This window comes from Aythya marila, assembly GCF_965140915.1.
Source record: "Aythya marila genome assembly, chromosome: 1".
NCBI classification, from domain to species: domain Eukaryota; kingdom Metazoa; phylum Chordata; class Aves; order Anseriformes; family Anatidae; genus Aythya; species Aythya marila.
The window spans coordinates 203,683,793-203,805,688 of NC_139042.1; the positions used below are offsets into that span (position 1 = coordinate 203,683,793).

The 121,896-nt window shown below is 46.8% G+C and overlaps 2 protein-coding genes across 9 annotated transcripts; both read right to left on the reverse strand.

Moving 5' to 3' along the window:
• Window positions 1-56,034: 56,034 nt before the first annotated feature.
• Window positions 56,035-93,180, reverse strand: PFKFB3 (6-phosphofructo-2-kinase/fructose-2,6-biphosphatase 3). Of its 5 annotated transcripts, XM_082779880.1 has the most exons (17): window positions 93,061-93,180; window positions 74,431-74,545; window positions 69,317-69,442; window positions 69,100-69,196; window positions 68,585-68,651; window positions 67,812-67,886; window positions 67,469-67,525; window positions 65,855-65,979; window positions 64,940-65,147; window positions 63,987-64,133; window positions 63,512-63,616; window positions 62,588-62,717; window positions 62,307-62,369; window positions 62,100-62,164; window positions 60,527-60,697; window positions 59,351-59,373; window positions 56,035-56,469 (listed from the first exon to the last, which is right to left on the reverse strand). In XM_082779880.1, the coding sequence occupies exons 2-17, from the start codon at window positions 74,507-74,509 to the stop codon at window positions 56,463-56,465; spliced, it is 1,545 nt and encodes a 514-aa protein (XP_082636006.1). In that variant the 5' UTR covers window positions 74,510-74,545; window positions 93,061-93,180; the 3' UTR covers window positions 56,035-56,462. The 5 variants fall into 5 exon arrangements, with proteins under 5 accessions (XP_082636006.1, XP_082636009.1, XP_082636008.1 ...); XM_082779883.1 differs by lacking the exon at window positions 59,351-59,373; XM_082779882.1 differs by lacking the exon at window positions 74,431-74,545 and having other exon boundaries at window positions 93,061-93,176.
• A 10,856-nt stretch (window positions 93,181-104,036) lies between these two features.
• Window positions 104,037-120,900, reverse strand: RBM17 (RNA binding motif protein 17). 4 transcript variants are annotated; one of them, XM_082751640.1, is made up of 12 exons: window positions 120,834-120,900; window positions 119,115-119,255; window positions 116,917-117,033; window positions 115,863-116,029; window positions 114,335-114,429; window positions 113,207-113,263; window positions 110,700-110,841; window positions 108,915-109,066; window positions 108,106-108,182; window positions 107,622-107,720; window positions 107,058-107,130; window positions 104,037-106,914 (listed from the first exon to the last, which is right to left on the reverse strand). In XM_082751640.1, exons 2-12 carry the CDS (start codon window positions 119,235-119,237, stop codon window positions 106,811-106,813), a joined length of 1,206 nt encoding a protein of 401 aa, XP_082607766.1. In that variant the 5' UTR covers window positions 119,238-119,255; window positions 120,834-120,900; the 3' UTR covers window positions 104,037-106,810. The 4 variants fall into 4 exon arrangements, with proteins under 4 accessions (XP_082607766.1, XP_082607763.1, XP_082607764.1 ...); XM_082751637.1 differs by having other exon boundaries at window positions 104,792-106,914; window positions 114,335-114,432; XM_082751638.1 differs by having other exon boundaries at window positions 104,792-106,914; window positions 114,335-114,432; window positions 120,810-120,857.
• Window positions 120,901-121,896: the final 996 nt, after the last annotated feature.

Here is a 121,896-nt window from a genome sequence, read left to right on the forward strand (position 1 = left end):
GAACGAAGCCAACTCTTCCAGCACACAATTCATTCACTAGGCGTCTGTATTTAGAAAACTGAATAAAGCACCTAGTCACCGTGGTCAGTAGTTTGGAGAGCCACATAACTCACTCCCCACCAGACACCTGCGTGTGATTAGCTGGATCCCTGCCTCTACTCTGTGAGCTATTTTAACTGAGTCTCCTCTGGGCTCCCAGATCACATGGAGACACTTCCATCCAGGCACCTCCACCGGGTGTCTGTATCAGTAAACTGATCAGGCTTCCCAAGCTGGCTTCCCAAGATGCAAGGAATATCATGGTCTTGACCCCTGTGGGCTCCGGCACTCGCAGGAAGGGAGTAGAAAAAGCTAAGTGGAAATTTCTCCTTACAAATGGCCCTGGGATTTGCAGATCACTCAGTGCTTCATTTGTAGACTCAACAGGTGGGTGCTCATCACCGCTGCAAAAATAGAAGTTGCTTTTAAACCAGATTAGGTTATCTTTATGGTAGGTTGCATTACAGGATTCCAGCGTGACGATGCAAGAAAGCAGCGTTTCTCCTTCCTTGAAATGCCAACACCTAAGAAAATATCTCAATATTTTCCCACTTGAAAATAAGGGCAGAAAGTGTCTGGGGAAGTGAAATTGCTGCTTACCCAGGGAGGTTCAGTTATCTGGAAATGGTGACTTGGTTTCCAGATAAACAGTGAGGAGAAGGCAGATTTTCCAGGAGTCCCAGAGCATGGAAAACAGCATCCCAGGGGGTTGGCAGATGGGCTTTAGAGGAGGAGGACAGTGCTCCGCAAGACTTTGCTTTGAGAAAGAAATTCCCCCAGAATTATCATATTGGGCCCTATTCCCAAAACATGTCTAGACACAGTTATTTAGGATAGGCTGTATTATACTGTCCTGCCCTAAAAAGCAAACCACTGCTGAATTGCTTATTATTTGTTTATCAAGAGTATTGCAGTTACACCAAGGGGATTGGAGACCCCTTCTCCCCAATTGCTGTTCAGAAAAAAACTCAAAGTATGGAAACCCACACCCCAAGGAGTGCACAGCCTGGAAAAGATGAGTGAATACAGAGAGGAAAGAAACAAGTACAAGAAAAAAAAAAAAAAAAGTGCAAAATGATTTATTTATTAAAGACTTTGGAGCAAGCACAAATACAAGCAAGGACAAAACTGTGATATTTCTACCTGCGTTTTGTCTACCCAAAACTCAGGAATTCACTTTCAGGGCAGGTCTTTGGTAAAAGGGAGTGGGGAAAAGTATGAGGATTGTTTAGGTTTTGTAAATCTTTTGAACTTTCAAACTTAGGAGAAAAAGAAGGCAGATATTTTGTGAAACTCAGGGTATCATGAAACCTCCCTGCAATTTAAGACGTTGTTTGTACAAGCGAGATGTCCTGATTGGTTTACTTGACTTTGTAACTGAATGCGAGACTGTGTTATGCAAGCTATAATTATTCTTATTTGGAAACAATTTTCTCTTTTACTTCGAGAATTCTTTGGGGAATAGGAGGCAGCTGAAAACAGCGTGGTGTGCCAGAGCTAAATATAACAAAATCTTCCAAAAAGTTTAATTCTGTTCTAAATCTGTATCACTGCAATTCTAACGAACTATAAAATCATCGGAAGGTCTCTCCTCCTAACTTCCTATTGGGTACTGAATTATATCCCGGTAGTATTGCTTCAAACTAAACCTCACTGGGGATTAGGCACAACCGAATCCTTCAGGATTTGACTCATTTTCAAGAGAATGACAACAACTTCTCTGACAGCAGAGAAACAAGCTTGCAAACTTCAGAGTTTATAGGTTCGACAAGAAAAATAAAGGGGTGATAAATCTCAGGCTGGCAGAAAATTCAGCCAGGGTTCATGGAGGCATGATTATTTGAATAAATACTCCCAGAGTGAAAAGAAAAAAAAAAAAATTGGATTGAACCCCCTGTGCCTTGAAATGGAAAATATGGAAACTGCCCGACTGGCTCGTCAGGTGAGGTGTTGCTCTGGAACTGAGGTTTGGCTCCTCTTTCATTGCTGAGGGGGTCACAGAACTCAGGGTATCGATCTCACCATGCCTGTGGGCCTCTCAAGGCTGTCAGGTGGCTGGTTAAGCCTCCACACCGAGGGCTTGTCTACACTAGACTTCTGGTTAAATTCTCCTCTTGCAGCCAAGTTTTGCGCTCTGATTGGACAGAAGAAGCATTTCTGTGGTTAATCAGCGATATTTATTTTAACCACCATGAAGACAGTACCATGAGAAAGTAGGAACATGCCTGTTTAGTCTTTCTTTTTTTTTTTTCTTTTTTTTTTTTTTTTGACCTTCTCCGTGGAGAGGAATATGTGCATCCTACAGCTGTGAGAGAGGTTAGCCTTCTAGGCCACAGGATGGAAGCGTGATATTTTTAATTGCAAAGGTCTCACTTTGTATCCCACTTCAGAGCCAAATCAGGGTTGTGATAGTTAACGATCTTACTTTTATTCTTTAGTTCTGGAGCAAAATTCAGCTCATCTTTCAGGTAGTTTCCATAGTTTTCCAATAATATGCTGCCACAGTACGTGCAACATGCATGTGCACAACCCTGCAGTCAGTCTTTGCCCTTGGCCACTCTGCTCCTAATGGCATATGGGCAGTTTTCTAGGGAAAGCTAAAGTAAATGGGAGCACTGGGAATGCCCTAAATGTTGATAAGATTGTCTTGTATCAACCTCCTTCTCTAGTCCATGAAGCCACAATTGCATCTCCAGGCAAGACACCTGCAGGACACATCTACACCAGAGGATATTGTTGGGAAGTGATGGTTCCCAGTACAGACTGGGACAGCCACAGCCCAGAGTGGACAGGGACATGATGTGTGCTGGTCTGAGCCACTGTGAGGGGCTTCAGAGAGGGACCCAGAGGGCCAGCAGAGCTGCTGCCCACCCATTACCACACCCTCACCTCCCACCCACCTGGGGAACGCAGACCTGTAGAGACAGCATAAGCTGACAAAGGCTTTTTAGCTGCTGAGGTAATTCTGCTGCCTCTTTACGAGGTTATAAACTAGGCCAACACAAGCACTGCTAACCTAATTGCCTCTGCACCAGGGATTTTGCCAGGCAAGCTCAATCTCTTGGGCTGGAGCATGTTTTTTTCATGCTTCTCTGAACATACTTCTTCTCACGAGATGGCTTTGAGGTGGTTTGCTCTCTTGCTTGCATCTTACATGAGCTCATTTTCTCCTGGTGGTGCAGATGGATGCTTTCTGGGTGAGCATCTGGCTATGAGCATCGTGGCCTGTGTCCCATCTCCCTCTCTTCTTTCTCCTCTGCCCACCAGACCCTCTGCAGTAGGGCTGTGATGCCCAGTTAACGTGATCCAGCCCAAGAGGTCTGAAAAGCCCTGTGCTGTGGCTTGATCAGACCCAACCACTTGGGGCAAGGTCTGTGCAGTTTCCTTTGAGGGTTTCTCCTTCACTCCATCCTAGCCAATGCTGCTAGAGGAATCACAGAGGAAAAGGAGACCCAGGACTGTCAGAAAAATGGGGCTTGTCTCCAGCCTCAAACTGGGTCAAGGTTCAGAGATGCTCAGCATCAGGATCAGGGACAAGCTTCCTTGCAGGTAGGTGCCTGGATGCCCTAGAGTTCAGTCCTTCTCCTTTCCCATTTTTACAGCAAACAATGGAAAAATGAACCCCTCCCAGTACAAATTTTGGACTTTTCCCACCGCTACATCCTGCAGAGCACTGGGCATGCCCTGCCAAGAGAAGACATGAGGTCGGGATCAGCTGCTCTGAAGCACATTTCATCCAGACTGCTCGCTGCAGCCACATCCTGCACGTCCACACTGTGCTTTGGTCAGGCTGGGTGACGCTGCTTTCACCACCCTCATGCCCTCTTCTTCCCCCAGTTGCAAAAAACAATGACTTTTCACCCAGACCAAGCAAGGACAGCCATCCCCAGCTTGTCCAGTGCCAGCTTATCCAAAATCTATCTGAAATCCTGAGTTTTCCTAGTCTGGGCAGTGGTCTCACATGCCTCAAGTGCAGCCCCCAACGTGGGTATAACCCCAACCCTCCAGCCTTACCCCTCTGCCTCCCCTGGAAAATCACAGCGCTCTAGACAATTTACTGTCATGAATCAATAGGATTTAACAGAGCCAAACACAACCCCGAAAGAAATAGCTGATGCCGCTGTATCTCGTCAGCAGTGAACGGAAGCATGATCTGCCTTTGTTGGCATTTTCTGCTTTGTCTCTGGCTGGCATTTGCATCTCCTAATTAAAGAAGTACGGGCAACTGTGTAAATATATACATAGGATCGCATTAAAGCCCTGGGATCTATCTGACAGCCCAGCATGATGCAGCAGCATTAGTAATGATTGTTGTATCCTTTCAAATGACCTCATTTGGAGAGGAATTACAGTCAGCCTGTGCATGTTCTAACCCAGACAGTTGCAGGCACATGAGTTTTAATAGAAATACACCCACTGAACTGCATTTGATTATCCTTTTCTTTATAAAGACCACGAGTGCTGCAAATAAAGCTAATATGTGCCTTCATGGTAAGGTATGGGTTGTTTTCTTATATTTTCCATCAGATAACTTTGCTCTGGGAACTTTCAGGTTGGGAGTGTTGAGAGCTGCCAGATGCAAAGGGAGCTGCTTGGGAAACTTTAATTCAACTTCCGTAAGCACCAGAACAATTTTTTTCCCCTGCCAGCCTCACTTCTAAAGATGTTCATAATTAGTTCCATGAAGTTTTAAATATTATTTCCATGCCACCTTATTCTAAGCCACTGATGCTATTCCAGGGGTTACTTTGGTTCAGGGCAGTGCCATGTGCAGTCCAGGCTGGACAATGTTTTCCACTGATGTCAAGAGTTGAATTTGGTCCAGAGGTGCCTTTACAATCTCAGGAGTCACCTTTCTTCTCCACCAAGCGTGGCCCCTTCTGTCCCCAGAGCAGCCTGACCTGTGCCAGCTATTGCTCAGCAGAAAGCAAACGAGGAAGGATTTGGATTTCTTGGGTTACCTACAGAGTGGTTCTTAAAGCATCAGTAGGGGTGAAAATTAACCATGCCCTTCCAGCTATTGGTGCTTAAATACGTTTCTGAGCCTTACCAGCAGGAAGCAAGGTGATCAGTTAGATTATCTAACCATTATCTCCAGTAAGGAGGGCAGCCAGGTCAGGACAGCACTGCTCGGCGTGGCAGCTGGTATATAAATAGGGTCGGTACTTACAGATCAGGAGGCTGTGGGTGACCCGGGGTAAAAGAATAACTAATGTATAAATACACCGTGATCCTGCTCAGAGCCTGCTTGTGTTTCCTTGGAGGACCTGTGCGAGTTGCTGAGTGTGGGGCTGGGTGCCAGCAGCTGATAAGTGACCTTGTTGCGTGCAGCAGGGGAGGGTGGATGCACGCTCCCTGCTGCCATCAATCCCCCCACAGTGGTGGAAATCAGCTTTTCCCTCCCCATGACCTGGAACAAGACTGTCACGAGGATCAATTAGTGGGTAAGATGCCATCATCCCCAGGGCAAGCAGAAGGATGGATGGATGCAGGGGTGTGCTCAGGCCGTGCCATGAAGGCAGGGACACCGGCGTGGGTCTGGAGGACTTTCCCTGGATTCATGCTTCAACACAAGCAGTGTGGGTCTTCGAGAGCCAACAGCACCATTCACACAGCACAGGGACCCCACTTTGTTCACCAAGACTGCTGCAGAAGCCAGAAGAGATGGAAGGAGGTTTGGACTTCTCCAAAAGAGATAGAAGGATGCTCAAACTTCTCCCTGCCCAGGGTCACTAGACCAACACTAAGTTGGGAAAGTTTGGGAAATAGCACTCAAAATGATCCCCAGTGGCTTCAAGAAGCTTTTATGCAGGTGAATGAGGAGCCAAAGGAAGGTCTCAGCCTGGTCCATGGTCTGCACTGGGCACCATGCCTCGAGAAGCTGAGGACTGTGTTTTCTCTTTCAAAGACTATTGGCACCAAGTCCATGTCAATGTCATCACAGAGGGCTCCTGATGGGTTCGTGCATTTCCTGAGAAACCTGTCTGCCTTCACTGGGAGCCCAGGACGACAAGAACAGCCTTAGCTTTTGATGGTGTTTTTACATCTGTGACTTCCTCCTAAAAAAAAATTTAAAAAAAAATAAAAAAACTGTTATATAACTCAACCATTTTTAGAAACGCAGTCCCAGGGCTGCTCTCAGCAGATCAGTCTGATATTGATTGTTTCAGCTTTTGTGACTTCAGAAAGCCAAATTCTCCACGGGCCAGGAGCTGGAGGAGGAGGGAGGGGACAGGAAGGGAGGGTGAGAACAGAGCTCAAGGGGCACGGGCAGCATTTTTCTGTGTTACAGTACGTGCCCTGGTGGAACAGAGGATGTGTTATCCTGCCTGCACAGCGTTTTCTGACCTGCTTTTGACCCAAGAAACATTTGCATTCATAAATGCTTAGGTTGTCCTCCTGGGAAGCGAGGGAGGGGGAGGAAAAGAAAAGAGTGGGTTTATCAAACCTGGGATCACTGCAGGGCTTGGAAAACAATCTCTCTTTTTCTCTCTTCCAGCCCCTCTGTAAAGCAGCCTGCATGCAAGAGGGCTTGTTTATTAGTCTTTGTAATGGATAGTGTTTGCCAAGACAGGTCCTCAGTCGGCGACCTTGGGTTGAGAGGAGGCTGAAATGGATTCACGGGGGCCACCCCACTCCCCACCGTGCCCCAGAAAGGGGATGACGGGATGATATAATGCTGAGAGCCCTCACCCGGTACCTCTCTTGCTGAGAGAAACAGTCCTGAGAAGGGCAAATACCAGAAATGATTCATCTCTCTGTTTCCCATGTGAGAGCCTGGAGACACAGGGCGCAGGCTGGTGAAGGAGGACTTGGGAGGAAGGGGGAGGAAAGGCAGGTTTGTGGGCAATCCTGGGAAAGAAGGGGAAGAAGAGCTGGACTGAGAGGAAAAATTAGCTCCAAAACTGCTGAAATATAAGGGGAGGAATCTGCCAGCAAGAGCTGAGGGTCTGTCATCACACTGAAGGAAGAATGCAGAATGATGGAGCAGCCCCCTGCTGGAAATCAAAGGGGCAGAAAGGAAGAAAAATTGTTTGAGTAGACCTTATTCAGCAAGATATAAATTGACAGCATGCCTCAGCCTCATCCATGCTGAGGAAGGCAACCTGAGGAGAACAATAAACTCTTCCAGAGAGTGATTCATCTGTCCTGTCGTGATCCCTAACTAAACCTGAAAGGAACCATCACCAGGAGAGGACTGCTATTTCTTATTGCAGGTCCCTTTGCAATAAAGGGTTTTGACATCTGACTTGCACATATATGAGCTAGATCACAGAAATCTGATCCGTGATGATTTTTTATTATTATTACTTACTTATTTTGTGAAGTAAAGTTTGTGAAGCAAAAAGTTTTGTGAACTGAAAAAAATGACTAGACTGCCATAAATGACTTGAATATGAAGCATGGGTCTCATTAAAAATAAAATAAATAAAATAAAATAAAATAAAATAAAATAAAATAAAATAAAATAAAATAAAATAAAATAAAATAAAATAAAATAAAATAAATAAAATAAATAAAATAATAAAATAAATAAAATAAAATAAAAGTAGAATGAGAACAAGTGCACAAAACGTGATAAGAAGGACAGAGATGCGGATCTGAGCTTGCATGACAAGAAATTAAGTATGGCCTTTTGGCCTGCCTTTGCACAGCTATTGCTGTGCTGTGTTGTGATGTGTGCCGAGGATTGTATGGAACTATCTTGATGCAGGCAGTCTGCCAACTTCTACACAGAGAAAGCAGAGGGGCTATTGGAGAAATCCCTGGAGATCCTAGCAGATTTCTTCAAACCAGCCAAGAAGTCAACATCAACGGGTTAATAGTGGTTTGGGAAAATGCAGAGGATAAATGGTCTTTGACAGCTGCCTTTGCCATCAGGGGCAGCATCAGCCCCACCTTTAGCCCCAAGCCCTGGTCTTGCCATCTTATTTGACTGACAAAGCTGCCAGTCTCATACCAGCATGTACTAATCAGCAGTCTTTCTTCCCAAGAAATTATCCTCACTAGCACAAGCAAACCTATAACTTGCCTTCTCTCCACAGAATTAATGTTATGCCTCCAAGAGTAGCCAAGGAATGCTATAATAAAGCAACCAGAAAGTCCCAAGGATTTACTTAGAGGATTCACTAAGCCAAACTAAGACCTTCAGGAGCTTGATGTTGTTATAGCCTGTGGAGACCATCTCAGGCAGGTCAGGGTGTTGGGCAAAGGATAAGAAGAAAAAGGGAAAAGAGATGTTTTCCTTTCAATTTATGTGTCCCCCCGTAGGTTTAAGTCACTACCAGAAGTCTTTCTTGAGGGAATCTGCCTGGAGCAGCTCAGAGGGGACTGTCTGCTCTCTCTTCCCAGTGGTTGCCACTCTCTTTTTGGGGAGCTGATTTCCAACTAGTGCAATGGGCACCTTCAAAGGGCCAAGTGAGAGGTGATTTTTAACCTGCTGAGCACCAGACGAGGTGCTGTGCTCTCAGCTACCTCAGGCTTCCAGGAGGTGGAAGCATTTGAGCAGTGCTGGGGATGTTTTTTGAAGTCCTGGGGTGACATTTGTTTCTTGTTGAATTCTACGGATACCATCATTTTTTTTTACAGTTTACCTAAGATAATGTATCTTGGTGGTAGGCAGCGATCTGTGTTCAGTTTGCTGCTTTTCTGCTTATTTCTTCTGGGATCTTCAGTTGCTCTGTGCACTTCAGTCTTTTTCCCATCTGTCAAATGGGAATAACTTTGATGTCTTACCTGACTGAAGAGTTGTTGGAGGGCAGCAGGGTGGGGAAGGTTACAATAAAGACTGTAAAGCATTGAGATAATGCTGTAACAGGAGCTGTAAACATACCTACAGGAAACACAGAGCCATTTGTATTGTCATTGGAGCAGACGAGTACTGCATGTTTGTGTCAGAAGCAGATGACTACTGGAGCGTCTCACATTCACTGGGATATTCCAGTTACAGAATATCCAGTTATGTAGCACCAAAATCACATCACCTCATTTCCCAGTCTTTGACTGAACAGCCAAACATTTACACTCAGCTTCCCCTTCCACTTCAAGCGATGTCAGCTCTGCCTGAAAACCCACTTAGTGCTTTCAGAAATGATTCAGGTCTGGACCCATCATTCATTTCTTGTTGTGGGGGTGGTTTGGGGTGACTTCTTCTCTTGTAAACAGATTGCAAAACAAAATTTTTCTTGCATGGAAGCAAGCCACCAGCATGAGGTTCAGGAAACAAGAATAAATCAGATTTATCATCATCAAAATGCCCTCTCTCCTCAGCATCTTTGCATCTCTGGTGGAGGTGATGGGCTCTGTGTAACAACACATTCCCCAGTGCCAGACCAAGTGTTGGGAACATGGTCAGGAGTAAGAGACGTGGTCCTCTTGTATGGCTGCAATCAGATTTTGATTCTCTGTTGTTCCCCACAAGAAATTGTGTGCACAATTAATTTACCATGGGGGAATGTGCCACAAAACCCAAGTGCAAAAGGGCACAGCACCAAGCCAGGCTGCACCCCGAGACTGTCAAGAGGTTCCCTGCTGAGCTGAATGGCACCAGAGGAAGAGGGGACACGTTGCAGGCTTGGGGACAGCCACTAGATGGGGGCACGAGCACACACGTCCATGGGGCCCCATCTGGCCCCCAGGAGCACGAGCAGCAGGTGGTGACACTTCGGCAGCCTCCTCTGCCCCTTGGCATGGCGAAAGGGAGCCAGCAGCTGTCTGCCAAACTCATCAGAGCCCAGCCATGCATGCATCCATGACCAGAGGACTCACAGCCTCTCTTCTGGGATAAAATGTGGCTCTGTTGCAGCTTTCAGGGGGTTGGGTCCATGACCATCGGTAGGAGACCCCATGTGGCCACCCCTTCAGGTCATTACTGGGCCATGGCGCTTTGTTTTTGGGATCTGCTCCAAAAGACTGCTTTGCTCAATGCGTCCAGCCAAGCTATTATATCCCAGACTATAAAAAGATGTCTTCCTGCTTCTCTTGAGACCTCCGCTCTTCAAAACCGTGGCTGGAGACAGCCTGGGGGATGCTTTCTGCTGTCTGCATCTTGATGGGGTGTCCCACAAATTGGCTCTGACTGAACACAGCGCTGCTTCTACACAGCCTGAAGGGACCAGAGAGTGCAAAACTTCACACCCCTCCTTGACACATCCTCCTTGCCCTGCTGGGGAAGGAGCAAGTTCAAGAGGTTGCCGAATACATCAGCCCTGGAGCCTGTGCAGTGGGCTGGATCGGCTTTGCAGAGCCGCCGTGATGTGCATTTACACACGCACTGGTTTATTCCCTGCTCCAGAATGGGGAGGGAAGGGAAATTGGCCTCTTGCTGGGAATGTTAAGCCCTGTTTAATGTTACCAGTTTCACAGAAGCATAAGAAAACCTAAACAGATTCAGCTAATGATGTGTCATCAGTTAAACAGAGGCAGAGGTTTTACAAGTACAGAAGCCTTGGCTGACGTACAGCCCTGATGACGTACCCACAGAAAGGCTCCTTGAGCAGGCACCACTTCATACCCATCCCATGGGTTATGAAGGAGACAGACCCCTAATTTGGGATCTACTCGGCTTCCTGGGCCCATTTTGGGGGCAAGACAACCCTGCAAAGTGAAGGGCAGCTTCTCTCCTTGTGTGCCCAAAGCCACTCATCTATTTTGCAGAAAGTCAGCTTTTCCAGGAGCCCCTTGAGAGGAGTCCACATGGCCAGCCTGCCTCCTGAATTAACTTCTCTCTCCCCCCAAAATAGAAATATCCCATCATTTCTCATGTCCATGCTGAACAAGATCAGCCCTGTGTTTACCCTCTGCTCTGAGGCACCTGAATCCACATCACAGTCTTTGAAACCCCCTAGGAATTTAGTGCTATATGTCAACAGCGTACGCCACACAGAAGTTATAGTAAATCTGCATCCCTTTTCATCCCCTGACACTTTCTGTTCACCATGGTATAGAAACATTTGATCCAGGACTTCAGACTTCCAAGCAATTCTGACTATGCAATTCCCAGCTACCCCTGGGTAGCCATCGTCAGCTGAATAAACAGAGATTTTTCAGATGATATTGTTTTCCCCGTCTGACTGAAGCTCCTTGTTCGGTGCTAGAAGAAAGTAGCTCATTGTGAAGCCTGTCTTTACTGCCGGCATGTGACAAAATATCTGTTTCTCCTTTTCGTTAAGGCCCAGCTGCTCCTTTGCTGATAGAAGGGAAATCCCTGCAAACAGAGAGCGAAGTCGGTGACACACAGCTGAGCGCTTGTCTGCCCCCATGAATCAGCACGGAGAAGTTCTCCTCATTTCCCTTCCGCTAGCCCAAAGCTGTTTAAAATATTTTTTGTTGGTTTTGGGTGAGTTTCCTGTTTGTTGTTTTTGGTTGTTTTATTTTATTATATTTTTTTTTTCAACTCAACGTTTTCTGATGTCTAATGCCTGTCCTTTTTTTTTTATTATTTTTTTTTCTTATGCTTGTGGCATCTTCATGTGCAAGCACTGAGCAAGACAAGGTCTACTTAGCACTTGAATTCAGAGGAAACAAGTCGCTTGCAGCCCTGGATAGCAGAAGATCAAGAAGTCTCACTTCTGTGAGTTGTATATATCACTTGGGTGTGATCTTAGAAGCAATTTTTCTGCTGGGACCTTCTCTTGCCCAGAAACATTCTCTTCTCTTTTGTCTGTTCTTTTTTCTTTTGTCTCAATGATCATGACAACTGAGGATGGCTGCTTCTGTTTAAGCTCTGGCTCCACTCCCCTTCTTGAGGGACTCCCTGGGCTTAGCTCTATTTTACGGATAGTTAGGCTCTCCAGAAGGACAGTCTGGGCTTTGTGCTGCAAAATCGACAGAGGAAGACCTTCTCCTCAATCCAAAGAGTTCCTGGCTGAGAGATTTATTCAACACACTTGTCAGCAGCAACAGAAGGAATGGAATTGGCTCGTTTGGCCAATGTCACCAGCCTCTTTAGTCTCCTCTTTATACAGCTGGAAAAATGTGCTGATTCAACAGGCACAGGCGCAAATGTCAATGTGGAAAAATTCACAAAGTGCCTGCTGGCTGCAATTCTGCCCTTCATTTCTTTTCTTCTTTTGATTTCCTTATTTCCTACACCCAACAGGTGTATTTGAGAAAGCTGAATTTCTGAAGCCAGATGATGCTCCACAGAGACATGATCTTGCCCATTTTAAACACTTCCTGTCCCAAACCACAGAGGCGATTGGTGACTCTGCCTAGAAACAAACCCAGTGCTAGTACTTCTTGGGAAATGTGGGCCGTGTTGTAATACAGCAAAACAAAGACAAAAATAGCTGGCAACAACTTTGTTATTTCTCTTGATCTTCCCTGGAAGGACATTTAGAGTAATGGCTGAAATGAGAGGCTGTGGCCTGCAGATCTCGAGATGTTTTTCGTTGGATCCATTTTGTGACTCTTGCAGGTTTGTTGCTGTGTTAGTTTCCAGCAACATTTTGTGTGAGCCATCACAAGTTCGTGGCAATTGTCCATTTGAAAACCTCCATTAGATATTTTTGCCAACATGCGTGCATCACAAACTGTCATCCAGATGAGAATTTCAGAGGAATTTACATCTTTCATTGGGTCAGAGCTCCTTCGGGAACATATATCCATAGTACACATAAAATTTCTTCTGCCTTAAACAAGCTCAGATGTTTGGGCTGCAAATGAAATTCAAAACATCAGGAGTTAGGTGAACTCAGAGGGATTTGGGTAACTAACTCTGTAGGTGTTTTGAAAAAAATGCAGCTTTGCTAGAAGCACACAGCCAGAGCAGAGAGCACGGCAGCAAGGCTGAAGTTTCACCAGCTGCAGGGGACTTCAGGGTGAGCTTGAGAAGTCATTGTATTTCTACATGTCTCTGTTTCCCCACCTGCAAAATGAGGCTCTGGTTCCTCACCCTGGCCTTTAAAGATCATTGAGATCAAGGCCTGAAAACATCAGATAAGACCTTGGCAACTTTATTGGTTACTTACTCAGCAAAGGGAACTGGATCTTGCAAAGACAACATTTGGCTTTAAGTCATTCCCCCAGCTCTGCAGGAAATGGTCTATGCACAAGCACAAAAAGAGAAAAAAAAAAAAAAAAAGTTTTTTCCTTTTCTTTTATCTCCACCTGCTATCCAAATTCCATATTTTTCTACTAAATGGGCAAAAAAAAAAAAAATTCAGACAATATTGCTGCTGTTAGAGGAACATGGGAGTATATGAGTGCATGGGAGACTGTGACTGCTGCATTGTTCCATATTTATTACAAAAGGTAATGAAATAGTGCAAAGCTAGTTGTTTCAAGAACAAACAAACAAAAAAAAAAAAAAAAAAAAAGAACAACAGAATATACTTAGAAATAGTTGACATCCTTTTTTATATTGCGAAGTTGCCTTCTGCATGCATGACATGTTTGCCTTTGCCTCCCTCTTTTCTATATTCCTATATTACCCTATATGTCCTTTGCCTTCTCCTCTTCCCCTGTCCTCAGATCCCTGTGCTCAGCATCCAGATTTCTGCATGCACACTAAGCAATTAAAACTACTACCGGGATTGTCCTCTGTCACCTGTGGCATTTGAAGCCAGAAATGCACTGCAGGATTTGAAGGAAGCAAAGGGCAAGGGTCTCATATTATACCGAGACAGAACTTTATGGGCTCATTGGAAAATTGCCCTTTATTAATACTGCTGATAGTAAAACCGGTCTGGTGCAAAGCAGCTCAGCAATAATTGATCATGCTGATTTATTCCAGCATAGATTTTGGTCCAAACTCAGTCACAGTCAGTGTTGCTGGACCTTTAGATAACAGGTGCCAACCTGTCATGTGTGAAATGTCTTCAGCTTCAAATGTGAGATTTAACTGAAGCAAGAAAAATCAGCCTGCAGCTGAAACAAGTTGAATTACCGAATCTAATTTGAGACAGAATAAGCAGTGAGGAAGATGACAGGAGATTCAATGCTCCATGGCTCATCTTCAGAAGATTTTTCACACCCATATGAACATTTGTCAAGCCAGACCATAAATCAGACCCTGCTAAAAAGAAATTATTTGCTTTTGGCTTCAGGCATCTGCTAGAAGGACCCCTCAAGTCTGATTGTTATATACAGCTTGTGAAATTTTCAGCAGATTTATTGAGAATTAGGCAGCAACAGACAATTCATTCCTTCTTTGTGTTATCAGGCTGCAAGAAGGGGAATAAAATTAACAAAATGCCATGTCAAAGGACATTCATCAATTGAAAAAAAATATATATATATATAATTACAGCCTGACCTTGTTGGGGGGCTTTACCACAGCTATGTGCCAGCTGCCATGGGTTACTTTTCACAGTCCAGACCTGGAGTGCAAAGTCAGGAGAGGGTTTTAACCCAGGGCAGGTATTGCAGAGCCTGCCTCTGGGCTGAGCAGAGACCGAGACGCTCCAGCCGAGCCCGCTCGGTGTTGTTGACTTTGCTGCAGACAGTCGGGCTGGGGCAGACTCAGACAGCAACAAACCCTTTATGCAAGCAGCTGGGAAGCAGAAGCAAAGACATCCAGTAGCTGCCAGTTCCTGCAGGACACATTTAACCCATTCTGGCTGCAGTCTGACCCCAGCTGTGTCAAACAGTGAGGTTTCTTGATTCACAGCTCCTGCTTTCTCTTTGTTAAATTCAATGAGTCTCCAGCAATGTGAGGCTAGAAAGAATTTCCAGGGTCCACCCGATGGTTCTTCACATAATGCAACACCCATATGAAGCTTATTCAGCATCATTTTAAAAACTGGAGTGGGCAAGGGGTATTTCCCCACCGCCCTAGATTGCTGAGAAGCTGTCCCAGACCTCCCTGCCTTGATGATTAGGTGCCATTCTTGACCCTGAGGTCTTATTGCACACCTTGGAGAAGATGGAGGATAAGGTCTGGCATTGCTTCTTTCCTCCAAATGATAGGAATTCCCAAAATGTTGAGCCAGGGTGGTTCCAGTTGTGGGTGATGGAGAAAACGAGGCTCAGGGGAGACCTTATGGAGCTCTACAATTACCCTAAAGGAGGCTACACCAAGGTGGGGATCAGGCTCCTCTCCCAAGCAACAAGCATTAGGACAAGAAGAAATGGCCTCAAGTTGCACCAGGAGAAGTTTAGGTTGGATATTAGGGGAAATTTCTTCACTGGAAGGGTTGAGCAGCATTGTAACAGGCTGCCCAGGTGAGTAGTTGAGTCACCATCCCTGGAGGTCTTCAAAAGATGTGTAGATGTAGAGCTTAGTGACATGGTTTAATGGTGGATTTAGCAGTGCTAGGTTAAAGGTTGGACCAGGTGATCCTAGAGGTCTTTTCAAACCTAAATAATTCTGTGATTTTATGGCATCTTTGAGTCAGAAGGGCTGGAGAGGACAAGGAGGACAATAGGCTTTATTCTAAACTGCGTAAGTCTGTCAAGGCTTGTGGGCTAGCCCAGTAGGTAGACGGACAGAAGATGACATCCCAAGCAGTCTGAGTGTCCCATAGAGCATCCTCAGAAGGGAGGTGGGCCTGCCTTAGGAGCAATAACAGGTTTGTGTCTGTCTGTTGCAGATGGCACCATGCCTTTTCACAGCTTCTTTTCCCTAAAGGATGTCGGTTCAGTGCGGTGACCCAAGGGAAGGTGGTGACCTACAAGCAGACAGAAAACTGGGCAGAAACAGGGGTGGAGGGTGGCAGAATGGCAACCTAAAGGTGAGGTTTTGGAGGAGCTGGAGCATAACCTCCAATATATCCATGCTCCTTGGTGACAGCAGGGCATGTTTTCCTCAGCCATAGTGATAATCAGTCCTTGTGAAGCATCCTGAATCCAACTCATGTGTTGGTTTTGGCTGGAGCACTGCCAAAGGCCTGGGAATGTTCTCCCACCATATCTGTGTTGGCTATAGCTTATCTCTCTCCTTTTATTATGTCTAAAATACCTCTTTCTGCCCCAAGACCACTATGACTATGCCATCCTGAACTCATTGTTCACCCTCTACTGAGGAAGCTGTCAGAGTTGCAGCATCTGCTGAAAATGTAGAACCAATATTTTTCTGCAGTAGGTCCTCATTTTTAGCCTCAGTGCAGTGCCTCATCTTTCTTAAAAAGGCACATCAGTCATCAGTTTGCTGGAGGAAGGAGGCAAATCTCCACTTGGGATTTCATTGCACTGAAGCTAAATCTATCGTACCAGGGCTTAAAAGATAAAGTTGACTTTATAGATAGGTTAAAAGTTAAATATACTCAGTTCTCTTTATTCATACACTGTCTCATATATGTATATAATATATATATGGATGTGCCCATGTCCCTCTGAATGTTTTTCAGGAGATTTTATTTCAAATCATGAAAAAGTGAGTTCAGGACTTGTCATTCTCTCTAAAGCAGATGAGGGCTAACTGGGCTTTGCATTAGCACTTCCCTACAAGTCTTTGGGGGATTCCTGCATTCATCTTCCCACTCCCTGTGCAAAGCCTAGATACAGCAAAAAGTGTTTTTCATCACTTGTATCTAACACAGAGATGCCATGTGCTGGTAAGTAATTTTCTGAAAGCTTCACAATGTCATGGTCACGCACATATGAACACTGATAATTGCAATGATAAGAACACTTTGCTTGGGTTATGCACAACCCTGTTTGTCAGCAGGTCAAAAAGTGCCTTCCAAGGCAGGTCACATTCCTATCTACTTTATAGGATGAAGGGATGTGAAGAAGGATGTCTGCAATCAATGCACTTGAAAGCAGTGGGCCAACTTGTTTCTGCCTGATCCTTGGTGCTGAGGTTTCAGGACAAGCTGCCAACCTTCAGACCATGCGTTCAAAGACATTGAGCTACCAAATACTGAGTGTCCTGCTCAGAGACAGCCCCTTACCCCATCAAGTGCTTTAAATTTACAGCTCTATCTCTCGCCATCCTTGGTGTGATGAGGAGAAAAGGCCTTCCTCACTGTTCTAACTCACAAGTGCTTGGATAAGGCACTCGGTAGAAAGCTCCTGGGCATACCACAGAAATTTAAGTGTGTCCTGGGACATCCTGGCATGGGCAAGGTCACTGCAGTGAGAAGATGCTGCTGGGGTGTTCTTCAAGAAGGATAAGGTAGGGGGGGACCTTGTGGACTTTTCCTCCAAGTTGTGAAGGGCTACCAGGGCAGCTGCACCCACACACTTGGAGAGGGCTTTTGATTCCATTTATTTACCTTCTCAACTTTCTTTCCAGTAAGCTGGAAGACTTAACTAGCTGTCTGACAGCCACAGGAGGGTTTCATTTAAATTCACTGGAATTAATTTGCCTGATCGGTATTAGTTTAGCTAATGGCCAGTGTATGAAGCAGCCAGTTATTTGGATATTTTTTTGGCTCTGGGAGAGGTTAAGTGAGGACAGTGCTGAGAGCTGCCTTGAGATTTGGCAGCCCCAAAGGGGAAGTCTGTCTCAGAGAGCAACCGCCTGTTTTTCAGCTGAAAACGTATTTCTTCAGCTGACTCTGAAAGTAAAGGTTAGAGTTAATTTGAAGCAGAGTGTTAACAGCCTGGAAAATAAAATTAGCAGAAAGAAAAGTGTTTCTCCTTTCTTCTCCTTGAGATATTTTTTTTTCCTGTCATTGTCTTCTCTCCTGTCATTGTAACAGCTCCCCATCTTGCTCCAACAGAATTTTTTTTTTTTTTTTTTGAGTTGGGGCAAACCAGTCAGCTAGCACATCCATCTACCAAGCATCCAGGTCTCCTTGCTGAAAATCCAGTGAAACATCTCACCTCAGTACCTCTTGATCTTGTTCCTCCTGACACCAGATTCTCATGCACAACTACTGCCACCTCATAAGGTTGTTATGAAACAAAATACAATAAAGAGTGTGAGAAATGTAGCCTGTGGTCACTGGAAACATGCTTGCAGTGAAGATAGACAAGATTTGAGCTGGGTAGTTTAAATTGTGTTTTGCTGGGGGAATGAAAGGCAAAGCAGTCGGTCTGTAGCAAAACATCACACCTATGGCAGGGAGTGGGACCTGAATCCAATGGAAAAGGACAGGGAAAAGGGGCAGTAGAGGATGAAGGAGAAAGGAGATGACACATTTTTGTTTGAACTTATCAAGTACTATCAGATCCAAGGTATGCAAAGGGCAGATAAATCCAGCAGCCTTTCCCAAAGCCTACACTGATCAGGATTATGGACACAGTCACCACCCTCAGACACCCCACAGCACATACAGGACAAAAAGAATTTTTTTAATTTTTTTTTTAAGGAATTTCTCAATGTAGAAAATCTGACAGCAGGAATAGAATAAGTGCATGGACACACAAACAAAAAGAGGTAAAAATCTTAGAATCAGAGGGTTCTTCCCCATAAATATGCACAGTTGCTCATTAATATGCTGGGCCTGTCACATCATTGGCAGGCACAAACGAGGAGATCATGCCACTGTTGGTGTATTGCTCCACTACCGAGCCCAGCCTCGAGCCAGGATGGATGTAATGCGCTGCGACAGCTGGCCTTTGAGATCTGAGGCCAGCAAACTGCTCTGAATCCTGTTAAGACAGTGCTTCTGCCACTCAGCAGTGATTTTTCATGGATGCAAAAGCTGGAGCCCAAGGGGTTCCTCACGGCCACCTCACCAGCCTGATGATGATCCAGCCCTGCTCCTCTAATTAAGCTGGGCCATGCTGAAGGAGCACACCCAAATCGATTTAAGGTGTAGGGCTGGGAATCAGCAGCTGCTTGTTTCTGAGCTCCTTGTTTCTATTGTCGGCACCGTGAAACCCCCGCGTGCAGACTGTGATGCATTTTACCTAAATAGGGGAAATGAATCACAGTTTCAAGTGTTTGATGTTTTCCTGGGACTGAGAGGGAGGAAGCTGTCGGTGTTTAGCTCAGAGGTGACGTCTGAACATGAAACATCAAGAGCATAAGCTAGTGGCCTAAAAGCAGATGTTGCTCTGCACAAACCCCAAGTTTCACACATCGTTGCCCAGAATTGTGAGGTTTCCTGGGGCTTGCAAGGATTTGCAAGGGGGAGGGCTGGTAGGACACGCAGGCTGGGAGCTGGACTGAAGGATTTCAAGCACTGCCTGGTTGGATTCCTATAGTTCTGTAGATTTCTGAAGGCATGTCCTGTTTGTTTTTGCCTCCCACCAGCCCCCCACCATCCCTTGGCCTCCAAAAGCACTGGCTTTTCAGTGGGGATCTCTTGACTTGGGTAAGGACACAAACCACCTGCATACTATGGGATTGCTAGAGAAGGAAGAGCACAGCCCTGACCCTTTACTTCCTTTTCCAAAGCTGTTCCTATAGTACAGCATGCCTTCTCACCTCCTGGGAAGGGGAACTTACTGGGTTAGGGGCCAGGAAATACCTTACAAATCTCTTCCCTGATCCCTCCATGCCTGGGAGCCTGGGAATAAAGGAGAAGAGCTTTCCTCTTCTAGGGTATAGGTTCAACCGCAACCCCAGGGGGAGCTGACCCAAAGACCTTGCTGTGGTACTGAAAATACAGGGCAAAATCACTTGGCTTTTGATACCAATGAAGGCCAGATTAGATTATCATGATGCTCCTCTCTGACCTGCAAATCTGCTGGAGATTATTTAAAAACAGCCCTCCCAAGAGGGGCAGCGAGCCCAAGCCTTGCACTGCTATCTGTTAATTGACTGATCTTTTTTTCAGTGCTGATGTGAACAGACATGTCCAAGCCTGACCCATTCCACCCGTCATCGAGAAAATCAGCTGTAGTAATAAAAAAAGAAACCATTGCCTTTCCTTGAACCAACTGAGAGACAGAGTTGTGCATTGAACCAGCCTGTTGGGTTTAGGCACCGTGAAACGCTCAACTTGATAAGGCTGGCCATAAATCCTGGCAGTCACAAGGCACGAATGGATGTGGCTGATAAAGTGTTGGTCTTTCCTCCTTTGCCTCGCTGTGAGGTCAGGGCACTTCTCTGCAGTAGTGCCAAGGGGAATTCATGGCTGAGACACCTGGAAGGAAACCAGTCACCTCTGAGCAGCCCAGAGCAGGTGACTCCAGGCTGCAGGAGGGTTTTTCCAGGCACACCTTCTTCTGGACTTTTTTTTTTTTTTTTTTGCATCTGGGCAAACCACCTGCCCATGCTGGCTCTGTCTTGGGCATGGGTTTTAAGGGTTTAGTTTGAGATCTGGGCTCTCTCCAAATCCTAACATGGTGATTCCCAGCAAAGAGCTGCAGGACATATCTGGGCAGATGAGAAACTGCAAGCACCAGGACTGTGTGGTGCTGCCTAATGGTTGTCACAGGGTGTTGCTGTATTTTTAGGAAGGCCTTGCATATTTATCAGATTTTTATGCATATGAATGCATATCTCCAGGGTTGGTGTGACCACAGTATGCTGTTGGTGTGAGCTACACTGGAGAGTCACAGCATGGAGGGGAAGAAGAATTAAAGCTTCTTAGCATCATCCACCCTTCCTCATCTCTCTGGAAAATCCCATCTGAACCAGTTTAGAGAGAGAATTGTTGCCTTTGGGTTCACTCCTTTCCACTTTTTAATTCACTTAGGCTCTCCTCTTCCTCCTCAGTGCTGCCCCGTCCATCTCCAGGAGGTTGGTGCTGCTCTTCTATTTCTCCTTGTTGCCTTTCAGGTTGCAAGTGAAGCTGGGAATTTGCTCTTCCTGCTGGATAGAGAGGCTTTTCTGAAATTTCTCTGTAATTTGCATTAGTTTATCTTGAACACTCATAAAATCAAGCACATCTGAGCAATCCCATCATTCCATCAGCCTGAGGATTACGGATCCATTCCCGTGCCTTGGGGTCATGGAAAATGCATTTTCTGCACAACTGAAAGTTTCCACAATCTGACGGTGAACTTTCATGCCCACGCATACACACAGTTTTGCTTTTTCCCTTGTGCAAGATAAAAACAAACAATTTCTGGCAAAATTCACCCAAATCCATTAGTTTTATTTTGCTAAGCAGGAAGGAAGTATTTTGCATGGGTCATGCTGACCTCATGCTCTGCTTATTTTCATTACACACAGACTTCACAAAAACGATTCCAGCATCTTGGACCATTCTTGCAGGTTTTTTTAGGCTGTGAGACAACCTCACAGTATGGACAACATTTTCTGTTATGTCCTGTGAACCGTCATTCCCACCATGCCCATGTTCATCTGGTGAGAGAAGTGAATGCAATGCCTGGCCAGGGGAAGAAAGGAGCCTGAAACAATTAAACCAGAACACAGATTTTATCTGACAGCTTAGATTAATTCAGAGTAATTCTTACAGAAAAGCAAAATAAGAAAAAATATTAAATTCAGCAACTTGAAAATATTTCCTTTGGATTTGAAATACCAAAATGAGGTCTTTTCAGAGGCATGTTTTTAGGAGAAAGATAGCTATTCTGGAAAATGTTAATATTTTGGTCTGGTATTGACTTATTTGGGAAGAAAACAATGTGATTCCTCTGGGCCTACAGTTGTTTCTACTAGCTGTAACACAGCCTTGTGTCCAGCAGCCTTACGGGAACTGAGCAAACCTCATCTTTCTCTGGAAACACATTTCCCCTTGCCCAGGCCTTCCAGAGACTGCTTTGTGTCCCTGCAGGTACAGGAGAAAGAGGAAGCAAGCAGGTGGTGATAAGGCCTGTAAAAAGAAATGTGGGAAGGTCTTTGTACGGGTTCCAGAGCCAAAAGAGGAAATTGAGAGAGGGGATATCTCTTGAATGATAAGGTGAAATTCATGTGCGCAGCTGAACCCTGCACCACTGATGCATTCTCTTTTCAGGATCATATGAGAGGCATGAGTCACGCTGTCCCCGTCTCTACCTTGGAGGGATGAAGTGCAGCATGGAAGTTTGCAGGGCAGTCTGCTGGAAATAATCTCCGCCGGACAAAAGGCCTCGTTGGAAGCAAGAGCCGTATCCAAATGCCTGGATTTGGAAGACTGCAAAGAATGACAGTCACAGGAACTGATATTTGAACAGGAAAAACTGTGCCAAGCTCTATATTTGGGCATGGTTATTGCCGTGTTTATTATTGTTATCACCACCGGAATTATAGTCCTGGTCGGAGACTGCGCCTGAGATCAGATCTGCTTTTAGCAAGGGTTGTCTGCAAATATTGCAAGAGACAGTCCCTTCTCCCCAGAAAAAAAATAAACAAAACTGTTTAAAAATATTCCCCTTTAGCAACAACATGGTTGCCCTGTTTGTACGAGCAAAGTCAAATTCAGATTATGCCGGAAAGCTATGCCAAGTTCAGCCCAAATCTAAGAGACGACTCCACTTACCAACAAGTTTTGCCTCCTGGTAGACAAAGAGTAGAAAGGTTATTGCCATCTCCCTCTGTAGCACGGGGAGATGAAGTAACTTGCTCCCAAACCTACAAGAAGATCTTCCTAAGGTCAATTTTCCCAGTCTAGAAGAGAAGAAAACCAGTTTCTTCTAAACAGGAGTTCAGTGGCAGGAAGCATTGATTATAAAGACCAGTGCCTGGTCTTTATAATCCCTAATCCTGGTCTCTATAATCCCTAACCCAGGAGAATTTTTCTGATCAGCATCTCTTAAAAGTTTCCAAGACAAGCCCCACCTCAGGTTGGCCTGGTCTTCTCTGTCATTTTTTCCACCCCACAACTCCTCAGCAGGTCTCCATCTCCTGCTCCTTAAGGGCATAGATCTCTCATAAACCTGTGCCATACCCTCCAGCCCCAAGTGGGAACATCTCAAGGAACATCTTGGGGCATCTGAAACATCTGGGCATTATAAACCTAGAACCTTCATGAGAGCTTCATGGAACCTGTTCACTTCTGGAGTGGCAGCTGGAGGCTGGGGGCTGCTGTGGAGACTCAAATATGATAGTGGGCACTTTTGTTGGGAAACTGAATCTGAACTAAATCCCAACTATCTGGTGTACCCTTCCCTGGAGGGTCTTAAAAATACCTCATGTTCTTTCTTATACTGAGTTTTGAGTTATAGTAATAACATTAATGTTAATGTTAATGTTAATGTTTAATAATAATAATAATAATAATAATAATAATAATAATAATAATAATAATAATAATAATAATAATAATAATAATTTGGTTCTTCTGCTCTTGTAACTGCTTTTCAGAAGTATCCCAATTCAAAGGAAAATGAGATATTTCTTCTATGATGAAAGCGTGGCAAAGAGAGATGAGATGAGATGCCTGTGGTCATCCAGAAGGCATAGATGGAAAGTAATCCCAGTTCCCGTGACAATCAATTCAGGCTTCTAACCACAAGGTGAAGCCATGCATCCCAGCCACTAATCCTCAGATCCAGGACAGTGTCTAGCAGAGTTGCCAGCCAAAATCTGCCCTATTTCCCAACACCGTAGGTTGAAAGGCAGTGAAGTTTCCAACATCCAATTTAACTAAGCCCAGCTTCACTCCTGAACATATTAGAGGGCAAAGATCCATCTCATTAATTATTTGTACCCCTTAAAGAAGGTTCTATCATACTGATGGCTGTGTCACACTGCTTTGATGCACAAGGAAGTCCCAGTTTCATTTGTTGCAATGCTCTGAAAACTTGAAACTTCTCCCTTCCCACTCCCCCTCCTGGCTTCGTGCATTGATATTCTCCACCATCACGCTGCACTGATGTGACACTGTGAGCTGAATCTTAATTAGTGGGTAGGGGGTACGGTCCTCCAACAAAAATCCAATAGAAGCTGCCTGCCATTGAAGGGCAGTGAGCAGATAAATGTGTTTGTCTATGAGTGTGAAAACAAATGGAATGGGCTGTGGTTTTACTGGAAGCAAGGTGCCGATAGTGGGAAAAGGTCAATAAAAAAATGACTCTTAGTTGCTCTATGGAAATGTCTGGGAAAACTGAGATGAATAGGGAAAGCAATTTAGCAACGTGGGGAAATAAAAAGAAAGGGAAAAAAAAAAAAAAAAAAAAAAAGATAAAAAAAAAGAAAGAAAACCTGTATTTTACTAAATTCCAGCTATAGCTTTCTTTCTTTTTTGAAAATCCATGAAATGCTTGAGAAAGGTCTGGATCATCAGTCTTCAAAGCTGATGTTCAAGCCTCATACACAGCATCTGCCTTTTCACACCATGTTTCCAATCTGCTAGGCCATCCCTGGGGCTTTCAGGGCACATCTGTAATGATTTTTCTGACACAATCTCTAAGTTCAGTTGGAGCAGCCACTTGTCAAAGGTGTGCAGACTGGGTGAAGGTGAGTCGGAGTATATCCATAAAGGCCTGGGTGTGGCTGAGTCTGAATGGGGGTCCCACACCTTGGTTTCTGTATGGATCCAGTCCTTAGATCTCACTCTACTGCCCTGATGGTATGGAAATCCCTTAGAGTTGGAGTGTTCAGTGCCAGCTGATATGACCTATCTGGCCTCCAGCTGCCAATCCCAAAGGTAGCTTTGTTGTCTAGAAGATCCTGGGTCACATCTGCCAGCTCTGAGAAGATCTTTCAGGCCTGGAGAATGTTTCATCAAGTGAATCAAGGCCCTGAACTGGGGCAAGATGATGGCCACCTCCAACCCTAAATGTCTGAAACTAGAAGGTGCCAAAGGGAAGCAGAATGTGTTGCCAGCAAGCCCCAGAAGCTGTGCAGGCATCTTCACCTGCATGTCCTCAAAGACGTATACTATTCATTTAGTTCTGTACTCTGCACAATGGCTGCCAGAGATAAGAAAGCCCACTTCTCAGTCAGGGCAGGATGTTTTGCAAGCTGCGTAACTCCCCGGGCTCATCTCTGATTCACATTTCTGTATCCTCCAACACTGAGATTTCAGCTTTTCTGCCCAGCAGGTCCTGCTTCACAGCTTTCAAACTATAGCATTTACGTAACGTATCTGTCTCTATCACTTTTATCACTTACACTTTAGTGCAACCCTTCAGAATTTTACAGAACCATTACATACCAAGGATGATGACTCTTTGGTAAGTAAGGAAGGTGTCAAACATGGGCAGTGTTCTTTGTGCTATGTTCTCTTTTGGTTTTTTATTAGACTGGCAAGAAGGAAGTTTGTAATTGCAATGCCCAAACCACCCATTTTTCTGCGTGGTCTACAACAACAGTGTTTGAAACAGAAAACAAGCCAAGTGAGAAAGGAAACACAGGACAAGTGTAGAGACTTCCTTGTTTTTCTGCCAGACCACTTCCTTCCTGCCCTTCCCTTCTGCTCTCACTAATAACCACAGCTGCTTTAAGTCTCTCTTCCTTGACTCATCCAGAAACCAGCTCTTCCAAGCAGACATCAAAATCCCACTTCTGGTTCTCTCTGCCTGGTGGAGCTGGCTGGGGACAAATTCAGGAGCTTGATTTGGTTGCTTATTTTAGTAACATAAAGACATTTATTGCCATTTGAGACACCCTTGAATGCCTGAAACATCTGGAAAGGACTTCCAGATGTTGCACAGCACCTCTGGAAGACCAAGTACTTGGAGAAGCACCTGGAACCCACACAGGATATCACTCAAGTGGTCCTAGATACTTCTGTGTGAAATTAGCTTTCTAGATCCCAATATCTAGATATGAAGTAGGGGCAGGATACAGGTGCTTAAACATCTGGAAACATTTGCAGTGCCCAAAGGTATCCAAGACACTTGCTCAAGACTGACAGGTATTTTACAGGAACGCAGGGGACATCTGCTCTTCTAGCACAGTGGCTGAAGACCAGGCAGGATAGATCATAGTGACTAAGGTGACAGCAGACATTGGCATCCAGGCAACTGAAAGCAACCCTGGATGTCCAATGAGTACTTAGGAACTCAGACACCAGGCCCACACAAGGACACCAACACTATAAGTATCCAAAGGAGGAGAAGACAGCTTCCAACAATTTTAGGAGTGCTGATTTTAGCCTAAAAATCACATGGCGAGAGAGATGCATGTCCTCTGGGCTAAATAAAAACCCTGCAAAGCCCCTTGAGGGTGAGTGATCCTTTTAGATGGACAGGTGACCATCTGTGTTCGGTCAAGTCCTGGTTTAACCTTTCCACCGTGTTGTAATACTCAGTGTGCCATGTGGTTCGTCTCTCTCCTAGAGAGAGCAATCAGAAATGTTGGTATTATCTCTCATGGCTTTTTTTTTTTTTTTTTCTTTCCAGTTGGGCTACGGGAATGAAAGATATGGTTGGAATTTCAGGGCCACCAAGATACTGGAGCAATCTGAAATCATGCGGCACTAATGAACCAGAGAACTCAATGCTAAAGTTGTCATTTAATCATTAACCATCTCGTGAGCAGCATTAATTTGGACCTCAGAGTTATTACCTTGCAGAAGCCTTTGATCTCAGTTTAGGGTGATTTCAAAATCACTTTCAACATATCAGATATGATGAAGCATCCCAGACAACTGGTGCTTCCCCTTGTTTTCACTGTGCTCCAAAATGGGCCAGAGATTTCTTTAGAGTCAGCCAAAAAAAAGGAAATTGCAAACACCTGGATTCTTTTTTTAAACAAAGTTTATATTTCCACTTGTGTTTACAAGACATTATGACAACCTTTCCTGACTTATCCAGCATCAGCCTTGAGAGAAACAGCCTGTCAGAACCCATCAGAAGTTGGCATGAGGCAGAGATAAGCCTCATAAGAGGTCAGAGAGGGTTCAAAAGAGCAAAATGAGGACAAAAAGGAAGAAGGACCTGAAACAACAATGCAAAATCATGGGACTGAACAGGGAGACATGTGAGATGCAGCTGGATCCACTCACTTCAGACCTTGTGGGAAGATCATGTTGTCGAGGCCATGCAGATGTGGGAGTCAGTGGGAGAAGGAGCCACATGTGGTAGGGGGACGGGCAGCAGAAGGGATGGCATGGTCTGATAGCAGTAACTGCAGTTCCTGGCTGCCAAAACCATTTACATCTGGGCTTCTTGGGTCCCTCTACATCTCTGGGCACAGTTTCTCCTCTTTCCCTTGGGACTGTGCATGCTTGGGGATGAAGGTTTGCTCTTAATCTGTCCATAGAAATGTCAAACAGCAAAGAGATCCCCATGCCACAGGGCCCCAAGTCCCGTGGCTACCACAGGACACAGAAAACATCATAATTTGAGTAGACCAAAAGCACTGTATCTATATTCCCCCTTTCTTCCCATTAATTCATTGCCAAACTTTCCCTGCCTTCAGCCCAGGTGTGGTGCAATGTAGACAGAACCACGTGAAGTGGAGATGAGTCAGCTCCTGGCCATGGTTCTCTTTGTTTCACAAACACATTAGGGACAAAAGACATCCTCAGAAGCAAAAAAGCTAGTTATTTCAGACCAAATTATGAGGAAAGAGAGAAGGAAGGAAGGAAGGAAGGAAGGAAGGAAGGAAGGAAGGAAGGAAGGAAGGAAGGAAGGAAGGAAGGAAGGAAGGAAGGAAGGGAGGGAGGGAGGGAGGGAGGGAGGGAGGGAGGGAGGGAGGGGGGGGGGGAGGGAGGGGGGGAGGAGGGAAAGAAAGAGAGAAAGAGAGAGAGAAAGAGAGAAAGAGAGAAAGAGAGAAAGAGAGAGAGAAAGAGAGGAAGAGAGAAAGAGAAAGAGAGAAAGAGAGAAAGAGAGAAAGAGAGAAAGAGAGAAAGAGAGAAAGAGAGAGAGAGAGAGAGAGAGAGAGAAAGAAAGAAAGAAAGAAAGAAAGAAAGAAAGAAAGAAAGAAAGAAAGAAAGAAAGAAAGAAAGAAAGAAAGAAAGAAAGAAAGAAAGAAAGAAAAGAAAGAAGGAAAGAAAGAAGGAAAGAAAGAAAGAAAGAAAGAAAGAAAGAAAGAAAGAAAGAAAGAAAGAAAGAAAGAAAGAAAGAAAGAAAGAAAGAAAGAAAGAAAGAAAGAAAAACAGTCATGTGTCAATGATAAACACAAAGTGAGTCACGCTGCAAGAGGCTGCACCTGAAAGGAAATCTAAAACAGCAACTTCCTCCTCTCTGCGGGCCGCAGTGTGCTGCTGTATACGAGGAGTGGAGATAAAAAAGTGAAAACGTCTGCTTTCTGCTTCACGGTCAGACACAACCAGTGTTATAACCAGAGCCGTGCAAAGGCTCCATCCTTCATTTCCCCAGCCAGGGCTGCAGTTGTAGAATAAAAAAAAATAATAAATTTCTCCATGCTTCAGCACAAGCGAGTAAAAGCTTTGCATCAAAACTATGTGATGTAGCTAGTGACGGCAAGCTCGACCACAGGCAAAGTTCCCACAGTGAAGTGAAACTCGAGTGTCTTCAGCAGCTCTGGCAAAAACATGCCAGCTCTGCCTGAAGCCCTCAGAGACATTTCCCCTCCACTGGTGCAGGAGAGAGGTCTAATTCTCTGCTAACCTGTTTCTCTGCTTGTTTATACAAAGTTGTGCATTGAAATAATTAAGATCTTGTGGGAAACCTCACTATTAAAATAGGAGAATATATATATATATTAAAAAAAAAAAAAACTGTTTATTTTTTCAAAAGTCATGTGCAGTCCTGGCATCTTTTTGTTTCAGACATCCCATCCCAGCACCTGGAGCTCAGCCTGCAGGTACAGGGACAGCCGATGCTGAGCAGCAGGACCTCCTGGGTTCTTGATTCTTCTTTGCATCTCCTCCCAAATGTTCCCTTTCTGTTACTTGCCTAGAGATAAATACCTCCCATCCCAGGAAAAGAATGGAAGAAAACTGCATGAACTTTAGGAGGCAGGGACCACCAGAAGATGCCTGAATCCTACCTTTAAATATTTATATATATGTTTATAGATATATATAATACATAATTTTTTTCATCTGCAATCTGCACTTTTTTTCTTTTCATCTGCAATCGTTAGCTGAACTTGGGCAGAATTTGCAGTGATTTTTGCCCATCCGAAGCTGTGCTTCACACCAAAAGCCCCCTCTCAGCCCAATCCTGAGCTGAAACCAGCTACCTTCAGAGCCACTGGGAGCCCAAAGCCGCTGGCATCACCCAGCCTTAGTCCATAAATCACAAGATTGGACCCGCTATGAGATCTAACAGAGACCGAAACAGGTCCCACTCCCCCCGCAGAGGCACTGGCTGCTTTTGCAATTAGCAGAAGGACTCCAGTTTACATTCCATGGCTGTGGGTCACATTTGAGTGCTCCTCTTTTACATCGTGAGGCAAGATGTGCCTTCGTTTGCCAACCAAGCTCCACGCTGACATTTAACCCAAGACTATGGTCTGCTCCTAGCCCCAGCCAGCCCGGGCTGGCTCTCAGTGCTTGCGGCTTCTTCCAGGAAGCTGCCACCAGCTTCCAATTTCTCTTGCCTTAATATTTACTTCTTTATTTGCTTCTTTATCTTTCACTGACATTTCCTGGCTCTGCCTCTCCATGTGACTCAGAGATTTTCCCGGACCCTGACTCGGCGGTGTTGTCGGCTCCAGGGGATGAGATTAATAAATACCACTCGCTCGCCTGCTCATGATGTCAAACTGTAATTAGGAGGGAAGCGGGGGGGTGGTTGTTTTGGTTATTTTGGTATTTTTTTACTGCCAGCACACTGAGTTTCCTCCTAACCCTTATTTGGACCTGAGCTGCGGCATGCATGTTATAAAGCATCTATACTATTTTAATGACCAACGGAGAGAAAATGAAACAGCCTACTTTATTTTTTTTTTTTGGTTCCTGGTGTCTCAAGAGACAAGTATGCATAAAGCAAACTGTGTCATGAAACACCTGGTATAGACATGAGGCAAAAGTCCAGGGCTGCTTTGAGGTGATTCGCGTGTCCCCATGTCACCTCTGCGACTGACTTCATTTCCATAAGACTCAGTGCCTTAAAAAAAAAAAAAAAAAAATACAGTAAAGGTATTTGAGACATGCCTAGCTTCTGCTGGCTCATGCGGACATTAGTAACCATACAAATACATCTGCTTTCCCTGCTCGATGTTGGACCTCAGTGCTTTATGAAGCAGCCTTTATTGCATCCCGCCGCAGCAAGCTGAAGCCAGCACCGGCACAGCGTGCTGATATCAAGACTGTTTGCAGTGGGTCCCAACACAGCAAACTTTGCACAAGTACCCCCAAATCCTCCATCCTTTTGCAGAGAGCAGTTCCCACTGAGGTTGACTTGAAGAGAAATCACAGCTTATCTACTGTTTTTTAATATTTTTTTTTCTAACCCCACTCCCTTACTATTTTCAGGTTATTGCACTGAAATATCAGCTTGGGGCTGCAGGCAGCTGCTTCACTTTTCTTTTCTGAGCAAGGTTAGCACCTGCCTATTGCTGGACACGGGGCCCTGACCTTCCCCTTTCCTCTCAACATCCTTCCCCACATGCTTACACCCATACCAAGGATGAATTATGAGCTGTGAAGACACAAACATGTAAAAATAAAATAAAATAAAATAATAAAATAAAAATAAGCAAGGCAATGCCTCTCCTTTCATTAGAGGAACCAATATGTTTGCAACCTGCAGGACTACACAAGGCTACAGTAAGAGACTTTTAATCTGGTTTATCAACAGGTCATATGAATCTCAGGCAAGTGCTCCAGTCTACCTCATCCTCTCTTTTTTTTTTTTTTTTCTTTAAATAAATAAATCAGACTTCATAACATAAGCAAGATGTTATGAGAAACGCCCCTGAGTTCTGGTAAGGATATTTGTTTTTTCAGCTTGTTTTTTTTTTTTTTTCTTTTTTTTTCTTTTTTTATTTTATTTCTTTCTTCTTTTTATTTCTTTTTTCCCTTTGGGGGTGTGTTTTTTAATCTTTTAATAACTCTGTCCGGAGTTGTTCCTGCATGAAAATTGCCACTCTGCTCTCATAAAAAGTAGAAATAATAATCTGACACCAATGCAAACGGCACCTTTTTGTTATTTTAATTTACTTTTAATAAAAGGGAATTGGGGATTGAAACAGGTGAGTCAAGGAGGGAAGTTTTGCCCAGAAGCACCTTTTTAGTGTATACAGCTGTAAACCTGCCCTCTGCCCTGAGCTTTCTGGGCTCTTCTGGTTTATCCTCCCCAGTGCCTAGCAAGGATTCAGCCCCCTCGACACCAATCCCTCATCATTCCACAAGTCTCCACAAATTTCTGCATTGCTTCCTTGCAGATATTTAACTGAGATGTTTTATGCTGAACAGCTGGGACCCAGTGTACAAGAAACAGGTTTCAAAACATCCGACAGCTACATCCAGAGCCGTCCAACCCTATTTTCCAAGCAGCTCAGACCAAGTGGAAGACACAGAGCAGAAATAACCCACTTTCCCAGCAACCTTCCTATGTGTGTTTGTGTGCTTGTCTTGGTCTCACAGCCTGGATCTTCACTGCAAGGAGGACAGGAGGCTGCAGCTGGGGTTGGTGCATCTGGATGCAAGTGGCATGGCTGCTGCAACAGACCTCAGAGTTAGCAAACCCCAGGAGCCAGGACGGGTTTGTCTTTGGAAATGCTTGTCCATGACTCCCAAGCACTAGAAGAGCACCAAGGGAGAAGGTTTCCATATCCCAGACATCGCTTCTGGCCACAGTGTAGGCAGACCATTGGGCTGATCCCATATGGCTGCTCTCACGCTCGTCGTGTTCTTGCAACATTTGCCTCCCCTCATTTCAGGGCTGACTCCCATCCCACTCATGTGCTCGTCTCAGGCACTTCGGGCTGGAACCAAGCAAACACAAGAGTTGTATTTATTTGTACGAAACAACAGAAAAATGACCGCACTATGGCCTTCTAGCCCGGTATTATGGTTGACAGAAGTGACCTAAGGGAAAATATGACAAGATAAACATACAGTGACTTTTTCCTGAACGCTCTCCCAGTGAATTTGTCCAAATAATTTTCAGATCCCTGAAAGCAGCAGGGCTGTGTCCATGGCATATTTGGTGATGGAAAGTATGTCCCTGGCAATAGAGACCGTCTGTGGACACGTACAGCCCAGCTTTTCATCCCTCTTTATTTTAAGAGGCTGAGACAAAGAGGCTGAGTGTGGAGCAGCCCCAGGGGCAGTACCCTCCAGGGGTAGGCATGAAAGTCCTGGGGAAGCAGGACAGCATCCTGCAAGGTTAAAACTATCATTTTTGTGGTTAGATTTGAGTTATTTGGGAATAATGGTACCTGTCAAATTAAATAAAATTTTGCCTGAACTGTGTTATCTGGAGCAACTCTATTAAAGCCAGTCCTGCTGCACTAAAGCATGAGCAGTGTGAGTTGAATCCAGCTGTCTGATGTGCCGGATAAGGATCTCTTTGTGTCCCCCAAAACAGCCACGTCTGTGTTAGATTTCTTCATGGGCAGGTGTTAGATTTTGCTGGTAGATGTACCAGCTATTTCAGAGTTTGGCTGCAAATATCCCAGGCTACAAAATGCCTGTGTCCCCTGAAAAGCCCAAGCCTTTAAAGACAAGCAAATCATTTTGGAATTTAGAGGAGGTGAAAAATCATGAGGAAGTGTGAAAAAGGAATGTGCATAATATGACACGATCAAGTCACCTTTCTTTAAGCATTAGAAACTGCAGGGGGGGGAATGATTTAAAAGAACTGAAACTGTCTAGGCTCTGCCTTAACAGCAGTACCAAGGTTTGTTTCAGAACCAGTTGCAAGAGAATGGTTGTAAGAAATATCTCATTCTCAGCCAAGCTGCTACTCAGACATATTCTGCCACAACAAAACAGGCCCCCTCACCAGAATAATCCTGCAGATGAACAGTTTTTGCCTGCCTTGTAGCAGAGCATCCATGGATATCGGAAAAGAGTCACGTGGAGGCATGCAGGTGCCTTGATGTGCATCCTCCACTGGAGTGAACCAGAAGCAATTGCAACCCATTTCTGCTCCCTGTTCCTTTGTATCCAGCCGCCTGGAAAGGTAGGACTGATGAAAGCACATCTCAGCTGATCTGACATTAGCATATAATAGGATGCCTTCAACAAGTCCGGCCCATTAACCCTAATCTCATAAATACTCTGTGATTGATCAGGAAGTGTGTACTAATTAGCAGGGCATTAACAGAAACACACCAAACCCATGAATCATGAGCTGAATTATCAGCTCCTCTCTTGTCTTCATTAGGGTTGGAACTACAGCTGGCAATATTATAATCACCCTCTTTTTGGATGGAAATGGCATGCAATTACATGAGAAAATGAGCCTCATCTTTTGTCTCACACCATGTGGCTTTTGTCAGCATCTCAGTGGCAACACAGTCCCAGAAGAATTCACATCACACAATGGTCTAAATGTCAGCCAAGTCTAGCCTTGCTCTTTGGATGACACTAACTGAAAATGAAAGGCTCACAGATGATTCACATTTATGCTGCCTCCTGTTCTTACTCAAAATGACCTGGGAAAACTAGAGGCTGCCAGGTAGAAACAACTTGGGACCGCCAGGCTGCAGGACCCACACTGGATGTGCAACTCACTTGCGTTTTCCAGTCTTTCCCTCTATCTGGGTTGGAAGTCCTGGTGACCAATGTAGGCAGTTGGTCCTTGCAGAGGTCTCCTCCTGGAACTGCTCAAGTTTGCTCCTCCTGGGGAGGAACACAGACTTCATCTCAGAACATGCCCACCTGGTGGGGCTCCTACAGTGGTGTCAGGTATGGTGGAGCTGAATGGTTTTGCAAGGCTGGAACCTGCTGGGATTTATTGAGAGACTGGGATTTTAAGGGAGATATTGTGCAGGGAAAGCCTCCTTCCCAAGCTCTGCAGGGCCCAAGGGGAGGGCAGGCCCATGGGAAGGGCATCCTGCTATCGATATACAGTCACACCAGGGTTCCCATAAGGTTTCTCGTCGTAGATACAAGGTGCACAGGGTTCAGGGAAAGGTGTCACATTTAGATGCGTTGGCTATCTCCACGGGACAAGTTGCACCTCTGCCTGCCATCTCGAACTTTAGCCTCAGGTTTCACAAAGGGCAGGGAGCTGGGCCAGCTCCAGAGCACCCGCTGGGGACAATGCGGAAGAGGAAAGAGCTTCGGGCTTTGCAGCCTCTCACTTTTCAGCTCAGGCTGACAGCACTTTTGCCAAAAAAGGAGCTGGGACTGAACAACGTGATTTCTACCTGCAGGGTCTTGTGCAATGCTCAAGAGGAAAAGCCAGGGGCAAAGGGCTGTTTGGTTTCACATCACCATTCCCGCTGAAGATTAGGCATTTCTGGTCTTATGAGTCCTGTGACTGAGGGTTCAAGGAGAACCAACTGCACACAGGGGCTGCCTTTCTCCTTCCCTTTCTGCTTCTGTCTCCTGGGGGCATTGCACTCACCATTTTACCATGAAGCACAGCATTTTGCAATCACCTCTTATACTGCTATCAGCTTCCCCACAAAACACCCAGCCCTCCCAGTGCTCTCCACAGTGCCCAGTGTGCAGAACTGGGACAGCAGCTGGCACATGGGTGCCCCTGGTCTCACACAAATAAATGCATTTTGCAGAAATGCTGCACTGGTGAATTTTGTGATGCTTCTGCACCTGATGGGAAGGACGTTGTGGTGCTCCTCATCAGAAAATTTTAGCTTTTTTTTCTTTTTTATTAATTAAAGTTGATATTATTGATATATTGCAGTGTGATATCAGTGCATTTAATGACTAAGAACATCCCTGGATTAGCACTCTGATAGTCCCCAAGCAAAGAGCTCCCTCCCACACAGCCCGGGTTGAACCTGTGCTCCATGACTGTGAGTCAGGACTGAGTACATTCAGCTCCTCACTTGTCACATTAAAAGCCAGTTTTAATTTCCATCTTATTTCTTATTTCCAGTGTAGAAGGAATAAAATAATAATAAAAAAAAAAAAATAAAGAAAAATAAAAAGGCCATTGTTTTCCTACTAATGTCTGAAAGGTGAGAATACAATTTTCAAATATTCCCTAAATATTTAGGTCCCTAAATCCTGGCCAGCTCCCATACCAAGAGATTAATCTTCTAAGAGTGTTATTCTGCTTCATGTCTTTGAGAACTTCTGCAATTAAACCTCAGGCTTTTCGTCCCAGACTGATAAATTACCTGCTAGCTTCAAAACTCCGTTTTCAATTCTTGTGAGCAACTTGTGACTGGAAACATTGACAGAGGTGGTACAAAGTCCCCCCTCTAATTAGCAGCCCGCCCTGCAGCAAGGATCAAATTCCACCGCTGCATGTGGTGCGTTTTGCCCTGACCTTGGGATCTTTCTGCTTCACGTGCCTGGAAGGCAGAGTCTATACTAATAATAATGATATTCCTGCCTTTACAGTCTGTCTTTCATCCAAGGACCTTAATGTGCTTTAGAAATACGGAAAAGCTCTGGCCAAGTTAAACATCACAACTCTCCCTGAATTGTTTTTATTCACTATTGTTTCAAGCACCACGTTTGCATTCCCTAAACATCGCTGATTGCTTAGAAAACTGGAAATGTTCCACACTGGTTGACTTTGCATCCTGCGTGTGACTCATCGTGCTTCCCCATGATTTTGGTGTGATTCCTTGCAGAGCTGCAGGAGGGCACAGGTTGGATGCTCGTGTAGGCAGGACTGAAAAGACAATTTTTCCCCGACTCAGCTTTCAACTTGGGGTGAAGGACTCTTGGAAATGTGAGTCGAAGTCACATCCTTCAGAATCTCTTCTTACTCTTATGGTTCTTCCACACATCAACTCAGAAGTGATGGGGACCTGGGGAAAATAAATAAATAGATAGATAAATAAATAAGAGAGAATGAGAAAAAGAGGGGAAAAAATGGAAATTGCTAAAGCACAAATAACAGCACAGAATGAAAAACAGGTGTAAGAGGTGAACCTGTGGTGGATGAGAATGGATTGCATGTGCCCCTTTGCCCCTTTTCTCCCACAAAGGGTATTTTATCTATTTTTAAATCATTGTTTGAAAATACTTATCTCCATGGGTCTGATCATAGCCACATCTCCGAGAAGGCAGTCAGATGCTGCAGTCTGACTAATTAAAAGTCTGAGAGTAAAAGAGAAGCAACTTCGATGTGGAGAAACATCCTCAGGAAAGCACCCATGGGTAGAAACCACATGACAGGCACTCAGCTCAGACCTGCAGACCACATCAGCTGAACTTGATTTTTTGACTTTTCATGTAGAAAAACTCAGTTGTCAGTCAACTTTGAGTCTATGTGTAACTTTAAAAATCTCTTTTATTATGTGTTTAGAATAGGGCAGATTTGCCCCAGCATTTTCTACCAGAGGTGTGGATTCCTTTTGCTCATGTTGGTTGTTGCAAACCAAACAAAAACTTGCTGCCACAGGCCCCTCCAGAGCTCTGTGTGGATGCCAAGACCACAAACTGAAGCCACGGGGAGGAAAATGATAAGCACTTTTGCATTCCCTGGCACTCAGGGCTTATCTAGTGAGGAATTCATCCTCTCTCCAGGCAGCTCAGTAATGTTTGCACTGTTTTACATGTGGGTAATGTGAGCCACTGAGATGCTCAAGTGTCCTGGCCAAGGTCTTGGAGATGTCATGGTCATGGATTCAAGAGCAGAGCTCGGGTGTCTCGTCTCTAAATCCTGCTGACTGAGCCCTATAAAAGTTTCTTGTCCCATCACCTCAGGTAGATTCCTTTGTGTTAAATCACTGGTAGTAAAAAGGCTACAACAATTAGAATAATTAACTCCCACATAACCAAGTCATGGTGCAGTTTGCAGAGATCTCCAAGAATTCCTTAGCATTGTTTTCATTGTTTTTTAATCTGGGTCCGCTGAAGCACTAGAAAGTGAAATCAGTCAACCCCAGACCTGTCCTTTTGAAGCACAGGTGTGTCTGAGGTCAGAGGACCCCCATTATGAACTCCCAAATCCCAGCTGTCTGCATCCTAGGGTGCAGGGCTGCCAAAAAGAGTTGCAATGTTTGGCAATCCCAGGAGACCAAAAAGGGGTGAGAAGATGTGTTAACCTTACTACATGCCTGCAAGCCATGCCAGGAGGGTTGGCTGCAACACATCTTCCCTCAAGTATGCAGCAGATTATCAAGGTCCTATTCTGCATGTTAAATTTTCCAGCTGGAGACCTGGGCGATCCCACTAGGAATTTGGGTGCGTTTGCATGAATGTACTTTTCTCTTTGCATTCAGCAGAGACAACACAATAATAATAGCTAGAGAGGATGCTGAATGTGGCAAAATTCATGTGTGTTTCTTTTATTGTTGTTGTTTGTTTGTTTGTTTTTGTTTTTCAGGAGGCTTTCTTCGGGTGGAAGAAGTCCCCATTACTCATTACCCCTTTGCAGGAGTGGTCATTGGGACTGTTATTCAGCAGAGAAGGCCAGTGTTTCAACTGGAGTTTTGTTTCTGCAGAAACCACTCTGCATTTTTTTTTTGTTTATTTTTTTTGGAAGGGGAAAGCCTTCAGGTTGCTATACAGAGGACTCCAGATTAATCCAATCATGTGCAGCAAAAATCTGGTGACTAATCAGCACCAGTTAGAGCCTAGCAGAAGCATTTAGGTTGCAATTATGCTAGGCTATGTTCTGAACCTTCGTTAATAGAAACCTCTTAATTCTTTCTAAAATCTGCTGCTTTCCTTACAGTGCTGAATCATGCTGACCATATCCTCACCAGAAGACCATGCAAGAAGTCCTGAGGTGGTATTTAACTCATAGCCTAGATGTGGTCCTAGAAGCCTGATGGTAGCACAATGCAAACTTTTTAATGAGCTCAGTCTCCAGTTTTCAATTTCTCTTCCAAAATCTCATTGCTTTGGGGTTACAAATTCCTCAAAAACTCATTTATTTTCCAGGTCATAGAGTGTCTGACAAAGTATCAGACCTTGGGGGAGGTAAAGTGGTATGGGAATGTGCTGAGATCTCTTCCCAAATCTCTCAATCAAGAAGTCCAGGCCACCTGTAGGATTCCCTGAACTGTTCAAGGATCACAGGAGAGGTAATTAAAGTTGAATGTACAAAATATATGAAAATTGTGACTTGGAGCCATCCCACAGCCCTCTCATTAGCTCAAAATGATCTCAGTTCCTAACAATGATTTCACTAACCAGTAAAATTAAATGCAAACAAATGTATCTTAGCTTCTTGGCCATCAGCTAACACGAGCAAAAAATGTGCTCCCTAAACAGAAGCATATTCTTCTAAAAGAAGGTTGAGGACAGGGATTTTTCTGGAGCCCCAGACACCTCCACTTGCATCAGTAGACCAGGAGATATCCAAGTCCTGCTCATTATGTTGAAAACCTTTCATTGCCCTGTGATAGATTTACAGATGGTGCAAAATGCTTCCACATCATGGTGCTCATTCCCCCTTGCCTACGGCATGGAGTACTGAGACTAGAAAATGCTGAAGCTTCTGCATGGCCCTTTGGGTTCATCTACAGAAGATGCAAAGCTGAATGGACTTGGTATTGGGTCTGTACTTTGGAAAGTTATTTACCAGGTTCTTGCAGGGAGAAAAGAGGAGCAAGTGCATCTCCTACCATTACTACCACTGGAGAATGAAGGGGGGGAGCTTGGCTCACAAAATGCTTTAACATGACACCAGCTCCCAAATGGCTAAAGAGATGGTTTCTGCACCTGGTCATCAAAGCTGTTATCATATCGATGAAATCCTGAGGCACATTACAGATGATTTACTATCCTGATCCACAGATTAGATCTTTCATAGTCCTGGCAGAGCTGTTGAACTTCTATGTTCTTCTCCCCAGAAAGAACGCACTGAACCAAGTTCTGAGCTAATTACAAGTGCTGTAAATTCAACGTGACTTCACAGATTCCAGACAACTTGCTTCAAGGTGATTGAGATTAGAACATGACGTAGAGACGTATATTGCTTCAGCCACACCTATCCCATCACGTGTTCGTCTAACGCTACTTCGCTGCTTAATGCAAGGAATGTTTCAGACCTGATGTCAGACGAGCCAATAAACCCAAAGCGATAACCACTCTGCTTCCCTCTGACCTCCACCGAAAGGTCTACTCAAACTTCACTTTATAAGCTTATGCTGACAGCAGAGAACACGATAGTGCAGAACATCCTAGAGCCAGAAACAGACCAGAGGGAACAGCACCGTAGCAGTTATTATCTTTTCCCAGCTTTTGCTCAATGCCAGACGAAACTCCTCAAGTATTTGCTTTTTCTTGCCTTTTATATGAACCACGTTTTGTTTCCGTACATGAATATATTTTAAAACTTGCACTCAGCCCATAGGATCTGCAGGGCAATGATCGTTACTATCCCATCTTGTGCCTCTAAAAGTCTCCCCTAAACCCGTTCCTGCAGGGATGACAAGGGAGCCAAGGCTTAGCGTGGCAGTAGATGGCGCTGAAGACCTTGGAGCAAACCAAGGACCCTCAGACAACCCACAGCCACCTTGCAGGGATTCCTGAGAAGCTTTCTCCCCCTCCGTTCATTTCCAACAGAGAAAGCACCACAGATTGACACGGGAAAATCCAGCCACTGCAACTTGGGTCACTTTGGGATCGTGCAGAGCAGGAGCTGGCTTATGCTGAGCTCAGAGAAACTCTTCTCAGAAGGGGGGTTGCACACTGCAGGTGACAGTTACTGGGTCTAGCATGGAGTGTAAAAACGGCAGCAAGCCACAGACCACAGAAGGACCCCATTTCTGGACATCAGCCATGTGCAATGCCTTCTCCATCACTTTGCCACCAGTCTATTCGGAGGGTTCTGCACAGTGGCGGAGCAGTGGATGTCTTTCTTTTCCCTGATGTCAGTAATCTCCTGAGATGCAATTAGGTTTATAGCTTCACAGGTGTGTCTCCAATTACCAAAGTGCTGCAAGTCAGCTCCAAGCCACTGTCTGCCACTGTTACCACGAGGCTGCTGGGAACTTGTGACAGCCTGTACCGTGAGATTTCAGGTCAGGAACCATCATACCTTCTCTTATCTGATAGAACATGTTGTATCTTCTATGGAACTCAATGTATCTGATTGAAATGAATAAAATAAAATAAAATAAAATTGACCTTGACCTCCCAGACTTCTCTGCCTGTTCTTCCTGGTTTCAGGGCAAAAGGAGAAGAAAGTACTCGCTTGGTGTGTTACACAGCAGGGGATGTACATGTGTTATGGCACAGTGCCATACCCTGTGTTGCCTTGGCTTTGGGATTACATGGGTTTCCTAGGTGGAAAGTGCAAATTTGTGTCATTCCAGTGCCAGCTAGGTGCATCTGTGGCAGAAAAGCACACTTAGAGGCGCCCACGGCTATGAGCGGTGGAGGGATGACTGCAGGTGCATCATGTGTCATAGTGAACCACTTTCTGGCATGACTAACACAGGTCTTGCCTTCTATCCATCCTAAAAACACAGAGGGCAGAGCAGATCTGATGCTCTCCAGAGCTGCCTGAGCTCCCCATCCAGTCAGTGGTATCGATGGTACAAGGACTTTTTTATTGCCTGTGCCTAAAGAGAGCATCACACCCACTGCTTGCACTGTGAGCCAGGCATCGCCCACCTTTGTCTCGAACTTAAACTGCAATGTGGGTGCTGAAACATGTTGCAGGTGCTGCAGCGGGGCATCTCCATGCAGGTTTGTGTCCTTTTAGAAAATTGCTGCCATAAAGACTATAAAAGCAGAGTGTCACTGATAAGGATAAAACACCTCCTTAATTACCTGTGGGTTTAAGGGGCAGACAGAGCTGGGTCAGAACAAAATCTCCAAGCTGTCCTTAACACGTCTCTGAGTTCAAATTCACTCCCTGAGACTCACCAGGGCAACAGAGAATCACCCTAAGGATCACTTCTGAAAAAAAAAAAAAAATCCTGGCTCAATAAAACACTCAGGTTGGATGAGGGCTCCCCTCCCTTTAATATCCTCGAAGACATTCCAAAAAAACCTTTCCCTGGGGCCCATTCCCTGACCTCTTGCAGCCCATCAGCTATTCATCACATCGCAGGTCATCATGACCATTTTAGGCAGGAAATTAAGCTTCTCGCTAAACACCCTTATCTTATCACCACAGTCAACATTTCGAACTCACTTGCCCCACAGACATTTCCCTTAATATCCATAAAGCTGGGACAGATCAAAGGGTAGTTATCACATGTCATGTGTGCTCACCATTAAGGAAAGCTTTTCTCCCAGGTGCCACACCTTCACATTTTCCCCGTGGCTTAATTCAACCTACCAGTGGATGAAGTGCATTAGTGGCCATGGGAGTCAATCAGGAACTTTTCCTCTTGAGTCATACAAGGACATTTAATTCTTTTCTTGGTAGCTACATCAGAACGATCAGATCATTGAGGCACACTTAGATTCATATTGATTCAACCAAATAAAATTGGTATACAGTTTTAACTAAATGGTTCTACTGTTGTTTGCTCTGGTGGAGATATCAAGGATTTTATGTTTATTCAACCCCATTCTCATAAAAGAGCATACTGGTGTTAAGTGCATCTCTATATTGACATGTTTGTAACGAAGCAGACTGAGAAAAGATGTGCATGCAAAAATAAAAATGGCATCATGTGCCACGTATTCACTTCTGCAGACATCAGATGTATGCAATATTAATGCCAATGCATCCAGACTATCACTTCCAGCACTGGATTCATACCTGGGTGAATGTGGGTGGATATATTTATATATGTATATATGTATATATGTAAATGCATATGCACACATACACACAAATATATGTAAAAATTTGTGCATGCATGAGGATAAATGGATGGATGGATGAGTGATCCAGAAGAGCATTTGAGTGGCGGTCCAGCTATCCAAAAAAAAAACATTCTTGTGCATGTGGACATCAAATTGCTAGATATTCTAGCATATTTATAAAAACCTTGCAGGCAGGATATCCTTCCTGCCCTGCCTCTGCAGACAGAAGTGAGCCCAGGTTCTTTGGGAAGGAAGGTGTCTGGCATGCAGCGTCGATGTGAGTGTGTCCATGAGACAAAGAGAAACAAATATTTGTATGCTGAGTGGTGATGAACAAATACTTGCCAGTGTTTATCCCACACCCCAGGGTGGGGCTGGCACTCAGGCTGATCAAGTGAGCCTTTTTTGTATTTGTTCTGGCACTCTCTGGGGTTTTTCCCCAGACCTTTCCCAGCCCTCTGGAGGGGTTTGGTTTGGGAGGTAGGGGCGTGCTGGACAAAGCTGCTCTGTAACTATCAAGGGTGCAGGGATGGGATGGGGACTGGCTGATTGGGGAAGATTAATGAGCAGTGTGGGGAAAGGGGAGGCATCTCTCTAAATACAGAATGAGTCAAACTCACCTCTGGGGAAGGGAGAAGACAACCTGAAGCAGAGAAGAGGCGTTGACGAGGTACCATATGTGCACTCAGTCACATCCACTGCTGTTTACTCAAGCTGGAGGGATGTGAGCAGAAGCAGAACCTGATTTAGGTCACATAAGCCTTTCTCTTTGCTCAGTGCTGGAGTCAAAACATCCCTTGAGCAAGAGAAGGAGGAGACAACGAGCTGGTGCATTGTGTGGGTGATCAGATAGGACGTGATGCACAGTCCTGGATGATGCCATTTCTCCCAGCTGAGTGCTCCAAGCAGAAGGCGGTTTTGCAGATCTCTAAATCCCTTTTTTTTTTTTTTTTTTTTTTTTTTTTGGTGTGGACCTTATAACAGGCTATTTTGGTTTTATCTGACACTTTATTTTCATAACCATGCGGCTTTGCATAAGTAATGAACACTGCTCTCAACACGTTCTGTAAAGCAAACACTAGCTGGCAAGGAGCTCGCCGTATTTATGCACCTAAAGGATGGGCATGGTTTGGTTCCCCATCTCCCTTCCCTCCCACGCTGCCTTCTCAGTGCACAGCCTCTGGGCTCTGCATGAAACCTTCTGGATTGTTAATTCTGGGCTCTGTACAAAACCTTCTGGATTGTTAATTCAGCACAGCGAGGACCTATGTACAGCTCCATGTCCATGCACGGCTCCGTGCCACAACAGTTGCATCTTGGTCAGCCTCTAGGCACTGCCCTCAGGACTTAATTGGACTCACCTGCAATTTTCTGACTTGAGGACCTGAGTTTCCAAAGTCCTTAGAGGTTTTGGTGAAGTCATGGTGTTCAGCATCTCTGAAACAAAGACAGAAGGTGCCATGCCAGGAGCACCATGGCAGCTAACCCAAAGCACCTGGACCACTTCTCTCAATTTTTTTTCAAGTGTAACAGTGGTAGAGCTAAACGTAGGTCCAGGGGCAAGACATCAATTCAAGGGAATTAACTGGCAGAAACCCTTTCACCAGGAGATTACATGTAGAGAAGCATCATAAAATCAGCGTTGATGGATGGTTGTCTCTGCCAGGGCAACAACAACAACAAAAAGGAAACAAACAAACAAACAAACAAAAAAAAAAAAAAAAAAAAAGGAGACTTTAAGACCTGTGACCAAGCAATAGGAGAGCTACCCAAAATCTGCCTAGCCATAAATTAGACATGGGTTTTGCCTAAGCCATGCAGAGCACACCAATTACTGGAAATGAGTCTCTGCAACACATGGTCACGTCCTTCCCCTCCTCCCCTTCCTCCCCCCTGCTCGCGGCCGCAGCTCTGCCCTTTCGTTTTGAGCAGCTGTGCTGCTTCCAGCAACCAGGCGAAGATGCAAATCTCAGTCACTTCTTCCACTCACCGCATGTGAGAGGACTGCATTTACTGGTGGAGAGCCATCACTACCCACGGCTTTAAGTGCTGCTGTATGCAAAGCCTCCAGACTTTCTTATTCAAGGGAGACGTCAACCCCACATGTTTTCTACAGGCTTCATTATAAATGGATAGGCAAATCCCATTTGAAGTCAACCAGCCTTGTTGCTTAGCAGGGCTGCTGCAAACTTTTCTCCATCCGGGTGGAGAATTAGGCAGTGCAATAATTAAACAATGGTTGCCAGCTGCAAGAGAAGCTGCAAATTTTTGCCAGGGGCAGCATGTGCCAGGCAAGGCACAGGTTGTAAATCAAAGCATCAGCACTACTAAACACAACGTCAAGAAGTTAAGGATGGAGTAAACATCCAATTTCCCTTGTGTTTTGTGGCTCCACCAGCCCACCATCTGCTAGATCTGTGACTCTTGCTAGAGGCTACACCAGGAATTTATATGCAAAGAAAGACCGATCCCTCCAGGGATCGGTGAAGCCTGCCTGGGAATCCTGGCAATAAGTAAGGTGACGATCTACCACTCCTTCTCCCAGATGTTTCCTGGACAAAAAGAAACCACAAAAAGGCTTTGGGCTCCTGGAGAGCTATTACTGAATCCACTGTGCCACCTGCATCTCTCTCTGACCTCCTGAGGTCGTGAGCATGTGACACTCCCAGGCATAGTAATAGTGATAGTAGTAGTGATAGTAATAGTGATAGTGGTAGTAAGTCATAGTAATAGTAATAGCAATAGCAATATTAATAGTAGTAACACAATAATAGCAACTATAATAATAACTACAATAGTATTAGTAATAATAGCAATAGTAAAAATAATCATAATTATACAACTTTTCCATCGATCAGGAGACCAACCCATTTTGGGATGATTTGCACACATAGAGCCCAGCACAATGGGGGACCTTCAGCAGCCCAACACCTCCTGCCATGCCTTGCAGCTGCAAGGAGGTGGTCACAGAGGTAGGGACAGAAGAGATGTTTATCTGCACCCCACTGCACCATTTTGGACCTCAAGCAAGAGCAAGCTGCTGCTCAAGATGTGCTTTCTGGGGCACAAGGAGCAGCAGCTGCACATCTCACCTGGCTGTCCCCATAGAGGAGGAAGGAGGGTACTGTGGGTGAGGAGCAGGGTGGAACCCAGGTGGTGACCACATTGAGCATCTCACTGAAATCCCTCCCAGGGCATGTCCCCGTCACTGCTTTGGGAGGAAACCTGAGCAGGATGCGACCATCTCCTTCCATATCTGCTCCATAGGGCGATGCCCTCCATCAGAGGGGTGCACCATGGAGATGTCCCAAAAGGCAAGTGAGGAGCAGTGCCACTCACCTGTCCTCCTGGCAAACCAGAGACAATGTGCTCCAAAACCATCTTCTGCCCCTCAAAAGCCCACTCCTCCTGCCTTCCACATGCAAACATTTGGGACGCATTGGGACTGAGTTTTGCTCTGAGCTCTGGGATTTGCCCACTTGTGGCATGACCACGGCGTGCATCACGCCCTGGTCTGCTCCTTGCCCAGCAGTGCCCAGGCTTCTCCAGTGCAGCTGTCACAGAGTTTGAGCAGCCCTTGCCCTGATCCTGATTGTTTTGCCAATACAAACATGGCCTGGCATGTTCCTGCAGAAAGCTTCAATTTTTGACTAACCAGCCTTTTCTGATGGAAAGAAGCTCACCCAGAAGAATCCTGTCTGGCTTTGCCTGCACTCCCAGCCCTGTTTAAAAGGAGCTGACTTCTCCCACAGCCTCTGCTCTGCTCCATTCCTGCTCGGGCGAGCTCCTGCAGACAGCGCAGCTATAAATAATCCTAGCCAGCATAAGAAACAGGCTCCTTGACAGTTTTATTTTCTGCAGGCATGACCAATCTCAATGATTTCATTTGCTCTTTGTGCATATTTGCTTTGGTTCCTTGCTTAATTACTTGAAAGCAGATGCTACTGGATTTCCACCCTGGAATATATCTGTTTTGCAACGAAAGCCTCAGTGCTGTGCATTGTCTCATCTGCCACAAGCAGAGGTGATGATAACCAAGAGCAGCTGGGGAGCAGTTAATGAGATGCAAAATGTATCCAATTCAATGGAGGAGACAAATCCTGATTCTGCAATATCTCTTAGGCCTATGTCTTTCAGCACATTTATTCCTAAGCCCTCGCAGCAAATGTTTATTCACACAGAGGTGTCTTGACCTCTGGCATTTGTGCACTATTTGCTTGAGACTTCCCATGCGGCCTGGCTTTGAGCACCCTCCCACAAAACTGGACTCAGAGCACTTGCAACAATGGGTCCCGCAGGTGTTTATCTCGAATCACCCATTCAAAACAATGGAGGGATGTAACAGCTGCTCGGTATTTCATCTGACATTTGCACCAGGGGCAAACACAACCCCTTTTGAAGTAGGTGGCCAATTTGCTTGTGCTCATTAGAACTTTAAATATCGACTTCCAGGGCAGAATGTCATTATTAGATATTGCTTGTGCTTCTTTTTGCACTGATGTTGATCCATAACCTGCAAGGGATGCACAGACAAGAGAGCTCCTATTATCACGCAGTCAAGGAATGGCCTGGGCATTACGCCTGTGTGGGGTCCTGCCTGCTCCTAGCAAACATCACACTTTGCAAAAACCCCTGCAGTGCCACGGAGGACAAGCCAGGAAGCCCAATCCTCCTTCCCAGAACAGCAGATAAACCCACTGGCACAACCAGATAGGGAAACACTGTGCAACGCACTGCTTGCACTGCCACTGGGAAATACCGGAGAGTTGTATTCCCTTGTTGCATCTATGCAGAAAACAAAAATAAAGCCTCCCAAAGAAGCTGAAAAACTCACTTTGTGGGCTCAAACACATGCCAGTGGCAGCCCACCAGCTAAATCCCAGCGGCCGAGCACGCGTGTGCTCTCGCCCCGTGGCAGGCGTGCGATCACCTGCCTTCTCCTAACCCTCAAGTCGCTGCTGAGTCAGCCTCCTCGTGGACAAATCAGCTTCGCAAAGAGCCTTCCCAGGCTGCCTGACATCCTCACAGCCCTTAATCACCCTGCCTTGTCCTTGCTGGTCCTCGGAGCAGTCATGCAGGCAGCGGCGGCTTTGCAAGGAGAAAGCGGCCGGCCGCAGACATGCTCAGATCAGCTTAGCAGATAGGAATGTAATTAATACCTGCACTAAGCCCACCGCAGACACACGGGTGGGCTTTCTGTTTGAGCTCACTCCTCCCAACCCTTTCAGCCTGTCTGGTGGCCATCCGTCTCACGTGGTTTCCAAGAGCATTTCAAGGGGAGATAGCGAGACGCTGGAGACGCGGGGCTGAATCCTATCTGCATTCCTCAGCCCAGAGCTGCTTTCTGCTGGCTCTCCCAGGAGGGGCCTGCAGGTGACCTGTTGTGTGGGTAAGGCGTGTGACCAGCCCCACCTGAGATAAGAGCAATGAAACCCTCGTTTCCTCTTCCAGGAGCAACAAAGAGTGGTCCCCCACTCTATCACTATTGCTTCTTTATCCCCCAGCATTACCATAAATTTATTCAGCACAGTATTTCCCAACAAAGCAATGTTTTGACAAAAACAGGCCAATGGTTTGTTCCAAATATCTTCAGCTCAATGGATGGAGGACCACAAGAAGAGTTTTGCCCATTTTCCAGATCGTCTCTGCAGAGCGAGGGTTGTTGGAGGCTGCTCCAATGCACAGGGATCCACTTGGGACCTCTCCCCTTGCCATTGCTGTCAGGGGACAAGGATATCTTTTTTTTCAGTAAGTGGAAAGGAGCTTTGGAAATGTTAAAACTATTGGTTTCCATCCCATTTGGACAGGCAGATGTTTTTATTTTTATTTACATTTTTAAGACAAAATCTCTGTTGAACTGAAAGCCTTGTTTTTCACCCAAATTTAACCAGGAGTCCTGCAGACCTTTTATTGCAATCCTCCTGATTTCATTCACCTTGTTTCCAGTCCCATCTCTCTCCAGTGCTTTCTGATTCTTACAAATGACTTTATGATGTATGCAGACCTACATTTCTCACCTTTGTGCAAGTCAGGGGAAAACATGCCAGAAGAAGAGGCTCAAAATTAGCTCCTGTACCATGTCTGAGCTCAGGAATACTCACTACAAGCCTGTGCTCTGGTTTAGCAAGGATGGAAAGGCATCCTAGTCATTCTTAAAAATTAATTATGGTGAATATTAGTGCATTATTACTTTATTATCCCTTATTTATACAGCAGCTTGTCCCTGCTGGGTAATTTATAGACAAATAAGAAAACAACTTCTATCCTCCAAGTAGCTTGTAAATGGAGGGATAGAGTCTGACCAGCTCATTCACGTGGATGGGGGCTGTGACAGTGCAAAAATTTCAATGAGAATGCACCCAAAGAGATGGTTCCCTCCCAGGAAAAGCTGTGAGAAAATATTAAAAACATAAATCCAGGTGCTGGCTGGAAATGGGTTGGGATTTTGTGGCGATGATTCTGATGGGTACATCAGCTGGGTGCATCTCAGATGGAAAAGGCAACCTCCTGCTCCTGGAACCTGCCCTGGGGACAGCCCCAAGGTTCCTTTTCTCTCCTTTTCTCCAGGAGGTTAAAGCCACCAGTGCAGCCACAAAAACCTGATGTCTCACCCTGGTACCCGCACAGCAGAAGCTGGGCAGGGGGAGCTGCTGCTGGCTGAGCAATTATGGGATGTGTTAATTAAAGAGATACCTGTAGTCTGTCAAAGGATAAAAGGGATGCTGTTCAAGGAAGACAAGCTCGGGGGATGCCTACACTGCACCAAAAATACAGAGTGAGAAGGGGCAAATGCCTGGCACATGGAGGGAGCAGGGCAGTCAGAAGGAGCAAGGTGGATGCATGGCAAGAGAGCACGTCTGCCACTTGTCACAGATGAATCAAGGCTGAGCAGAAGGACAAGCAGGTGAGTCAGGGTGCCTGCGAGGGTGGCGACACCCGTTGGAGTGAGTGACATTAATCCTGGCTGGAAGGTGAAGAAGCAGCCCTGGAACAGCCAGAGTAAGTCACAGTCCCTGCAGCATCACCAGTGGGAGAGACAGGAAGGAAATAAGCTATTAACACTTGTACCACCACCCCAAAAACTAGGTCAATGGTGTGATTTGCCTGTAGGGTCCCTCCAAGGATGGTGTGCTTGCAGTGCAGAGTGAACGGGGTGACCAGAGAGCTGTATGAAACATTTTTCCCCTCCCTTCTTCCCCTCCTAAACTGATGCCTGGGGTAACGGGTGGCTAGAGATGGACCAAGATCCAGAGAAATGCACAGTGACACTTGCTTCTCCATGCTGCCATATCATGGGACTCCTGCTTTCCTGGGAGGACATCAGTATTTTTAGGTACCCTTTGCTTTCCCTAAACCAACACATCCTCTGCTATCCAAAAAGCCTTCTCCTGCCTTCAAGAAAAGGCAGCTCTGCGCACAGGTTGGCATCCAGCTTTGGTGAAAGCATCCAATGCAGTGCAATGCTCTCCAGTCTGGTTTGGATGACATTTATCAAAATGCTGGGTTTTCTTTTTGTTGATGCTGAGTCAGTTGTTTTGGTGGATAAAGGCAGCAGAAGGCAAGAGCCAGCTCTGGAAATACCTCCTCATAATGACCAAAATCACGGCTTAATTGTGGGGTTTGAGCTGCAGCTAGAAATATCTGGATTTGGGGCTGTGCTCCTTCTCGAGCCGCCCTCCGCAATGGTAATTAGTTGTTAGGTCTTAATTACTACTTCTCTTCATAGCTCCCATTCAGCCGTGCTTTTTGGTCACAGCCTCAGCTGCCATCCACTTCCACATCAGGCCACCCACCCGTTAGTACAAATCTTTGCCAGCGAGGATGTGAGTGCAAAGAGCACCGAGATACCTGTCGTGGCAATAAAAGCCGAGTAACGTCTGCCGTGTCTGACATGAGGTGTGGGTGCAATCCAAGAGCCTGCACCTTGTACTGGAGAGAAGCATTTCACAAAACCTGGGTGGTTTCAGACCTTGTCTCATCATTGTCCCTTCAGATCATGCTCACTCCGTAGCTGAGGAACATGTCCAAGTCTTCTTAGACCAGCAGGGAACGATCGTCCCTCTTTGCCAACTTGTTGGGTGACCAGATGCATCAGCTGGGTTTTTGTCAGCCTTGCCATGAGGCTCACCAGACTCAATCACCCTCTTGTCACGTTCTTATCATGCTGCTGATTAGTTTTTCCTTAGGATCATGGAAGATAACACTGGAGGAGACCTCTTGAGGCATTTAGCGCATCGTTGGTTGGTTTGGAGCTGCTGGCTCCTCAAGGGATTGTGTTGGATCATGAGGGGAGAGCCTGCCAGGAGATCTGAGGCTTGGCAGCCCTCAGTATGACAGAAACTGTTTTTCTTTTGTGTTATGAGTGTAGACACCACTGGTTCTGGGTAGGAATAGGTTCCCCGTGCACCACTTGGGACCACCTAGCACAGAAAAGCCCTAAGTCCAACCTCCAGTGTTGAGGAGCAACCAGATATCAGCAGAAGTTTGTGTTGTGTTGACTCTTTCTAACAGGGAGTTCATCCACATTTGTAGTTAGTGAAATTCAGATGTAGCCAAAAAATGTCTCCTTTAATCCATCAGATGGGGTTTTAGGTCCACACAGGGCACCGGTGTAGCCCCAAGACAAACCTATCCCCTTTTTGAATACAAAACACTCAAAACATTATTCCCTTTTTGGTGGGGGCAGTTTTGGTTCCTGTTTCTCAGGAAAAAATAAAATGGAGAGCTGGTTCTGACCCCATCACAGGGACATTTAATCAAAGGAGGTGCTCCTATGTCAGGAGAAGCCTGAGGTGCTGTTCTGCAGAGGGAGATGGGCCAAGCCCCAAAAAGTTTCTTCCATTAAGAGAGGATGCTCAGGGTAGCTGCTCTGTAACTACTCACCCATGGAAAAAAAAAAAAAAAAAAAAAAAAAAAAGGTCAGTTTGGACAGAGACTCAGCAGGGCACTTAATGGGGGGACACAAAACAGAAGCCAAATTTGTTAACACAGGCACTGAGCAAGAATTTCAGGGCAATGCCAACCATTTCAGCATTGCTCTCACTGCTGTTTTGCTGTTTCCCCATCTACGCGATGCGATTTCTTCTAGCATTGCTGACAACTAGATTCGGTTTCAATTCTCTTTTTCTCCCCATCTCCTTCCCAGAAATACTCCCAGCAGCACCCAAGGGACCAAACCTTTAAGGTGTCCCCCGGGTCCTGCTGTGGCTGTGGAGAATGGAGGCTGGGTCATCCATGGCCAACAGGTCGGACCCCAAGAGGAAGAGTTTAGAAAGGAAAAGCACATGGCTAGGGAAATGACACAATCTGGTTTCTCCTTTTGACCCCATCACCTGAAACAAACAAACAAACAAACAAAGAAACAACAACAACAACAAACTATGTATTTGTTCAGGAAGCGCAAGGGGTTGTCACAAAGCATCTGTCACTGGAAGGCCAGAAAGGTTTCCGAGCACCTCTGATGGCTGCTCCCATGGGGTGAGACACGGGCCAGGAGGGCACCGTGCAATAGGAGGTTTTTTCTCTTCCGCTTTCATCCTTTTTTACTTGACCTTTAAATACAGAGAGGTTTTCAAAAAACACTCGATGTCTGTAGGATTTGTGGATAGAGCAGGTAGGTTCTCCAATTTATTACCAGTAGGACAGTGGCTGGTGCAAAGCCAAGGCAAGGATAGTCTGGAGACCCCCTGATGGGCATGGGTGAGCATCACTACAAATAAACCCTTCTTCACTGCTGTGCCTCCATCCACCTGGCCTTCTCCTGCCCCAGCTGGGTTTACCACCAGACACTGCCAATCCCATTCCTGCAGATACAGGAGGGGTTGGTTTTCTTCCAGGTTTTTGGGCTTCCAATTTATTTTCATGTCTTGGAAGGGAGGAGGAGGTGGGAGGAAAAGAGCTTGGGGTCACCAGTGGGAGCCATGAGCAAAGGGTTTTATTGGGGTGCCAGGAATGAGCTCGCACTCCCTGGACCCACACTGAGCCCAGTTGCACATGGGATGGGCTGCATCACACCCAAAGATTGGGGAGATTGAGAAGACAAGCCCAGAGCTGCCCCCATCCCATTCCACCCCATTGTATCCCATTGTATCCCATCCCATCCCATCATAGAAAACATGCACACCTGCAGTTAGCTCCCTGGAACTGTTGCAAAGCTAAACAATCCCTATTAAAACCCTCAATCAGCAAACAGCTTCCTTGCAAAGCAAGGAAAAAAATCCTTTTTATTTTTTTTTCTCACAGTGGAAAATAAAAACGACCCCCCCCAGATCCCATGACGCGGCGGCAGGCACTCCCCAGCCGCAGGCAGGTGAGCGGGGTGCCGGCTGCGTTGCATACAGCATGCTGCATTGTGTAGGTTTGCCCACAGTTTATTTAATCCCTCGCACGTATCAGACGCATTCCTGAGCCATCAATCAGAGCTGAGTCAGCCAGCGTGACTGCTCTTCTTCTTCTTCTTTTTTTTTTTTTTTTAATGGCAATCACAAGTTCTCCAGGCTTGCTTGCTGGCAGCGAGCTTGGGGTTTATTTATTTAATTTAATGAAAACAGAACCCGGCGAAATGACAAGGACGCGGCTGCGAGCAGGGCAATGTTCCCGCTGTCAGGAGTGACCTTTAAATCCGCCCTGCCTCAAGGAATGTCTGCCATGGTGCAAAATGTGTCGTGCAAAAAAATAAATAAATAAAACAAAAGGATGCTGCAGGGATGGCTCTGAACGGTGCCCCCTTGCCCCGGCACAGATGGTGTGACACAATCCCCATCCTGCCCCTGCATGTTGAATAAGGAGCAAAGGTTTTTTGTGGGGCGCGTTTTCTTGCAGGAGAGCCTTAGAAATGCTGCCCAGGAGGCAAAAGCTTTCTCTCCCTGCAAGGACAAGGTTATTGTGGCTTCCAAAAACCCCTGCCTGCCCAGGGATGCGGGGAGCAGCGCTGCTGTTGTGTCTACATGCAACCTCAGCCTGCTGCAGCCTTCCGTCTGTGCATATGGAGGGTGCAAGGCCTCGCTCCCTGCCCTGAAATAATGCATGAACATTTTGTCCTTGCTTGGTTGGGGAGGCCAGCAGGTTGCTGGAGATGCAAAATAAAAAGGGCTGTGTGGTTTCTGGCTTTCCTGGCGAGCACGGGTGCACCGCGCCACTTGGCTGTTTGCAAGGATGAGCATCAGCACTTCCCCTATCTGCACATATACCTAGGAAAAAGTTTTGCAGCTGTCTTAATCAAGCTTAAAATCCTACAGAACAATGGGGCCAAGGGCAGAAGGCAGACAGTCCCTGCATGTCACAGCAAGGCTTGGTCCAAAAAGGCTCCTCCTACTCCAAAACCCCAGGGAAGATGAGATCAGGGGTTGCAGTTGGTTACCTATCACTAGCCAGCTACCCCGTGGCCTGCACATACAGGTGGTTTTTCTGCTCTTTCATCCCCAGACAGGCCATCAGAAGCACAGCTGCTTGAGGACATCGAGCTTTTGACCACACAGGAAAGATCAACCCAAATGCGCTCCAGAGCATCAGATCCAAATTACACCACTCCCTGAGACTCCTGTGCCACTTCTGCTTTGAAGCCAGGAAAAAAAATAAATAAAACATACACGCACACACAAAAATTCTCTTTACATGGAATTTGACAGGTTCACTGCCAGGTGACATCTAATGCTCTCCTGCCTTGGGGACAAAGGCAGCCATGACCTCACAGGGCAGCTCCAAATCATTTTGAGCAGGTATTTGGTTTCAAGAATCGCACCAGGTTTGAATAAATGGCTAAGCTAAGGCAAAGACTCAGGCAGAGTATAGCTCTGCACATAACCTTGGACTCCCTCTTATAGAAATGAGGGATGCAGTGGATAGGGCTTGAGGCACATGCACTTGCCCTAAATAGTGTTGGCACTTGGCTGGATGAAACATTATTACAGGTGGAATTTAGGGTCTCTTCATTAACCATAACAGGAGACATAAAATTGCGGGGATGGGGCTAGAATAAAAGGGATCCAAATGCCCTGGGATCCAAATGGTTTCTCTCCATTGACCCTTATAAAACCCACTGAGGGGCTGAGAGGTTTATAGGACACAGGGCCAAAGCAGTCCCCATATGTGCAAGGCAGGATGGCAATGCATGTGGTCACCCTCAGGGCCCCCACGCTGCAGGGGAGGTGCCCGAGGGCATAATTCCAAAGCAAGGGAAGAGCCAGTCATCCATTTTTCAACAAGATAGTTTATTGGTCCAGCAACTGCAAAATATACAAATTTCTGAAAGGCATACCCTGTTTTTAAGCTGGCACAGCTTTGTATCAGGCAATTATTCCAGATGTATATACAGAACAGTTAACATAGTACACACACACAAAAAAATCCCAAGTAACTACCCTTCTCTCCAAGCTCTGCAGTATACATTAAATAAATAAAATGCGTTTCGCTATCAAAAAAATAATAAAAAAATAAATTCAAGTATCACAAAGGAAAACAAAACCAAAAAAAAAAAAAAAAAAGGGGGCGGGGGGAAAACTATTGGTGTGGTTCGACAAGTCCCCTCTGGCCACCCTCCTTGGCTGCAGTATCTCTGCCTGGCCCTGGCTCTGTTAGCCAAAACTCAATGGGACAGGGGTGACACTGTCCTGCCACCTACCCCCAAGCAAGAGAGAACCACTCTGCTGCTCCCTCTTGATGGGGGTTAAAAAAAAAAACAAAACAAACAAACAAAAAAAAAACATAAAAAAAAACAAAAACAAAAAACAGACCAGGTTTTATCTTTTTGTGGGACTAAGACTTTTAGTATTTCCAGAAGAAGAAATAGTTTAAGGGTGTTCTTTTTCTCCAGATTTTATATATAAATTTATATATGTACACGCACACAAATACATGCCAGAACATCTGCAGAATTACACGCTTACAGGATTGATCAGGGGCAGCCAGACGTCATGTTTGCGTTTGCCAGCTTATCTTTTGGTAGCAGGAGGAGAAAGATAACTCCCCAGGAAACAGGCTACAAGGGCCAGTGAGACACCCTCCTCAGGCACTCGTCTCTCAAAGTCAGGGAAACCAAAAGGGCAGGTGTCAACCCAACGTGCATACAGGACTCTGCTTTAATGCAGTTTAAAAAAAAAAAGGGGGGGAAGTGTTTTTGTTTCATCTGTACAGGAATATACATGTATGGACACACGCACGCAGGCAGGGCACCGCCAGGACGGGCTCCTGGGGTCAGATAGGGACTGAGCACGGTCCCAGCCCCATCCCGCTGTTGAGCCCATGCAACACGGTTTTTGCTGCATGAGACCGAAGTGCTAGGCACAGCGGTTTGCCTTTTCCCAAAGGGCAAACAGACCACCCCCCACCTCAAAAAATATATATATATTATCAAAAAGTAAAAAAGAAAATCACTTTCCCCTACACCTCTCAGCTCCCGTCTGCAGGGATGTTTTTTCCTACCCAGGGGAGAGGAGGAAGCCAAAGGAGGGGTAAAACCAAAGGGCTGCCCATCTCCAGTCCCCCCCAAAAAAGGGGATGAAGGACAACTTGACCACCTTCACCTCCTGCCTCCAGCTCACTCGTGCAGGGGAAAAAGCACAAGACAGGGATGAAGAAAATGCAATACGTAGGACGGGGCAGGGAACCACAGATATTTGCACAAAGCAGTAGTGGTTAAATCGTCCTTTCTAACTGCTGGCTCGCAGCCTAGGCTGGGCTGCCAAGAAGGGTTCTTGTATCTCAAACCACCAGGAAGGTGGTTTGAAGGGCTGAAGGAACCCAAGCCAGGACTTTGCCCCATTTTCCCCTGCACACATGCACACACGCACACCTCAGAAGCCATAACTACTGCTTTTATGTAGTCCCAGCTTCCCAGCACGCAAAAGGAAGAAAAAAAAAAAAGTTGCCTGTATTCAGGCTTCCCCCATTTAGAGGCACAGCTTAAAAAAAATAATAAAAGAAATAAAATAGTTAGCTCCTGCCACAAATAAAGTGCAAAAACCAAGCGGTTTCTATATATACACATATACCCACACACACACGTGTGCATGTATATAGATTAAATTAAAAAAAAAAAAAAAGTCTCTTCTTGTGGCTTTTTGCAGACACACAGGGACTCCTGGGAGCTGGCCAGACCTCCAACCACCTCCATCCAAGAGACCTGCAGGCCTGCAAAACACATCCAGCTCAGCCCAGCCACCTACCTCCTGCAGCACTGCAGGGATTATCACCCCCTATGTCTCCTTCCTTCGAGCCAGAGGAAAGAGGAGGCCAATTACCAGCACATCACCTCAACTGGCACTCAGTCCCCTTGCCAAAAAAATCAAAACACACCAGAACTCGGAGCAGCCCTAAGGGCTGGGGTCTGCCCAAGCCAGCATCAGTGTGGTTCCCCCTCTATGCTACAAGCAGCTCACGGCCAGTTTCAGCAGCAGATTTATATTCTCTGCAAACCCCTTCAAGGTATATCAGTTGACATGTGGGGTTTTCTATATAATTTTTTTTGTTATTATTATTTTTTTGGTTAAAACCAGCAGCTCTTGTGCACCTCAATGAGGCATGTGGCGGGCTGTAGCTAGTGCGGGTCAAGGACCGCAGCACAGCGCGTTAGGGGCTTCCTTGCCAAATAATTAGTAATAATAATAATAAAAACAAAATCCCCCCACCCCTCTTCCCCCCGTTTCTCTGCTAACCCCGCACCATTCACATATATACACTCCACCCCAAGATGGATGGGTACCAATCAGCTATACAAAAGGAGATCAAAACTGCTTACAAAGGAAAATTAAACTCTAGCCTGCGCGCTAGAAGCACTTTACAGCTTGCTATGCTCTAGCAGGACGCCGGAGAGGAGAGCAATGCTGCAAGCCTGGAGACCTGGTGAACCCGGGAGCTCGTCTCCCTCCTCTCCTTCGCTCTCCCGCCTCTCTCCCCCCTTCGGCAGAGCAGTTTGCAGATGAACGGGCGTGGATAGAAACAGCCGAGGGTCGACCTCACCGCAAACGGAGGAGACCGGTTTAATAAGCAAGCTTCAAGAAATGACGATGGGATGGGAGCTGGCGTCGCTGGTGGCCTTGCGACAGCGCCGACGGAGTCACGAGGGCTTCTGCGAGTTGTTCATGTTCTGCAACGAGAGGGGAAGGAGCACGGTTGGGGTGACGCTGGGACCAGACCTCACCCCAGCCAGCATCTTCTGTGTGCACATCGAGAAAGGGACAGAGGCAGTAACAAAGCCACAACACAGGGCACTACAAGAGCATCCACCACAGAGGGAAAGGACACTGTCCACCCAAGGAGAATGGTGGGGAGGAGATGCACCAACTCACTACCTGCATCCCTCCTTTGAGCATCACCCAGCTTTATTATCTGCAGGGTGAGAAGCCGGCAAAGATACCCCTAAAAACCAAGCTACACCTGGAGCCACTCTTTGGTCCATGCAAGACACGGAGACAGGACACAACAACCCTTCCAGGAGCCCTCTTAGGCATTTCTCCAGCTTCCCTTGGGACTGGGCAGCATCCCCCCAACCTGCTGGGCGGAGGCCACTGTTTGCTCATCCTCAGCACTGCCCCAAAAAGGCAGCTCAGGATGGAGCAGCAACAGTGCCAAGGAGTTGACGTGGCCACCAGCCACCACCAGTAGTGGAAAGGCTGGAGCAACGCTCACCCATGACATCCTGCAGGCACCAGAGCTGCTTCGAGCACAGCCCTGCTGCCACCACTGTGTCAGGAACATACACCACAAACCCAGAGACACCCAGCAAAACATCAGCCCCCAGAGGAGAGCATCCACCAGGAGACACCCAAAGAGATGACCACCACCACAAAGACATTTCCCAATTCACAGAACTACACAAAAAGGTCAGAGGGAAAGGGACTAGAAAACAGCTAGAAAGGTTTCTCAGCATTTTTAATCTCTTACTATCTAAGCTGCCTCTTACAAGCACCAACAACTGTGGCCAGGCTACGAGAGGTAGAGTGGGACAAGCTGGTCTGCATTATCTAAGGAGACAGGGTGAGGGTTAGGAAAAGCCACATGCACCCAACAGCCATTTACCTTGGAAATATTAGTAAAGAGAAAACTTTGAGAAAGTGACAAACGGGTCGTCTTTAAGCATGAAAAGTGAAGGGAAGAAGAAGGGAGGGGATAGGAGAGACTTTTAATCGGGTTGTCGTTACAAAGTGCACTTTGGATCACAAACCAAGCAAAAGGAGAAGAAATCATCCCAGCAGTTAGTCCTGCAAACCCAAACCAGCTCAACCCCACAGTCAGGAGGCATGCAGCTGTATTCCTGGTCTCTCCAGTTGTCCCCTTGTTCTTCTGGATGGGGACAAGCCCCCACTGGTGATGGTCAATGCAACAAAGCACCCACTGCCAAGTGCCTCCAAGCAGCACAAACTGGGAAAGGAGGTAACCTCCACCTCCCCTGACCCCATACAGGCTGTAGGGGGACATGGTGGGGGACAGGATACCCATATGAGGTGACAGAAGTGAGGGTGCCACCAAACCTTTGGTCTATGGAGTCTTCCAGGCTCCCTCAAACCCAATCCCTGAGCCCCACACGTAGGTGAAGGAAGGCTCCCAGCAGCTGGAGTTGTTCACCTTGCTGCTCCCAACCCACCTAGGATGAGTAAACCATCACCTGCTCCAGCTGAGCTCAGGTCCTAGCACAACCCCATACAGCTGTCCCCAAACTCATGCTTTTCATGTCCCAGCTGGCACCAAGGCACGCAGTGCTTTTACTATTGCAACATGGATGGGGAAAGAGAAGTGGATGGAGGGATGTACAAAAACAAAACCACTTTGCAAGCAACCCAAGAGGACCAGGCACTTCATCCAGGGCTTCTGTGCCTAAGAGCAGCAAGGAGCGTGGGCATGCAGGCCATGCTGAGCAACCCAACCTCTACATTCACCCAGGAGCATCAGCATGCTCTTCCCCAATAAACCCATCAGCAAAGCCAAGTCTGACTTTTCTAACATCATTTTTTTGGGGAATAGGGAAGAAACACGAGGTTCACCAGTTACACACAAGCAGCACCAGTTCATAGCAAATTCCTTCACCTTCAGCCCACAAAATTAACCAGGATAAGGATGCACATAGGCTGATCTAAACCACAGATGACCAAGAGACCCCTGGGCACTATGCCAGCCTCAGCATCTCCCTGGTCTTTAGGAAGACATTTGAGCACATTTTCTAGTGGCTGATTCTTTCTTAACTCAGTGATGTATCATGAAATCAGTCCAAAAGCTTCTGGATATGTCCAAAGCAATCTTGTCCCTAGCACACAGGGATCTAACAGCACTGAGTTTAAGTGTCAAAGCCTCAATTAATCCTAATCCTAATTAGAGCATTACATGTCGAAGGCATCTTGCCTTCTTAATAGAGCTAGATGAGGAGCACATCCTTGTGTCTACTCTGCCCAAGTTGTCTGGGCTGCTGAGCTGGCTGCTCCCAAAAACCAGGTTGGCAGAACTACAGATGCCAGGACCCAGGATCAGCCCAACTCTCCAAAAACACATTCCTGCTCCCACACAGGTGATAAAAGCCTGCTGGGAGCTGAGGTCAGAGCCTTCCCCAGGAATCTCTCTGGTGCCATCGCTCACAGACACAACTCAGCCCCCAGGAAGGACAGACCACCGGGGTCTATCACCTACGTTACAAAGCGCTGCCACAGAGAACTCCAGGAAAACCCAACGGCATCTCCCATCCAGTGACTACTCAGGGAGGAGGCAGGAATTTAGGCAGCATCTGCAAGTGATAATTCACTGTGTTTCCCCAACGAAATTGGGGCATTTAATCAAGGTAGGATACTCATGGTTTGGACAAAACATCACCCACAGTCCCCTCTTTATCAGTCCCAAGACACACCCAAATCCCACACTTAGAAATATCAACTCCAAGAAAACCATGCTCCAGCTGGGTTTCACAGCAACTACAAAATAACCAATGGCAAGAAAACACGGGAAGAGGGTAGGAGGGGAATAAGACGCAAGAAGATACTTACAGGCATGCCTTTCCTAGTAAAGGCTGTAGAGAGACAGAGAGAACGGAAAGAGAGGTGTCAGTAACGCCGCAGGAGACAGGACACAGGACAGTGGGCGGCAGCAAGGGGCACCCGAGCGCTTCTAAACCCCAAAGCAAAGAAGGGCTTTTGGCAAGACTTGGCCAGCCCAAGCAGAGCTCCAAGAGATGAAGGAGCCAGCCGGGGTGGCAAGGTTTGTGCAAAGCAGAGCAGTGGTTGGCACACGGCACCCTTCCTAATCCCACTTGGGGCGAGCAGACACCAGGTAACACGAAAAGCAGGCAGCAAGAGCCAACAAGCAGCCAGGGGGGACAGGCAGCACAGCAAAGGGGTTCATGAGCGTCTCTGGTAGCACCCCAACTCCATAACCAAAGGCTTTTGCTCCTGGAGAAGCATGTGCCAAGGAAAGTCTTTTTCTTCATGCTTTCCCAGTGGGTGAGAGAGGACACATAAGCAAGAGGGCAGCAAAAAAAAAAAATTTCACCCAGGGATGCACAAGGCAACTGGGTTCACCGTGCCTCATGCATCAAAGAGGCTTCTACTTGGTTTTGGTCTGTTTTGCCTATTGCTCTGGGAAGGAAGAGAGACCTGCAGGCAAAGAAGGGTCCTCATAGCATCTTCAAGGAAGCCCAAGAACCCTGGCCTTATCGCAATGACCAGGTCTACAGTGGAGCAGAGCACATCCCGGAGGAAGGCACGAGCCATTCAGTCTAGAGAAGTGGCTCCCATCTGGACATGGACCTGGGCAACCCGCTGTATTTTGTCCAGCCTGAGCAGGACCTGGACCAGATGACCCCCAGAGGTCCTCCTCCAGCCTCAACCATTATCCTGTGACACGGCGATGTCAAATGGGGGACACGGAGGCAATTCCTAAATTAATGCAGTTGCTCAATTCAGCCCAGAGCTTTGGGGTTTTCTGAGGCTCTCAAAAACCACGAGAGGGCCGACAGCCACCCTTCGCTGGGTGCTCCTGAAACCAACGCGATGCAGGAGGACAGCAGCCACGGGAGAAGCGGGGAGAGAGCATCTCAGAGACAGCAGCACAGGATGCGGCAAGTGCAAGCCGTTCCCCAGCTTCAGGAGCGACAGGAGGAGGACAACAAACAATAAACAACGAGAACAACAACAAAACAAAACAAAAAAAAGAGTTCAACTAACTTGTCCCGGCAGCTGCGTGGGCACTTCCTGAGGAACACAGCCTGGCAGGGCGGAAGAAACAGCCACATGCTCCTCAAAGCTGTTGATGCGAGGTTTTTTGGTGGGCTCTGGGCTTGCTAGAGGGGTAACGCTATTACGTCTCATGAGCGGGTTAGGTCCCTTCTTTGCTTCCTAAATTAGAGTGAGAAAAAGAAAAAAAAAAGTAAATAAAAATAAAATAAAAAAAGGGAAGAAGGCGACAGTTATAAAGAAAAAAAGAAGCAGATTGTTTGTTGTTTTTTTTTTTTCCTTAAAGCAGCCTCTGCTTTTCCCCCACAATTGCTGTCGACGTGCAAAGGATTAGTTGGATGCATTGAAAGGTTCTGGACACCGAAAAAAAAGGAAACTGATGCAAAACGTTCAAGAGCACTGTGTGATTTCCCAAGGATGGGAGGAAATGGGAGGCCCTGCACTCAGAAATGAGACAGAATTTCTCCTCATTTGAGCCTTTGATCACAAAAAAAGGTAAATAGGTATTACAAAGCGCAGTAGTAATCAACAGCCACGATTTCACACGCCAGAGACGTGCCCATTGGTCTATTCCTCAGAGGTAGCCCCTCTGCCCCAGGGCATGAAAGCAAGAAGAAGAAAGAAGAGCGAGCCCAGGCTGATAAGAAAGACTGGGGAAGTTGCACAGAGCAGCCAGTGAGGGTCAGCACCAAGCTCCAACTCAAGCCAGGTGGGATGGAGGGGCAGCTCCTGCACAGCCGAGCAGAGGAACCCAAGCACTTTGCACGTGCCTCACTCCGTGCCCACCGCGCCACGCAGCCCCCTGACCACCCCCAGCCATGGCAGTGGACGAGGGCATCAATGGCCCTGACACACCACGAGGAAGGATTGGATTCACCCCTGAAGATGTGGCCCAAAAGGGGATGGATCTGACCATCCAACAAGCGGCTGGGACCCATCACCACTACATGCAAGTTGGGAAGTTGGACACGGGGTCCCCTTCCTCTTCAGCCCCAACACCAGGCTGGCATCCCCTTGATCTGGCCTCTGAGCTCCTCGTGGAGCACCCAGACCAGACCTTACGGGGTTTTTCCTCTGTGCAAGGGGTCTTTTCCCCCCAGCACCCTACAGAACAGCACTCTGGTAGCCACATAGAGCCGTGGGCATGCCAGGAAAAAACAGAGAGGATGGAGATGTTGGATGAGCCACTGAGCTTGGGCTCTGCCAACCAGCTAGGACACCTGGGAGAAGCCACCTTCTCCATCCAGTAGTCCATTCCCTCTTTGGGCAAGCAGATGATTGCAAAGGCGAAAGTCAGAGCCCAGGAAAGACCCGTCCCTGGGTGAACTTTCATCTGAGCAAGCACACTGGGAAGCAGGCACATGCAAGAGTAATTTTCCCTTGGAAAACCCTTGATTGGCCACATCTCTGCAGAGCAAGAACCCCTGTGATGCTCCAGGGGCACTTCCAAGCAATTGACTGTGCAATAATCTCCCCATGCCCACCCTGGGCATCCTCACTGCCTGGTGACCGTAGGGGAAAGAAAGGGGACACCAGGGAATGGCTGAGGAAGAGCAGCACTCACCTCTGGCCTCTCCCTGTGGGTGTTAACGGCTTCGATGTTCAGAGAGATGGATTCCACCCGGCAGCCTGCAGAAGGGAACACAGGGAGATGGAGAGGCTGTCAGAAAAGCCAAGAGGTGCAGGGTGCTCGACCCCAGAGCCCTGCCCATCTCCCAGAGGAGGCACAAGTCTAACACCCAGGCACATCAAGGTGAAATGCCACACTTACCATAGGCCACTGGGGTCAGCTTCAACACTGTGTGAAGAGGACACTTCAGGTAGGGCATTTCATCTGCAGAGAAAGCAAAGCAGGAAGGTTAGGTTACCCCATCCCCTCTCCAAAAGCAGGTTCGGACATCTTCCTCAACACCTAAAGCTATCCCATACCAAAGGAATACATTTTCCAGTCCCTGCATGAACAGGAACCCCTATTTCATCTCTTCAGAGCTCCATCTGTCATCCCTTCTCCAGCAGGATCAACCCACCCACACCCAGGGTTGTGGAGCTCACCTGCACTTTTGTCCAAGAAGTAAGCAAGGAGACAGCGCATGACCGCCTGGTGACAGATCACAAGGACGTTCTCTTGTCTCTCCAGCTCCATGATGACCGGCTCCAGGCGCTGCACCAGATCTTGGTAGGACTGGGACAGAAGAAGGGCAGGGAGATAAGCACAGAGTCAGGAAAACAAGGACCTTACGAAGAACAATAGGCATTGTCTTGGTCCATCTATTATTTTCATGCTTCTGACTAAACTAAACCAACAACAAGGGATTTGAAGGGTTTCAAAAAGCACCACAACAGGCACCCAGAAGGAACCCCATACACTTAGAGTCTGTGCTGGCCATTCCCTGACATTCTTTTGTTAGGCGTGCTGGCATTGGTATGTCTCCAAACATTTACATTTCCCAAATGTCAATGTGCAGGACTTTTAATTTGGTGCTAAAAAGCCCAGTTCACTACCTAAAGCATCACCCAAGACTGACGTCAGTTCCCACCTCAGCGTGTCACACCTTGAAATCAGGTCGTGTTCCCCATGCCAGAAGCAAACAGAGATATCAACATCAGCCCACAGCAAATGACGCAGAGAGCAGGGGCTGAAATTACTAATTTGGAAGTGGAAGAAAGGGAAAAACCTCAGCACCACAAGACCGAGTGTGGACCTAATGACGGAGGCTAGACTAGGAGGCCTTTGGACTTTCCCAGATAATTGACTATGAAGTCATTTGGCCTGTTTGCTAAGTGTGCTTTTTAACGTGATCTTCATACACCATATTACAAGAGCTAAAAGCAAAAGTTAACAGGAACCCTGACCCTTTCTTAGTTCTTGCTTCTTGGAGCATCTGCTTTCTCCTCTACTCTCCTGTCCTCTATGCCCAAGTAGCATGAAAACAAATCGGTCATGTTCAAATAACAGCCACGTCTCTGGAGGCCTACCTCTCCAGAAGGATAGCGGTAGTAATATTTATCCTGATCGCGTAAAACAAATTCCTCTGGATGCTGTTCCCTGATTTCTTCATAGGTCATTTCTTCACACACACCCTGCAAGAACAGGACATCCAAGAGGTTATGGGCCTAGCTGAAATCAAAAGTAATCAGCACCCCTAATATGCAAACCCTTCTCCAAGGCATTTGTCTTTAATCCTTAGAGAGATCAGATACAGGGCAGGTCCAAGCAAATGTCATCTTATCCTACTTATTCCAGCCAACATCCTGGAGGTTCTGCATAAGGTACATTTCCAATGCCAAGTTGTGATTACTAGAGCAGGAAAAGTACTATTCCCCCTCAGAAGGAAAATTTCCCCATAAAAGATGAGATCTAGGCACGAGTAAGGGGCCAGAGCTATCACCCCCTCTGCCAACCCATGACCACCACAATCCAGCCTTCCCTACTGCAACCAACGGTACTTACAGCATCGATTTCATTGAGAGCCTTCCACTGCTCATAGGGCAGCTGGAGTGCTTCTGCTGTTTGGATTGTTCTCTTCAGTTGGCTGGTCCAGACTTTGAGGTCTTTTAGGTTCTGCTCCTCGACAAATTTGTTCAGTGCCAGCGCAAACTGTAGGACACAAAGAAGAGGTTGACTTCTGATCCACAGCCTCCCAATGGGCCTTCCTCCCTGTGTCCTAGCAAGTCTTCCCCAGGACCTCTTTTGCCTTTTGTAGGCAGATGTATTGGCCTTCTGCTCTAAGGTGAAGAGCAGCCTCACACACCATTTTTTCCCCAAAAGCTACAAGGGACATGCAGACAGAAAGAATAGCAAGAACTGCAGCCTAATATGATTGAGTAGTATCCAAGAAGCCCCATCACAATCTGGCCTCTCCTATGATGATGTGAAAGATCCTAGACCATCCTTAATCACAGCTACCACAGCTTTTTTTTTTTTTGTCAAAGAGCTAACTGGATGTATTCTGTAGTTCTTGATTATAGTAACACCTTAGTTGATTTGATTTGGACTTCAGAATGGTGATAAAAAGCCAAAATAGATATTAACCCTTCCTGGAGCAACTCTCTTGACTACGTCCATGAAGCAAAGTGAAGGCACCCTTGGAGATGACTAGCTCACCCAAAGGGTGGCAGCAGTCCTCCCACATCCCACTCTACCTGTGTTAGGGCTGAACCCACCCAAACAATGAAAATATTTTCTCCTAAAGAGGTCTGCAGACCAGCCTCTATCAACTCCTAACTGCACAGCAGTGGCTGCAGTCTTGTTTTGAGGCCATGCTCAACCCCAAATTTAACCAGCCCCATGGACAGATCCTCTAAGTACCCAAGGTGACATCAAATATACACTTAGGTCAACATACAGCACCTCCTACAGCCACATCACTTACAGAGCCACAGGGGAATATTCCTTCCCCTTACCTTCTTGCCCCTGTTGGAGAGGCCCGAGTCACCGCCAATCTTCCCCTTGAGATTGAACTCACTCTCGCCGTGCCGACACAGGTAAATGGTGCGGGGCTGGACATGGATGTTCATCAGGTAGTAAACAATCCTGCTCTGGATGTGATCCTGGACCCTGTTGACCAGGAACCGCCGGCCAACATCGATGACTTTGATGAGAGAAAGCTCCCTAGGGAAAGCACCACAAGGATGAGGGGGATGCCAGTGGGGAAAGCAGAAAACCACACACGACCCCCACAAAACAGCCTGGTGAGGTATCTCAGTCAATATAATCACCCAGCTAAAAGGATTTCCTGCAGGCTATTTTCAACAAGAAGCCGATAGGCAACGGCAATTCACAGAGAGCTAAGTAACACCAGTGTAATCGCCCTTCCTCCCTGCAGCAGTAAGAGGATTAAACCTAGCAGGGAGCACGTTCCACCCCAGGACAGCGCTCAGCTGGCCCAGGATTATCTGCGCAGGACACACAGATGCATTTGTGAGCAGTGGAGAGGCTGGGAGGCAACACGTTGCAGCCTACATGGTCATGCAGGACAGCAAAGTTGGAAACCACAGGGTCTGCTCAGCCTTGAGTCTATCTAAGCATTCCCTTCAATTGGGACCGTGACAAAAAACACCCCAGAAACCAACACAAGTGGATCCACAAGAGCTTGTGAAGGTTTTAGTGCCTGGCTTCCTGTCAGAGGGTTGGAGAAAACGGTACTGAATATTCAAGGAAGAGGCCCGAATTTACAGCAAGGCTTGGCCATATGTTACTCCAGCACGGTCACGTACTTGAACACAAAGTGAAATACAACCCCATACTTCATTACCCCTCTCCAGGCAAACAAAAGGCATTCAAGGCCAGCCCAATCCGAGATCAGGAAAGTTTCTTACCGGTCATAGTCATCAGGGTCAAGTGGCTGGTAGCTGGCCTGGTAACAATTGATTCTCTTCATAAAGTCTTCCATGGCATCGGTCGAATTACAGTCCCGATAATCAGGGCTGGACAGTTTTACTTCCTGCAGCAGGGGAGAAAACACACCAAAAGGAGTGGTTAGGAAGCTTTCCAGGCAGGTAGGGAAGGCTGCTGCCCCATCTGAGGCTATGGGCACAGCAGGGATTCAACAGTCAGACCATGCTAATCTCAAAGCCCTGCCAAGATCCAGCTGTTGGCTGAGCCATTTTACAGCCTTCGCTTATTATAAGAAAGAAAAGAAGCGAACAAGACCCAAAGTGGGCCATAGAAATATCCAGAACTCATACAGAGTTCTGCCTGAACTACTCTAACAGGTGGTCCTGAAGATTTGGTTTTGAGCAGCAGCATTACACATCAGTAACCTCCCGAACAGCACTGAAACCATTAGGATAACCAACAGGATAACAGCCAATGTAAGCAGCAGCACCCCAGGTTCACAGCTATTTTCTGCACTGATCCCAGCACGAAAAACATTATTCATCCACAAGCACCCCATGGAGCAAAAATCTACACTGTTCATTTTTTTTCTGCCCTTCAAGAACTACTTTCCATCAAAGAGAGGGATTAAATCCTGCAAAAAATCCAGCTTCAGGGTGTTGCAAAGGAATCATAAAAATAATTAAAAAAAGAACTAAACTGAGCATTTTAGTAGGGTCAAGGAAAAGGCAGCATGCAACCACCCTACCAGCCACAGGGCAGCAGCTCCCAGCAGGAGCAGATGCCTTGTGCTGACCCCTACCCTGGTGCCCATTGTGGAGACAGTCCTAGGGGCAGAACAAAACCCAAGGAAAAGCCTCTCGCAGACTTTGGATATTCCGTGACACATTCCCAGATGCTTTAAAACTGACAAAGTGCAGACCTACAGCTGGAGATACAGCTGGAGCACAGCCCAAGGGAGGAAAGGACATTTCCATCATACCTAGGTAAGCCAAGTAGCATCCATGTGTCCTAGCCAAGCCCAAATGGCAGAGAAGCATTTCTGCTGGTGGGAAACCAGAGATCCAGAAGCTCCCAAAGGAGCCAGTAAGCAATGTTTTATGCTGCTCCCCCAGCCAAAATCTCAACTAGCGGCAAGAAGCCTCCAAGCTGAGCTTCTATTCTTCTCAAATCAGACCTCAATAGGCTCTGTAAAGCTGCATGTGGCTGAAGACACCAAGTCTGACTGCTCTCTGATGGGATTTAAACACTTAACCACACCCATCACTTCCAAAAACAAGGGACATTGGGTCACTGAAGCAGCCTAAATACACATCCCTCCTTGATATCAACTTAAACATTAACAGCCATGCAGACAGAGTGGAAGGGAGCTGGGGACAGGCCACCACAACTTTTATTTTCACTACCTCCAGTCAGCCCTGGAAAAGCTCCTTTATCATCCCAGGACAAATATGTCATAAAAAAAGATTAAAAAGAAACTCCTAACCCTCAACTGAGTCTGGCAAGACATCAGTTGTCTTCTGATAAGAAACCAATTGGGCACAGGTGGAAAATCCTACACGAGGGAAAACAAAACAAGCTGCTTCCATGCTTACCATAACATTGGTGGCAACTACCGTGGGATCATTGCAGACAGACTCAATGAAGAACACCTGCAAGGCAAAGCAAAGCTCAGCTGAAGACCAGCAATAATGTTTAGGACATCCAACCAGCTCTTGTTCAACCCAGCCTCCTTCCCAGCTTCACTCCCTCCACCCTGCTGCCGCCCTTTCTCCAGGGCTCAGGATCAGGAATGGTTCACGTACTGCTGATTAATCCAGCACTGAAATCCCCCTTACACTGGAGCTTCTTCAGGACAACACCATAATGTATTCTTGATCTTTATTTTTTGCACTATTGTGGACTATGAAACATGGGCAGCAGCCTGATGGTACCAACCTTGAACCCATTTTCTTTGGCAAAGTTTAGGATCATCCCTCTTCTCTCCCGTGTGGTATTGGTGGCATCAAAAACCTTTAAAGAAAAATGTTTGTTATCAACACAGCTGTCTGGTTTCTCACCAAGCCCTTCCTCAACTTAAAACTAGGGGAAGTAGTGGAGATTTCAGAAAAGCTCACACAAGCCACACGCTTTTTTCTCTCACGGAGGGCATTTTGTAACATCCTTCCTCACCTCCCAGCTGCCTAATTTCAGGAAACTTTACAAAAATAAAGGGAGAAGCAATCAACTCACTAAAATAGCCTGAGAGATTGAGGGAAGACCCCAGAGCATTTACTGATGAAGTGCTGGGGTTTGGGACCACAAAATAGGATGTATGAGAAATTTTTTTTTTTTTTTTTTTAAACTGCTTTCTCAGCTTACGTAAGAGTCACAGCTTCCTCATCACATTTTAAATGCAAAATACACCAGCTGCCAGTGGGGAGGATGCAGATTGCCCAGAGGATCTCAAAAGTGGGATTAGCAAGCAGAGGAAGCACAACCACAGAGCAGGACAGGATTGTTCATCCCCAGCTCTGATTTTGCAAAGTCAGAATTTCCCCATTTCTGTGCAAGATCAGGGCCAATGATGCAGCATGGGGACATCAGCACCAGACAAACACTGGGGTGAGCAAGTGGCCCCTTTTCCCACATGTGATTTGCCCTGAGCTGCACTGGAGAAAGCACCTTTAGGACCAGGACTAGTGCCAGCCACCACAGAGGGCATCTCTTACCGCGATCTGGCCAGCCTCCTCCGTCAGGTACTGCTTGACGTCCCTCAGGGCAGCCAGGGCACACTGCCTGCAAGAGAGATGAGAGCCCTGTGGTCCTGATGTCCTCACAATAAGTGGCACACAGACCCCCACAAAGGTGGTGAGTGACCCCCAAACCTGGCCACATTGCTCCCTCCCAGGGACATCTGACACTGATACTACAGAAAAACCAAGTGCCATGCTGCTCTGCAGGGCAGATAAAGAAGTAAAGGCCAAACATCACTGCAGACCTCATGGTGAGCCTGAGCATGGGGTACCCGTGATGGAGGATGCCTTGTGGACCCTGAACCACCAAACCCCAACTGCTCCAAGTTTTCAGCTCTTGGCACCTCTAAATCACCTAAAGACGATCCTTGCACATGCAAGGAGATCTCCAGCTCCAGCCCAGCCCTTCTGGCACCCCACAACAAGCAGGGTAACCCTGATGCTAACCACGAGCTCCACCACCCCATTTGGGATACAGGTCCCACGCTTACCTCCGGACTTTCATGGCCTCCTCGTTGTCGGGGCGGAAGAAGTCGTAGGAGCTGTAATGCTTCACCGCCTCGCGGCGATACTCGCCCACGTTGAAAACTGCATGGGAAAGGCAAAGACCATCAAAATCAGGAGCGTGCACCAGCATAGCTTAACTGTGCAGCACCCAAAGATGACATTTTCTACAAACGAAGGAGAAAAATCCTTAGGGATGCTCACCTTTTGTTGGGACGCCGATCCAGTTGAGGTAGCGAGTCAGCTTCTTGGAGATGTAGGTCTTCCCTCGGGCTGGGAGGCCAACCATCACTATCACAGTGGGGGAATTGGCGAGCTGCGGCCCACAGGCTACAAGGGGGAAGAGGAGAAAGCAAAACATCAGCAGCTGTTAATGCACCAGCTCATCTCGTATCAACCCTGCACAGCGCTTGCTTTTGAGCCAGCCTCTTCCAGGTCCTTTGGAAGCTGGAGAAAACCCAAACCCTCTGCTCCCCATGCACCATCATCTCATCATCTCTGCAGCATCTCCTCTGCATTTCCCTCTCCTGAGGGTGGACAACCGAGACCCCGAGCAGGAGAACCCAACAACTTATTTTCATGATAAGATCTGCTGAGTACGTGCCAGAGCAGGGAGAGATGGCTCCGTGAGTCAGCAAGACAAGTGCCCCAGCTCAGCCACCCTGACCCAAATTCAGCCCTGACAGCCAGAGGACAGCATCCTGATGGCTGCAAAGCAAGGAACCTCTTGCTGTCCCAGGCTCCTCCATGCCTCAGTTTCCCCATTTGCAAGAATCAATGCAAACACAAGCCCTCATCCCTGTGGCTTGGTTGATTCTATGGAAACCTAAATGATGGCCACAAGCAGCCTGGGCACGTGCCAGGGTATGGGAGACGGCACCACCCAAGGGAAGAAATGCAGCCTTCGGTCAGCTTTTCCACCACCAGCTCAGCAACTCCTGCCCATCTGTCTGCACTCACAGTGCCTCAGACAGTAAGCACCAGTTCCAAATAAAAAAAAAAAAAAAAAAAGAAATCAAAGACTGCTTTCAGAGGCGGCCGCTGCACTGAAACACCAGGTCTGCACTCAGGTCTCCACCCACCAGGAGGAGCAACTTTTCAAAAAAAAAAAAAAAAAAAAAACTTTGGTGAGCTTTTAAGCTGATACACATGCAAATGCAAACTTTTTTTTTTTTTTTTATCCCTGAAGGCAAGCAGGACCCTAACATTAGCCAGCTGCAGAACCATCAGCATTTAAAAGAAGATATACAGGAGTGACTTATCCCTTTCTCCCAGGAACCTAAGGCTGGTTACATTTTGTCCTCAAGAGGGTCCTGTGCCAAACAGCTGGAATTAAATCCAGAGCGATGACTTGGCCAGCTAAAGGAAACTCCTCTGATTCAACGGAATTGCACAAAATGCAGACAGATCAGCTGCCCAGGTGAGTCGCTTTTCCCCAGAAAATCCTTTAGAAAGTAAACTCCAGGGCGCTGGTTCAACTGGGAGGAAATTGCGCACCGGCAGCATCCTCCTGCCCTGCCTCCCCACATCACCTCCACACTGACATTCACGTGGCGCTACACATCCCAAAGGCCAAGGCACCGAGCCAAGTGCTTTACACGCAGGAAAGGAAGATCTTAAGGATGCCTAATGGAATTTGGATTAACCACCCACCTCTCATCCCGCCTGGCCTCACGTGCGGGGAGCCTTCCTGGCAAAGGCAGCCAGGAGCAAGCCCCTCCGGGGGATTTCTCATCTCCCCTTCAAGCCGCCGGAGCCTGGAGACCTCATGGGAAAGGAATGCAGGGAGTGAATGGCTGATGGCAGCGCCGTAAAAATGTGGTTTAATTATGGGCTGTCCCACAGCGCGCCCGCCCCAGCTCCCCTGCCTGCCTGCCGTGGGGCAGGTGGGACCAGCGGTGGCAGCAGGATTCAGGGACACGAGAGGCTGCTGGGGGGATTTTTTCTCAGGGGCAGGCAGACAGACCGAGAGGTATGAAGAGAGAGCACGTGAAGCACGTGGGATCAAGAAAAAAAAAAAAAAAAAAAACTCCATCAGCTAAAGAAACCAAATTAAGGCCATGAGTTACAGTGCCAGAACAGCAAAGAGCCTCTCGTCATCTGCCTGAGTGTCTTGCCAAAGCAGACTCAGCAGACAAGAGATGAGAAAACTCTCCAAAAGGGATTTCTTTCTTCTTAAATATTCTGCATTCCTGAGGCCGGAGCTGCCCTTGCACTCGCTGCTCCCTTTGTGTGACCTGGCTCCCCGGTGCCGCGTTTCAAAAGCCCAGGGCAGCTCCCACCGGCTTCAGTGGCAGGCACTGATTTTGCACGCTGGGGTGCCCGCGGGGGCTTTGAGGTGTACCAGAGGAAAACATTTTTCCCCTCTGACCGTTTAGAATGGACAGCAACAGCCCCATGTGCCCAACAAACTCCAGGGCTTTTTTCCACACACAAAAAAATAAATTAAAAATGGAAAGAAAAAAAAAAAAAAAGGAATTGTACCTGAATAGACAACTCCTCCTTTCTCTATCTGCCAGCAGACAATGGATCTCAAAGATCAGAGCCAAGACGATTTGGGGCCATTAAAATAATAGTACTTGACATAGGGACAATGCTGGGTACTGTTTCGCGCCCCTTTACCTCCAGGCAGATAAAAATCGAGCTTCCAGAGCTCAGGCTGTGCGCACACAGGCAGCAAAAAATACCTGTATTTGAGGGTATTTGAGGAATTTCTCCCAATTCAGTTTGCTATCAAAGGAACGATGCAGGTCCCCCTCACAACATGAAAAATTACGCATAATACGGACCCAGGGAGCACTCCCCAAAATGCCAGGTCAGCGCTGGGCACGGCGTGTGCGCCTTCTCACCGGGAGCCCGAGCCCAAGCCCAGCCAAATCACAAAAGCCCGCCCCGAGCTCCAGGAAACTTTGCAGCAGGGATGAAACCGAGCCCCGTGTTTTGCTCCGGGCGCTTCACAAAGACCTAATTCATCATTTCTTTTCACCACCCTGGAAAGCTATCAGGGATTTCAATGCATATTCATTACTCATTATCGACATCTACCCAGGTAAGTCAAGGTCAGGGATGACTTGTGAAAGGCTGGAGCTGTATATTTAGAAGCGGCTCATCTCGTGCCTCACAGCAGCTGAGAGCCAGCGTGGGTGCGCTCCCGTGCTTCGCTGGAGGGGGCGGAAGGAGGGGGGAAAAAAGAAAAATAAAAATGGAAATTTGCATCTATAAAAGGTTAAATAAAATAGTTGCCTCCCTACTCCGGGCATTTTTACTGTCTCCACGTAGGCAGCATTCCCACACGCCTCCCGCGTGAGCCCTGGGCTCCTCTTTTCCACTTTTTTCCCCATTGCATTTTGCAGACAGCTGCATCTCCTGTCCATACATTGCATGCAGGCTGCGGGGAGCCTACGTAACCCCTGGGATGTGCAGCCCAGGTTTCGCATGCCCACGGCCGCTGCCTCCTCTCTCCTCCAGCATCCCCCAGCCCGGCCCCCTCCCTGCACCGCCTCGACTTCCCAGCCCCTACGTGAGAGACGTGCAGCTCGGCAGAAATTGAATGGATCGCCGTCAAAGGGCCAGATGAAGGCATCACTTGGAGCTGCCACGACCAGGAGGAGGAGGACAATCGGGCTAATTATTTCCCGCACCGAGCGGCCCGATGGTGATGCTGCTGCTGCCCTGGGGACCGTGCCGGTCTCGAGGGAGGCCGGGGCTCGCCATTGTGCCTCCCGGCCCCACGCCTTTGTGCCCGTGCTCTTTGTTGCTGCCGAGGAATTAGTATCGCCTATGGGAAGCCACGGGTTTCAAAAACCGAAAAATGCCCAGCCGGGCTCTTCCCATAGATCGCAGCGAATGATGCCGAGCGTGGCTCGTTCCCACCCCGAGAAAAAATAATAATCATATTATTGTGATTATATTCGTATATTAAAAGACGTTAGCTTTCTCCTCTGCAAGAGGGAGCTCTCCCGTCAGAAACCACGTGAATAAATTAGTGAATTTAAAAAAAAAAAAAAAAAAAAAAAAGAACAGTGAGGCACCACGTGCTCAGGAGATTTCTTTCAAAAGTGTCAGTCCTTGAGAAAAAATAAAGAAACCCAAAGCACTCAGACCCAGCTGCAACGCATTACACCCATCCCACCCCAGCCCAACCATTTCTGCCCCACGGCCAGCCAGATGTTCAGCCTGTTGCTGCTGAAAGCCATTTCCTCGGTGCCTTCCCCTGCACATGTGCCCAGACACAAGGCTCAGCATCCCTCGTGGCACGCCGGGACCCACAGCTATGGGGCAGCAGCCGTGATTCATCGGCGAAATTAACGGCATCATTCATTTCATCCCGAATATATATATTTTTTTCCTTAAAAGTGGGTAAACTGGCCAAGAGAAACACGAACTTAAAAATAAATAAATAAATAAATAAAAGCAGCAGCTGCCTGCTCGAGAAAAGCAGCGGGAGGACTGATTCACCTCCGAGCCACTTCCATCCCTCTCCGGGCTGCAAAACGCTGCCTCCAACCTCGCTCTCCGCAGCCTCTGCGGGTTCCTGCGATGTTTATTTGGCAGCTCTGGTGGTTTGGGAGCTCCGCGGGGTGGCACAGCTGCCGGGTGAGTTAAAAGAGCCGGCTCCCAAATCAGCCGTGATTCACGCCGCGTTTGATAGTAGCGCCGGGGCGACCCAAGCGTTGGCTGGTATTTATTTTTTTAAGCGTGGGGTTTGGTTTTGAGCACCCCCACGCTTTCTTTTCCTGCAGGACGCTGAGCAGGCAATTTGTTTGCCCTCTCCCCTCCACCTGCCTCCTTTCTCCCCCAGGCGCAGGGGCTGGTGGCAAGGTGCAGACAGCTGGTGGTTATTTGGGTTTATGAAATCCACAATCTTACCCACCCCCCCCAGTAAAAGAAAATCAAGCCAAACATCAAGGCAAGGTGCTGAGTGCCCTGAAAAATCCCAGCTGAGCTAGCCTAAGAGCAACCTGCCCTATCCGCTGTTAATCCTATAAGTATTATGGGGTGGAAAGCGAGGAGGAGGGAATGTCAGGACGTGCGTGGGGCCGGATGCAGGCGGGCTGCACCTTCCTGGGCTGGAAGCATGCACAGGGATGCTACGGGGAGGGGGGCACACTCAGGCTGCAGGGATAATATGGAAAAATAGAGTATGGGGGGGGTCCACCTTGGGGGGGTCTACCCTCGGAGAGGGCATCACAAGGGGGTGCACGGGAGGAGGAAAAGGGGGGGGGGGGTGCATCCCACCCCCGCCGCCCTCCTGCCGGGGGGATGCTGAACCTCCCCCCAGGTTTCCCCCCCGCATTTTTCCCATCTTTCGTACTCACAGCGGCGGGGCAGCGCCGGCCGGTTGTCATTGGGGAGCCAAATCTTCTGGATGCGGCTTTGCGTCAGCTCCATGGGCATTTTTAAAGCCAAGGTCTTTTGGCGCTCCGCGTCCACCTTGGGGCGTTCGCAAAACGGGGGTGGAAGGAGGAAAAAAAAAAAAAAAAAAAAGGGAAAAAGGGAGGGGGGCAAAAAATATAAAAGACGATAAAATAAGGTTTGCCGCTCGGTGAGGGTTTAGAGGGGGAAGGAGGGACGGGGCACAAAGCGGGGAGGTGGGTGAGTTCCGCTGCTAGTTTTAATTTAAAAAAAAAAAAAATGCAAAAAAAAAAATATGTTTCGCTTTGTTTTTTTTTTTCTCCTCTTTCTTCCTTTTTAAAGATAAAAAGAAGGCTGAAGGCGAGGGCTGGCAAAAAGAAGCGGCCGCGCTGCTGCTGCCGCCGTTCCCACGCTGCGCTCGCACTGGAGGAGACAGCGGCTGCGGCTCCTATTTGGAGCCGGGAGGCCGAGGGGGGGGGCCCGAGGGTCCCCGCCCTCCGGGGCGGGGTCCGGGGGGGGCCCCGGGGGGGGCGGGAGCCGAGGAGGAGGGCGGAGGAGCCGGAGGGGGGCGCGGCGCGGCGCTGCCGCCTGCTGCCGGCCCCCCCGCACTGCAGCGGGACAAAGGCTTTGTTTGGAGGATGGGGGGGATTCGTGGGGGGGGTTAAATGGAAAGGTTGGGGGGGTGGAAGGGGAGAAAGAAGGGAGTGGGGGTTTGGGGGGTGATGGGGAGAGAGGGTGGGATGGGGAAAGGGAGTACCGGAGCTGGGGTGTTGGAGATGGAATGGAAAATATGGAGATGAAAGGAAGGGAGGAGAAAAGAACAAAGGAGAAGAGAAGAAAAAAGGAGAAAAAGAAAAAAGGGAAAGGAGAAAAGAGGAGAAGAAAAAAAAAAAAAAGAAAGAAAGAAAGAAAAGAGAAAAGAAAAAAGAGAAAGAATGGAGAAAAGAGAAAAAGAAAAGAGAAAGGAGAAAAAAATGAAAGGAAAAAAGAGAAAAGAAAATATAAAGAAAAGAGAAGAGAGAAGGGAGAAAGGGAGAGAAAAGAAAGAAAGGAGAGAAAAGAAAATAAAGGAGAAAATAGAAGAGAGACAATAAAAAAAAAAAGAATAGAAGAAAGGAGAAAAGAAGAAAGAGAAAAAAAAAAAAAGAAAAAGAGTAAAGAGAGAAAAGAAGAAAAAAGAAGAAGAAAAAAATAGCAAATAAAAAAAAATAAAAATAATTCTAAAACCAAAGCAATTCTGCAACCAAACTCATTCTAAAACCACAATTATATTTTTTTTAAAAAAAAGAAATCCTTTCTAAACCCAAGGGCTCCCCCGAGCAGCCTCCTCCTCCCCCCCCCTTCTTTCCGCACCCCCTTTCCCCTCCCCGGCCCGCGGCGGGTGGGAGGCGGAGGCCGGGGGCTGCGGAGGCTCCGCACGTCGCTCACGTCGCACAGGCAGGGCTGGGGCCCGGCCTCCTTCACCCCCCCACCTCCGCCGGGGGGTGCCCGGGCTCTGCTCCGCCTCCGCCTCGCTCCGCAGCCGCGCAAAAAGGCTGGGGCGGAGGCTCCGGGGGAGGCTCGCAGCCTCCCCCCACCTCCCGGCCTCCGCCCCGGGTCGGGGATGGAGGAGAGGAGGCTGCGGAGCCTCCCCTGCGCTGCCTCCGCTAGGCGCAATTAATGAATATAGGTGTATTTTATTAGGGTGCGTATTGGGTGTTTTTATCCCAAACGTAGCCACGCTTGGGGATTTTTAACCCATTAGTTAGATTCCCGCAGGTGACCTCGCCGCCTTCAACTCAGCGGTGAAAAGCACTAATTCCAACCCAAACGTGGCAAGGGCAATAAATAAAGGTGTGGGGAAATCCAGCTTTCCCCTCCAAAATAATAATAAAATTAAAATTAACATCACGATTTGGGGATGCTCACATCCCAAGCGACGCGGTGCGCCCAGGCAGCAGTGGGATGCTGGGTGGTCGGTGGGGAAAGTTCAATATTTCATGGCTGGAAAGTGCTCCACTGGGTTTATTCTAGCTTGATTTGCTAAATAAAGCAAATTTTGCACGGAAATAAAGATGCTGGCAAGTTAGCATCTCAGCTACATACTGAATAGCCTCCGGTATTATTTTAGGGCATCTTCCTCTAGGAAAAACAGGCATGTGTTTTTATGACAAAGAATATCTTTTTGGCTGTCTCCTTACATGGAGTCGAGATGGATGGAGTAAAAAAAAAAAAAAAAAAAAAAAAAGTGCACAATCCCTCAGTGTGCTACGCAGGAAAAATATATTCATAGACAAAAAAAAATGGTACTGTGTGGGAGCTGCAAAGGATGCAGAGATTTGGGATGTGGGAAGGAAGAGGGTGAGAGCATCAGCTGGAGAGGTGGGGGTGAATCAGCGAGACAGAGATGTGCTCCCCCAAGACAATGCACAAAATACATCCTCGGGGAGGGCAGAAGACTATTTTGATAGATTTTGGCTATTTTATTTTCCCCCTTTCTCCAAAAATCCATTTCAGCAATGGGTTTTATGCCACCCTGGGTGGAGGCAGGTTGATCGGATGCTGTTGCCGCTGCTGCTAAATTAATCTTTCCCCACAGAGGGCAGGAAAAATTCGGTAACCAGCTAAAATGCAACTCAGAAGAGGGAAGAAAATTCACATGCTGATGCAGGACAAGGATTTGGGGCATTCCCCTTCCTTCTGCAGCTCCGTGCTCCTCTCCATGTCTTTCCCAGAAGCTTCAGCCACTTCCAAAATCACCACCGCAAGAGCATCGAAAAGAGCAGGAAAGCGAACCTCCGCCTGAATTAAAATCACAGTCGCTTCAGATTAGATCCACCTAGTAACTCTTGGCTAAAAATGCCTAAATAACTGGAGCGGAAAGCTAGACCATACTTAAACTCCTAAATAAGTGGCCTGGTTTCCAAAGGCACGAACACGCAGCTGCTCCAAGCGAGGTCAGCTGGAAGGAGCATCATTACTATTTATAAGGCATTCTTGGTTGTGAGGGTGGCGGCAGCACAAGGTGCATTGGGAGGTATAAAAATGTAAAGCCAGGGATTGAAATCTGCAGATGAAATCACTTTGAGTGGGAATCCAGTGGGAACGGGGGAAAAATCCCAAATCTGTGAGAGCAATCTCTTATAGGGATTGTAGCCTGGTGACTTCTCTGAAATACCAAAATCCAAATACCTACTTTCCCTTATTTTGTGTCCCTGCTGTTAAAACACTGAAATGACCTAGCAGCCCATCCCAAACGGTGGGAAAAGGCTCTGTATAGGGCCCAAAATCCAAACCCTGGGCTCAAGTCCCTATCCCCTGGGGAAGAACCTACCTGGGTACCAATCCAGGGGATGGCAGCCAGCCCTGGCACCGTTCCTATGCCATCAAAATGCAGGGAACGGCAGCCCCAACTCTGACTAAGCTGTGATTCATCACCTTTTTTTCTTTCTTTTTCCTTTTTTTCCTTTAAAGGAAGATTGTAAGGAAAGCACGAGTCCCATTCATGCCTACGTTCAGTGCAGCATTGGGGCCATCGTGGCGTCAAAGATGAGAGGGTGCAATTTACGGGGAACCCGAGCGCCTCTTCGCATGGATAAATTTGGAGATGGTGCCTCAGGGCTTGTATCACCATGAAGATACAGCTATAGGTGAGCTCAGCTAACGGCAGGGCAGCAATTTCCAGCACAGCCTCAGTTTACCAGGCTGCGACATGGGCACAATCCTCCCTTCAGAGGCAGGTTGCAAAATTTAAGCCAGCAGCTGCCCAACTTCTTGCTAGCGCGCTGAAGGCACCATTTTGCAACAGAGCAAATTACTCATCCGGGAGAGAGCAGGGGTATTTATAAACAAATTTGAAAAAAAAAAAATTTTTTGCTTCCGAAAAAAGAATCAGGGTGGCCATGGGGAAGCCAGGAAAGCTGCCTGCAGCACACCAGGGGAGGCAGGGGCTTTCGGAAGGGTCAAGGAGGAACCAAGTGGTTGCATCCTCCTCTTGACTGCTGGACAGGGAACTGCTGTCGCTGCTGGGGTGGCTTTTTGGGGGAGTCCTGGAGAAGTTTGCAAAACTTCTGGGCCTGTTGCTCATGGCCCTTTGTGCCTGCACGTTTAAATTGCTCTGCTTGTGGTGGTGACAGATTCGCTCTCCTGAATGTGGCAGGGAGAGCCCAATTCGGTCTCTGATCCCCCCTTCAACTCTGCAACGGGGAGAGCAGCATCGGGGCAGAGCAGAGAACATCTTGTGCCCCAAGCCCTCCTCCCTTTACCCAAACATCCAAGAAATCAACCCGTTCCCCCAGCTGGGGACAGGCTGTCCCCTTTGTACACTATTGCACTCTGCAATTGGACCTGCTGTGCTAACGAAACGGCTTCCTTCCCCAGCCGTAAGCAACTCGGCTTGGGGTGAGCAGCCGAGCACCAAAATACCCCACAGAGCAGGCACTCAGGGCCACCCAGCATCTGCCAGTCGGCACAAGCAGCACCTTGCTTAAAATAGCTGCAAGTGGAGAAGGGGAAAAATTCAAATGGGTTTGAGGAACGAGGGCTGATAGCAAAAGGGGGAAATCCCCGGGGAGGAACGAGGCGTTGCTCAACCCCACTCCATCGGCCCCAGTCAAATGCCCTGCCGGGAGCTGAGCTCGCCTTTTCTTGGCAGCCAAGAGGCAGGAAAAGCCACGAGGGATCTGCACAAATGCATGTGGAGGCTTTCAGCAACGCTTGAGCAACAAGTGCCAAAATCAGCTCGCGTGCACGTGAGCCGGCTTGCAGCAACGGTGCTAGCCAGGAAGGAAAAAAAAAAAAAAATCCAACCAAAAAAGCTCACATCACCGTCTACCAGCAAAATGAGGCTCCCTTAAGGTTTCTCTAAATGCCTTCTTGGCCATATCCACCCCTCAGACCTGGTCGCTCTTGCTCGGTCCCTCTGCTCTGAGCACCCCCGCGTGCTGTCGCTGTCGTGCTCCGTGCTACACAGAAAGTATTTGGGGGGCAGTAAATTCTGCCTGAAGTCAACCCTCTTTCCTGCTATGCCGTCAGCCTTGCTAAAAGCATTTTTTTTCTCCTCTTTCTTTTCATTCAGGAGCCCCTCAAGCAGAAGGATGAGGGTTCAAGCCTAGTTAGCACCTGATTTACTGCAAGGAGCTTTGCAAAGGGAGGATGGCAGTGCTGTGGTTTAGGAATTTGCACTGATGCTGATACAAGGCAAGAGACACCCAAAAAGTGAGTGATTTCTGTGCTGTTAGGAAAAGGAAACACAGTCCGGGAGGAGTGCAGGTGATGAGAAGCGTCAACTGGCAGCACGGGAGAAAGTGATTGTGGCTCAAAAGAGGTGCCAAAAGTAACAGGAAATATTTCAAGCTGTCGGATTTGTGCCCAAACTAGAGACTTTTGGTTATAACTGGGTGAGTTAAAGGCAAACAGCAAAGGAAATGGGAGAGGTACAAATGAATTGCCTGCCCATGATGAATATGTGGAAGAAGGAAGGATGAGAGCCTGGATTTCAAGTGCATTCCCCAAGCTAGGAGTAGAATCCCCAAGGGTCCTTCCGTCATTGTGCAGAGATCTCGGAGAGGGCTGGCAGGTCCCTGGAAAGTCCCAGTAAGACTCAAGGGCTTAGGCAGGTATCCAGGAGCCAGGACTGATGAGCCCAAAGGAGCCTTTTAGATTGATGTTCCTATTTAAAATCCCATGGAAGGGGTTTTATCTCTGATTCATGGACCAGTTTTACCTAAACCAGAAAATATGATGCAGATGCATCTCTTCTTCCAAATTACCCCAATACACTGTCCCATAGAAAGCACCAGGATGAGGTCCCTGTGGCCTGTCCATGAGAGGCCTCTCAGGGGACACTAGCCAAGGAGATAAAATTTATGGTCTGAAAATCTCCTGTAATTTTCAAGAAAGAAAAATAAGTTGGAAATAACATTCTGAACCTGCAACGTCCATTGGAGCGGGAACATTTCTCAATGCCGGCTGAAAGCCTGCTCAGAAACGTGTCCAAGCAGCTTGAGCAATGTCCTGTGCAAGTTCCCGACCTCGGAAGGCAAGTGCAAAACAAATCTCTCCCCGCAAGCAGCTAAATCAGACAGACAACCGGCTCCCTAGGCTGCGGAGACAAACACGGAGCTTTAAAATTGTTAGAGGGTAATTACACAGCCAGGAGCCGGGGATATTCCGGTCTCAGGAATCTGATACTGTTTTCCCTTGAAATGAAATCCGGCTGAAAGATTCCAGGCTTGGTCCCAACAGAGAGGGTCAAAGGCTGCAGAGCTGTCAGGGAGCCAAAAAATCCAGATTTTGACGCTGCCGGTGACTCCACGACGCCAATATTCACCTTATCGTGCCTCCTCCTGATGGGTACTTTCAGTTATATCAAACAAACAATTCACACTTTGTCCTGGCCTTTTATATCGGGTGTGAAATCCCCCACTGGAGCCCTGGGATTGAATCAGGGTGTAGTGCCACGAGATGCTAAACTCAAGCGGAGGTTACCCAGCTCCGGGGTAAGACACCACAACCACAAGGCACCGACCCAGCCCCAAATCCTGCTGGGTGGAAAGAAAAGGGCAATTGTAGGGCTTCTGTGTCCCAGATGAGGCTGTGTCAGCTCAGATTGCCCCTGTCCTGCTGCCAGCACATCCCATAAAGTGTCAAGGTGCTTTGCCCAGATACATCAGCAGAAATAGGGCCACATGCTCATGCCTGATCCAGACCCAATTCGTGGTGCAAAGCCATGCAGCAGGTCCAAGATTTGCCCTGCTCTGAGCACAGATTGCTACAGGGGTCATTTAAATGGCCTATTTTTGGGGTGGTCTTGTAGGAGGTTGGGTTAATTAGGAGCTTAATTCCCCAGCCCCGTGGTGCATGTGGGATGCAGCCCTCCACCTCCATCGGAAACACCCTAGGGACCAGCCTATTTAAGGTGGAGGCTGGTCACCCTCCGGAAATCACAGCCTCTCATTATCATTATCATTAGAGGACTCTGCTGTTGAATTATTGCCCAACGCCTTATTTGCACCTGCCTTTCATTAAGGGCCGGGATCGTTATCTCATCATCATCACAGCTTATTAAATCAAACAATGGCAAAGGCTGTGGCCTCTCATTCGGGGACTGACTCACCTTGTGATGTAACAGGGACAACCTCAGCGGTGCCATGGTGACCGGCAGGCTCCCCAGGAGCACTGATGTCACCGAGCCAGCTGCTGGGGATGCAGGGGAATCTCCTGGAAGAAGCCAAGGAGCACCAACACAACGCTCTTGGCTCACTGTGAAAGTTTCGCGTTAGCCTGAGGGCGGCCGGGGTTAGGGAGGAAGCAAACCTTGTGGTTTGTGCTCGTAGGCAGCAAAATGTGGCAGATTAATCACAGCCTGGGAAAAAGGATGTTTTATTTATCTCTGCCATCACCCCCTGCTAATATCAGTGCAGGTCCTGGTATGTTTTTTTTTTTTTTTTTCTATCAGGGGTGATAAAACACCACCTTACAGGGCAGCATCCTGGGAGGATCTGCTGTTGGGAGCATCCACAAGAAGGCTGTGGGTAGTATTTGGGAAGGATTTGTGTCAGTTTGGGTGTCTGCAAGGAGCTGGTTGCTTCTGACCATCTGCAGAGAGAAATGGGCACTCCCGAAGTGATTCACCTGCCCTGCCACGGACACTGAAACCAGGCTAAGTTGTGTTCTGGAGGTGTCCGTGGCCTGTGAGCATTGGTCTACAGCTAAAGCCATCTGATGCAAATCCTGGTGGGCTTCAGGATGAGGTGATCCAAAATGCAATTCCTTGTTCCTCAAGACTCAAGCCTTGCTCCTCAAGACACAAACCCATGCTGGGAGCTAGGATGAAGCTTTGATGAGGAGCTGCATTTCGAAACTGCGTACGTGCTGAGGATCTCTCCACACCCTTGTGAGCACGTCTGCTGTATCGACAAGCCGCTCGTCCCTGCTTCCTTGCAGGGCTGGGACCATGCAGGCAGTGGCAGGTGATGGTTGCCCAACAGCATCCCACACCTTGATCCCAGCTGAGAAGAACCATGATTGGGACCAGCACCACTCCTTGGTTCCCTGTTCCCTCCCCAAGGGCTCACCTCTCCATCCAGCTGATGGAAACCACAAGCCACCAAGAAGTGAGGTTTAAGTGTCCCAGGCTGTTGTCATATGCTCTTAAACCTGAGACCTGCAAGGATTTTAGGATGTCTGTGGAAAAATAACCAAGCATGTATGGTCAATATGTTGAAATTCAGAATGGGAAGGTCCATGACTACGCTGAAAGATGTCCAAGGACCTGCCAACTGAAAGGCCATCATGAGATGGCAAGGATTTCTGAGTTCTCTGAACCAGGAATGAAAATGATCAAGAGATGAAAGACATCTTGATGAAAGATGAGGATCTGCTCTTGAGGGACATCTCAAGGAGGTCTGTCTTCAGCTGTGGGAGCCAGGCTGAGTCTCCATATCTCTTGCTGGAGCTCTCCACAGCCCCAGGTAACCTTTCAGATCTCCTAATGACTTAGCCAATTCCTGGAGCTGAATAGCTAGAAGCAGTGCACACAGGTTGCTGGAATGCAGAGGTTAAATAACCAGACTTTCTTATCAGGCTTTTCTCAAATTTTGTTCTGCATGGAAGGCAAATATTTCAATTTATCTAATTCCTACCAGAAGTTTTCAATTTGTGTATTTTGTTTAATCATTTCCATACCATGAAGACCTAGCCAGAAAAAAAGAAAAGTCAAAACCGGTCCAAAAATATCTACAGAATTTCGTTTCTTCTTTCACTGATATTTTCCAATCAGACATGAAAAATATTAACGGGAAATTTCTCTGAGATATTGGGTCAAACTGAAATATGGGGAGCTTGTTGCCAACATATTTTCTCAAATGTATTTGCATTTTCCAAGCCACAATGACAAGCAGTTAACAGCTTCTTGGAGAGAGGGTGGGGGGAAAGAAAGGAAAAGGAAAGAAAACTTGGCTGAATGTTTAGATTTCTGCCCTGGACTTGGTAGTTTGGTAGGGAACAGGAGGGCCGCCACCATGCTTTGTAACACTGGGAATGACCCAGTTTTGTCCCCAACCAGCTGCTGTCACTTGAGCTGAGAAGCAGAGCCAAGAGATCTGGGACACACACGTTCCTATCCCGTTGACCATGAGCTGTCCCCACTGAGTGTGATGGAGAAGGGGGAGAACAACTCTTACTGCACCTGCTTTGGTATTTCTGGCACCACCGCTCACTGGGGAATCAGAGCACAAACTCCTTGCCCTAAGGGGGCTGCAATTTCCCCTTCCTACTCCTCAAACCCCAAACAAACAGCTGTGGGGGGATGTGGGCTCATCCCACGTGTTCCTCTGCACTGTGTCCTCGTGCTCAGCGCCGTGCCGGGGGCTCGGCACGTCCCTGCTTGCAGCGTCCTGGCGGTGACGGCGAGGTCGGGGTGAGGGTTTCGCATTTCCCTGCCCGGCTGTTTACCCTGGGCTCAGGCTACATCCAAACAACTGCTACAGTACGTCCTGAGTCACCACAGGCTCTGGCAGACGGGTGGTTTCGCCTGACAGCTTCCCAGTACAGAAAGCAAGCTGGGCTCAGGATGAAGGCACAACCTGCCTTTGCTTTGTGCCATGCGTTTATCACCAGGGCTTGGGTGGTTTGGGGCACCTGAGGGATGGGCGCATCGTTCCTGTTGCTGGGCAAAGCATCATGATGATGTGGTTGGAGAGGTTCTGGGGTTGGAGAGGTTCTGGGGTCACCCATCCCACACGTTGAGCCAGCAGGAGCCCCAGTCTGCACCCCTATGGGTGCTGGCACACATGGAGGTGTGCATGGAGCCCAGAGCATCTCCCAGACCTTCCAGCTCTGTAAGAGCAAGGTCTTCCTGCAGCCCCAGCCCGCAGGCATCCCACCAGCGTGGGCTTGGGGTGAAGGCAAGGGTTATGGTAGCTGCACTCCCCCTCATTTTCAGCACGTGCTGTGAGCACAGATGTGCTGTGGGTCCCCTCCCCATCTCACCTTAAACAGATGCTTGTTCCAGAGGTGGCCAGCCCCAAAAACCCACCCCACACAGCCCACTGAGCCTGGTCAAGCACAGCAACTTTGGGCCATGGGACACGTGCAGGATCACACGCGATCACCTCCGTCCCTGCTGCTGTCTGAAGCTACTTAAAAATCTGGTCATTTTGCATTCAGACAGAGGCAAGTCATCGATGAAACGAGGTGACTAAGCCCTGGTGCTGGCACACATCAGCCACATCCCCTGCTGCTTTGTCTCGTCTCATTCGTAGCTGGGCCGTTAGCCACCGCGGCCACGTTAGCCAACTCAACCCCATGGCTGCAAGCACGTCCCGGTAGCAAAACCAGACCCAAAAACAGAAAAGGTATCCATAGATTCTCCAAAATTTGGCTCTCAGGCTGTAAATTTATCTCTAGAAAAGCCATCTTTCCACCCTCGTGTCCTTCACCAAGTTACTCAAATCGCTGCCATTGCAACAACAATTTGTTGGGCATTCTTTGATGGTTTGTTAAATCGCTCTCAGATTCGTGGTGTTTGGCTTGGCTTGGTTTCTGAGCAGCTCAGCTACACACAAAAAAATAAAAATAAAAAAAATAAATAAATAAGAGGGGAAGAGAGATTGAGGAAGAGGAAACCCAGCAGCAACCAGAGGCAATTTCACATTTAAGAAGACCAAAGGGTTTGCAGACCGTGCTCCCCCACACACGTGTTGTTCCCAGCTGCTGAGGTGGAAACCCACTGCCTGCCTTTGGCAAAGAAACCTCGGAGAAACAAGCAAACATATCACTGCTGACAGGTGCCTCTTCTGCCTCGACTCATCCCGCTCAGGGCACGGTTCAAAACACAGTGATTTTGGTAGCAAACCTGCTTCAGAGTCCCTCATCCCACCCTGGAGCCCTGTCCTCAGCTGTCAGCTGGACCTGGTTCTCTCTTTTTTTTAATTTTTTTTTTATTATTTTTGCAAAGGTAGCATTGTTTCGCAGCATGGGTCCATCCTCAGGGCAGTGGTGTTGGCACAAAGCTGGGCAGCATCCCACGGTGCTGGAATGAAGGAGCTTCCTCAGGCTGCCAAAGCCCAAATCCCAGCCCCGGCCACATCCTGCTGCTCCTGTTAGAAACCCCTCATTAATCAGAAGGGTTTCTAAGAAAATCATTGAGCAGGATTAAAACCAGGTCAAAAGCTCCAATCTCTGCCCTGGGCTCGTTACAGTCTCCCATTGGCATCAAGGCTGGATGCTTGCCCAGGTCACACCCTGGGGTGAAGGGACCAGTTTCCTCCAAAATTATATCCCTGGCTACAACGCATTTATTCTGCACTCATGCAGGATAAACTGGCAGTGCCCATCTGTATTTTTAGGGGCAGAATAACTCAGTTTCCCTGAAATCAGCACTGTGGCTCTGCAGAGGGCATTTAGTCCCTGCCTTGAAGCCCACGAGCAAGGCACCAGAAGTGCAGAAGCAGCCAGAGCACCCCAGGGACTGAAATTTGTGCACAGGCACGGGGGGCTCCATCCCCCTTGGGGGCTTGAAAATAGACGTGAGTGCAGGAAGCAGGATGCTCGATTTCACCCTGGAGCCACTTGCAATAAATCCCGGCGAGTTTAACAAATCCTGCTGTTTACCAAGCCGAGCTGTTCCCGAGCTTTCCTAGAAATCTTGGTGGAGGAGACCCAGGCACCAGCTCCCACTGCTCGCGTCCCTGCTGGTGGCTGGGGAAGTGGAGGCAGTGAGGACGTCCTCCCCGTGCACGCGTGAGCGGGGCGTGCGCAGCCCGTGCACGCTCTGCAAGCTTGCATGTGCTCGGAAGCCCCACGGCCCCACCATCCGCCGCGTGCCGGCCAGAAAAGGAGCCGTAAACAAGTTTACCCTGCAAAAGGGCTCTCCCCGGGTCAGCTCGGGCAAGCCAGCTGCCAAGAGGAGTGCTCGGGGAGGGAAATAAATCATCTTGTCTGGAAGGGGTTTTGGGTTGCAGCTGGTTTAACTCCAGCCCTGCCGCGTCCCGGCCCAAAAACCTGCTGCTGGTTCTACCAGGCAAGCCGAAACCGGGGCTGAGGCTGCTCAGGGATGCAGCAGCCCCTCCTTTTTTTTCTAGCAAACTTAATGTTTCCCATTCCACAGCCCCAAAACAGCATCATTTCTACCCAGGTTGTTTCACGGGGAGATATTTGTACACCCCAGCCTGAGCTCTGTTCCCAGAACAAGTACAACTTTCCTCAGTTTCCAACCCAAAACTCTCTGGATGGGGTTTTAACACCCTGTTCCTCTACACGGGCTGATGTTCAAGCCGTGTGTCACACTACCCTGAGGTGCAGAGCAGCGATGCACACCGGGATGTCCCTGCCCTGGGATAGGGGACACAGCACCACATGTTTCAGCAGGGACAGGTTTGATGCAGAGTGTTGGAGCTGCAGATAAGGAGTTTGGATCCCTGCCACGCTGCTGTCGGAAAGGAACCAGCAGCAGGACTGCAAGCACCCTGCAGAATTTTGTGTGTGGCTCCAAATCACTGGGGATGCACCGGGCTCCAGCAGGGATTTAATTTTTGCATGTGGCAGGGAGGAGATGGCACCCGGAGGGATGCTCTGCCCGGGATGGGATGCAGCCAGACCCATGGATTGCAGCGTGACCCACAAGTCCCAGGGCAGAGCCACCAGCAGGTGCCCAGAGATTGCCTCACCAAATCCCCCGTGAAGTCCCAGGGCACGGGGAGGTTGGGGACAGCCCGTTTGGGTACAGTAGCAGTGTCATGGCCACACGCAGCCAGGTACAGTGCGTCGGACTCGGTGTCCCATCGTATCAAATCACCGCCTTTGCTAGAAATAGCATGGGCTTGTTGCAGCCCTGTGCCTCTCTGCTTGTGTCCCAAAAGTCTCCAAAACGCCACAGCCACTGGCACAGCGCTGCGCCCTCCCCTGCCTCAGTTTCCCCTGCCATGAGTGATAAATCTGGTAACCCTCAGACTGGGATTAAAGGACTGGGGACAGGGGCTAAGAAACTCAGCAGCCAAACACGAACCAACAGCATGATGCCCTTGGGGTAAAAAAAACAAATACATAAAAATCCCTGATCCCTGTTTATTCAGCCTTTCTGCTGTGAAAATGTGTCTGCATTTCAAAAACTCCTGGGTGCCCTGCAGAGACCGAAGGCAGCACCCGAGTGCGTGTGTGCACGCATGCAGCAGGTGAAGGGCGATCACGCCTTGCCGGCTGCTGGTTTTGAAATCCTCCCACGTCCCTCGGCGAAGAGCCCGCGGTCATCTGATTTTAGGCGAACACCTCCAGAGCTCGCCTTCGCCAGGCAGGATGGCTCCTGCCGCACGCAAGGATGCAGGGATGAAGCTGCTGTCATCACAGCAGGGAGGCGAGGTGAAGGGAGGCAGGGTTGTGTTACGGCGAGATGAATTTCTCCGTAGTTGAGGGTGTGTTAGGAAGGGGTGAGGCATGCCCAGGTGTTTTTTTTTGACATGAGGTGGTCACTGAGCAGGGCGTTCAGCTGGTGGCATGCGTGAAATGCAGTTGGGTTGTGCCAATGCTTGTTCATCATGTAAATATGGCATAGGAGAGCCCTCCATCCATGCAGGAGGGAGGCTGGAGACCAAGGGGAGGGTTTTTTGAGGGTTCCTCCAGCAGCCTGAGCTGCCTGCTGCGTGTCTGGCCCTGGGAAGGCAGGTTGGAGGCACGTCTGCCTGCTCCCAGCTTAGGAAATGCTATCAGGAATCGCATCTTTACGTGGTTTCAACTCCCAGATTCAGGAAGTCTGAGAGGCTCTGATGACCCGCTTAATGCACCGTCTGGTTTCTGGGTCCCCAAAATCCCCACTGGACATCACAGCTCCCCCGAAACAACTCTAAGCCTCCTGCCCCCATTTAAAGCTGGGCAGTGGGTCCAGCTACAGCACAACCCCTGAACATGGTAACTTCTTAAACCCATTAAAAGCTCTTAATTAATGTTACAAAAGCTAAAGAAAGTGTAATGTCACAAAGACGGTGGAGAGGTCATACTCATCGAGTGCTTTATTGCAGCTGAGGAGAGCAGGGACGTGCTCGAATGGATGGGATGTGGGCACAGACACCTGTGAGTTTGGGTCATTTGCTCATGTTTTTGCTCCAGAAGCCAGCCAGGGGAAAGGAGCTCAGATTAAACCAGGAGCCACAAGGAAATCACCCCGGCAAGAAGCACAGTCCGGGGGGAAAGCGGGACACGAGGGAGGTTCAAGGCTTCCAGGAAAAGGTGATGGCTGAAAACAAGGCAATGGTTTAAGGAAAGCACGAGCCGGTGAGTCAGGGAAACCAGAGACAGCTCCACGGCACATTTCCTGCCTGCCCTTTGAGCAGACGGCTGCGAGCAGACGCCCACACGGGCACAGACACCAGGACGGACACCACAAGAGGTTTGGGACACTCAGACCACCCCCAGCAGCTCCCTCCTGCTTCGCTTGAGCCGCGTCACCCGGAGGAGCAATTCACTGATGCTCGGAAATCCCTCTTTGAGCCGAAACGCCGAGGAGTGCCAGGAAAGCAGAGAAGAGAGGAGCGAGAGCTGACGTGAGCAGCAAACCCAGCAGTGTGTGGAGCTGTGAGGCATTCCCAGCAAGACAGAAAGCAGCAGAAAGCGGGGAGAAAACACTTGCTTAAGGACCAGGAACCTGCATAAAAGCACATCTCCGCCCTGAGCTGGAATCGCCCTGGAAATGCCTGCAGCAGGGTGTGTTACCACCTGAACACAAACACACACGGGTTGTGATTTAAGGGAAGAGTGCAATAAAGGGATGCAGAGCAAAAATAGCAGCAGGATGTGGCACTGGACTGACCGTTCCCTTCGTACTCGTGTGCCAAAAGCTCCTCTGCTCCCTCCGACCACTCAAAGAGCTTCCGTGACCTCAATGAGCAGAAATAGGGCCAGAAGACATCCGTGTCCCCCCAGAGGGGACACTGCAAACCAGGGCTCCAGCACCTGTTTGGAGGTGCTGTGGGACACCCAGCACACCTGTAGCGGGGTCAGTAGGTGCAGCACACCGTGGGGCTCTTTGCAGAGCAGGTCTCTGCCCTACTTGTGGCCCCAGGGCTGAATTTGGGGGTTTTGTCACAGTCCCCAAGATCTCCAGACAGCTCAGGTGATGGGGAATGGATCGGTCCAGGAGGTTGGCGTGATGTAGGGAGGAAGGAGCCAGGTCAGGGCTCTGGTTGGATCCATCTCAGCCACGTGCTGCCAGCGTGAAGCCAAGCACCTGGCTCTCTTTGTGGCCACTGGAGATGGAGAGGTCCCCTTAGGGATGTCAACCCCATCCACCATCACCACCCCTCCTCTGGTCTTGTTGCCTCCAGGGGGGACCTGGATGCCTGGCCCATGATGAAGACCTTACTCCAGGGGGTTAAGCAAGGTGAGACCTATCTGGCCCCATGTGATATGTGCAAGGACGCTCTCCAGACCACTCTCAGCCCAGGGAAGTGATGTTTAACCCAACTCATGTGCGCAGCAATCACAGGGCACTGCTTCCCTTCCTGCTGCCAGCCCTGCTGATAAGGGACAGCGCTCAGGTTTCGGCCACAGACCCCACAGGAGCCCCCAGACCCACCCATTTGTGCATTTTCCAGCATCTCTCCTTCCTCTCCTCCTCCCTCCTCCCCTTCTCCCTTCTTCCCTCCTTCCTCTCCTGCCCCAGACGCCGTATGGTAACAAACCACTCCGTGCGTGCCACAGGGCACACTCCCCAGGGGATTTCCCCAAAACACACCCAGCAGCCCTGTCTGGAGACAGGGTGTCCTCCAACCCTGGTCAGCAGGTCCATCACACCCATGGCTCTGCTAATCTCCACCTTGCTATCAGCTCTTCCTGCACAGACAACATGCTCAGCACCACCAGCTCTCTCCCCGTGGCCCCTAATCCAGCACTAATGTGCCCTGAGGACCAGCAATCCCAGCAGGTCTCCCTGTCCAACTCATTTGTCCTTTGACAGATGACAAACGCCCTGTTCTCTGCCAAGATCCTGTCTGCTCATCACCTGCACTCTCCCACTCTTCCCCACATCAGTAATTAAATTGTGTTTTTCGGGCCAGGGGCAGGGCTTTTTAGCTGGGAGCTCCCTTGGCTGGGGTTTGCCAGCACCCAAGAAGGGGACTTTCTCCAGCACGTTGTAGCTGGATGCTGTAAGAAATCAGCTCCTGCCCTGAGCCCGTCCCTTCTAATTGTCCTCGAGCATCCCTGCCAGAAACGCTTTCCCCCGCCAGAAACACTTTCCCCATTACCTGAAGCTGCCAAAAGAGCCTTGAGGTTGGCTGAACGGCGGCTGCTGCGGGCAGGAACTGCAAACCCTGGGGCAATGCCACTGCCTGCAGTGCCTGCAGTGCAAGGAGGCAGAGCAGAGCCAGGACACCCAGGAATTCAGCACAGATTTGTCAGGGAGACCCAGCAAAGCGATGCCAAAACCACAAGAAGCAAAAAGGCAGCAGAGCTATGGGGGAGTTTGCATTTTAGGCCCACAGGATGCTCTGTTTCTGCATGCAGAGGGGTGCAAGGATGGCTCAGAGCCTCCCCAGGGAAAGCCCCAAAGGCTCCGTGTGCCTCAGGCTACCTGGGATTTGCAGAGCAGCAGCCTCCAGGCACAGCCTCCTCTTTGCAGATGCTCGGAGAGAGCCCTGGGGTGAGGTGCTGCCCCAAAAAGGCTCCCAAAGGAATCGCTCAGCCTCCTGGCCAAGCTGGCTGGAGTCCCCATTTCCCCCTGCTCTCATCCAAACTCCCACAGGTCAAAACGGTCTCAGCGAGCCGTGCAGCCTCCATCTGCAAGAAGAAGAGGTCCTTGGGAGGCTCTTCAGCACGAGCTCATCATCTTGGCTCAAGGAGCTGGACCAACCCCATCCACACCAGCCTCTGAGCTGTGCTGGACCTGCCCGAGGTCCTCCTGGAGGAGCTGCAAGCTGCTGGCAGCTGCTCTGGCGTTTCAAGGTTGACCTCTAGAGGAGGTTTGTAGAGGAGCTGTGGCTGGGACAGAGACCACGAGGTAGGTACAGGACCGAACTGCTCGCAGCAGGGTGACGAGGACTTGCAGTGCCCCCAGGACCTAGCGGTGACAGCGAGCGCGGCGTGGTGCCGTGCCACAATAAATTGGTCCTCCCCAATTCAGGCGTGCAGGGAAGGACCACGAGGAAATAAAGCCTCATTCCTGCAGCCCCACCACGTGTCCCCAAGGGCTGGAGATCTGTGTGGGGTTTCTGTTATTGGGAACAAGGCTGAGAACACGGCAGGACACAGCTGCCCTTCAACACGGGAGGCTCCCCTTCGCTCTCCATGCTTTTAAAGCCTGACGTGCTTGGCTTTCCTCCTACTGCCCACAACCCACTCTCTCCCTCCTCTCTAAAGGAAACCATTTATCACCTAAAATTAAATCAGGACCCGAAACCTGCTGTGCTGTCAGGATGCGAGGGTGTGAACCACATCGTTTTTCACTGAGCCTTACATCTGACATAAATCTCCGCACCGGGGACCAGGCGCGCAGCGAACACGGCTGCGGGCAAACCACCACACGCCCAAACCATCCTCCCCACAAGAGGGAGAAGGGAGAAAAACCCAGCCCAGTTGCCTCTTCCAAAGCCCCATTTCCTCCCGTGATTCCCTTGCATGCCCCACTAACCTCAGGGTTTAGGATCCCCGTGGTGGTACCCTCTGCCCCAGCACAGCACCAGCTGCACCCCAGTTTGGAGACATCTACTCCAGCAAAGTGTCTGGGTGAGAGGCTGAGGAGCATCTTCTCCCCACGTCCTTGCATGTTTCGACCTCCCCCTGCCCTTGTGCCTGCTGGGGAAGACTTCTCTCCCCTGAGTTTCTCCTCCCCGTAGAGCTCCTGGAACAAGGAGCCACCCTGAGCATCCCCACCTTGATCCCCCGATGGGACATGCCGTGATGAGGAGGAGGAGGTGACGTGAAGGCCTCCGCTTTGCAGCAGCCCTGGGGAGGATGGGAAGCTCATCCACCCATCCTTGGGGCAGCAAACGTGGCCACCGGGGCTTTGGGGACCCAAGGCTGGGTCCTCCTTGCCCCACGCTGCCAAGCTGGGGAAGGGCAAGACTGCTCTGCTTGCTGGGATGGGGTTTCACGGAAAAAAAAAATAATGAAAAAATGAAAAAAAGAAAAGAGGTGATGTGGGCATTGGGGAGCAGCACGGTGTGACAGGGGGATGCCCAGGTGGGATGACCCTCCTGAAAGCCTTTCTTCTCCCAGTTGCCCACCAGCACGGCTCCTCGGGCTGAGCATCTCCCCCAAGGACCCACACAATGCGGTCAAGTTGCCATTCTCAGCCTGCATCCCCTGAAACACAGCACGGAAACCTTCCTCCTCCCCTCTCCTCCCTTCCACCACCCAGAGCTGACTTATTCCCCTATAGCAATGAGAAAGAAAAACCCCACAACCAAGAGGACACAGCCTGCCTTTCTCCCACCCCATCACAGCATCCTTGCGCCCCATCACAACACGAAAACAGGAGACGCAGCAAAACCCGGCGCCCCCTTTTCTCACCACTGCAAGGAGGCCCCGGGGACACCCCAGTGCCCTCCCTGCTCCCCTCCCCGGGCCGGGGGGGAGCACCCTAGGGTGCTGCCACCCCCTGCCCCCCATCACCCAGCCCCTACCTTTGCGGAACGGCATGGGCGGGAGGAGGCAGGGCTGCGCTGGGGCGCGATGTCCGGCTCCGTTTCTCGTTTTATTGCCCTTCTTCCTCTGCTTTCTCCTTCTTCAGAAGGAAACGGACATATTTGGGCAGAAAGCGTCGTCATTTGGGGGCAGGCGCTGCGGAAAGGAGGAAGTTCGTGGGGTTTGGCAGCTTTAACCCTTGGCACCCCGGAGACTGCAGGGCTGGGAGGGAAGATCTCTTCTCTTCTCTTCTCTTCTCTTCTCTTCTCTTCTCTTCTCTTCTCTTCTCTTCTCTTCTCTTCTCTTCTCTTCTCTTCTCTTCTCTTCTCTTCTCTTCTCTTCTCTTCTCTTCTCTTCTCTTCTCTTCTCTTCTCTTCTCTTCTCTTCTCTTCTCTTCTCTTCTCTTCTCTTCTCTTCTCTTCTCTTCTCTTCTCTTCTCTTCTCTTCTCTTCCTTTCCCTTCTCTTTCCCTTCTCTTTCCCTTCTCTTTCCCTTCTCTTTCCCTTCTCTTCCTTTTCTTTTTCAATTTTATTTCCTTTCTATTCCCTTCTCTTCCCTTCTCTTCCTTTTCTTTATCAATTTTCTTTCCCTTTCCCTCTCTCTTTCATTTTTTCCTTTTCTTCCTGGCAGGACCTGTACAGAACTAGGTGGAATAGGGTGGATGCAGATGGGATAATGGTGTTTTGACCTCCAAAATTATCTCCCACATCATCTCTGCCCATCCGAAACCAACAGATTACCGATCCCATCACCTGTGTAGTGATGCTGGGCTAAACCGGGAGCTGCTCCCGACACCAAAAGCTCAGATACCCCTCTCAGCATCCCCTGGCACAAACAAGTCCAAGCCCAAGACTCTGGGTATGGCTGCTGCACATGGAGATGTCCCTGAGCATCAGCACAACAGTGGGGACAAAAGCAGGGAAGATTTGGTGGCACAGGCTGCTGGGTTTCCTTTCCCCCAGCAACTGGAACCAGTTGGGACAGCTGGCTTCTGCCCCAGCCCCAGCAAATACAGCAGGACATGTGGGGCTGGAGATCAATATTGGGTGGGCAAATATTTTTTTGGAGGGGAAATAATCCCCAAAATGGAATTTCTTGGGACATTTAGCAACTGCAAAGGGAAACAGGCTGGGAAAATTCCACACAGCCTGTGGAGCCTCTCTCATGTCTTTCAGGCTCCTTCCACTCCTTGCTTTACCCAGCAGGAGGCTGCTGGATGAAGACTGGTTTTGCACTGCATAGCCATGGCTATTCTTTGCAGCCGACTTGCTGTCATCTTGCTGGTAAAACCTTTATTTATTTATTTTCTTCCATTTGTTGGCTTCGTTTCCTCTGTGTGCTGTGGAGCAGCTCTGCTGCTCCATCCCCAGCAGGACCAGGAGCCTGACTCACCATGCTGCACTCCTCCAGCTCCCTGGCTACACCCTCCACCAAATCTGGTCCCTAGGAAACAATTTGAAAATGAAGAAAACACCTGGATGCTAACTGGGATTTGCTCACCTTGTTCTGTGCATCAGCCTAGAAGGCTCTCAGACAGGACCATTCTTGGTCTCCTGCTTCTCCATGAACAATCTCTAGAAAGCAGCCTACAAGCTCCAGCTGAGGCCATCGTAGGAGTAGGAGCATCTCGTTGCCTCATCCTCTATATGAGATCCCATTGTTGTTTTCCCACAGAAAGCACCTCAGGCATCTAAATGGTTCCGAGCAATTTAAATATACAGGAAAGCCTTCAAAAATAGTCTGAGGATTTCTGATACACTGGGATTCTCCATCCCTTACCCACTGTTCAACAGCATTGCTGTCGGGGGTCTAAGATGAATGGCATAAAATGTCATGAATGACATAAAATGTCATGAATAACAATAATAATAGTAATAATAATAATAAATACATATGGAAAGTGGTACCAAGAATGGGTTTAGATGAGTCTGAGCAGCACGTGGATCAGGCTGGGGAGGCGAGGACGACTCTTCTCTCGGTGGAGCACAAACACCAGGCTGCACGGGCAGAGAAGGCAGGTTGGCATCGCTCAGGCTTTTAGGAACAGGTTGGGTGAACCCTCTGAGAGCAGTCCTAGCCAGCCCAGATCCTGCCTCGGGCCGAGGGATGGTTTAGATGCCTTCTGAGATCTTCCCAAGGTTCCTGTGTTGGGAGGAGCAGTGGCGAGTGCCAGCGTCTTTCCCAGATGTGGTCTGTAGGAAAACAGACTTCTACAGGAAACAACAGCAGGGTTTAATGACAATCGATATTTCAGTGGGGTTGTTCAGTTAAAGGTAACCCAGAAAGGAGTCCTTTCACCTTTATACCAGGTTTTAAGCCTGTGTTTGGTTGGGATGCTGACTGCATGCAGGTCTGCAGGCAGGAGGGCAGCGCATGCAGACAAAATGGGGTGAGGATCCAGCCCAGGCTCCAGACCAACCCCTGCTAAAACCCCAAAACCGCTCATTTTCATCAATATTGCATACTTCAAGGGGCATGAGAAATGGGATGTGCTGCCAGGCTGAGCTGCTCAGCATTTCTGCACGTACCTAAGGGAATTGGAGACAACTCATACAGGGAGGAAGGGATATTTCCACCGCTGATTGCCCGGCCAGGAAACCCGAATTGAGCTGACCTCCCTTTCCCATCAGCGGCACGGTGAGATGATGTGCAGCAGCCGTCTGCATGCCAGGGATGTGGGTGCTTGTCTTGGGCTGGAGCCACGAGGTTGTTTCATGCTGCAAATCAGAGGCAGGGATCTCCTCTGCTGTGAGGTTTGTACGCTACAAGCAAACGAGAACGCAAACAGCTCGTTTAAAATATTTATGTCTGAAAACTACTTGCGTGGCACGAGCCCAAGAAAAGCAAGGGTGCTCGTAATTGCTGGCGCTGGATGCACTGTAGGGCATGCTTACATGAGCAGCCCTGCTTGCATAATCCCATTTTGTCCTTTTATAAGATGCTGGAGTCCCTGGGCAGGATCTCAGCCCCTGGCCTCACCCCGTGGATGACACCTTGCTCAAAGGTGCTGCTCTCCCAGACCTTATCCCACTGCTCAGCTTTTTTCTGCTGCTGTTACCCTAAATAAATCTTTCCCAGCTCTCTTCAGTGACCAGTCGCTGGCCAGCAGGGTGTTTTTAATAACCCCAAGCCCTTTATTTTCAGCCTGTGCCCACATTTCCAAGGTTTTTGCTAACTATCCCCTGCTCCAGCTCCACGGAGCAGTCAGAGAGATGGCACCGAGCCACTTTTTGCACACATGCTCTCCCCACATGCTGATAACAAACCCGATGCTTCAGCCTTGCAAATTTAGGCAGAAGGGAAAGTTGCAGAGAGGCTTGTGGCTTCTCACTAGAAGTGACAATGCTGTTTCTGCTCGGACAGCAGGCAGCTCAGGCAGGTCATCAGGGCTTAAGGCACAGCACGGACTGGAAAAAAGCAGCTTTTGGAGACTTTCCAGCCAGGCCCCACGTGCTCTGCAGCCTGACCTAGACAGATTACTTTTGCTAGCCTAATATTAGAGCTGGCGTCTTCATATTGCAAAGACTAGGTGCTCTATAAAGGTGTCAAGGCAAGATTGGATTAGAGAGATGCAGGTCAGAGACTTAGGAAAAGGTGCTCTTGGTCTCTCGCACAGCTCTGGGTCCTGGTCTCCCCTTCTGCTCACAGCAATCAGCTTTGGGGTTTTGGAGAGAAAGGCCCCGGAGCGGTGTAAGGCAGTGGACAGCATTTCCCATGAGTGATCTGCATGCAGCAATTACTGCAGCAGCACCACCCGCTGTCAGACACATACCTCAGTGGCTTTCCTGCAGATGCCTGCTCCAGCAGGTTCCTAAATGCGATTGTGCTCTTCCCATGCAGCAAACCCAGCCTCGCCTCTCCAGGGACCTTCCCATTGATTTCCATGGCTTTGAACTGCTGCAACACACCTTCCTGGCACTGAAGGGAGTGCCACATTCAAAGAAAACATCTACATCCTTCCTCTGATGCATCTGGGGTGACAAATAATCAATTCCTTTGCACAAAGTCCAGGATTAGTGAGCCTACAAGGTGAATCCATGCCACAAAGTAAAATATATATATATATTTTTAGATCAGAAAAAAGTGTGTATTGGTATTTATCAATGTCAACATCACAATTTTTATAATATGAAAATGATTTTATTCTCAGTCTTCCTGTGTTTTTCTTTGTTTGTTTGTTTTCGGTTGGTTGGTTGGTCTGGTTTTGTTGTTGTTCTTTGAGCTTTGCCTCCAAAAGCACTGCAGGAAAAACAAAGATCAGCAACCAGGCTTTGCCCATGAATAAAGCAAGCCACTGCATAGAAACAAAACTAAGCAAAACACTTTGAAATGATCAGGCAAAAAGCAAATGGAAGACAAAATATATAAATATAATTGTGATCACTGACCTTGTTATCAGGACTTCCCTTTTTTTTTTTCTTTTTTAGCCCTAAATTCCTGATTTCTTCCCAAAGCCGAGCCCTAGCAGGGAAACATGATACTTTTGGGACTGCATCTGCAGAAGCAACTCCGTTATATGGGAGGATGTGCAGAGCTTAAAATGGTTCAGTGCAGGGAGCACTCCTCTTAAATCTGTGCTTGAAGCAAACTCCTGAACCATGGTTTAAGCAGACTTCTCAAACAACATGAAACCCATCCATTTTCTGTTTGTGTCTTTACATGAGGAGCAGGTGCTGGAGGAGCACTGTTTGTTTTGGTAGGGTATCATTTGACTTTGGGTTCCTGGCTGCCATGCAAGTTTTACAAGTCTGAAGCAGCAATATCCAAAAAAAAAAAAAAAAAAAACCTACCCAGCTTTCTGCCCACAGCAAAAGGTGGAGAAATTTTTGACGAGCTGACGACTTTTGTCTTGGCAGGACTGAATGGATTCCTGAGCACTTCATTTGCTGCAAGCTCTCAAACCAGAGATCACACCTTAGAGACTGGGAGAGTAAAAACACGTAAAGGGCTATGAAGTGGTAAGGTGCTGAAAAAACACCTCGGGGAAAATGCATTTGTCCTGCAGGAGGAATAAGAAGCAGAAAGGAGGCAAGAAAAGGGTTAGGCATCTTCCTGGGAAAGACCTTGTTTTCTGTACTGCTGAGGTTCTCTTGTGATTTATCAGCAAGCAAAGCATGTGCAGCTTAAAGCCTCCTTGCAAAATCCCTGGCACCCACTTCATCTGGCTTATTTTGTAAACCAAAGATATTATTGGAGATGCTGCAAATGCCAGGAGATGAGCAGCCAAGCACCAGCCTTCACGCCTGCCAAAGCAGGGTGGTCCTGTGCAAGAAGCACAACGGGGTGGGAGCACAGCTCTGGTCCCAACCCCTGCTGCCCACATTTATAGGGCTAAGAGCTTGGGGTGTATTAATGCTGGATGGAGACCAGCAGCAAAGGGACCACAGCCAGGGCTGTCAGAAGCAGACCTAAGGCTCTGCTCTCACATTCCTGCACTAACAGGAGAGGAATGCAGCACTGAACTCCGTGCTTTGGGATTTCCCAGTTTACTGATGCTCAAAAAGAAACGAAAGGGAATGCCAGAAAGCCACAATCATGAGCTCTGCACGAAATGGAAACTGGAAAAAGCAGATATGAGAGGAAAAACCTGCACAAGTGTGCATGCTGTCCCTTCTGCAACTAACTGCTTTGTTTTCTTTGGGTCTCATCTGCTCTGATCTTCCACTTCAGCTTTTCCACCCCAGTGTCCATTTCCCACCCCATTCATGTAGGGCTTTGCTTTCTGATGTGGGAAGCTGTGGGTTTGCTCCTGGGTACCGAAAAACACGAGCAATGCCCAGTGCCACCTGACCCAGACAGACGGCAAAATCACTAAAAGAGGACAACTCACTGCAGGATCGCATTCGTATTTATTGTGAGCGACTGCATAATTTTGGGTAAGGTATCAAGCACAGGCATACAGAGTTTGTCATGTTTCTCTCTCCTGAGGCACATAGAAGTGGAAATGTTAGGTTTGCCCCCCTTTTATCAGCAGTTAAAAGCCCTACAGACTTTATTTAATTCTCTCCTCCTTACCACTAACTTCATGAATTGCAACTTGAGTAACACCAGAGATTTATTGCAATAAAGAGCAAGTGAATTCACCCTGCACATTGAAGGCAAGCAGCACATCTTACCTGCTGGCTGCCTTTCTCTTCCTGCAATCTTACCAGCCTAAGCACTTGTTTAAAGAAAGTTTGAGTTTACAGATCCTTTGGTGAGGAGGAAAAAGGAGCAGGATTCAGTTACTGCTCCTGACAGAAGACATAAATATCTATGAGAAAGTCTAGAGCTGCCCAGCAGTGAAGGTCCGTAGGCTCTGGAGTTGGCTGACATTATAAGCAACTCACGTACTTGACAATTTTTGCATCCTTGAAAAATCCTGTCAGCTTCTACGATGCATGAAATGTCACTGTAGTTCTGTGAGGTAAAGGTTCATTTCCAAACTCACTCTGCAAACACGTAACAGGCACAGATAGCAGACTTCCCATGAGACCTGCCTCCTCTCTCACAGACCACTTACTCAACCAGCACCTCAAAATACCCACAAATGCATCTCATCCATTACCCCCAGCACCAGCATTCCCCTCCTCAGCTCAGTGTTTTCTCCAGCAAGCCAACACTGAGGAAAAAAAAAAGCAGTTGTAGTTGTCCACTAAACTGGTGAATTCCAAAAGTGTCTGGAATTAAGCTTTGGGCCAAAAGAGAGATGTGGTTCATCTATTAAACACCCCGTCAAGAACCATGTGTCCTTCCAGGAGCTGCCTGAGCATCTCCCACTGGGCTGTGCAGAAGTTTCCAGGACAGATTATCAGAAATCAGTGGTGGTGTGCAAACAACATACTGCAGAACCTTTTTTTTTTCTTCCTCCCAATTATATTGCACTAGGCTAGCCTGCAGCCTGTCCCTGGCACTACCATAATATGAATAAGCACAGGATAAAGTGTTTATGTTTTAATTCCAAAAGATTTGGATCTGGTGAGCAGGATTCAAGAGAAACAAGTGCTGGAGTCTCGGAGAGCAGAGTCCATTATTCACAGAGCAGATACAAGGATCAGTCTGTTGTTCTGCTGCGTTGTTGCCTCTTCTGTCCTCTGGAGGAACATGCTGTAAGGGGAAAGAATCACACTGATTTTGTACTGAGCCCGTTTTTATTTCAGTCTTTAGGAAAGTCACCGGTGGGTGACACAAAGCAGGCTGCTGGAGAGACCAGAGTTCAGCAAAGGGAGAATTTCCAACAGGAGAAAAGCTCCCGGGAACAGTGAGAAGTGTTTGCTCCTGAGGTTGAGCACTCTGTGCCTGCTGCCATCCGTGCCTCCCTGTTGATGGTTTTAACCCACAAACTAATCTCAAAGCCTTCACATCTCTGAAGGCCCATGGAGGTTTTCAAAGGAGAGGGCAGCCTGTGAATCACACAGGGCAGGCCCTGAGGCAGCGAGAAAAAATACTGATCTTTCACATATAAGCCAAACTGATCAGGTGATAAAGGCTCTGAGATTGCTCTTTAGCTGCAACTAGAATAAAATCTTCAGCATCACAGGGCGAGGAAAGCCATTTAATAGAAGTCTTGCCAATAGGACGCACCAAAAAAATTCCCAAGCCCGGGAGCTATTCTCAAACCCATCTATGAAAAACCCAACTCCTCCGCAGCTCAGCACATCAGAAAGCCAAAGCTCCTGGCTGACAGACCCAGAATTTCACAAAAGCTCAATTCTTTCCTCTGGCACAGGGCAGAAGCCTGAACTTACATCCTGACTGCCACCGAGCAGGAGCTGGAGTTTGGCCAGTGGGTGGACCTAGAAGCGGTGGTGTGACAATCTGCCACGATGCCCATCTCTCCTGAAGGGTCTCCTTCTGTATGGGAACACAAATAGAGGATTTAGGAAGCCAAACAACCTGAAAAAAACACAGGAGTTTTCAAAACAGCATGCAAACCTAGTTGCAAACAGGCTGTAGGTTCTCATTGCCCTGCTGATGGCAAATTAGCAGCCTGAGAGCACTGCTAACACAATCAGTCCTGATTCCTCTTCTAAGGACGAGTGCCTCATCAACCTGAAGGCATGCATTCCCCTAGGGAGCCCAGCCATTGCCACACAGCACTGCAGTTCTTGGACCGGAGGGTGCTTGTAAGCAACATAATCATCTCTCTTCAGTCGGGAGCAGCTCTTGATTTGGGAAAGGAGCAAGGTTACAGCCCTGTACCTGGTCAGGATCGCTTCATCAGTGGTAGATGCATCTGCAGGCAGCCCTCAGCTGTATGGATGCTCTTGTAGTTTCAATTTTTTAGATTATTTACATTTATTTCTAAAATTCTGGAGCAGCTCATCCTGGAAACCATTTCCAGGAACATAAAGAAGAAAATTATCAGGAGCATGGATTCAGCAAGGGGGAGTCGGAATCCCAGACTGGTTTGGGTTGGAAGGGACCTCAGAGCAAACCCAGTGCCACCCCTGCCATGGGCAGGGACATCTCCCCCCAGCCCAGGCTGCCCCCAGCCCCATCCAGCCTGGCCTTGGGCACTGCCAGGGATGGGGCAGCCACAGCTCCTCTGGGCAGCCTGGGACAGGGCCTCACCACCCTCAGAGGGAAGAATTTCCTCCTTATATCTAACCAATATCTCCCCTCTTTTAGTTAAAGCCATTCCCCCTTGTCCTAGCCCTACACCCCCTGACACAGAGTCCCTCCCCAGCTCTCCTGCAGCCCCTTCAGGCCCTGGCAGCCCTCTGGGAGGTCTCCCTGGAACCTTCTCTTCTCCAGGCTGAGCACCCCCAGCTCCCTCAGCCTGGCTCCAGCCCTCCGGGCATCTTCACAGCCCTCCTCTTGCAAAAAAGCAGCCTAGAGGAGGCACAGCTCAGAGGAGACCTCATCCACGTATATAAATACCTTAACGGAGGCACGAGGACAGTGGAGGCAGACTGCTTCCAGCATTGCTCTGACAGGACAAGAGGCAACAGACACAACCTGGAGCACAGGAAATTCCCTCTGGGCATCAGGAGACACTTCCCTGCAGGTGCAGGGGGTTGGAGCAGAGGGACCCAGAGGTCCCTTCCCACCTCAATCACTCTACAATTCTGTGAGATTACGGGGAATGAAAGACCTGTTTTGACAGACCATAAACATTCGTGATTTCCCATGTGATCCAGAAGTCAAATATAAGCATTTTGTGGATTTTGGAGGTGCATCACTTCGCAGCCCACTCCGGCTGGCCATGCCTGCTTGTTGGTGCTCTCATACTGGGAAAAAAAAAAAAATTTAAAGAGCTATTTTAAGTGCTATACTCTTATTGCTGCATCTCCTGGCAGATATGGAAGCAGCAATAACATTTTTTCCATCTTTTAAAAGATTATCAATAATTCACAACTTGAGATAAGCTGCAACTCACCCATTTTTCATGAGTAACACACAGGCAGAACTACTTGCAGGATGCATGGTTTCAAGATGAGTAAGCAGGACCCAGAATTTCAGCCTCCTGGTCCTGTGGCTGACATTCCTGCAGCAGCTGCCAAGATGCATGGCTTATCTCAACCTCCTCTATAAAATCAACAGCCATTTACTATTTTACTATTTTTATCACGGTTCTGTCTCACAGGAAATATGCTTCAGAAGTACAAAGGGTGTCATTTTCATGAGCTCTGGGTAATTAAAGGAATAGCTCATCATAAAGCCTAACTCCATTTTAACAAACTTTGGAAAAAACAAACAAACAAATAAACAAACAAACAAAAAAAAAACAGTATCTTTAATTTAACAAATTACTGCCTTAAATTTAACATAGGATGAATCCAAGTCTTCTTCAGGGCCTCTTTCTGCACTACGTGCTGTGAGGACAGCGCATCATTCGACTTTCTTCTTTAGCTGAACTTGCTTCAGCGTCTCAAGTTGAAGGCTAAGAACCCTCACCACCTCCTGCCCTCAAAATAAAAAGCAGCTCCTCCACGAGGAATTTGGATTTGGTTGCACAGCTGCAAGTGCAGGGCAATAGGGTGTAATCCCAGCCCTGCAACCAACCTGCTGCACGACCTCGGGCAAGGTTTTTTACCTGCCTCGCTCCCTCTTTGGATCGCTCTTTATACAGCTCCTGGTTCTTTGAGGCAACAGTTCTCACCTTTCATGTAATATTAGCACGTCAGGCTTGGATTTTGACAATAGTAATTTAAAACTTTAAAATGTTCCCTGTGAGCGCATCGGGATTCTTCAGTCTGACAGCAAGTGGGCAAGTGATAAATTGACAGCTGAAATTCAACACAGGCTAAATACAGAACAGGGCGCATAAGAAAACGCAGTCATAACCCGTGTTCTTAATGATGTGCTCTGAAATAGCACTCGGGAATGAAACCTGGAGGTTATAAAGACTACAAAAGCATGAAGGCAGTGCTTCTGCTATTAAAACAGCAATTGCTGTTGGAATTTCGGAAAAGAAAAAGGCAGGGAATGGCTATGGCACTATGCAAATCCCTGCTCTTTAGACTTCAGGGTGGATAACGCACCAGGGGCACCTTGCGCAGCTCCCAGCTGACACGTCCCACACGTCCCTCCCAGCTTGCTGCTAGCATCAGGACACTGCCAAATCTCCCTTAAGTAGCATCTAATCTAGATTCCCCGGAAGTAATGAACTGCTCGTGTGCTTAGCCTGGGAGGAGATTCGGTTATTCAGCACATCAGAGAATGAGAGTATTTACAAGGGTATTTAGAACTGGGAATTAAAGCTTAACTTTAGGAAATCAGGCCTGAAAAATACCAAAGACATCACCTGAAGCAGTATAACCAATACTATAGTGCCAGTAAGGCAAGCATCATTTTACAAGTCACCATTCTCTTCATTTTCTGTAATCATGGTCTTTTAAAGGCATCAGAAGAGAAATGAATATATTGGAGAAATAAAAGACAAAAAGAAATAAAAATATTATTTCTTGAGACCACAGTTAGGAAGTTATGTTTACAATGTACCTTACAGAAAAAGGTGGACACATAATTTCAAGAATGAAAAGTCAAAGAAACAACTGAAAGAACTTTGTGGGTGTAGCAAAGAGCTCTGAATTAAGTGCTACTGAGTTTTTTGAGAGGGTGCTGATGAACCATGGAAGGAAAAAAATGGAAAAAAATAGAAACAGAAAATACAAATAGAAAAAAAACTCACAACAGTTTCCAGAGGAGGCAGGAAGTAGAGAAGCAAATTCAGACTTCAGATGCAAATTTTTAAAGGCATGAGAGATACAGCCTTATCTAGCAAAGCCTGAGATAGCACATCAACTAGTTAAGTGGAAGAATGTACATCCAAAGAAAGAAAAAGAAAGAAAGAAAGAAAGAAAGAAAGAAAGAAAGAAAGAAAGAAAGAAAGAAAGAAAGAAAGAAAGAAAGAAAGAAAGAAAGAAAGAAAGAAAGAAAGAAAGAACTTGCTACAAACTACTTTATTTATCACAAATATCTGCCTAAGGACCCCAGTCAGCATGTCTGATCCTTGTCAAGTTTCCACATCCGTGTAAGTGCTTACATTTACTGTAGCAGCACCTAGAGGACAACTGCTTACAAACCAGGCTCCAACATCACGTGTTTGTACTGCACCAGCAAAACAAATACCTACAAGGAGACAAAACTAAGGCAACGTGCATCTGTTAATGCCTCGAGACGAGGTAAGCTGTCTCAGTGACCCCATGGTGCAGATTAATATTTTATTTAAAGAATTATCTCTCCCCTATGCAAATCACTAAAGCATAAGTCACCTCCCCTCTGTTTCCAGTGATAAGTATTAGTCACTAGTCAATGGCAATAAGGATTTTTATAACTAAATGGTTACAGAGCTTGCCAGCAAATCGGATCCTAGACAAAAGATGACCTCAAACACACTAAACTGGAAGCTGGTATTACAGAGAAAAAGGTAGAACAGCTAATTAGAAGACAAAAACAACAGTCTGTATACCTCAGGAAATGCTTAGGGCTAGTCACTCAGAACAGGAGTGTTTGCTGAAAGAAAAGCTGTAAATAAATCATGTTGCTCAAAGCCAAGTCATATTTCAAGCTAAGTTCAGATCGCACTAAATGGGTTACCAGCGGGTAACTTTCCGCAGCGTGACATTCAAATTACGTGACTCTTGTAAGCAAATCCATGTTAATTCATATTAGGCTAATTTCTTCATTTTCCTACATAGTAGCAAGGGCTTTAATGTGTTGCTCAAATAGAAAACTGACAGCAGAGTCGGTAACATAGTGTGGATTCTGTTATTGCCCCAAGTCCTGTGGTTTTAGGGTTAGTCAGGCTGGTTCTTCACCTCTGCTGCAGTGAGGTTTTTCTAGTGGAGGACCGCAGCTAGTGCCAACAGCACACACGTTGTAGAAGTGACCAACTTGGAGGGCAGGCAACAGAAGAGGACAGTAAGGAAGCTGACACGCGGTAGGTAAAATACAAGGTTTTTTTTAAAAATCGTTTTCTGTTTTACAGGCAAATGTTTGTACAGAGGTTGCTGGAACACAAACAGACAAAGTAAGCGGAAAACAAGACCATGGGTTTGCCATATGGATCTGCAGCCAAAACTTAATAAAAGGGCAGTAACTGGAGATACTCACAGCATTGATCAACTACAGGTCTATATCCCCTCCCCCCAGTACATGTGTATAACAGGAAAAAGACATCCAGCATCAACTTCCAAACAGCTAGAACACCCTCAGAGCTCTCTTCCGTTTTAATATCCGTACAATTTCAGTGGCAATTCTAGATGCAATGGAGCAGAGACGACCCCCACCATTGCCTAGCCACTTCTTAGTCACATATTGTTCCCAAACAAAAAGCGAACACAAAACCTGGAGCAGAATGCTATGCGTTATTTTACATCAGATTGAGAAGTTGTAGTGTTTAGAAGTTTAGTTCTTCCACTCTTCGGATTTTCTTAAGAGAATTTTCTTCCATTGCTTCCTATTTAGGTGTGAAACAATTATACAAAAATTAGTTACCTACACATGACATCAGAGGAAGTGAGAATCTGACAGCTGGCCAGGTACAAGAATGAGCTTCAGTTCTACCTATAGCATTTCAATGACAGTCTGTAGTCAGTTAACTCTGGATACTTCTAGCAAAGACTGCCTGACAGTACAGAGCATCTGCTAACAGTCCACTCATTCCGATTCAAATGGTTAAGTATTTTAAATTCCTTCCTCCTTCCATTTCCCTGGGTTAAACGTGTATTTTCTTTGGATTTGGGAAGAAATACAGACTCATTTCTTGTTACTCTGCTCTCCATTCTGGCATAGGAAGTATTATCCTGGAGTCAGGAGAGAACAAACTAGCTGCCAACTGTCCAACGACCCCAAATCACTCTGATGTGCAGAGGCGGAGGACTTACGAGCAAGGCTGGAACTCAGAGATATCATCAGGAAAGAGAAGCATGATAGCACACAGTCCTTTTCCAAAGCTTCCCACTTATTGTGGATGCAGCACAGGGACTCTCTGATGAAGCACCAGAACAAGGAAAGCAGGAATACAGACAAAGCATTTCCTCAGCAGTGGGTTTTCAAAAGAATGAAGTCATCTGAAAGCTCAAAAACACAGGATTCCCAGAGCAGTAAGCAGAATTGTGCAATTCAAAAACACAGAGACGTGAATCTTACTTTCAAAGGGCTTTATATTACAAAAAAAATGAAGTCACAACGAATGCGAAAAATCCATTCAATGAGGCTTGTTTCCAGTTTGCTAGGAAAGCTGCTTTCTCTTCTTTATTCCCAGCCTACTGCTGAAAACATGATTGCCAAAACAGTGACACCTTGAGATAGGTTTTTAAAGTCAAACTTGCTCTGCCAGATCCAGTACTCTGAACTTGTCCAGGTTGTAGAAACAAGCCTTCACCACTCGGCCTCCGAAGTATCTTCCATTTAGATCCACAACAGCTGGAATTGAAACCAAAAACAGGTCAGCAAGCAGCAATTCAGTAAACTACAAATTTCTTTAGCTAAACAGTTTAATGAGTGGGACTGTTTAATCTATTTGAGGAAGTTAACTCTGCAATTCATGACACAATTTAGTAACCTACCTTTGATTGCAGATTCAACCCGTTCAAACTCTAAAAATATTCTTACAGCTTCATCATCAGGGGCACCAGGAATCTAAAAAAAAAAACAAAAAAAAAAAACAAAAAAAACATGATTAGAACGTAAGAAAACTATTGTTTTACGTTACTGTTCTTCACAAAAGTAGCGAGAAGAACACAACAAAAATAAGTAGGTATAATTCAATTCTCCTGTTGTCAACAGGAGGTTGAATACTACCAAATTTTTGTCCCCCTTCTCTAAGGAAATCTTTCAGAGCAACTGGATTGAGAAGCTTCTACAATTTAATCCCATAAACAACTCAAAGTAAAAGACTAATTTAACAGCAGGAACTAAAATGTTCCAAAAGCACAACACCTGGGGATTTTGCCCATTTTCTGACATAAAAAGTTGGTATCGTACATATATTGAAAATACAGAATCACTACAGAGCAAATAACCCTGTGAGATCTTCTTATCTATGCCCCTTCTGTACAGCAGTAGCATGCCAGTCCTGTGAGACAGATACTCAATTCACTTTTGGAGCAGCCAGAGAAACCATCTCTTACCTCGAAGATGACACACTTCCCAACCTTGCCGTATTTTTCACATTCTTCCTTTGTTTCAACTTCTAGATCTTCGTCCACCTCCCCAGCACCTACCATGTTCTGAAAGTTTAAACAACAAACAACCCATTGGATGTTGTCTGAAGAGACAGTTACGTCAACAGATCACGGATGCATGCAGCTGTGAACATGAATTCCCCAAGCTTGTATTTACCAGGTCAAAAACCATTCTGTCAATTGCCAGAGGGCTAGATCGTTCCCTAGGACTGAGACACTGTGACGTGGTCATGGTGTAATCTAAATCAGTGTTGATTTATAGTCACAACTTGTATCTCAGGGAGGCATATTTCTCCACAGAGCACTATGTAGGTGCAGGACAGAATTGTCCAATCTTGTACAGTTGCTGTAATAGGAGCTCAGATTTAAGCATTTAACCCAGTTGTGTACACTGAAAATATCAAGACACAACCCCTCACTCACAACTTACCCTTAGTAACACCACTTTAGTTGGGCATTTCAGTATCTCAGTCAACGGGTTAGAATCCGTTTTCTTGGTTGCATCTGCTATGAAAAGAGTAAAGTGAATCATGGAATAATTTAAGGCTGAAGCAGATTTAAAGCTCACATGGGGCCTTTTTATCAAATCTTAGTGTTACCAAACAGTGAAATAAGTCAATAAATGTAGTTTCATATTGGTGAGGAATAGTCTTCCAGAACTTGTAGCTACTTGGAAGGACAATAAGCAGAAAAAACATTGCTCCAGAGAACAGATAATGTACTATTTCTTTCATTGAAGTCACTCCTAAGTTCAAAATTGCAAGAGATCCACTAAGAACTAAAAAAAAAACAAAACCAAAAAAACAGATCTCCTGACTTCCAACACTTGTGCTAAGGCAGAAGTGCTGTTGTAGTAAGCCTAAATGTTGTCTCTAGGTCCAACAACAGCATGCAAACGAGGACAGTATCTAATGCCCATGATATGGAGAAAGCCAGAGAAGCAGAGCGGAATCATCCCTTGAAGAGAAGGTACAGACAGGCTTCTGAATACTGAAGGAGGACAGCTGATAGGGAAGGGGAGAACGAGATAAAATAATTAATAGAAGATCACCCCCAGGAAAGATAAATTTCCACAGGAGGGAACAGGAGTCATTCTTCCAACTAACTAGTATTTTCTGCTAGGACAGATGGCAAGCAGAAATACAGAAGCTCCCACTGAGCCTGAGCTATTATTTCCCCAACCTCTTTTTTTTTTTTTTTTTTTTTTTTTACAAACTTATTGGCACAGGACAAAATTACCTTTCTCTGTAGCATCGCCAACAATGATCTTGCCACCCCTCTTGCTTGTTTTCTCTACTGATAGTGCTGTGCTCAGCCCCTGTTCATGCTTTCCCAGCCCCTGACCCTCTCTGAAACCATACTTCTGCATGATTTTATGAGCTACTGTCCCTCTGCAAAAAGAAAAAGCATCAGTTAGTAAAGGTTTCTCACAAGAACATCACCATTGCTTTTCTCAAGAGTGCTCAAATACTCAAAAGTTGTTTATGCTTTTCCAAACACAACCAAACTCCTATTAGCAGTGCAAGTCAACATCATAAACTCCACAGTAAGTCACGCAGCATATTACAACAAGGCCCATTTAGCTCAGTTTCTTATCTTTGTCAGTGGCTGCTATCAAAAGCTTGAGAGAAAAGGCAGATGAGGAACCATCTGTTTCCCACATTAGATTACTCCTACTATCTATTGTTTTGAACTCTGCACAAGCTCCAAAGTACACAGCTTTGCTAGCCCTTCCTATGACAACCCGGATATTCTTAGTATTAATTTACATGTCTCTCCTTTCTGAGTTGTGAGGCAACGATTCCCTCATCTATTTAAAAGTGTTATCTTTGTTGGCATTTCTTTGGTGACCATAACAGGCCAAGGCATAAAAGAAATGTCACGGTGCAGTAGTTTACACCACAGTCAATATTCTACTCTCAGTCACTCCCACTTTACCAATACGCACGCTGCACAGAGAACATCACATCAATGACTACATAACCATTTTCTAGCCATACCATATGAAACATACAAAGGCCCATTAAAGAAAAAAAAAGCTAAAAAGTCTGTCTATGCAATGCTTAAAGGTCAAGACACTGAGTCGCAGAATAAGCAGCAGCCAACTGGGTAGTCAGAATAAGACAGTTTAGGTAATATTTTCAGCACTTCTTTCAATGAAGTGCAGGCTCCAGGGTAGAGCTAACTAGAGGCAGTAACAATAGATAAATTGGTCCACCAGCACATCACAGAAAAATTTATAATTTTTCTGAGCAATGTTAAAAAAAAAAAAAAAAAAGTGTTTCCATTAAAAAAAGCTGCATGAAAAACTGTCTCCAAAACCAGAAATGTAGTGTAATAATGTAATAAATCATAATTTTAGGGCTGTGTTCCTCCTGCATGCAGTTTGGATCAATGAGGCTGCACTTCTGCAACACCCAATATGACTGATGAGAGGGCCATAGCCAACCACTACACCTTTCAAATGGGTTTTCGAAGCTGCTTTTAACTGTAATTTTGACTTTGCCACCACAGTAGTAACACAAGCACTGCACACAATGCTAACCCAAGGCAAAAAATTGAACAGACAGATTTGCAGCCACAGCTGCTGCCACAATCATGCAAATATGCCTTGAATTTTGGAAGAAACAAACACACAAACCAGAGTTGAAGTGATTTGCCTGTTGGTATGTAACAAATTCAGGACAAAGCTGGAAAAGAAACCTAGAGGAACTGAAATGCCATCTGTGCTTTCCTGCAAACTACATTAGCTTGGCTTGTACAAGCCATAAACACTTCATATTGGAATGTGGCTCCAAGACTTGCCCTAAAATCACAGCCTTGAACACAGCCACCTCCAATGCATTTCTCTAATTCAAGAAAATCCACTGCTTTTTCTGCATCCTGTCAGTTAGGACTACACGCACTCAGACTAACCATATGCATGCAGTAGGTTATGTTCTTCTCTACTGACAAGTATTCTAACTTTTGGTTTCCACCACCTAATATTTTTTTCCACAGCACGTAAACATGTCAAACATTTACCCCATGTTAGCAAGGAAAGAGTTGCTAGGTCCCGTGGGGGAACGAGGTCTGTCTGGCTCATCATACACTGGAGGAGGAATAGCTGCTTTAGAAGATGGTGCCCGAGGTCTTGACTCCTCTTCAAATGGGAATGATGCTACAGCTGAAGAAAAGAGATGCTTGATTATTCACTAAAATATGCTGAACTACCTATTTGTTATGAACAGTACAGCACTGTACCTTCAAGTTAACTCACAGAAAGATCTCCAACTGCAAATTGTATTTTTTTCTCCTTTAATACTGACAAAGTCCACATATATCCAAATCAGAAGAATGTTTTCTTTGCATGTTCAGTTTTATTATCCCCCTGTCTCTATCTCCCTTCCTCTCCCTCTCTATCCCCTTCACCAACCAAAATTTAAAGAGTTATTCTGGACTTCCCTCATAGAATGAGTTTGTATCCAGAAGTCTATAATGCATGCATTACTCTCTTACTTATCAACTGGCAAAAAGAAACATTACGAGGCCACCTGCACTACAATGAGTTTATCTAGACAGAGCACAAGCAAACTTAAAGCTCCATTCATCAGAACATGATTATGACAAAAAAAATTATCAATGCACACAGCCTGGAGCCTGAGGGCTGCAAAGAAAAGAACACTGTACATTTACACAAAGGAGAAATCAGTCTTTCAAAAAAAAAGAATTCAAAGCAAAATATTTGTACAGTCTTAAGAGATCTTACTGACAATTTTTGAAATGAAACTTTTCCTGGGGGATGGACACACACACACACACACATATATATCATACTGATTAGATTATTGTACTATCTTCCATTGACAAGTCGAATTGAAAAAAAGTTAAAAAAAAAAAAAAAAACAAAACCACAACAAAAAATCTACAGAACACTAAAGAAAGTATGCAGAACACACTTTGAAATGTATCTATGGACTGACTTCATTATAGATTATTTTCTTGAGAACTAGTGTTTGTAACTTTCCAATATGTCAGATGTGAAGTTTGAGAACACCATATGAGGAAAAAAAATCCTTATTTAAGCAGCAGACAGACTGGACTATGGGACTTCTGCTACAGCAATATTTTCTGAGGTTTTTCCAGCCTAGCTTTGGGTGTCGAGTAACAAGCAGCACAAAGATTTCCTTGTGAGATCATCTCACTTTTTGAAAGCTCTCCCCCTTACGATATTTCTACCATTTCCAGCCTATATTTATTTTTCCTTGACACCACTCAATTGCTCTTAATTATTGACTCAAAATGATCTTTCTGTTTTTAGTGTTTACACACTTCAAATACTTTCACTGTTGTATCATTCACTTACTCTGCCAAGCTTCATTTTTTATTTGAATCTTCTCTTAAATAAAATCTGGACTTCCAAAGGGAAGTCTTTTAGGTGCATTTTCATTAATATTTTTAACAACGTAAAATAACAAACAGCATGTTTTATATTTAAAAATGTAAAATAATCAGACATGCAAACAAGCAGTTTTCTTCTTACAGCAAGATTATGCCATCTAGTGGACAACTCCAGCCATCAACCTGAACTCATTAATAGAAACCCTACTAGACAAAACTCTTCAGTAGATAACACATCCATCGAAAACTTACAATTTAGTGTCTGTAGTGCATGACCCCTTTAGAAAAAGCATTCATAAAGTATCCCCTAAAACAAAGGACAATGGAGAAAATCTCTCTGTACCACAGAGGTTTCTAGCCTACCTAAAGAAACCCATCTGCAACATTTCTTTTACATCACAAATCATAGAATGGCTCAGGTTGGAAGGGACCTTAAAGACCATCTAGTTCCAACCGCCCTGCCACAGGCAGGGGCACCACCCATCTGACCTGAAGCCCTGAACAACTCATCGAGCCTGGCACTGAACCTTCCAGGGATGAAGCATTCACAGTTTCTCTGGGCAACCTGTTTCAGTGCCTCACCATCCTCAGAGTGAAGAATTTTCTCCTACCATCTAATCTAAATCTCATCTCTTGTGGTTTAAAACCACCCCTCCTTGTCCTATCACTATCTGGCTGAGTAAAAAGTCACTATCCATCTTTTTTTATAAGCCCCCTTTAAGGACTGGAAGGCTGCAATGAGGTCTCCCCAGAGCCTTTTCTTCGGGCTGAACACCCCCAGCTCTCTCAGCTTTTCTTCATAGAAGTGCTCCAGCCCTCTGATCATCTTGGTGGCCTTCCTCTGGACCCACTCCAACAGTTCCACGTCTTTCTTTTGCTAACAGCCTCAGTGAGCAACTAAACATGGTTACAATAGACCAGCCTGTTAAAACACTTCTCTAGCAATACAGAAACTATCCTTTAGAACAGAGATGTGGAACAGTAATATCACAGGCTCCTTACAGCCTACCCCCAACAACAAGCAACTAGTACAGGTCCTTGGACCAGAAAGAACCACACAAGAATTGCAGGATGACTTAACTGACTAGAAGGTTGAGTGATAATCAAGCGATACTACTAGATTTTAGAGAACAGGGTTTTGTTGTACTTACGTTCTTTGTCCTTCTCAACAAGAGAAGTGGGTGGTGCAATAGCAGCCCCTCCCATACCTATGAAGAAAACAGAAGAGAACATGGTTGTATGGTTAGGTTCTGCTGCTTGGAATAGCTTCACTGAATTTTAACACAGCTGCTGGCTCCTTGCCAGCCAACTCTTAACATGCATCACTGTAAGGAGAAAAGCAGCAACCTGTAGAGCTTAGGGATATGGTTTAGTGGAGGGCTGTTAGCGTTAGGTTGGAGGTTGGACTCGATGACCTTGAGGTCTCTTCCAACCTAGGAGATTCTGTGATTCTGTGATTCTGTAACCAAGGAGTTCAAGTTAATAACTAGAAACAAACGAAAGGCACGTCCAAGGAGACAACATCACACTGCTGTGATGTACTACGTATGGTATCTATAATAAACATACTCTGCAGGATTTCAGAATTAAAGACTACAAAGGAAACAAACCTTCAGTACTAAAACTGTTCAATTAAGCCAAATGAAGAAGATAGTCTGTGCAAGATTAACCACATTTTCGTAAGAGCACAGTACAAAGCCCCTTTCCTATTTTAGTGTACAATATTTTAATGTAGTCCCAAACATCCAATGTAGAGCGCATGTTTTAAATGTCCTTTGTCAGAAATTTTCTTTTCTAAAATAAAACTAGAGCTGAATTATTTACGGTAACTTTGCTGCTAAAAAGAACAAAATTTGTTTATGCAAAGATACGTCATTACCCAGATCCACATCTTGCTAACCAGTTTTAAGGGTATTCAGATAATAAATACAGGAATGGTGAGCACTAACAGTGAAAACTCAACCATGATTCCCATAGCCTGATTAAATCTCGTATTTCCCTTCTTTCCTGGAAGCTACACCATACAGAAACTTAAAACAGGTATCAACAAAGTGTGAATAGGGTTTTTTTTCCCCACAAATAATTAAACTGATGTCTCCTTCCATGGGAAAAAAATGCTTTCTGTATTAAAATGGTTATGATGTAATAAAATGCTTTATTCTAAAGGCTCAGAAGTAACAGCACACCTCTCAGCTGAGAAGAGATGAATACAGGACTGCGAACTTCCCCATATTTCTCCTTTTCTTTCCCCCCATGAATAAGATGAACAACTCCCTTACTTCTTTTTCTTCTCTCCCTTTCGTAATCTTCATCTTCATCAGAATCTGGATCTGGTCTTCTTGAAAACCCACTGGCTTCATGTCTGTCTTTACGTCTTCTAGGAGACACAATAAGTTAGGATAAGAAACAATCAAAGTTAACTCTGCTTTAATTCATGATACCACCACTTGCTGTGTGAGATACAGTTACACTCTAATTGGCATTTTATAACATGTTTTTCACAGCGCTGTAAGTAAACACCTTTACTTTTATTTTTTTTGTTTGTTTTTGCTTTTATTCTTACAGAATATTATTTCTGAAATATAAGATGGATTCAAAGCAAGAAGATTATTTTCTGCTTGCAAGCCAGCCAAGGAGAACATAGGGAAATGAGGAAGCATATGAGTGAATCTAGTCCAAATTGACTACGCTGACTGAATGACTACAATTAAGAGGTGTTGGATACAAGCAACAGGAAGGTAACAGAGACCTTAAAGAATCACCCTGCATATACTAAGTCACAGTCTTGACTAAATAGCAATCAGCACTGAAACTGTGGAAATGCCAACCCAGAATTCTAATATCCTGTGTGCTAGTTAGAAAGAAGTACAACAGAGCCTTGAGCACTCCTCCTCTACCAGAATAATGAAGATCATAAATAACAGAAGAGGCCAAATAACTAGAAATATTAACTTCCACAGTCTATGCAGGGAGACAGAATATGCCTCCTCTAACTCAACAGACTTCAGGCAATTCATACCATGATTAAATTGCTTATTAATTTCATTTAAAATGAACAAGTAGTATCTTATTGTCAGGGTGACAGATGTTCACCACCTATTTCAATAGGACACTGAGTCTACATTCAACATCTTTAATAAGATTAAAAAGATTACTTATTTCAGGGAAAGGGCACTGAAATGCTTAAAAATAAGTAGCATTTTCTTTTGTCCAGAGACAAGAGTAATAAATATACAATTAACTTACTTAAACTGAGTGTAGAATATTAAAAAAAAAAAAAAAAAAAGGAAACTATGCCTCTCAAAGACAGTGCAAGCTATGTAGCTATGTCTTTAAAACTGAAATGCATTCGTCTGTCTGTTGTATGTAAAAGCAGAAAAAATGGTTTATCATGATGAGCAATGAAAGGTATTTCTGAAGCCAGGTTATACTGACATCAAATACTCTAAAGTATCTGTGAGGTCATGGTCCGATATTGATGAAGTACCCAAATACTGCTACTAGTATTGAAAAACAGGAAATATAGATGAATTTGGCAAGTGTCTTTCAGATTGCCCATTACAAGACAAAGAGGATGTACACATGATAAATCCTATGACTTTTGCTATGCTAGGTGACTTTAGCAAAAGAATTAAAATACATTAATTAAAAAAATTTTGCTTGTATCTGAAAGCATAGAATATTTTTCAATAAATCTTTTCAAAAGTTCCCTGAAACTCTTCAGAGGAACGAAAACAAATATCAATCTTTAGATAACTATTCTTAACTTAACAGTCAATATGCCACGAGTTAAAACAGAAGCCTTACTTTTCTCTTTCTTCAATCTCCTTTTGCCTCTCCAGCTCACGCTGCCTCTGTCGTTCCTCTCTCTGACGCTTTACTACTTTTTCATAATCATTTGGAAACATAGGATCATACTCATCTGCCAAAGGAATCAATACATCTCCTGCAGAAAAACCACTTGGTACAGGATCCTTACAAGAGAAAAGGGAGAGCAGTGATGTTTTTCAGGTGAGATTTGAAAACGACTTCTAGTTGGATACAAAGTTTAACGCTTCCTTCTCACTCCCAACACTGAGAACTCAATTCCTAACTTCTGTAATGGAAGTAATAATATCCCAATCTTACTGCCATTAGAAGAAATCTTTGCTTTATTTCAAAACATTTCACCTAGTCTATCACCACTTCAAATTTTTCCATGAAGAAAGAATCCCCGCATCAAACAAAGCAGCAGCAAATCAACATGGACACGAATTTTTCAATATTCATACTAGAAAACGTGTCTTGCTGCTGCAACTGTCTGCAAGGGGTCCTCCCGTGCAACGTCAGTCTTTTTCATCATCTGCTACTAATACAATACCAAAGGTAGGCATATAGTTCTCCTTTTATCTGGAAAAACTATTTCAGAACCATCACCTTTCAAGAAGTTTCAGGGAAGAAGTTTCTCTGAATTATTTGCCATGAAAAGTCCACTTTAAAAATAGGTGGCTTTTGTTTTGTTTTTAATGACTATTTTTATAACGGTCTAGTTACAACAGTGGTGCAATTACAATTAATCTTCATTATTTATCTGACCAAAGCGTCATTTTGCAAAATACTTTGAAGCTGTCCAGCAGAAATATGCTAGGAAGAATGTTTTAACTTCGCTTTCATCTGGGTACTTTCACACTGTATCATATGGAAGTCCATATCAAACTGCGACTTTAATTCATTTAAGATCCTCCAAGCAGAAGAAACCAATTTCAGAAATTGGTCACTTCTCTGAACACTTGGAAAGACAATTCAAAACTAAAACGCAATCAAATAATTGCAATCCAGAAAACTCTGTTAACAGATGCATTTTTATATGCCTTGGCCTTACCTTTAACCCAGCTGCTACATGAGGTGGAGTGTCCACAATCTGTCTCTCATCAGAAGAGCTGCCTCGTTTCAGGTCTATCACTGGAGCAAGGACTGTTGTTTGTTTTGTTCTCTGACTCTAAAAAATTACCAAAATACAAAATGTCCAAAAAGGTTAACAAAATAGCTTTCTAAAAAGCAGCTTTATTTATATACTTAAAGTTGATTTCTCCAATTTCTCTTTTAAAGGATAAAAACCAGTATCAGATCCTTCACTGTGCAAAGCTCGATATATCATTTATTTTAAACTTACCAGCATACAGTAACTCTCAATATTTCTAAAAAATATTTCTGATGTAGCTAACTTAGCTTATTTCATATTTTAGTGGTGGCAAAGGCCGACTCAGCTCAAAGCCAGATGTTTGCCAACGATGGTTATAAAACTAGTACACAAATACAGATCTGATGCAATACTTCAAAGCAAGCTTCAGTTAAACCAGCGCAGACCTTCCCCTTTTTAAGCGAGAGGGATCAAACTTTGCTTGCATATGTACTAGAACATACAGTGAATGGTTTGGACTAGGACTAAAACTACGTGTCAGAAGTTTGGGTGATCTCTCTTCAGATGAGTTTGAACCCAGTGGATTTTTTTTAAGAAGGGGCTCAGAATTATTCTAAAGACAAATTATAGTGTTTGTCACATCTTTCCATCTAATAAAATGCATCAAACTATTTTGAATTTTCAATTGTCCGATCCTATTCTTCTATTACTATTATTATTATTCTATCTGCAGATACGTGGACAAAAAAAATACCTAGGAGTAGACATTTCACATCTCATTCATGCAGGCTCTTCCAACTAACAACAAAATCCTGCTCTCAACTTTAGTGACATAAATTAGGAGTAATTCCAAGAAAGGAAAAGAAAAAAAATAAAAAAGCTATGCTTAGATCGTTATTCTGTATTTGTACCACTACTATTTTTTTTAATTAAATAATCTCACTCTTGACCCTACAGACCACAGAAAACATAGATGTGTCTCACATGAGCCAAACAATCAACACTGTTTAAAGAAACTGGGTGAAATACTGTAGCAACAAAAAGAAAATGGCTCTGTCATAGTTGAAGCTCAAAGAATTAGCTTGCACTCCTTTTCTGTCTTGTACACTTGATATTTGGGAAGTGATTGTCCCCCTGTACTCGTCTCTGGTGAGGCTGTACCTCAAGTACTGTGTTCAGTTTTGGGCTCCTGGCTACAAGAAGGACATGGAGGTGCTCGAAAGAGTCCAGAGAAGGGCTACGAAACTGGTGAGGGGTCTGGAGAACAAGTCCTGTGAGGAGCGGCTGAGGGAGCTGGGATTGTTCAGCCTGGAGAAAAGGAGGCTCAGGGGTGACCTTATTACTGTCTATAGGTACGTTAAAAGAGGCTGTAGCGAGATGGGGGTTGGTCTATTCTCCTATGTGCCAGGTGACAGGACGAGGGGGAATGGGCTAAAGCTGCGCCAGGGGACGTTTAGGTTGGATATTAGGAAAAACTTCTTTACCGAAAGGGTTGTTAGGCATTGGAATGGGCTGCCCAGGGAAGTGGTGGAGTCACCATCCCTGGAGGTCTTTAAAAGGTTTAGATGTAGAGCTTAGGGATATGGTTTAGGGGAGGACTGGTTAGTGTTAGGTCAGAGGTTGGACTTGGCGATCTCAGAGGTGTCTTCTAACCTAGGCAATTCTATGATTCTGTGATATATTTTCTGCAAAAATTTCCAAAGCACAACAATTTGCACATTAGCACCTAAACCCATTTAAAACAACAAGCATAAAATGAGGCAAATAGGTAAGTAACAACTGATACAAATACAAAGAACGACCAACAACCAGTACTAACAACAACCAAGTGCATTATGACCCTTATCTACTCTGGAAAAAGAAAAAGGCAGCTTAATTTCATTATCTTCAAAGTTAAAGAGAGCTTTTGGCACTCCAAGCAACAAGACTTGAGGCTCACAGCAAACACATCACTTCTTTGTTCAATTTTAGTCTTGCAAGACGTCCTAGAACACACTTCAAGAAACAGGCATCTTGTTTTCTCCCCACCTGTTTTGCTAGGCTCCTTGCTACAAACTGATAGACAAATCCTAAATTACCCCAAATCAGCATCCTAAGGTCAAGAACTCCTATTAAAAGAAGTTTTAATAATAGAAAGCGAAATTACAAAGGGATTATACCTTTGCTTGAGTGAGTGCTGCCTTCTTCACCTGCAATTGAGACTGCAGTAGTTTGAAATTTTTGGACCAGCCTTCTGTTTTGGAATCGCTGGTCTCAACTCCCAGATCATCGTAAAGTGACATTTTCTCTTCAATTTAAAGCTACAAAACACAAACATATAAATCAGATTATTTAACAAATCTTACATCCAGTACATAGTTACTACTACTGTGGATATGTCTGTACACCGTATTTTTAAATATATTTTTTCCAAGCCAGAGAGAATTCCAAGTGATAACATTTTTCTGCTTAGTAGCAAACATACAGACTATAAGTAAGGCTGTGCAAAAATAACTCTTTTAAAAGGTAATGAATACTCTTCAACTGTTAACAGGTGCCGGGAACTTTCCAAAATTACATTTGTAGCTTTAGATATCAATCATTTCAAGTTCTGAACCTACACTGTAGTACATGCCAACATTTAGAGGTTGCCCACGAAATCCAACATCAAGTACAATGCAAGCTACAAGACTTCCAGATCCAAACAAAACAATTCCTGTCTCTCCTGACATTAAAGTTATCTGCACAAACACATCAACATTCTGATCCTCTTTGTTAACATCACTACTTTTTGCATCAGTGTAGGCTGAAAAATAATATCTTTTTTATAATAACTATACTTGCCAGAGCATTCTTTGCCAAATTATTTTTAAATAACTGTTTTCACAGCATGCAATGGCCTCACAAATACACTGAACAAACACAGAAAGTGTGTGTGTGTGTGTGTACATATATATATATATATATATATATATATATCAATTAGCTAAATAACAACATCAATGACGTGACATGAAATATACCACTTTGTCTGATACTGTGCCTAACATGAAAGGAAAAAAGACAAAATTTGAATGCAAACAGAGATCTGTTACCTGTGGAACAATCTGTAAGGCCGTTATTTAGCCTTTGTTAGGCCTGGATTACAGTCTCTCTCCAGCCAAAAGCTTTAACTTTCTAATTTGCTGCAGGAACGAACATTACTGATAAATGTTCTGCAGTGAAATGTTATAGGCTCATTAGAATAAGGCCTTGCTCCCACAGACGTGACAGATAGTTACGTTTCAGAGAACATGCTCTGCTATAGATCTCTCTTAGATGTGTTTAAATTTATGTGAAAAATCTTAGATGCAGGCGACAGTACTCCCAAAGGGGGGCATGCTCAGCAAAAATTTATAAAAATAAATAAATAAATAAATAAATGCCGATTTCATCCTGCTGAGGACTGGGAATAATCAGGGCTCAGTGGAACACAATTCACCTAGAAAATAACCCATTCTATGGAAAAGGAAGGATTATTGGGGTTATTATAAACATGGGCATAGGCAAGGATACATATAAGGGACATATTTTGATGCAAATGGAAACGGGGTGAAAAAAAGGCACTAAGTACCACAGGGAAGAGGGGATAGTGCCAAACAAGAGGCAGAAAGCCAAGCACAGGCACTATAACCACAATAACACCAAAAATCAGCCTGCTGCTTCTGCCCACACAGGGGCCGAGGCCTGAGGGACCCCCCCCACAGGCCTACACCCCCCTGAGGGGAGCAGCCGGAGGGTGCCGGCCACCTTCATCCCACCTCACCCAACGCCCTCCCTTCCCTCTCGGCACCCCCAGAGCCCGAAGGCGGCCTCCCCGGGCATGCAAAACCGACCGGGGCCCGCCTGCCGCCGCTCACCCGTCACGGCGCCGCCATTAGCCGGCCGCTGAGGCAGCCGGGACGCGGCTCCCCTCAGGGACGGCCGCGCCTGCGCCCCGCCGCCCGCCCCGCCGCCATCTTACAGCCCCCTGGCGGCGGGAGGAGGGAGCGGCCGCCATCACGCCTCGCTCCCCGCCACGGTGTTTTCGCCAAGTCCCAGTTGGAATATAGAGTCATTAAATTTAAAAAGCCCTCCAAGATCATCTGGGCCAACCATCCCCCTACCACCAATGTCACCCACCAAACCAAACGATGTCCCCAAGCACCACATCCAACCTCTTCCTTGAACACCCCCAGGGACAGTGACTCCACCACCTCCCTGGGCAACCCGTCCCAGTGCCTGACTGCTCTTTCTGAGCAGAAATGTCTCCTCATTGCCAACCTGAACCTCCCCTGGCACAACTTGAGGCCATTCCCTCTGGTCCTATCACTAGTTATCTGTGGGAAGAGGCTGACCCCCGGCTCCCTACACCTTCCTTTCAGGCAGTCGCAGAGAGCAATGAGCTCTCCCCCGAGCCTCTTCTCCAGACCAAACACCCCCAGTGCCCTCAGCTGCTTCTTACAGGACTTGTGCTCCAGGCCCTTCACCAGCTTCGTAGTCCTTCTCTGGACATGTTCTAGGGCCTCGATGTCCTTGTAGTGAGGGGCCCAAAGCTGAAAACAGCACTTGAGGTGCGGCCTCACCAGAGCAGAGTACAGGGGGGCAATCACCTCCCTGCTCCTGCTGGCCACACCATTCCTGACACAAGCCAGGATGCCCTTGGCCTTCTTGGCCACCTGGGCACACTGCTGGCTCATGTTTAGGACAGCATCTATCAACACCCCCAGGTCCTTTTCCTCGGCACAGCTTTCCAGCCACTCTGCCCCAAGCCTGCAGCGCCACATGGGGTTGCTGTGGCCAAAGTGCAAGACCCAGCACTTCGCCATGTTAAACTTCCCAGTGCTCACCAGTACAGCACTGGGAGGGAGCCCCCAGCCCTGCTCAACACTGGGAGTTGTAGGATCAGGGAGACTGTATTGTGATGGGGGAAGGAGGGAAGTT

Coding starts and splice junctions, on each gene's coding strand:
- PFKFB3 (XM_082779884.1), bottom strand. CDS start 74,509: ATGCCCATGGAGCTGACGCAAAGCCGCATCCAGAAGATTTGGCTCCCC. Junction 69,443..74,430: donor GCCGGCGCTGCCCCGCCGCT/GTGAGTACGAAA, acceptor TCCCCCTTGTAG/CCTGTGGGCCGCAGCTCGCC. Junction 62,370..62,587: donor CTTCTTGGACAAAAGTGCAG/GTGAGCTCCACA, acceptor CTTTCTCTGCAG/ATGAAATGCCCTACCTGAAG.
- RBM17 (XM_082751637.1), bottom strand. CDS start 119,237: ATGTCACTTTACGATGATCTGGGAGTTGAGACCAGCGATTCCAAAACA. Junction 116,030..116,916: donor ATGTAGCAGCTGGGTTAAAG/GTAAGGCCAAGG, acceptor TTCTCTTGTAAG/GATCCTGTACCAAGTGGTTT. Junction 107,131..107,621: donor GGAAGTGTGTCATCTTCGAG/GTAAGAGATGGT, acceptor TTTTTTTTTTAG/ATTCCTGGTGCCCCTGATGA.